Source organism: Sorghum bicolor, chromosome 8, assembly GCF_000003195.3.
Source record: "Sorghum bicolor cultivar BTx623 chromosome 8, Sorghum_bicolor_NCBIv3, whole genome shotgun sequence".
Classification (NCBI taxonomy): Eukaryota; Viridiplantae; Streptophyta; class Magnoliopsida; order Poales; family Poaceae; genus Sorghum; species Sorghum bicolor.
This window is the reverse complement of record NC_012877.2, coordinates 55,894,031-56,023,432: the sequence shown is the minus strand read 5'-3', so window position 1 is coordinate 56,023,432 and position 129,402 is coordinate 55,894,031. Positions and strand designations below refer to the sequence as shown.

The following is a 129,402-nucleotide window of genomic DNA, read 5'->3' as shown; positions in this document are numbered from 1 at the left end:
ATAAAGGAGAGATGAAGGAAATAATAGAATGCAAGTTAATTACTAGAGAATGTCCGTGTTTTCATATGCTCCCTTAATGCCTTTTTGTCTATACTTTGAGCATAGCCTACAAAACACTTAAAATCACCAAGTGGAGTAAATTAGTTTAATTCATGAAACCAAGTTTATACCCTATTTATTCACTACGGTTTGAAGGTTTAAATTTGCACTTAAAGACTATTAAAAATCCTTACCATCGGCTGCTGCAGGTGCAAAGGCTACAAAACACTTAAAAGTCACCCGTCACCCATGCATGCCTGAATATCCACTCCTCTTCACACCCACCTCACCGCTGACATCGTGGATTTGTCCTAGAGTTTGCCTCTTGGATCTCATCCTCAACCATAATTTTTGCGGCAACTATAGCCCGTACCAGATTTACTCGTTCTCGCCTTGACTTGGGTTACATTGCCCTTTATCCATTCACTACCAAAATGGTAGAATTCTCCTAGCTTTTTTAAGCAGTATTAAAACAAACACTACCACCAGTCATAGCACATAAAAATCCTCGCTAGGAGGTATTTGGTATAGAAAAATTTATACTAAATTTTAAATGTTAAAACAATAGGAGAAGTCTAAAATTTTGGTTGTGATTCAAATCTATCTCAGATCTAGATTAGACCACTACAGGTCTACCCACCTTATCATTTGATCCGGACACCACACAATCGCCTGTTGCCATCTCTATGGAGCAACTGAGCTTCCTCACTTGGTTGAAATCATCCTATTGAGCTTCCTCGCAACATCGTCTTCATTGGTATTGAGTTTATAATAGGCGCCTACATAAGGCCTCTGTCGACCACTGTTGTACACCTCCAGCGATCACCTTAAACATTCTCATATGGCCATGATGTTCCTTCATGTATATAGGTGACAGATGTCTGCTTTGACCTCTACTAATGGTCGAAAGGCCTCTATGTACTAGCATCTTGTAGCCACTCAACTGAGTAGGCTGCCACTCTACCTCTTTGATGGCATCGACATTGTCATCATCGCTGAGATTGTCTTGTCTCTATTCTTCACATGTTTTCAAGAGAATTGTACTGCTGCTCTAATATTTAATATATATGTGTTGGGTTGTTATAAAAGACCATACTAGAAGTAGAAAATGTTACAATGAAACCTAAAAAAGAAATAAACAAGTAAAGACTCTAGGTAAATAGGCAATTTTAATGTCATTTTAATTCCATAAATTAACATTATGACGATGACATATAGAAGATTATTAATCATATAAATCATGATATCAAACATGTTCATAGTAATATAGAACATGTGATCAATTAACATGTAGACATGTCATTATTAAAAGCATAAAGGCCTAATATATGAAATATAACAATAAGACAAGGCATATATCTCATAACAGCGATAAATATGAGACAACATGTGAAACAATGAAACAGAACTACTGAAACAGATAGACAACAATATATGAAATGACTTGACCGAACCAACAAAACAAGCAGACAAAGCATATATCTTATAGAAGAAACAAACACGGGATATAAACAGAAACGACATGAATGAACTACTGAAACATACTCAGGATAGAACACGAAACAACATGAATGAACTACTGAAACATGTATGATCTAGAAGACGGAACACAGCAGGAAGATGAACAGATCATACCCTCCCATGTGCTCCGAGGATCCCGATCCTTGTCCAACTTCCATGATGTAGACGATGAAGATGATCTCTCCATCAGGAAGGAGAAATCCGCCCGCGTCCACGTGAGGAAGACGGTGACGATGCTCGATGACGACCACAAACAGCAGTGACAGTTTGGGCAGTCATGATGATGCTCCCCAAAAACCTAATTGTCGATCCCCCATGAAAGGTCTCGAACGGCAAGGGCTTCAGAGGCACCTGCCCTCTCGCTTCGCCGTGCGCATGGAGTTATGAGATGGAAATACCTTCTTTGCTGCGAAACTGTGTTCTGAGTTGTTCTCTCTTGTACCAAAGAGATGATAGTCCCCTATTTATCTTTGTGACTGGAGAGGAGAGGAGGGGAAGGGACTCCCTATTGGTGGCTGAGGAGACAGGCATCTGAAGAGTTTTCATGCGGAGTTGAAACTCCCTCAGTTATCTATGGAAACACCAACAGATAGTGAGTTGAAACTCATAGATAACTGAGTTGAAACTCCCGCACCGCCTACCTACCTGCCACTCCATGCCTTTGTCCTTTTCTTAACTTCTCAATTTAAAGTGGAAAAACTCCCACCATATAAGTCAAGTAAAGGACTCTTGGACTTCCAATCCCGTACAACTCATATTGTCCATAATTACACACCATAGAGTTTATTGATTTATTAAATATAAATGGGTTTAGACCATAATAAATCCAACAGACTTCACTTAGATGAGCCATCTATTTATGTGGTTGCATGCACCCTCTATCCTCGTTCAACTAAAATATCATATAGCTCCAATCATTCCTCTCTATGACCTTGTCCATCAGGCATCATATGGCTCTAATTCCTCTATTATGAATTTATCTACACTCCCCCTCCCCTTCCACCACTGCCCCCTCTCCCTATTAGTCACCCTCCTCTCTTGTGAGCCCAATATTTCTCACACAATCTCTTTCTCAATGCAGGAGACATGGAGTTGGAGGTAGTGGTAGCATTGTAGCCCAGGCCATAGGAGCTATCTATGGTGGTGCCAACATGATGGAGCCATGGAGGAGGAGCCTGAACCATGGTGGTGGCACAGAGGTATGTTAGAGTTAGGGTTAGAATTCGGGGTTTTGACTTTGGAGGGCCTACGACCTGTATGGCTGCATGATAGAGCTTAACCTAGTGATGGGGATGTTTATGGGTAACAAGGCAAGGATGTGAGTGCACCACAGATCTAGTAATTATGGAGGATGATCGGTGGGGAAAATTGTTAGTAGTAGGGCCTAAGACTCAGAGAGGCTAGTGAAGGACGTATGCAACATGGTGGGTCAGCTCTATGGCGATGTGGTTGATGGCAATTTTGGGACCATGATGGAGGTTGGCATTAACGTTAAAGACAAAAAATAAAAACAAATTAATTTTCCTAATAATTCCTTTCTTTTAGTGGGTGTGCGTGGTTCTAGAGTAATGCACAATTTTGGTTGTGTTAGCTATGTCAAACAATTTCTTGTGTAGCAATTTGATGATTTTTTTGGACCATGGAAGTATGAAAAACTCAAAACCTATATACTTGTAGTAGTGCAAGTAATTAATGAAGAGTGTTTTGTTTCCCCTCATTTCCCATATACTTTTCATGTCTTTGAGTTCAGCAAAGTAAAGTTGTTTAAGGCTACCAAATTTAGTGGACAATAATAATGAAATTCCAAAACTTTGCATCAAATTTCTTACCCAATTTGGAGCAACATGCTAGCTTGTAAGTTACATGTAAAAATAGCTGCATGCAGTGTAGGTATAAAATATAATATCCTCGAAAATAGTTTTGTTACTCTGCTAACTTAGATGAAAGCAATTACAACTTGATGTAATATGTCAAAAGTAACATCTGCATATTTTATGTGGATGGTTTAAATAAGTCATCAAATGTAGAATTTTTGGACCAAATAAACCTAAGTTCGAAGACTTGGTTTCGTATAGAATACTAGAATTTTTTGGTGTGGTTGATGTTTTACTTGTGCCTCATGGATTGTTTATAGGGGAGTACATGATTTTGAGGGAAAGGAACCTCTCCTAGAGATAAAGAAGGGTATCATAGGATTACAATGGATACTAAACTAACATCCCCTCATAGTCATAATAGGAGCACCATATCATAAATGGTGATATTGGAGAGAACCTAAAGGTTATAAGCCGATGAGGTGAGATCCCCCTTAATCAATATGTTTGATGTGTGTTGCGATTAGAGTGAAAACTAAAAAGGTTGTTCAAGCAAGATGGTATCCCTCTAGGCAAGAACTTGACATAGTTGAGCATGAGGTAAGCAAGTAGAAGTGGTTGTGCAAGCCATTCATAGGATTGTCATGGTTGACGTGGTTGTTGAGGTTGTCAAACATGAAGTAGTGGCATAAGAAGATGTGGGAGCACAAGGTGCTGCCATGTGTATGGACCCATTGGAAAAGATTTTCATATACAAACAATCATCAAGGGATATAGCCAAGCCACCATGGACTAGATGTGCATTGGGTTTCCTAGGCCTAGGAACACATCACTGATAAAGGCATGATTAATGTTGTCAAAACTAGATGTACTAGGTAGATGCCCCCAACCATGTGTTAGTGCCTAACTAAGAGACCAATAGTGTAACATCCCAGCCTAGGGCTTAATAGGATTAATAGGATACTCATACAAACAAGTTGCAACATATTTTTCGGAAGCCCATCTCCAAAGAACTCTAAAGTTAAGCATGTTTGGCCTTGAAAAATTTAGGGATGGGTGACCGACTAGGAAGTCCTTTTTGGGTGCGTACAAGGACAAAGTGCACAGAAAAGACTCATGTTGGTCTATGAGGGCAGAGCTGACCTTTGTAGTTTCACAGGCACGTGTGTCGTAGTTGCACAGGCATGGTGTGCATAGCTAGTATGGACCCAAAGTGGTTACACAGCATGGCACATGCGCTGGCACTAGACATATGGACATGGCTAAGAGGGGACATTCCTAGCTTGGGGTTGACCAACGAGGACGTCGATTTCTTAACGGGGTGAGGATGTAACATCCCGGCCCAGGGCTTAATACGATTAATAGGATACTCATACAAACAAGTTGCAACTTCTTTTTCAGAAGCCTATCTCCAAAGAACTCTAAAGTTAAGTGTGCTTGGCCTAGAGAAATTTAGGGATGGTTGACCGACCAGGAAGTTCTTCCTAGTGCGTATGAGTGAGGACAAAGTGCGCAGAAAAGACTCATGTTGGTCTGTGAGGCATTCTATGTCCTACAAAAGCTGCCAGATGTAAGCGGGCCTGACCTCGTGGAAGCGGGATGTTATAAATAGAGAATGCCTCCTTGATGATACCAGTGCACAAGATGTTGAGGTAGATGGTGTTGGGATGTAGCTCACAGTTTTCAAAGTAGGTGAGAGAGACACGGTGACACTAAAGAGGTTGTGCTAGATGAAGCAAGGAATTATGTCTAGGTGATATGGAATATGGTCTGGTGATCTAGATGCCACGATGGTGGTGTTTTATGGAGATGATGAAGAATGCAAACAACTTGACATATAGTCAAGGACATGGTTGCTAGTGGTGAAGATGCAATGGTGATAGGTTGATGGTGGTGAGGTTGTGCGTGAAGGACGTGATGTAGTAGGTGGCGATGACCATGACCTATAGTGCTACTATGCAAAGAGGCAATACAAAGGAAGTACTTGTACTTAGAGATGATGCATGTGTACTCAGACTAATAATGTCATAGGAGCCTAGGTTGATGGAACATGGTCGAGTTATTAGTTCTATGGTGTGTGAGTGGGAACATTGAGTTACTATGGGGCATTGATATGATAAACACTACCTAGCCCTAAACCATGCGCTTTCATAGATTGTTAAGAATGACAACTAGGGCATAAACAATAGTTCAACTAGCATTGTTTGGGATGAAGTACTAGCGGCAGTCATGACGGAGGCATCCTAGTCAATGGTGGTGATGTTGAATCGATGAGCATGACCATGTGAATGAAGTGATGAGGTAGCAATGTTCAAGGTCATCATCTCCTAGAGATCCTGATCTGAGCCCTACCACATATAGGTCAAAATAGGATGATGCCATTGTTAGAGTTTAGGCAATTGAAGATGAGGTGGTGGGTGACTCAACCCACTCTTCAATTAGAAAAATACAAAAGAATTGTTTGGCATCATCTTTAACCAATAGATCTAAAAAACCTATGGCACCTGATTAACGCAATAAGTGATGTCAGCCCTAGGTACGTGTGGTGCTAGCCCCATTGAAGATCCTCATGGTGATTTCTCTAGGGGCACACTAGACATGGATGGTGGATGATGGGTAGTTAGCGACATGTGTAGAACTAGGGTGCAACTGTAACACCCAAAAATTTAAAACTTTTGAAATAGGTGGAAAATGATTTAATTTTGTATTTTTGTGTTCATGAAAAATAGAGAAATAATATTTTTCATCAAAATAAAATCTATCATAGGGTGTAGCAACATTTTTGTGCACTCATGCTTCTGCATTTTGTTTACTATGCTGAGTATTTTTGAACTCAAAATTCAAATGATTTAAAAGGAATTTTAAATGAGTTTCAAATGGCTTTGGAATAAAATAAAAAGGAAAAAAACAAACAAACCAAAACTCTCCCCACCTGATTCTGGCCCGAAGGCCCACTCCTCCTTTCCTCCCCCTTTCGGCCTACTCCCTAACCAGCGCGCGCGGCCCAGCTTCCCTCCCCCTTTTCCTTTCTTTGCGTGGCCCAACGCCCAGCTCCGATCGCACCCCCGGCCCAATGCATCGCAGCGGCCCACTCGGCCATCCAAGCCGCGCCTCCCCTCTCTTCTTCCCCTCTGTCAACCGGGCCCCATTCTTTATTCTCTCTGACACTATGACCCCACCTGTCAGCCGGTCTTCTTCAACCTCAAGTCGGAGCCATGCAGGACTCCCGATCGGGAGCTAAATCCTGATTCACACGGGATTTTCTGCCAAATTCGCCAAAGCCGAGCCCTTTTAGGCTCCGTGATCTCCTTCTCGACTCTCCTTTCCAATCTACGCGCTCGTGGAGCCACCCTAGCCCCGTAGTACCCTAGAATGAATCTCGCCGACCGCCGTCGTTGTTTCTTTCTCGGAGTGCCCGAAGCCGTTTCAAACCGGACGCCGAGCCTCTCTTGGAGGTCTTGAGTCTCTCCGCGCCTATCTCCCTCTTTTCTTTCGTCACTGTGATGAGTTTTTGATTGCCGAACTTGTGCAGGAAGCTACCGTCCACCATCCGCGTGGTTCGCCCGACCCCGAGCTCTCTCTGCCGCAAGAAAACCCTTGGGTGAGTTCCCCTAGCTCTCCTCTTGCTCCCTGTGCAATTAGTTCTTCAAAACGTGCCCTAAATCGCCGTATCGGTGAACTCCGGCGAGATGGTGTTGGTTTCGGCTATGGCGCCGCCGTGGGGCTTCTGTAGCTGGCCGGCGTTCTGTGTTCCTCTCCTAGCTTTTAATCTTGACCCTCCATCCCACATCCAACGGCCATTTTTAGCCGATACCCTTTCGGCCTACAATCTTGCTAAAGAGCCCCTGCAGATTCTGGTATTCGAACCCGCGATCCATGGCGTAAAGACAAAAAAGACGCTTTGCTGTTTCAAAAGCGTATTCTACGTTGGTTAAAAGGAAAATGCGTTTTCAGATAATTACTAAACTGCCACTGGATTTGTTTAGCTCATAAAATATTCATTTTAACTCCGATTTGACCCATTCAAATTGCGTTAGGTTCGTTTTCATGAGCTCTACATGTTAGTAACACTGTTTTCTCAGTTTGAAACCTTTTAATTTCGTGATCCTATTTAATTAATTACTTTTCTATATAAAATCTTAGAAAATCCATATCTTTTACGTTTTAATTCTTATTTTCGTGAACTTTATGTTTGTGTGATCGTAGCGCTGCGTAGAATATTTTGATAAACTTTTATATTTATTTTACCACTGTTTGGTGTATTGTTCTAATTGTAGCCTTGTTTGCTTCGTGTATGTTTTCTCCGATTGTTTGTGTGATCGATGATCGAGTTTAGACGATGAGCAATTCTTGGTGAACTAGAGTGCTTCAGTGATTAAGATCAGAGCCTTGGACAACCAGTAAGACCAGCAAGATCAGCAAGAGCATATGGATCAAGGCAAGTATAGCATTTGGATTTTATTTCTGTGACCATGATCGTGTGGCTAGATTAATGTTAAGTAATAAACAATAAAAATGACTTTTTAGCAACTTGATGATTGTCTGTACGTGATCACCCGGGACAACAGTGCAACCATGAGGGCTATAATGGCTCTGGCTTTAGCTCAGTATGAAGACCTTTTCTAGCTTGTTAGAGGTTACCCGAAAGGGCGGAGGGGCTGAACCGACACGGGTATAGTGCGAGCCCCTATCCCTATGTGTATAGGCTGCGCGTCATTGTGCCATTCGGAAGGGGGGTATCTATATCTGCTCGCGAAGGAAACCTTGCGGCCCTAACATGTTAGACGAACTTTTGAAAGGCTTCATAGTGATCTCTGCCGACTTTCCTTGGTAGTGGGTTAAGAGGTCGACGGGCCTCGGGCGAAAGGGTAAATCATGACTCATGTGTAAAGATGTACAACCTCTGCAGAGTGTTAAAAACTAGTATACTAGCTGAGCTCACGGTCAGGAGCGGCCTTGGGGACATCTACATTAAGGGTGATGATTCTTGTTGTGTTAAAATACTCATTATTTATTGTTTAATGCTTTATGTCACATTAAGGGTGATGATTTATGTCACATTGATCATGAGATTGTGGGAGCTATACAATCTAGTTGCTATACTTGTTGAGTTCGACATGGACTCACTCTTGCTATTTCCCCCAAACTTCAGGATTTGCTTTAGGCTTGTGATCAACCAGTCAGTTGGATCCTGTAGAGTGAAGTTAATACCCGAAGTTTGGAGTTGTCTATCCGTTGTTTGCTATCAAAGGTTATCTCTTTTATACTAAGTACGCTATAAATTTATGCATTGTCTTTTGATATTACCCCTTATTTGTAGCTATATGTGAGATTTGACTTCTAAAACTCACATATGGTGCATATCTGGTTTTGTTCTTAAAATCGGGTATTACAGCAACATGCAACAGGAGAATATGGTTTGTGGTCTATGTATATATAGAATTTCAATTCTAAAGTCAACAGGAATATAGAGAATTTAAAATTATTACAAAATGTTGAAACATGTACGAAACGATCACACACACCATCTTTAGCTCAACTGGTGTGGTGTGTTTTTGCTTGCTAGAAGTCAATAGTTAAGTAAGGCGAAGATGGGGGAGGAGTGCAACTTGTTTTTACCAAAGGGATATGAAATGCTCGGGGGCATGTGTGCCAACTGTGCTACCATGGACAACTACTAGAAGGCCACTAGAAAATACAAGGTGATTTTCAATTAATTAGATAGGTGCTACTTCTAGAGGTGGTGGAACTAGAGTCATTGGGCATGAAACCATTGGTATTCTACATATGTGTAGGATTGCAATGGAATCCAAGACAAACTAAGTGATGCACAAATTCTGCCTCGAGAGAAAATGCAAACACAACAATGCTACCTATCACTTCAATGTCAAGGTATGATGCTCGATCTACTTGAAGAAAATGTCTTATATAGTTGTGTATAGTTGTGTCTAAAACTATTCTATAGTTTAATTTGTGTTAAGAAACTTTAATGTGAGGATTGTTTTTTATTTTATATATGTACATCACACACACAAACACACTAGCAGGTTGCTTGAGTAGAGTCTGAACATAGACAACAACTAGGTGATGCCATTATCACAAATAGCTTACCCCACTACAACAAACAACTATTGTGATGCAGGGTTCAAATTAACATCTCAATCAGCTACAATATTATACAAAAGGTGAAAAGGGGTGAGATTATTTGAATGGTTCAATTGATTAGAGGAGAGTTGTATTACACATATAGGCTAAGGAGACTACATCCTATGGTTTATAGAAACACCACTAATCAAGGATCACCTCATACTCTCTAGCAGACTAACCACATTGACTAGGCAGGCTAGCTATACATGCCTCGCTCTAAACCCTTGCACACCAAAACATATTGACTAGATAGGCAGGTTGTACATGTACACAACATAGTATAACACCCTCCTGCAATTGCATCATGTCGCACCCGGTTTTCCAAAGAAGACCAAGCGCTAACTATATGTGTGCCCAGGATGTCCACACGACACATATAGCGACAAATATGGAGAATATCAAGAACAATGCTTTATTATATATCGGAACATAGTTACAACATGGCTTACATCTATTACAAAGCATAGTGGAAACTAATCCTAATCTTCACTTTGGGTCTCCATTTTCCACAGGGACGGTTGATTGGGGGTACACTCGCCTAGTACTCCTGGAACATCTCAGGGAACGCCGCCTTTGTATCATCATCTGGTACCCATCCGGGATTTTGATTGTTGAATGTAAAGCAAGTGTGAGCGCACCATACTCAACAAGTATAACATGAGGGGATGCAAGGCTCAAAAGGCTTGACTTGGTTTGACTGCGACAAGCATTTTTAGTTGGTCATATTTTATTATTAGACCTATGTTTCTAGGTTATGCTTAAGCTCCCAAGATGAGAAGTATGATAATTATCATCAAGATTAATGATCACCCAAACCATCCATAGAACCATCTATCTCGAAAAGGATCCAGGCCGCTCGTGTCCGTGAGCACGGCTGATATATCAGTTTTAAAACACTCTGCAGAGCTTGTACACTTTCACCATGAGTCGTGTTACCCATATGCCCGAGGTGATCAGCCTCTTGACTCACTTCCAAGGTAAGTCGGCAGGGTTCACTATGAAGCCTTTCGAAAGTCCCCCCTAACAAGTTAGTAGCCGCGAGGTTTCAATGGCAAGTGTGCATAGGTGTCCTCCTCCAAGAGGCACATGTGGTCGCGGCACTGTACACACCAAGGTAGGAAAACAACTATACACCACGAGGCACCCCCCTCTTGCGCCTTTCGGTAACCACTAACAAGTTAGAGAAGTTCAGTTTACTGAGCTAAAGCCAGAGCCATGTAGCTCTCATGGTTGTACGGTAAATCCTGGGTGGCCGCTTTAAGATTCAGTCCTTACGGAGGGCAGACTAGAGCACCCAAAAAGGCTCAATGCTCTAGCCCCCTTATATCCATGTTGATAAAAAGCATCATTTTATCATTGATTACATAATCCATTAGTCAAGATTAACATTATATTGTTTGGTGATTACAGACTAAGCAAAACTACCCATATGCATAACCCATGGTAACAAGGGATTCAGGATAACAAAAGTTCTAGGTAAAGTCCTTAGGGGTTTATCATATTAGACACATGCACATGAAGAGGTTATTAAATAGTTATTAGGTAACAAGGGAAACTCATGTTACACTTGCCTTCCAAATTCTTGCTATCCAACTTCTTGATCATCCTTGTAGAGCCCCTCTTCTAACGTTAGCAATCAACTGGTACAAGCATCACAAGAACCTAAAAACAGTACACCAAGCATTACAAAATAGGATAAATGTTTTAAACACGTAGAACTTGCAACTACAATTGTTGAGCGCAAAAACAACTAACATAAAAGTCGTGATTAAAAGATATATCAGATAGAGACTAGAAGGTTCGATAAATGATAGGATTAGAGTAAACATGATGGACATGGACGCAAGATTTATGGAGCACAAGGATCTATAGATGATTTGTTGATGACTATGGATTTGTGAAGAGGATACATGGAACATATTATGACTAGTGGCTGCACGGATGAAATGTTACATAAAAGGGAAGCACGATGTTGACGATTTGCACACCGGTTGAGCAAACCCAGTGGCGGACAGTGGTGGTTATGATTACAAGGAACATGGTCTTAGCATCACCAAATTGAGATCATTTTTGTGGGCTTGTTGTGGACTGTATGAAGTATGTTGTAGCAAAATAACATGATGTTTTGACTATCGGATAGTCGGGGAACGAGATTGCAAGATGGTACTGCGTGGCTGTTGGCATGACAGGAGCAGCGACACGATGATGCTTATATTTTGGGCATTGTGGCTCATATGAACAAGAAAACTTGCAGAGATGTGTATAAATATTTGATATACACTATGATCAAAGGGCATGACCACTAGAGTGGCGATTCATCGAGAACACACATGCCAACTTGTCTCAACGCGGCTGCAGGACAGCAGGGACAGCAAGCACAAGATAGAAACATTTCTCTTTTATCTTTAATCCTATGGTCATGGACATGTGCAACAATATAATACATATTGTGGTCGAAGGACACAGTCACCGGAATGTTGGAACATTTTGGAATATGCATGCCAACCAGCTGGAACTCTGCTGTGGGGCAGCAGGGACAGTGAGCAAAAGATAGGATCATATCTCTTCCATATTTGATCCTATAGCCATGAAACTTTGCAGAGGCATGTGCAAGGATAGGACACATATGCTGTATGAATGGTTTGATGATTTTACTAATGTATTATGGGGAACATCACTACCAAACAGAGGCGCAACACTGCTGAAATAGCAGAGACAACAGAAAACCGAAAAGACAATGATATCTCTTTCATCTTGAATTCTATTACCATGGAATTTCTCAGGGGTGTGTGCAAAGGTACAAAACACACTATGGTTGAAGGACACGGTCACTGGAGCGATAGTGCCAACCAACAGGAATGCTAATGCGGGGCAGCAGGGACATCATGCACAAGAACATTTATAACTCTTTTGTGTTAGGCTCTATGGTGATGAAATTTGGCAAGGACATGTTCAACTTCATGACGAATATCATTTTCAAAGGATTTGATGATTGGAGGAAAGGATCTTATGGAACATGCATGCCAATCGGAAACAATGCTGCTGCAAGGATGCAGGAGCAGCAAGCATGATGATATCAATAACTCCGGTATCGCTGGTCCTATGACCAAACTGATTTACAGAGGTGTGTACAACATCAAGGGCTATATCATGATCAAAGGGTTTGATGACTGGAGGCCTGGATCACTGGGAATGTGAACGGTAACCGGCAGCAGCATTGCTGTCCACGAGGGGCAGAGACATGATTGTTAGAAAACATTGCTGGAATTCGACCACACGCAGATTATGGCATGTGTTCTATAAGGAATAACATATTAACAAGATGGAGAACATGATGGTGGTCCTCACATCAGGGTTAGTTGTAGCAGGAGACGAAGTTGACGGTGGCCGACATCGACTATGGGTGATGACAGGGTCTGCGATCATCGGAGCAGCGCCAATTCCACTTCGAAGATAATCATGCAACATGAGAGATCAAAAGAGGTTGATGAGAAGGGGCACGAGCAGCAGGATCAAAGAGGGAAGGGGGAAGGGATGGCCTCACCACTCACTGTACAGCAGCGAAGACGACAACAATCAGTGGGGTGTTGATATAGGTTCGAGCACACCGGAGTTTCTTCCATGTAGCGTTCAAGATCTGGGTATCATGACCACAAAGAGGATGAACTGAAGATCATTTTCATATTGAAGAACACAGAAGGATGATCTCCTTACCATGGCATGGTGTCAAGTTTTCTGGCGATGAGGTAAATCACGCAGCGGCAAAATGGAACCGCTGCTGCGTGGGGGCTCCATTTTTGGTGGATGAACAACTGAGGAAGTTGGAGATGCTGCCATGGGGAAGGGAGAGGAAGATGGAGGGGGCTGTTACTCTGGTGGTGGTGTGAGGGAGAGAGGAGAATAGGAGGAGGCGCCCTGCTGATGGTGTGCGTGAGGGAGAGAAAGAGGGGAATATATGGCTGCCCTTTTGCTGCATGGAGGCATGCAAATGGAGTGTGATTAAATGGAGTTATTAGGAGGGGAATGAAGAGAGGTGTGCTGCATGGTTTATGCGTGAGAATAAGAGGAGGGAGGGTCTGTTTCACCTGCTTCCATTCTTTGCATTTAGAGAGTGTTAAAGTTGAATGAAAAGGGAGCTTATGAAAGGAATTAAAGGTGAGGGCTGCTGTTATTTTATTTGAGGGACAGAGGGCAGGCGCCATCTGATAGTTTGTGAGTGAAAGGAGAGCAAGCATTGCTGCTGCATGCTTGTATAATGAAGAGAAAGAAATAAATTGATGGAATGAAGAAGCATTCTTAAGAGAATTGTGCATGCCTAGTAAATTATGGGGCAAAGTAATTTTGTGCATCTATTTTGCATGGGAGTAGAGAGGGCGTGGGAGCAGTAGAAGAATGATGACATAATCCATGACTGGTCATGCCTTTCATTTGAGTAATTGCACAAAAATAGGAGGGAGATTAAGGAGGAGTACTAAGTGTTGATGTTATTTTGCATGAGGGGGAGACAAATGGGTGTTAGCAGGAATAAGGAAGATGTCGACCAGGGAGAGGTGAGTGCAACCACTCCTAATTTTGTGAACTAATGGAGAGGAAACCGGAGGTGTTAAGAAGGGGTGTGGTTAAGAGAGGCGTGACCAAGAGAATTAAGAGAGATGATTTATATGACGCTGCTGTTTTATGCATGAGAAGGAAAGGACATATGGCTGCATGCATAAGCTTGAAGAGATGGAGTAAAGAGTGGTTTAGAAAATTAAGAGAGAAAGGAATTGATTTGGTTTGTCATTTTCTTGCATGAGAGGTAGGGAGCTGCGCAAGGGAAAAGAAAGAGACCCATTGCATACACTGTTTTAGAGGTGAATTTGATGGACTCATAGAAATTAAGAGAGGAATTATGTTGCATGGGGAAGGGAGAAAAGAGGCGCCACCAAGAAAAGAGGGGCAGCAGCATCACATAATATTGCTGCTGCATGCATGCAATTGAAGCAAAACCAGTGGTCTAAATGGCGTTGTGTGAAGAGAATTATAGAGAGGTGTTACCATATTTTTGCATGAGAGGAGAGTGGGACGATGCAGAGTAGGTTAAGAGGGAGGCTGCTGGTTTAATTTCAGCATGCATGCAATTGATGATTTGAGGAAACGATGGAGTAAAATGGGAATTAAGAGAGGAGGTATTTGATGCTCCTATTTCTTGCATTAGAGGAATGAGGAGGATGCGCCACAAGGAAGAGATGTGCTGCTCTTTTGTGCATGCAAATGAGGAGGAGACAAGTGAAGTATGTGATTAAGGAGAAGTATTATGTATTGCAATTATTTTTGCATGAGAGAGGGATAAGGTGGTCGGTATGGAGAATAGTGGGGCTGCTGCTGTATTTCACGAGATTGAGAAAACTGGGGGAGTGAAAGGATGGCATTAAGAGTGGATTAAGAGAGGAATTAATAGGTGCACATATTTTTGCATGAGGATAAGAGATTGACGTGGGCAACAGCAATTGAAGTTGCATGGCTGTCCTTTACTCCTACGTTTGAGAGAAAGTTGAATATAACGGAGTAAAGAGGACATTTAGGAAGAGATGAGACCATGTGATTAAGTGGAGAACTAATGTCATTGTTTTCTGCATATGAGTAAAGGAAGACTAGTGGAAAAGAGGAGATGGTGTGGGAGAGAGGTGAAAGGTGGTTTGGACTTGGCCCAAAACAAGAGAAAACACTCGGCTTGATCCGTTAGTGGAAAGAGAGAAGAAGTATAGGTTCTCATGATGGACTGGATGAATGGATGAGAGACAATAAAAGATTGGTCCAAATAATTTGTGGACTCCAAAATAACCAATATCTTGAGAAACAAAAATAGGAGATAAAATGAGAACGTGTCATGCTAGAATTTTGTAGGATGTTGGCAAAATACTTTTGATAATTTGGGAAGATGAAATTGGGATCAACCTAGGCATATTTGAAAACATTTAAATTTATTTTCTACACAAAAACACAGTGCAAAGGCAGGAATGCAACAAACAACTAAGTTGTATTGCAAAAATTTTAGAAACTCACATTTTCACTATCTAGAATGTTGACAACATAATGGAACATTTTATAAAATAATAAAATGTTTGGCTTTGTTTTTAGTGTTTTCTTAGTCATATCCCAAAGAAGGAATTTTGGGGTGTGACACATCATAAGTGGAACAAACATTAAGACTGGACCAGAACTCCATAAAGACTAATAATGGATGCCCCTTGCTGAAGATGTTGGTAAACTAGGATGCCATAGAGACATGAAGGACATGAACATGACCAAGTGCAACCCGCTCCAAAACAAAGTGTAGGTAAATCTCCACATGTTTGGTGCACTAGTCCTGGACAAGGTTGCAGGACATGTAGACTATGTTGAAATTATCACAGTACATTAGAGTTGTCTTGCATAGAGGATTGTGCAGCTCAGACAAGAGTTGGCATAGCTAGATGACTTTAGCAACAGCATTGGTGACCACTCGATACTTAGCCTCAGCACTAGAGCGAGACACTATATTCTAGTGATTGGATGACCACAAGACCATATTGTCATCAAGAAACATTACATAGCCGAAGGTTGAGCAATGGATGTCAGGGCATCCCACCCAATCAACATCAGAGTAAACAACCAAATTAGACTGAGAACATGGGTGTACAAACAAGGCCATATGCATGCATCATGTTGCAGACGTAGTGCATAATCCACTTGAGAGTGACAAGATGAGGCTCCCTTGGGTCATGCATATGAAGATAGACTTGCTAAAGTGTATAGGAGATATTAGGCCATCCTAGTGAAAGTGAGACACTAAAGAGCACCTATGTGGCTGCAAAAGTCCAAAGGATAGGACACTCGTGTGCCATCTACAAAGAGCTTAGGACCACGTGGCCTTAGTAGTGGTATATAGACTAAGAAGGATGAGCCATGGAGATCATTGAGGATTGCGTAGATCTGATCCTCACCAGTGTAGGTAGCTACGATGGCGGAGGTTATCTTCTTGAGAGTGGCGATGCTGCTCTACTATGCCATAGAGAGAGGAGCAAGGTAGTAAGAGAGAGGAGTCATCCAGCTGCCCTACATCATGAAGACTGGAGGGATTAAGCTTGACCTAGGGTTTCTGGACCTTGCACTACCATCCGCTAGCATGTTCATCTAGCTCACCGAGCACCGCTTCTTTCGCATCTTATTCCATGGCCCCTAGAAGCTCAGCGATATTGTCTCCTCAGCTCACTGTCCAAGCTTACAAAGGGTTAGTGTCTAGGTGTCCCGTGGCATAGATGGTGGGCTTACTATCCACTTGGAGTCTCTCCTTTAGATCTAGCTGGCACACCTCATTGGCTTTCGATGGCTCACAATGATGATGTTGGCTCTATATAGCAGTTTGTTGTGGGTTTTTGCCTTGAAAATTATTATCAAGATGATTATGGGAATGATGGTGACAATGGTGGTTGTGGTGGTGATGATGATGATGTTGATACAGATGTTGCTACTGTCGGCAGTGGTGGTTTAGGTGCTACTAAAGGTAATGGTAATGATTCAAATGTTCACATCATGACACATCAACTTGTGTCCCTAGGGTGGCATGATATGTGTCAACCACAATATGTATCATCCATGATATGTGCACATGTTGGCAATGTGGAATAACTCAAACAGCGGAGCATCTATCTATATGTATATTTGCATCAAGACAATGAGCTAAACCACAACTGCATCAAAAAGTATTATCGTGCTGATTATGAGAATGATGGTGATAATGGTGGTGGTGGTGATGCTGATGCGGATATTGCTACAGTTCGTGGTGGTGGTGCTAGTAGTACTAAAGGTAATGGTAATGATTTAATTGTTCACATCATAGTGCCTCAAATTGTGTACATTTTGGCAATGTGCAACAACTCAAACAGTTGAGCATCTATCTATACCTATGGCCCAGGCCACATATGGATGGACCTAGACCACAGGTTGTAGGCAGTGGGCTCACTATCTAGTTGGAGTCTCTTCTTCAGATCCTGCTAGCACACCTTGTTGGCTTTTGGTACCTCACAATGGTGACCCTAGCTCTATAGTATACCTATGGGTTTCTGCCTTGAAAATTTTGTCATGATGATTATGAGACTGATGGTGATAATGGTGGTGGTGGTTACACTGATGTGGATGTTGCCACGGTTGGTGGTGGTGCTGCTACTACAAGAGGTAATCATGAAGAATCAATTGTACGTTCACATCATAGCGCCTCAACTTGTGTCTCTAGGGCGGGATGATATGTATCATCCACAATATGTGTACATTTTGGCAACGTGGAACAACTCAAACAACTGAGCATATATCTATATGTATATTTGGAACAAGACAATGAGTTGAATCACAACTGCATGGGACTCCTAAAATGATTTCAAGTCATCAAATATCTTACTCTTATGCTTGCTTTTTAGAAGAATTTGACAGATGGCTTACAATAAGTGATGGGACACATAACAATGCTCCCTCAAATTATGTCATTAAAACAAAATGTACTCCACCAAATCCATGGTTTTGGAGATCGTTGTTTCCATCTGCTCAGGATGTATGACAGTCTACAAAGATTGGTTTCTTAGTTTTATGAGGCACCAAACTTAGTGGTACAATATTTTTGTCCTTAAGGCAACCTTTGTGAGCAAACCAACCGAGTGGAAGACCGAGAAGCTCAGTCTCATGCACCTTGAAGAAGTAGTAATCATTGACACAAATGGGACTGACCATGAAATTGCTATTTTTAAATGACTATCCAAATGCATGGTCAACCTAAATAAGATAAGATAAAAGTATCATTCAAACACTCAAAGCAAGGTCAATAAAGTGTATCAAAAGTTGAAAAGATTTGCTAGGCCACAAACATGCATAACGGTTGGAAGAGGTGCCCAAGTAATAGACTATGCCTACTAGAACCATATGTCCTATACACTAGACAAATATTTGAACCATTCCACACAATCTCTTTCATAAGAGGATATTGCATTAGAGGTCATGTGATTAGTGGAACCAAAATCAAAATACCACTCATGTAGCGATAGTTGTTGTAGTTCCATGGTCTAAAAATTGGTCTCTAAGCCCTATGGATCCCATCCACGACCTACTGGTGGACAAGTCAAAGGATGGATGCCCCTGCTAGTAGGCTAGCTAGATGCAGGACACCCCACTGGCTAACCCACTGTCTGTGTGCACCAGTGAGCAGAGTGTGGGTTGGCTGGGTCAGCCCAAGCGGAGTACGAAGCACCTATGGCCCATGCCATAGATGGATGGACCTAGACCATGGGATTTAGGTGGTGGGCTCACTATCTAGTTGGAGTCTCTTCTTCAGATCCTGCTAGCGCAACTTTTTGGCTTTTGGTAGCTCACAATGGTGACCCTAGCTCTATAGTAGTTACATGTGGGTTTCTGCCTCGAAAATTATTGTCATGATCATTGTGAGAATGATGGTGATAATGGTGGTGGTGGTGGTTATGCTGATGTGGATGTTGCTACGGTTGGTGGTGGTGGTGCTACTACTACTAGAGGTAATGGCAATGCCTCAACTTGTGTTCCTAGGGTGGGATGATATGTATCATCCACAATATGTATCATCTATGATATGTCTACATTTTGGCAATGTGGAATAACTCAAACAGTTGAGCACATATCTATATGTATATTTGAAACAAGACAATGAGCTAAATCACAAATTCATGGGGCTTTTAAAATGGTTTCAAGTCATCAAAAATCTTACTCTCATGCTTGTTTTTTAGAAGGTTTTGATAGAAGGCTTACAATATGTGATGGGAGACATAACAATGCTCTCTCATATTATGTCATTAAACCAAAATGTACTCAACAATATCCATGGTTTTGGAGATTGTTGTTTCCATCTGCTTAGGATGTGTGACGGTCCACAAAGATTGGCTTTTTAGTTTTTTTAAGGCACCAAACTTAGAGGTACAATATTTTGTTTGTTAGGCAGCCTTAATGAGCAAACCAACCAAGTGGAAGACCATGAAGCTCAGTCTAATGCACCTTGAAGAAGTAGTAATCATTGACACGAATGGGACTGACCATGAAATGGCTATTTTTATATGACTATCCGATTGGGAGGTCAACCTAAAGAGGCTAAGATTAAAGTATCATTCAAACACTCAAAGCAAGGTCAATAAAGTGCATCAAAAGTTGAAAAGATTTGCTATGCCACAAACATGCATAACTTTGGAAGAGGTGCCTAAGTAATAGACTATGTGTACTAGAACCAAATGTCCTATACACTAGACAAATATTTGAACCATTCCACACAATATCTTTCATAAGAGGATATTGCGTTAGAGGCCATGTGATTAGTGTCACAAAAATCAAAATACCACTCATGTTGGGGTGGTTGTTGTAGTGCCATGGTCTAAAAATAGGCCGCTAGTCTCTATGAATTCCATCCACGAGCTATTGGTGGACTGGTCAGAGGTAGGATGCCCCTGCTAGTAGGCTAGCTAGACACGGGACACCCCACTTGCTAGCCCACTATCTTTGTGCACCAGTGAGCAGGGCATAGGTTGGCTAGGTTAGCCCAAGTGGAGTACAAGGGACCTATGGCCTGGGCCTTATGTGGATGGACCTAGACCACGGGTTGTAGGCGGTGGGCTAACTATCCAGTTGGAGTCTCTTCTCATCCTACTAGCCGATGTTGTTGGCTTTCGGTAGCTCACAATAGTGACCCTTGCTCTATAGTAATTACCAGTGGGTTTCTGCCTTGAAAATTATTTTTGTTATAACTTTGAGAATGATGGTGATAATGGTAGTGGTGGTGGTTATTCTCATATAGTGTTATTATGGTTGATGGTTGTGATGTTGCTATTACTAGAGGTAATGGTAATGATTCAATTGTACATTCACATTACAGCGCCTCAACTTGTGTCCCTAGGGTGGGATGATATGTATCATCCACAATATGTATCATCCTCAAATTGTGTACATTTTTGGTAATGTGGAACAACTCAAACAGCTGAGCATATATCTATATGTATATTTGGAACAAGACAATGAGCTGAATCAAACTGCACGGGGCTCCTAAATTGATTTCAAGTCATCAAAAATCTTACTCTCATGCTTGTTTTTGAAGGATTTGATAGATGGCTTACAATACATGATGGGAGACATAACAATGCTCCCTAAGGATATGTCACTACAACAAAATGTACTCAACCGAATCCATGGTTCTCGAGTTTGTTGTTTCCTTCTATTCAAGATGTGTGATGGTCTACAAGGATTGGCCTTAGAGGTACAATATTTTGTCCTTTAGGCAGCATTTGTGAGCAAACCAACCAAGTGGAAGACCGTGAAGCTCAGTCTCATGCACCTTGAAGAAGTAGTAATCATTGACACGAATGGGACTAACCATGAAATGGCTATTTTTACATGACTATCCAATTGGGTGGTCAGCCTAAAGAGGCTAAGATTAAAGTATCATTCAAACACTAAAAGCTAGTCAATAAAGTGCATCAAAAGATGAAAAGATTTCCTAGGCCATAAACATGCATAACATTGGAAGAGGCCCAAGTATTAGACTATGCGTGCTGGAACCAAATGTCCTATACACTAGACAAATATTTGAACCATTCCACACAATCTCTTTCATAAGAGGATATTGCATTAGAGGTCATGTGATTAGTGGCACAAAAATTGAAATACCACTCATGCTGGGGTGGTTGTTGTAGTGCCATGGTCTAAAAATAGGCCGCTAGGCCCTATGGATCCCATCCACAAGCTGTTGGTGGACTGGTCAGAGGTAGGATGCCCTTGCTAGTAGGCTACCTAGACTTGGGACACCCCACTTGCTAGCCCCACTATCTTTGTGCACTATTGAGCAGGGTGTAGGTTGGCTGGGATAGCCCAAGTGGAGTAGAAGGCACCTATGGCCCGCGCCACATGTGGATGGACCTAGACCATGGGTTGTAAGCGGTGGGCTCACTATCGAGGTCGAGTCTCTTCTGATCCAACTAGCACATATTGTTGGATTTTGGTAGCTCACAACGGTGACCCTTCTCTATAGTAGTTACCCATAGGTTTTTTCCTTAACTACTATTGTTGTGATGATTATGAGAATGATGGAGATAATTGTGGTAGTGGTGGTTACACTGATGTGGATGTTGTTGCGGTTGGTGGTGATGATGTTGCTAGTACTAGAGGTAATGGTAACAATTCATTTGTACATTCACATCACAATGCCTCACTTGTGTCCCTATGGTGGGATGATATGTATCATCCACAATATGTATCATCCATGAATTGTGTACTTTTTTGGCAATGTGGAAGAACTCCAACAGTTGAGCATATATATTTGGAACAAGACAATGAGCTAAATCTCAACTGCATGGGGCTCCTAAATTGATTTCAAGTCATCAATAATCTTAATCTCATGCTTGTTTTTAGAATGATTTGATATATGGCTTACAATACATGATGGGAGACATAACAATGCTTCGTAAAATTATGTCATTAAAAAATGTACTCCACTGAATCCATGGTTCTGGAGATTGTTGTTTCCTTCTGCTTAAGATGTGTGATGCTCTACAAGGATTGGCCTTTTAGTTTTATGAGGCACCAAACTTAGAGGTACAATATTTTTGTCCTTCGTGAAGCCTTTGTGAGCAAACCAACCGAGTGGAAGATCGAGAAGCTCACTCTGATGCACCTTGAAGAAGTAGTAATCATTAACACAAATGGGACCAGTCATGAAATGGCTATTTTTATATGCTTATCTGATTAGGGGTCAGCCTAAAGAGGCTGGGATTAAAGTATCATTAAAAAACTCAAAGCAAGGTCAATAAAGTGCATCAAAAGCTGAAAACATTTGCTAGGCTACAAACATGTATAACTTTGGAAGAGGTGCCCTAGTAATAGACTATGTGTACTGGAACCAAATGTCCTATACACTAGACAAGTATTTAAACCATTCCACACAATCTCTTTCATAAGAGGATATTGCATTAGAGGTCATGTGATTAGTGGGACAAAAATCAAAATACCACTCATGTTCGGGTGGTTGTTGTAGTGCCATGGTCTGAAAATAGGCCGCTAGGCCCTACAGATCCCATCCATGAGCTGTTGGTGAACTGGTGAGAGGTAGGATGCCCCTGCTAGTAGGCTAGCTAGACACGGGACACCCCACTTGCTAGCCCACTATCTTTGTGCACCAGTAAGCAGGGCGTGGGTTGGTTGGGTCAGCCTAAGCGGAGTACAAGGCGCCCATGGCCTGAGCCAAATATGGATGGCCCTAGACCACGGGTTGTAGGCGGTGGGCGCACTATCCAGTTGGAGTCCCTTCTAATACAACTAGCACATATTGTTGGCTTTCGGTAGCTCACAATGGTGACCCTTCCTCTATATTAGTTACCCATAGGTTTTTTCCCTAACAACTATTGTTGTGATGATTATGAGAATGATGGAGATAATGGTGGTAGTGGTGGTTACACTGATGTGGATGTTGTTGCGGTTGGTGGTGATGGTGTTGCTACTACTAGAGGTAATGGTAACAATTCATTTGTACATTCACATCACAACGCCTCACTTGTGTCCCTAGGATGGGATGATATGTATCATCCACAGTATGTATCATCCTTGAATTGTGTACATTTTTGCCAATGTGGAACAACTCAAACAGCTAAGCATATATATTTGGAATAAGACAATGAGCTAAATCTCAACTGCATGGGGCTCCTAAACTGATTTCAAGTCATCAAAAATCTTAATCTCATGCTTGTTTTTTTCAAGGATTTGATAGATGACTTATAATACATGATGGGAGACATAACAATGCTCCCTCAAATTATGTCATTAAAAAATGTACTCCACCGAATCTATGGTTCTGGAGATTGTTGTTGTCACACCCATATTTTAAGAATAAAATAGGATGCATAAATGACTCATATGTGCCCCAGGAATAGTCGCACAAATAAGTAGACAAATCTCAAATGTACCATTGCAGTGTTCATTACATAGCGAAACATAAGAAATCACATAGTCTTATACATAAATGATAGCAAGATGTAAACAATGCTCTCGACGGAAGCTCCACACAGGGACACTGTTGACTGGTTGACTCCAAACCTAGTACTCATAACGGTAATCCTCATTCCAGTCATCTTCATTATCATATCCTGAGGTGTTGGGAAATTGCAAGAGTGAGCACATATCGTACTCAACAAGTATAACCAGGGGTTCATGAGGCTCAATTAGTTGACACGGGTTTGACTGCATTTAGCTTTTAATAGTGGATAGCATATTCATAATTAAATAGCAATTGTCAAGGTAGCATAAATAATCCATTAATCACATGATCAAGTGTAAGCATAATTAACTCATAGCATAAACAATAATCAAATGAACATAATAACATAACAAGCTCATCATCTTCATGTAGATGTCCCCAAGGCCGCTCCTGACCATGAGCTCGGCTAGTATACCAGTTTTACACTCTGCAGAGGTTGTACATCTTTACCCATGAGTCATGATTTACCCTTTCGCCCGAGGTAGCTAATCTCTTAACCCCCTTCCTAGGGAGGTCGGCAGGGATCACTATGAAGCCTTTCAAAAGTTCGTCTAACAAGTTAGGGCCGCAAGGTTTCCTTTGCGCGCAGATATAGAGCCCCCCTTCCGATGGCACAATGACTCGCAGCCTATACTCATACAGACAGAGGCCACACTATACCCAAAACGGTTCAGCCCCTCCACCCTTTCGGGTAACCGCTAACAAGCTAGAAAAGGGCTTCATACTGAGCTAAAGCCAGAGCCATTATAGCCCTCATGGTTGCACTGTTATCCCGGGTGATCACGTACAGACAAGATCTCATACAGTTATTTGTCATTCTTTTATGTTCATTGCATAGCTATTAATCATCTTACAAGATCATGGATTATATCAAGCACTAGCACATCTACACCAAATGCATATCAAGTAGGTAGCAAGGAATACAGGTAACAATCATCTATGATTTTGCTAAGGTCGACAAGGTGATAGCATGCATATGATATATATGTGTACTTAAGTGAATAGGTAACAAGGATGATCCCAAGTTATACTTGCCTTGACCAAAGCTCTCCTGAGCCCGCTGGTCTTCAAAAGCTTGGTCTTGATCACCAACGTACAGCTCACCGTCTATACCCAAACATCAATCAACAACACGCAATCCAATGGAGACAATCATACACAAAGCAAACAAGGTATAATTAGAACATTACACCAAACAGTGGTAAAACAAATATAAAAGTTTATCAAAATATTCTACGCAGCGCTACGATCACACAAACGTAAAGTTCACGAAAATCGGAATTAAAACGTGAAAGATATGAATTTTCTAAGATTTCCTATAAAGAAATAATTAATTAAATGCTACTGCAGAATTAAAAAGTTTCAAAACAGTAAACTAATATTTCTAACATGTAGAGATCGTAAATACGAATCCAACGGAATTTGAATGGACAAAAACGGAGTTAAAATGAATATTTTATGAGCAAAACCAAATCAGTGGCAAAACTGTAATTAGCCGAAAACGTATGCTTTCAACACAAGGAAACGTAATCTGTTCCAGGGCGCCAGGGACCGCGGGGTAATTAACCAATCTTTCCAGGGACTCTTTACGAATTCTCGCAATGAAAGGGTATCTTCTAATCCTGGCCCTTGATCTTGGATCCGACGGTTCACGAGCTTCCAGGACCAAATCACGGTGGCGCCGGCCACCAGGGGCATTCCGGTGCGGCGGTGGCCATGCGAGCCGCCGGAAAGCTCGCCGGAGAATGTTGACTTCTCGTTTCCGAGCACGGTTTCAAGAAATAAAAACACCGGCGGGAAGAGGAGCTCGCCGCGGACTCACCTAACCACTTAGCGGGCGTCGGGGATGGCTTAGGATGGTCCGGCCGCGAGGAGACGAGGAAGAAACTTCCTGCACGTTACGGCGTGATCCAACTTCGACGAATTCGGTAGCTAGGGTTCAATTTCAGCGGCGCGGTGGGAAAACGGGATGCGGGCGAGGCTAGAGATATTTATAGGGCTCGGAAAGGCAAGTTATCCCGGGGTTTTCGAGATTGGGAAGATTGGGCTCGGTTCTGTTTCGCTCCCAACCGAAACCTACCAGGCTACGGCAGGGAAGAAGAAAGGCGCTGCGCGCTGGGCCCCGCGCGTCAGCCAAAGGGAGGGAGAGAAGGGCGCGGGTGAGCTGCCCAACTGGGCCGCCGCGGATGGGCCAAGGTGGGGAAAAGTAAGCAGGCCGGAGAGGGGCTAGGCCGAGGGAGTGAGGGGGGTTTCGGCTGGGTTTTTTTTTCAAAAATCTTTTCTGTTTTCTTTTTCCAAACATTTTCCAACTAGAGTTTTGTGTGCAAAATAAATTCTCATAAAAAACAACAAGCATAGAATAAAATGTGCTCCAACATGAATGCAACAACATGTTTCTAAAACTTATGATAAATTTTATTTTCCACAAAATTATTTAAGTGCTAAATTTAAATGCTCTCAAAAATACTTAATTAAATCAAATTAAATCCTATTAATCCGAAATCAAATTTTGGGTGTTACAGTTGTTTCCTTCTGCTCAAGATGTGTGATAGTCTACAAGGATTGGCCTTTTAGTTATATGAGGCACCAAACTTAGAGGTACAATATTTTTGTCCTTCAAGCAGCCTTTGTGATCAAAGCAACCGAGTGGAAGACTGAGAAGCTCACTCTGATGCACCTTGAAGAAGTAATAATCATTGACACGAATGGGACTAACCATGAAATGACTATTTTTAAATGACTATCCGATTGGGTGGTCAACCTAAAGAGACTAAGATTAAAGTATCTTTCAAACACTCAAAGCAAGGTCAATAAAGTGCATCAAAAGTTGAAAATATTTGCTAGGCCACAAACATGCATAACTTTGGAAGTGGTGCTCTAGTAATAGACTATGTCTACTGGAACCAAATGTGCTATACACTACACAAATATTCGAACCATTCCACACTAGCTCTTTCATAAGAGGATATTGCATTACAGGTTATGTGATTAGTGGCACCAAAATTGAAATACCACTCAGGTTGGGGTTAGGGTTGTAGTTCCATGGTGTGAAAATTAGCCCTAGGCCCTATGGATCCCATTCACGAGCATTTGGTTGACTAGTTAGAGCTAGGATGCCCCTGTTAGTAGGATGGCTAGACGCGGGACACCCCACTAGCTAGCCGACTGTCTTTGTGCACTAGTGAGTAGGGCATGGGTTCGTAGGGTCAGCCCAAGCAAAGTACGAGGCACCTATGGCCTAGGCCACATATGGATGGACCAAGACCATAGGTTGTAGGCGGTGGGCTCACTATCTAGTTGGAGTCTCTTCTTTAGATCTTGCTAGTGCACCTTGTTGGTTTTTGGTAGCTCACAATGGTGACCCTAGCTCTATAGTAGTTACCCATGGGTTTCTGCCTTGAAAATTATTGTCGTGATGATTATGAGAATGATGGTGATAATGGTGGTGGTGGTGGTTACGTTGATGTGGATGTTGCTATGGTTGTTTGTGGTGGTGCTGCTACTAATAGAGGCAATGGTAATGATTCAATTGTAGTTTCACATCACAATGCCTCAACTTGTGTTCCTAGGGTGGGATCATATGTATCATCCACAATATGTATCATCCATGAGCTAAGCATATATCTATACGTATATTTAGGGTTTAGGGTTTGTTAATGTCGAACGACTAAACTAGCTAAGCATATATCTATACGTATATTTGGAATAAGACAATGAGCTGAATCACACACTGCATGGGGCTCCTAAATTGATTTCAAGTCATCAAAAAACTTACTCTCATGCTTGTATTTTAGAAGGATTTGATAGATTGCTTACAATACATGATGGAAGATGTAACAATGCTCCCTCAAATTATGTCATTAAAACAAAATGAACTCTAATGAATCCATGGTTTTGGAGATTGTTGTTTGCATCTGCTCAGGATGTGTGATGGTCTACAAAGATTGGCTTTTTAGTTTTATGAGGCACCAAATTTAGAGGTATAATTTTGTTCTTCAGACTGCCTTTATGAGCAAACCAACTGAGTGGAAGACTAAGAAGCTCACTCTAATGTAGCTTGCGAGTGTAAGACCAAGAAGCTCACTCTAATGTACCTTGAAGAAGTAGTAATCATTGACGCAAATGGGACTGATGATGAAATGGCTATTTTTAAATGACTTCAATTGGGTGGTCAACCTAAAAATTAATGTATCATTCAAACACTCAAATCAAGGTCAATGAAGTGCATCAAAAGTTGAAAAGATCTGCTAGGCCACAAACATGCATAACAGATGGAATGCCCAAGTAATAGGTATGTGTGCTAGAACTAAATGTCCTATACACTAGACAAATATTTGAACCATTCCACACAATCTCTTTCATAAGAGGATATTGCATTAGAGGTCATGTGATTAGTGGCCTCAAAATTGAAATACCACTCATGTTGTGGTGGTGACTGTAGCACCATGGTATGAATAGTGGTAGGGCCTATGGATCCCATCTAGGAGCTACTAGTGGGCCACCCGAAGGCAGGACGCCCCTACCCCACTGGTTGTGTGGGCTAGCGTGTAGAGCGTGGAATGGCTAGTTTGGCCCAACTGGAGGATGAGGTGCCTATGGCCTAGGCCACATATGGATGGACCTGGGCCACAAATTGTAAGTGGTTGGCTCACCATCCACTTGGAGTCTCTCCCTAGGCCACAATATGTATCATCCATGATATGTGTACATTTTGGCAATGTGGAACAACTCAAACAACTAAGCATCTATCTATATGTATATTTGCAACAAGGCAATGAGCTGAGTCACAACTGCATGGGGCTCCTATATCGATTTCAACCCATTGAAAAGGGAAAATTAGATCCATACCATTGAAAAAAGTAGAGTTTAGAAAAATAGCATCCAAAGATTTAGCTTTAGAAAGTTAGCATCAAAAGGTAGCTTTGTTGTTGCCTTCTATTATTTCTATTAAATGGACTTTAGTTGGATGGTTGTGTTGCTATCGTGACATCCTCGTTGAGCGTCACTACTACTACTGTAGGCTTTGGCGAGCATCCTATTCCACAAGATGGAGGTCTGAGTGGATCATAATCTCCAACGAGCTTCCAGGCCTACTACACTCGTGGATCGAGGTGGTCAATGTCCGGCATGGCACTAAAGTCGGGCAAGGATGACAACTATGACACATCATGCATGGTAGCTGCATCGGAGATGACAGCGGCCAGCTACTACAAGCATGATTTATCGCTCCAGTGATGGTTGTGGTCGCATCAACGATGGCAACAATGAGCTATGGTAACCACCCATATGGTGGAGGAAACATATCGTGATTTTGCTCGACTAGGCTTCAAACTTGAGATTAATGTGCTACCATCATTGCTACTGGCTGTCGACGAGGCCTACACATCTTGAACCTACTATAGTGTTGAGGCCTATGTTAACCTGTTTGGAGATGCAAAAAGGAGATGAAAAGGGTGGAACCATGGAAGGGGTGCAACATGTGTAGGAGATATGCAAAAAGGAGATGAAAAGGGTGGAACCATGGAAGGGGTGCAACATGTGTAGGAGATATGCAAAAAGGAGATGAAAAGGGTGGAACCATGGAAAGGGTGCAACATGTGTAGGAGATAGGGCTCCTAACGAGGAGGCGTGTCACTAGCTGGTGGTCCTCGCATTTGTTGTTGTGTGCTTGTGTTTCGTCCACTCATCCATACGTGTGTGTGTCTGTGTTCATTCTTGTGTGGTGCGCATGTTGGGTGGTACCAAAATTGAAATACCACTCATGTTGCAGTGGTTGCTATAGTGCCATGGTTTGAAAATGGCCACTAGGGCCTATGGATCCCAAGTAGGAGCTGCTGGTGGGGCTAGTCAAAGGTAGGATGCCCTTGCTAGTAGGCTAGCTAGAGGCGAGACATACCACTAGCTAGCCTACTGGTTGTTCGGTCCAGCAAGTAGGGCGTGGGTTCGCTAGGTTGGTCCAATCAGAGGACGAGGCGCCTATAGCCGGGGCCACATATGGATGGACCTGGACCATGGGATGTAGGCAGTGGCCTCATCACCGTGAGGAGCCTGTCTAGCACCGCCACTAGGAGCAGCAGAGCTAGCACCAGTGCCATTGCCACAAAGAGCCTTGGTTGCTATGGCCGTCACCCTTGCTGCATTTACCGTGCAACCAGTAGGTGCCACGGCCAGTAAGGTGGTTGATGGAGGTTGGGGTGCTTATGGCTTGGGCCATCTATCTTAGAGGCAACTAGGGCCATGGTGGGGGAGGCCTTATACATGGTGAGCTCATCAAAGCACAAGTCGGTGTGCTCCTGTAGGAAGGCGAGGAACAGGCGGCTGCGCTGAAGGTGGTAGCCGATGTTGGTGAAGTGATTGTTAAGACTAGGATTATGTTGAGGATGAGGGTGTGATCAAATGATATGTTTTTCGATATCACAAAGGTCCTCTACCATCATCTTGTAGTGGTGGCAATACTCAGCGGCTTAGAGATCACCCTACTAGAAGGAGTGGAACTCCTGGTCGGTGTAGACTTGCGGGTGGTATAGTTGCCGAGAAACTATGACTCAATGGTGAGCCAGGTGACATGGGTAGTGGCACCATGTTGGAAGATGATGTCAATGAGATCATCATAGATTGTGCTAAGGAGCTTGGTTCGGATGACATAGTCTATGTGCACCGAATCTAGGGAGTGTGGGCCATGATGTCATTAGAGGACGTGGCACTCCAACGAGAACTTCCCGACGGTGAGAAGGAATGATTTGCACCACCAGGCGTAGAAGGTGGACATGACATCAAGAAGCTATGGCATGAGAGCACAGATGTTCTATACCATGATGGCTTTGGCATGCAAGTTTAGAAGGGCCATGGCCTCATGTTGAAGAAGTGTTGCACCAAGATGAGGAAGATCACCATTGGCTTTAGTGGTAGCATCATCGTCATGGTGTACTTCCATGGGGTGTGGCTCTGCTGCTGCACACTCATAGGCAATGTGGTTGAGGGTATCATAAAGATGGGCATTAGCCTCATCATACTTAGTTTGAGCAAGGGCAGCATCATGATGAGCCTTCATCGTGTGGGCAAGGGCAGCATCATGAGCAGCGTTAGTCGCCTATGAGCGCGATCATCATCGACGTGCTAGAGGGAAGCAGCAACAGCAGCAGCGGTGGTGGAATCAATGGGGGTGATGGGGTCGGCCATGGAGCATCACTAGAGATTGAACATTAGGTGGAGCAACATTGGTGAAGGTGGCACGCTAGGTGGAGCAACACTGATGATAAGGGCTAGGTGCAGAAAGTGGGGAAAAACAGATGATGAAGCTAGGCTTTAATAACCATGAAAGAGATTGTGTGGAATGGTTCAATTGTTTAGAGGAGAGCCGTATTACACATATAGGCTGAGGAGACTAGATCCTGTGGTTTATAGAAACACCACCAATCAAGGATCGCCTCATCCTCCCTAACAGACTAACCACATGTACTAAGCAGGCTGGCTGTACATGCCTTGCTCTAAAGCCATGCACACTAACCATATTGACTAGGAAGGCCGGTTGTACGTGTACACATCATACTCTAACATCTACCAAGATCACCAAAACATGCCTATGAAAATGGGAAGAAGTAGGAAAGATCAAACCTATGTTGAGACTAGTAAGTTTTATCTTGTTTCACTATTATATCGTTAATTCTTCATAGTGCAACAACTCCTCTTGTTCTAGAGTTGTTCTAGAGGTTGGTCCAAGAATGCAGTAAATGTGTCAGTCCCATTGGATCAGTAAACATGTTTAGTTTAATTGTAACAAACTATTGGAGTCATGTTCTATAAGTTGTCTTATGTTATTCAACTAGCCTACACTTGTGTGAATTCCAGTTATCATTTGTTTGCTTTAATATCTTTTCAAGTTGTGACCATGGTCATGTCCATAGTTCCTTTGATTGCATATTTGGTGACAACCCTCCTATATTGGATAAGCACCAGAACAATTCAAATGTAGCTCTAACCCCTCTTCAAATCCCAAAGTTTTAAGGAAGGATTATTGCACAATTGTAAAAGTTAGCTTCTTGTTATCCTGTCATAATTTCTCCTTTTTCCTTGGGAGTAAACATAATAAATTGGGTATGAAAGTAGTAACTTATTGTTGAATTATTCTGTAGAAGCTGACTGGTGTGCCTAAAGAGATTGTAACTATAACAATTTGTGCTTGATCAACATTTTGATGAAGGCACAACTTTGAACAAATGTAAGTGTACTGCCCACTCCAAAATGTGAGAGTATTGTTAGTGTTCTGGAGAAGATAAATAAATAGATAACGCTTGTAACAAAGGTAAGGATTTATTTTGCTCACTAGTTACTAACATGGTGGATATATCAGTTGTTGTTGCCGATAAAGTAAATTTGACACCATTCTTATCTACTTTGCTTTTTTATTGTGTTTTTCATAAGGTAATGAACCTGCATCATCATTGATTTCTAATCTTTAAGGATAGGAGACATCCTTCAAATAGTGCATTATACAACTCAAAAGTGTAGATGTGGTGAGTGGTGAGGATATCCCTGATGAATCAATTAAAAGAAGCTCTCATCGAATAGGTCTTAGCGGTCTTTTCATTATCTTCCAAATGTTCCATCTTTGTTACATGTGTCTCATAGCCACTTTCATGTAAGAATTATTCCTTATGCCCTATTGGATGTTGGCTTTTCATCGGTTGTTCTTAATTACTTGAAAAATCATGTCCTATGTCATCCTATTATATTGTGCATTCACTCTTAATGTTGCATATTCTTGGATTGATAAGTATTCTTCTTATGATGCATATCTTTCTTGTAGAACCTTTTTTAGAATCTACTTTGAAGCTCTGCATTCCATTCTTTATCTTTGTTCTATCATGGGCCACTCTACCTATTGCATGTTGGCTTTCATTTGTTTTCTGTTCCTTGCAAAATCATGTCCTATGCCATTCTAGTTTTTCTACATTCACTCTTAATGCCCGATTAAATTGGGTTTATTATAACAAAAAGAAATGTTGCCCATTCTAGAATCGACAAGTATTCTTCTTATGATGCTTATCTTTCTTGTAGAACCCTTTTGGTAATCTACTTTGAAGCTCTGCATTCCATTCTTTAGTTTTGTTCTGTCATGGGCCATTCTACCCGGCCATAAGTAGATTGTTTCCTCTATGATCTATGGTAGCACATGGATAGATGCATAAGGAAGGGCTACAATGATTCCAGTGCTTACACCCTATAGCATATAGTTTGCCTTTGTGATGGAACATAGGCCAAGGGTGGTATGCTTGGTATGTGTGTGTTGCACATTTATGTTAACTTATGTGCTTGAAAGTTTAGGACAATCTTTTGAGGTGTGTTTACATTTATGCGCATGCTGACATTTTTTCATTTTCTCAAAATAATTGACCAAACCTCATGATAGGAGAAATGTCCAGCATCCTAATAACCTAAAAAATTCTATTCACCATTTTGTATGTGCTATCTAGCTCTATTAGGTGTTATAGTTTCTTTTTGGTGCAAAGCATGTGAACCCATTTATGTAGCTAATGGTCCATGGCTTGCCATTGCATTCCTGGAACTTCTGCGATAGATATGCATTCCCTCATTATTTGCTCCCATCAATACTGTTTTTCCACATTTTTGTGTACGGACATCTACTATTACCACATTTTCCAATCCATGGATGATCAACATTTTGATGAAGACACGGTTTTGAACAAAATGTAAGAGTACTTTTGCGCAACTATTTTGGAGAAGATAAAGAAAGGTATAGATGATACTAGTACCAAAGGTAGTGATTTATCTTGCTCACTAGTTAGATGAAGACAGTTTTACATCATTCTTATCTATTGTACCTTTTTTGGCTACATGCTTTTTCATAAGGAGATCAGCCTTCATAATCATTTATTTCCGACCTTCAAGCACAAATGACAACCCTGAAGTAGAGCATATTCTATAAAAATATTTATCACAAGATTAAAATATTTATATTAGTATTCTATAAAAATATTAACACAAGAGAGATCAAATTTATCTTTCATTAGAAAGATTATTCAAAATAATGACCTAAATTTATAACTAAACTATACACCTCTCATATCTTTTATAAACTATCCATGTCTACCATTTTGAAAGATGATGTATAGTAGCCCCTGTGCATTTAGAATGCCCTTATACGCCATTACGAGAATAATATAAAGTAACACTTTTGAATATCTTTGCCGTTATACAAAAATAAATAAAAATATCTCTCAAATCTGCATGCCAATACTAATCTAATATATATATATATAAAGTATGATATATCTTTCTAAATTTTTTTATAGTTACACGCTACAATATAGACACCCACAACATGTACGTACACTCACTAAATTGCAGACTTCTGCACTCTTAATATGAAAATTAAGCATATGCTATGTTCCATCATCAAGTAAACATGTATACATTTGAATAAATATTTATTTTAGTAGCTTATCAAACGTGAAAATGGTCCCTCAACAAAAGCACATGGCAATTAACTCACCTATTAAACCCACCTGTTTAGATATACTAGGATCAATTTTAGCTAGCTATCAGTTAGCTAGTCTAATAGTCCTATATTTAAGGCCTTGTTTAGTTTCAAATTTTTTTTGCAAAATAGAAATAGTATCACTTTCGTTTGTATTTGATAAATATTATCCAATCATGTACTAACTAGACTCAAAAGATTTGTCTCGTCAATTTCGACCAAACTATGTGATTAGTTTTATTTTCGTCTATATTTAATACTTCATGCATGCGTCTAAAGATTCGACGTGACGGAGAATCTGAAAAATTCTGCAAAATTTTTTGGAACTAAACAAGACCTAAACCTTTCCAAGTGTCAATCAACCAGAGAAACTCTGAATCCAGACACCGAACGAACATGCTACATGGGAAATGCAATAATCACACGGGACCACACGTACTGTAAGTCTGTAACTCGCTGTTCACGCAAGTGCACGTTTGGAAATGGAGTTTTTGTTTATCCATCCCCCCGTTCCCCACATTGCGGTGTATGGCAGTCGGCAGCCCACGACGCAGTGTCTACTCTACAACGAAACACACTCCCCCATCTCAATGATTAAGCCCACACTGTTCATGGCGGCCATTAGGCCAGCTGGTGCTGCAGGCTCGGCGGCGACGGCCGCCGTCGCCGGTGCTCTGCTGGCACTCCTGGGCCTCCTGGCCGCCGCGGCGCTCTGCTCCGGCTCCTCGGCAGCCGGCGGTGATGAGGCAGAGCTCATCGTCAGCACCGCCGGCGCCGGGAGCATGGGCACCACCACCCGGCAGCAGGTGATGGTCCCGGCGATGTACGTGTTCGGCGACTCGCTCGTGGACGCCGGCAACAACGACTTCCTCCCCGCGCCGGCGCCCAAGGCGGTGCCCCCCAACGGCGTCGACCTCCCGCGCACCATCTCCCGGCGGACCGGGCGCTTCACCAATGGCTACAACCTCGCCGACATCATCGGTAAAGTACTCTGCGTCTCTCGCGAAGAAACCGAAGCTTGCCCGCCAATATCAGGTCGTCGGCGCCGGTGACTGATCACCGGCCAGCCCCAACGGCGGCGGCAGCAGCAGCAATGCAGTATTGCAGTTAGGATATCAATGTCTTGATTCGAATAACGTGTCAAATCAACTTGAGTCTAAATTTCAGCAATTTGCACGAGTCATTAGATGGTGGTTGTCTACACAAACTGAAGTTGGCAATTTGGCATAAGCACAACCATTGGTTCTTCTTGTATTTCTTTTTTCTGTCTCTGACACCAACATCTGCTATTACTTGTACGCGTTCGTGCAGCACAACATGTGGGATTCGGGAAGAGCCCACCTGCCTACCTCTCCCTGACGCCATTGTCAAGGCAGCTCGACCTGCTTCGAGGTCGAGTCGGCACCAACTACGCCTCTGGCGGCTCCGGCATCCTCGACGTCACGGTAAGCAAATCAAGCTATATATCTAGTAATAAGTACGTACGATCTTTCAAGTACATAGATAGACAAATAAAATGTGCCAAAAATTATGTAATGGATGGATGCAGGGGAACGGGACGATCACACTGCGTGAAGGTAGCGTTGTTCGCCAAGACCAAGGCGAGGATCCTCCGGGCCGGCCTGGTGAGCCGCGAGAGGCTGGACGGCCTGCTGGGCCGGTCACTGTTCGTCATCAGCACCGGCGGCAACGACTTCGGTGCCTTCGACGGCCCCGGCGGCGTCCCCATGAGCCAGGCGCCGGAGTTCATGGCCGGCATGGTCGACGATTACCTCAAGTACATCAACGTACTGTACAAGCTAGGAGCTCGGAAGCTGGTCCTGCTGGACGTCCTGCCCGTGGGATGTCTGCCGAGCCAGAGAGCCACCACGGCGGACGGGGAGTGCGACGGCGACGGGAACTACCTGTCGGAGCTCTTCAACGCGCTCCTCCGGGCGGAGATGGCGAAAGCCGCCGCCGCCATGCCGGCGATGAGGTACTCCATCGCCAGCCTCTACAACGTGCTGACCGACATGATCGCCAACCCAGCTCGAGCAGGGCTGCGTGAGGTGAAGACGGCGTGCTGTGGCAGCGGCAGGTTCAACGGCGAGGTGGAGTGCTCGGTGGAGACGAACCTGTGCGCCGACCGTGGCGAGTACCTGTTCTGGGACACGGTGCACGGCACGCAGGCGGCCTACCGCCGGGCCGTCCGAACCTTCTTCTACGGGACAACCACCAGAGAAGCGGAGCCCATCAGCCTCCACCAGCTGCTCCAGGACCAGGACACCGAGCAGCATTCCACGGCGACGGCAGAGTACACCTCCGTGTAATGGCGTTGGGTGTTCAAGTAATAATAATAATAAAATAATAGGAGTATGTGTGTGGTAAATTCTAGGCCCAACAATGTAAGGGTGTGCAAGCCCAATAAGAGGCTACTCGCTTGTCTAAAAAGTCATGGCTAAAATTACTGTTCGCTGATTTATTGTGAGAGAAAAATACTATTGGCTGGCAGAAAAAATATAAGTAGCGAACACACCTTCATTAACTCAAAATATGGGTGTCCATGGGTTTAGCAACCCACCCGATCGAAACACAAGCCAATCTACCAGATTAGGTGTGTTTGGTTTTGAGATTATTAAAGAACGAGACCAACCTATCTCTCATGTTTGGTTTGTAAGCTAGGTTAGGTCCATTCAAGTTTTATGTTTGGTTTGGAGGTTTTTGTATAAGTAGGTTGAGGCACTGACTTGTGTGGCCTCTGTATCAGCCTCTCATATGTCTTCTTCTACCTCGCGCTCCTCACTGCTCCTCAATGCCGTTAGACAAGCTCAATCCACGCTGCCTCTCGGGCCAAACTCCATAGAAGTTGTGCCACCACCAGCTCCTATGTCGACCCGTGTTGGACCAGCACCCGATCGAAGGAAGGAGAGGCGAAGAGAGGAGAAATAGCCAGAGGAAGGAAGGGGTGCAGGAAGAGGGCAGCAACTTGGGAGTCAGGTCGGCCATAGGGAGGAGTGAGCGACGACAGCACTTGGCCCATGGTCTATTCCCTTGCGCCGCCTAGGAGTTAGACTCAAAGGAGATGCATGTGGCTCGATGTGGGTCGATCCTAACTGCCTGATTTGGTGGTACCGAGAAAACCCACATCTACTGCGAATATTCCCTCCTAGGTTCAACTTAGATTTAATGAATGTCGTACCGAACACTCAAAAAACTAGGTCCAACCTACTCCAATCCAGTTGATCCCTCTATCCAAACACATGTATAACATGGGTAGATTGGAGTGGGTTAGATCCATGGGTCCCATGGTCATCTCTCTTCCACATGTATCAATGTTGATGACTTCAAACTCGCATGACATGTCCTTGTCGGTTTGTCCCACCATCACCCTCCTACCAAGCACCAAGACCGTTTGTCACTATCAAGTCCTCACTGCCGCGGTCGTACGCTAATGCTATCCAATGGCTCTAGGACATAGCGAATTGTTACGAAATATCTCAATGGAGTGATCTCAACTGATTCCTCGGATTCCCCCTTGGTCCCATCCCATGACCTCAATGACTCCATACGTGAGAAGACCGTGTTCCTAATGGGAGGTTAGTCCCATCCCATGACCTCAATGACTCCATACGTGAGAAGACCGTGTTCCTAATGGGAGGTTCCCTCACAACCGCGAACGTATGTCATGGTTATGTGCGGGGAGAGTTTCCCTTCCCCGATTCTAACCCCTATGATCAATGAAATAAACAACCGAGATCATTTTACATTTGCTCTTTCTGTTACTCGTAGTTATACTGGCAACACGAATGATCGAGCTCGTAGGCCTCTTCGGCCCCTACCACATCATAGGGGCGGGAGATCAAGATGGCAACAGGGAATTTCTCGTCGGGTTTTGTCTCCACATCCCTGTCCCCCACGGGGCAAAATCTCCCCATCCCCGTCCCCGTGAAGGCTCATGGGAAAGATCTCTTCCCATCTCCGTCCCCGAGCAGGGAAGTTTTCCCCGATGGGGACCCATCCCCGCTACAGGTTCTCAAATCAACCATCAAAAGAACGAAAATACTAGAAGAAAAAAGTGCATCCGTCTGCTTCCAACAATATTAAATATAATTGTACAATCAATTACAGATCACAAATCCATTTTACAAAACACAACTCCCTATAGGGAATCTCAAATCTCACAAATAGCAAATCAATATGATCTAGCACCTGCTCGCTGCCTTCCGACTCCTGCAGACCAAGCAGAGAGAGAGAGAGATCGCCTTCATGGCTCCAGGCTCTGTGCGAACATGCAAGGGGGAGTCACGTGCAGGACCATGGAGCAGGTGCGAGCAGCGAACTTTGCATTGTCAGATTGCTGGAGCGGTGGAGCCTAGAGCACGTAAGCAATGCGGCGGGCAGCGGCACGGCTGGTGAGACTAAGACCGGGAGAGAAGAGGAGAGAATGGGGAGGAGTTAGGTTTCTATTGCTTATATATCTAGTTTCGACGTGGTCCTTGATAGGCCAAATGAACAAAATTTGTGGTCTGTGTTTAGACAAAACTGGTACACGAAAAACGGGGATGGGGAGCAGCATACCAAATCCGTCCCCACTAGACCCGACGGGGAAAGTTTTTCCTCATTTAGTCCCCCATGGAGGTAATTTTACTCCCATCCTCGTCCTCTAATAGGGAATTCCCCGCGGAAAATCAGAGATCGGGTCTCTGTTGACACCTTTAGGCTTCGTTTGGCTGCTCGGGATCCCGGAGGGTTCCCGGTTGTTTCCGCGTGGAGGAAGGCCCCGCGGATAATTTTCACGCGCCGTCAGTCCGACCTGTTTGGAAGCACGCGACGCAGAGTCTCTGCCCCCGCAGAAGCCGGGTTTTGACGGGGAAACCTGTCCGGCCTCGTCACACCGGGCGGCGTTCCCGACGTTCCCCGCCGACTCGACTCGCCTCTCCTCTCGCCTCACGACTCGCTTCTCCTTCGTCGCCGCCGCTCCTCCGTCGCCTCGACTCTCCTCCGTCGTGGCCCCTCCGCCCTCGCCCTGACTCTCCTCTTGCCATCCCCATCTCCATCCCCTTCCGAACCGTCGTCATCCTCGCCTCTACATCGGCAGGGTCCGTTCGCTGGAGAGACATGACCACCGCAGCTGCTGAAAGGTCCCGGCTCCAAGATACACTCCAGTTCTTCTCGAATTTGTCTTCTCTCCAAACTAAGGAAGCCAGTCTCAATCTGGTATGCACCTGCTCAATTCGGCCCCCTTCTCTATGGTTCTGTTGTATAGTGTCGAATTCAAGTTAGCATCTGCCTATATTGTTATCATCTGTGACGTGCTTGTTTCATGGTTGATCCCGTTTGCTTGCCCCGATCTGTCAGACCTAGGGTTCACTAAATTGGTGATTCACAGGTGCCCCGATATAGTTGATCTAGGGTTCGGTAGATTCTTGGTTATCAGGTTTACCGGTTCTGCTCGATTTTCTTGTTCCTGGATTTCTTGTTTCTACCACCAGCAGATTATTGTTATGATCTGCTCTTCATGAATGCACTTGTGCTACTGACTTTAATATTATGATGCACATGCCAAGTGATGCTCTTGAGCCATAATAATTCCAATTTTACAGGTTGGTGTATGAACCTATAAAAATCTAATGAAATGTTGTTGTGACTAAGCTAAACTCTACATAAAGAAAAGAAACATCTATCATCTGTACTGTTTCGCCTTTTTAAAGATCTTTGTATATGAACCAAGTTAACTGTATGTAAAGAGAAGTATCAATTGAAGTCTTATGGCACACTTTTTTTTCCTGCAGGAACATGGTATTCTTCCATTTGTTTGTAATGCAGGTAAACATGCAACTAAATGTAGAATGCGCACCACATTTAAGTATCCGCCCTCTGCGTTGTCATTGCCATCCTCTGATCCTCTGACTAGTAATGATGAGTTGTTGCTTGCTGGATCTTTGTACATTGATTTGCATTTTTTTTAGGCAGCATGGGATGGCTTGCTGCTTCAATTCAGTGTATTATGCATGTCTTCTCTCACCTTTGTTGTTTCAATCATATTCTTGAAACATGTGGTTGCTCACCATTTGAGCTTGTAAGCTTGTATGGCCCACTGTTTTTTGTCCATATTTGCAGTATTATGAGTTATATTAGTGGTTCCACTTGCCATGCTGTTTTTTTGTGAAATTATCATGGATGTTGTTACCTTGATATTCCAATATCTAACTTACATGATTTCTTTCTTGTGGGTTCAACCTGACTGGAGGCAGGCCATATCTCTGAAGAAGACAATAGAAGATAAAATTGCCAAAGGTGAGACACTGTAATCAGCGATGCTTGGCCACATTTGTTCTGATTTACTTGCAGTTGGCCACATTTGTTCTGATTTACTTGCAGTGGATTCTTTATGTGATTGACTTGAATTTGTGGTTGCTGCTGCAAGCATAGGATAGAGACCAGTACTTGGAGATATTGTGCCTTCATGATTTAGGAACCGGTCATCTATTTAGCCATTTTGTTGTTGCTGCTAACTCTATAGTTTCCTTGGCACTTCTATTTTAGGAGCATTTGTTTATTACACTGTCTTGATCATTGCCTTGTGGAGTTAGTTTTGCTGTTTAACATGACCAACATATTTTCTAGGTTTGCATGTAACTGACCATGCCTTTTTTATCCTAAATTCATGAATTAAATACAAAAAGAGGATTTTCATGAATTAAATATGAAAAGAGGAATCTGAAATTCCGAAGAACAAATTGAATAGGAACAAAATGTTGGCCCATACATTTTCTTTCAATTTCCACTTCTCTGAACCTTTCTTTTCTTTGTTGCTGTGTCATTTAGTATTTTTTGCTAGTTTAATTTAATTTCCTTCAAACTTTTAACACTTGTACACAACTGCTTTGTATCTGAAATTTCATGTTTGTATTAGAACCATACAATATGTATTGTACAGAACAGCTTGGTATTAAAACTTGTTTTTTTTAGAACCATACACATTCATGTTTGTTTTTTTAGAACCATAGACATTCGTGTTTATTTTAGGTATGTCTCTAGATGCTAATGTTTTTCCATGTTTTTACTTGCAGAGCTCTTGGTGGAAGCAATTTATGATTTGAGAAGAAAAATGCAAATGCAGTGCCTATGAGAAGCTTATGCAAAGGAGTTTCTTTTTCCTCGAACATTGCTTTTGAAAAGGAGTTAAACCATAATTTATTCTAGTGCCGAAGTTCTTGTTCAAAAAATAGTATCTTGTTTTATTTTTCATTGTCTCTAGATGTGTGCATGTAGAGACTATTTGACTTAGTGATGAATGGACTAGGGTTGGATATTTGGTGCTACTTGAATTAAAATTTCCATGAATTGGACTGTATCCAGAGTAATTTTTCATTTCGATTGATGTATCTTTTCTTATGGCACTCACTTTCTTATATTAGCTTTGTCAGAAAAGGTCTCGACCAGAACTTCTGTACGAAGTTGATTCGATCTGGTGCCTTAATTTTTTTCATATTATTTTTTCTGCTATTTTCTATGTATATGTCTTTGTGGAAAGGTGTGGTACAATGACAATATGCAGGTCTGTACGCATTTAGTTACGTGACAACAACGAAGACGAGGAGAATGTGCGGTGGCTGCTAGTGATGTTTGAGAGAGGAAGACGAGTGTGGCACAGCACATTTCTTGATGACCGAAGCCATCTGCCCTTGGCTTCCAAACAACAGCAGGGAAATTCTCCAAGCGTGGATATCTCCCCTGTGGTTAGACGTGGGTTCAGCTGTCCAAAAAATTCCCTCCCCTCCGATTACTTCCCAGGGTTAATTACCCTATGGCTGCCAAAGTAGCCCTTAGCGGGAGAGATAAACGTTCTGACATACATGCTCTCGGGCGCAAACCCGTTGTGGTTTGGTGCGTTGCCATCCGGCCCGCTCGTGCAGGTGTCGTGTGATGGTGTCCGTGTTGGCATTTGGCCCATGTATGTAGGTGCCCGTCGTCGTGAACGCAAATTAGGTCCCTTCCATGTCCCTTGCCCGTATCACCATCAACAAACGACAGCCTCTATCTTCGAGCCTCCCTCATGTCTCGTGGCTATAAAGGCACAAAGGTACAATTTGATCAAAGTGATGGTAGTGAGGAGCTAGCCTTCCAAGAAAGAATTATAATCGCTACAGGAAACAGGCAATTTGCCCGGAGCCGGACACTCCCGGCAAAGGCTATTTTGCACCCGGCAAAGCCTTTGCCGGGAGCTGCACCCGGCAAAGAGCCTCCGGCAAAAATCTGACTGGCAAAAATTTCTTTGCCGGGAGCTTTTTATCGGGCACCCGGCAAAGACTTTGCCGAGAGTAAACACGGCGCCCGGCAAAGAAAAGTGACCGTCACGGCGCCGGTCCGTCGGTCCTTTCTTTGCCGGGAGCTGTGTTAGAGACACCCGGCAAAGATTTTTAATTTTTTTTCCCAGATTTTCTTTGCCGGGAGCTTACTGGTCAGGCTCCCGGCAAAGCTTTTTTATTTTCTTTTTCAATAGTTTCTTTGCCGGGAGCTTACTGGGCAGGCTCCCGGCAAAGCTTTTTTTATTTTTTTAATAATTTCTTTGTCGGGAGTCTTCTCCTTGGCTCCCGGTAAAGATTTTTTTTTAACACAATTACTTTGCCGGGTGCCCTAGCCCTGGCACCCGGCAAATCTGGGAACCTGAAGCTGGCCTATTTCCAGCTTTGCCGGGTGTCAGGGCTAGGGCACCCGGCAAAGCCTTTATTTTTATTATTTTTTATTTTTTTTATTCTGTATTTACAAACATAATATAACACATATTTATATCACCAACAGAACATATCACACATCCATCTCATCACAAACTAAATCCGGCATATATATCACATCACAAACACATGATCTCACATGCATACACGACATCGCAAACATAATAGTTCCAATATCCATCATCACAAGTCGATAGTCGTTCACAGTGCATCACATGTCCATCAAGTCGTGAAAAAGAGAAACAAACTAGAGGTGGGGGGGAAACTGAGTGCCCGGTGAAGGAAAAGCGCCGTCGCCTGCTTGCGCCTGAGATGGGTTATTTGAACCGGCCGACGGAGGCTACATAAAGGACAAGAGATTGCATGTGTGAGAGTGGTCAATTTAGTCTTCTATGTCATGAAAGAATATGAAAGCATTAGTCAAAGCAATTTGTTTTCATACTCACAGGACTAGCTAGAAGTAGCGGCGGTCGAGCGAACTGTGGCACAGCTACACCGTTGACTTGCCCAAAGCTCTGCAAAAACGCCGTAATCTCCGCTAGCTGCTTGGCTTGTCTTTCGCGCTCGACCCGCTCAGCCTCTCTTTCCCGCTCGGCGAGCTCAGTCCTCGCCGCCAGGTCCCGCAGCTCCTGAGCCATCCTCTCGTTCTCGGCCTGCAATATTTCAACCCATCTATTTTAGTGGTGCAAAGGCATCTAAGTTATGTAAACATCAATGTATGGACAGTTAAATGGGAGAAACCTTAAGTTCATCGACCCGCTGCTGTGAAGGAGACGGCCGTTGGCGTATGGCTGGGCCTCCGCTCGGGGTCTCTGCTCGGATCTGGGAGAGGGTGGGAACAGAGCTGGACTCAAGGGTGCCATCACCAAGCCAGTACCGTCCATGCTTCTTGCCTTGTCCGATCCTCATAACCATCGACCCATCAATGTCGTCGGTGCTCGGATCCCACTCTGGCCCATGGACCGACCTTGCCTCCGATGCATAGGAACTGATGCGGGTGTGGGAGCTCGGATTGCAGTATGACTCGGGCGGGTCATCCGGGTTGAAGGTGGCATCGGAAGTCGCCTTTCCCTTGCGGGCCAGTCCATATGCCATGAACGTGGACAAAGGCTGGCCACCATGCGACGCCGACTGTGAGAAAGACAACAAGATGATTAGAATAAACATGCAGAATGAAGCATCAAAATACTAAGAATGAATTTATGTACCCATGCTTGCTTGTATGCGGCGAGGCTACGGCTGCCTTGATGGTGTGTGGGGCCTGTCGCCTGCAAAGCATGCTCCCGGCAGGCTTCGTGTTCCTGCATATAATCCTCTGTGAACCACTTGTCCACATCATCTCCCAGCAGTCCCGATATGACTCACACCACCATGGAATCATCTGCATGTCATAAACAATTTGAGATATAAGATGACCAATTAGAGATACTTAATATCAAAATGAATTAGTATTATTATTTTCATTTACCTCAAGGAACTGCTCTCGGGTGAGAAGCATTTGTCTTGCCTGTGCCTTGGTGATTTTCTGACCAAGTCGCGTGGCGTAGTACTTGATGATGCAAGTGATGCGCTCCTCATAGTGCATGTCAGAGAGGCGCTTCCTGGCACATTTCACCAAGTTCTTCTCCGCCCTCTCCTCTTGTCCCTCTTCACACTTGAAAAAAGTCTGCAAACAGACACAATGTATCAATTCATCATGTCAAAAAAGTCAAATGAGTATGATGTATTGATCAAAGTTGTGCAAACAAGACTTACCCAAAACTCTCTCCTGACCCGCTCCTGCTTGTCTCCATAATCTGTGTCGGGGGCAGATTTGTAGTGGTCCCATGTTTTGGCCGGCCCCACAGTCCCCTTGTGTGTGACAATGCCAGGGTAATAGTGCCTACACACAAGCCCCAAGATGTGGTTGGGGTTGCGTGAGTCACCGGGCGACACAACCTCCCAGTGCCTACACAAGTCATTAACAAACATTATTAGTTTATCTGACATTATATGAAGTAGCTGTGATTAAATCTAAAGTTAGTTACCTGTCCCCCTGGGGGCGAATCACTGGGCGTAGGGGAGGAAGCGGAGGCCCAGGGAGTTTTGAGGGACCTCGCAAGTAGGGCTTGGCAGCAGCAGTGGCAGTGGAACCACCTGCAGTCTCGTCGTCCTCCAGTGCGTCTCCCTCGCCGTCCTCCAGTGCGTCTCCCTCGTCGTCTGTCGCCCCAACCTGGTCATCCCCCGAGGAGTCTGTGGTACGGCACACCTCCTCCGGCACGGGGCGCAGCCTGGCTAGAGGAGGCCGACCCCTCCTGCTGCCGCTATCGCTGCCGCTTGCTGCTGCTCCTAAGCCTCTGCCTCCTCTCATCCGACGAGTTCTGTCTAGCATCCTCACGTGGCCTCTGGTACCTCGAGTTCACTCCCCTGCTTAGGTTCGCTGCATATCCATCAGGGAACATTAACGCCTTCATCCATCGTAGTACTTCCCTCCTTTGTTCAGGTTTCAAGACAAAATCGACCTTAGGCCTTTTCCAGTTCTTGCCGTTTGTAGGAGGCCGCATCACTTGCTGTGGTCTATCGCATAACGTCTCCAGGTCCACTCTAGCCTTAGGGTTGTCCTTAGACTTGTCAGTGTCCATGAGTGTTGCCCAAAGTGCTTCGGCGATATTCTTTTCAGTGTGCATTACTTCAATGGTATGGAGCAGCAGTAGGTCCTTGTAATAGGGGAGCCTCGTCAAGCCGGACTTATGAGTCCACATGTGTTGCTCACCATATCCCACAAAACCACCTTCTTCATTGGGCACGAGAGCATCTATCTGAGCATAAACCTCAGCAGCAGTCTTCAAGTGCGGTCTAGGGTCCATGACTGCGACACCTTTCCTAAAATTCTTGGTGTCATGTCGGAATGGATGGTTGTCATCTAGGAATTGACGATGTTGATCGAACGACGAATACTTTCCACCCTTCTTCAACCAAATGAACCTCACAGCTTCCTGGCATATTGGGCACGGGAACTTCCCGTGAACACACTAGGCGCAAAATAACCCATATGCTAGGAAGTCATGCATGGAGTACTGGTACCAGACATGCATTTTGAAGCTTTCCTTTGTAGCTCGGTCGTATGTCCAAACCCCTTCATTCCAAGCTTTGATCAACTCATCAATCACGGGCTCCATGAACACACCCATATTACTCCCTGGGTGCCCAGGAATTATCAACGTCAAGATCACGTTATGTCGTTGAAAAGCGACGCCAGGGGGGAGATTGAGGGGGATAACAAACACGGGCCAACATGTGTAAGGGGCAGACATCATGCCATAAGGATTGAACCCATCTGTTGCCAGCGCGACACGTACATTACGAGCCTCATCGGATTTCAAACGATGCTTGTCATCAAAGCTAGCCCATGCTTCACCATCAGCTGGATGCACCATCTTGTCAGGATGGTAGCGTTTTCCATTCTTGTGCCACATCATTTGTTTCGCAGTTTCCTCAGTCATGAATAGCCTTTGAATCCTCGGCACGAAGGGAAGGTGTAGTAGGACTCGGGCAGGTATCTTAAGCTGGCTCTTCTGGCCACCACTGTCACCAGACTCTACCTCTAGGAACCTAGAGGCTTTACACTTCGGACAGTACTTTGCCTCCTTAAGTTCTTCTCGAAATAGGACACACCTATTCGGACAAGCATGTATCTGCTCATACGGCATCTTCAGTGCTTTAAGGAGCTTGTGCGCCTCATACATGGTCTTCGGCAACACGTGGTTTTTTGGAAGCAGGGTGCCAACAACGGTCAACACCTTATCGAAGCCTTCTCGACTCCAGTTCAACTCGGACTTCAACCCCATCAAGCGACTTATGGCATCGAGCTGGGAGACCTCAGAATGAGCATGAAGGGGTTTCTGTGCTGAGTCCATCATGCACTTGAACACATCTACGGCTGCTTGCATCTCTGTCTCCTCACGTCCTTCAACAAACTGTGCTTGGTGAACGTCATCTACCATATCTGCTACCTCGGCATCAGCATCGAAAGACTCGACGCGTTGTCTCACCACCTCCTCTCTCATACGATGGGCTTCACCATGATGGACCCATCGGGTGTAGTTCGGGGTAAACCCATTCTTGTGCAGATGTGTACCCATGAGTTCCTTGTCTAGCATTCTCCTGTTACCACACTTGCTGCAGGGACACAAAGCCATTTTCGGGAATTTTGCGGCCTTGCCGAATGCACGATTCAAGAAACGATCGGTCTTCTGCATCCATTCATAGCTGGCATCACCCTGACTTGTTCGGCCCGTCTACATCCACTGACGGTCCTCCATCCTCTAGCATATATAACATCACAACAGGTGACCACATATTGCATCTACACGGTCTCCTTACTCTCTAATAGGTGAGGATAGGTCCTAATCCCACCTGCGGATGCGTAGTTGAGGTAAGTTTTCATGCTACACTCCTATTCGAGACGGAATTTCGACAACACCTCCCCGCTGTTCTCCCGATACACGTCCTGCAAAGGAGAGTGTGTATCCGAAGAACAATGAAAAGGTAATGTCGAAACACCATCTCGAACCAGAGCGGAGCATGAAAACTATCCTCAACTACGCATCCGCAGGCTGTCCAAAATATGTGGACAATCCAAAAGAGATACAGTCACAGATATGCAAAGGTCCACATATCTCTGACCGTATCTCTTTCGAACGGGAGACACCTAACTAGGTTACGTGACCAAAGACCACATACGGATAGAGGGGTTATACCTAGGGTGGCGGTGAGGTCCGGCTAGCGGGGCGGTGGAGAGCCGGTGCAGTGGAGAGTCGACGCAGTGCAGGAAGACCCGCAGTGCCGACGAAGACGATCAAGGTCGCCGAGTCCCTTCCACGGGTCCTCCTGCAAAAAGGGCAAAAAACGTTAGTGACGACTCAAAATTTCGGCAGCACCTCCCCTGCACGGAGAGGTTTCACGCCCTGCAAAAAAACATGGCACGAAGGCCGACAACCACATATATACTAAACATGGCACGAAGGCCAACAACCACCAATATATCAAGAGCAGCTATGTACTCGTCACTGCAGCCACCGGGGTGGCAGATATATACTAAACATGTCACTGCAGCCACCAATTTATTTTGAATTACGAAGTAAGAATAATCTTTTTCATACATCTCTTACCCATGGACTGCATATTCAATATCTCTTACCCGATAGTGAGGCTGAAGCTAGCGCTGGACGATGGAGCGGCGATTTGGAAGAGAAACGGGAGAGAGAGAGGAGCAGCGCGGGCGTGCAGGGGCGTCCGTTGGCGGGGGGAGGCGGGGGGGGGGGGCTGCTGTGGCAGGTAGGGGCACGCGCTGCGGGCAGGTTCGCGCGGGCGTGCGCATGCAGGGGCGTGCGCGGGCGTGCGGCGGCGTGCAGTCGGCCGGCGCGGCGGCGGCGCGCAGGCGGGGGCGCGCGGGCGTGCAGCGGCTTGCAGGGGGCGCGCGCGTGCTGGGGCCTGCGCGGGCGTGCGGGCGCCCGCGGTGGTGGGCTGGGGCGCGCGGGCGACGGCGGCGCGCAGGCGAGCGGCGTGGCGGCGGCACCCAGGCGACGGCGCGGGCGCGAGCTGTGGGCTGCGCGGGCATGCGGGCGTACGCGCTGGAGGGCTGGGGTGGGCTGCGTGCCGGCGGGCGGCATGGCGGTGGCGGGGAGGCGGGCGGCGGCGGCGCTGAGGGGGGGGCGCAGGGTGGGTGATTGGGGCGGCTGGGCGCGAGTGGCTTCTTGGGCCAGGTTAGTGGGCTTTAGGTTAAAACCTTTGCCGGGTGCCAGTCTAGTGGCACCCGGCAAAGAATTTTTATTTTTTTTATTCACATCTTTGCCGGGAGCATCAATAAAGGGCTCCCGGCAAAGGCTTCTTTGCCGGGGCCTTTAGATGGCTCCCGGCAAATTGTTTTTGTCTTTTTTTGTTTTTTTATCCAATTTTTTTGTGGGGCCTTGATAGAGTAAATAATTCGTTATTTGAAAATTTGGCATAATTTTAAGTTTATAAAATATATTTACTTAATTTATTTTCATTTCGTTGAATTTTTACGAGTAATGTAAATTTGAACTACAGGTACATAAAATAATATAATTCGGTTATTCGAAAAATGAGATTCATAATATTTAAGGTATGTTAAGGCCATATCTAGGAAGTCGCATGAATTTTAGCGCATCATATTATCATAGCATGAGATTATACTCGCGAGGAAAGTGTATTTAAATTATATAAAATTAAAACAAAGTCCGAAAATAACGAAACTTGTCGATGTGTCTTGTTATTGCATGTGGGGGCCGAGGTAAAAAAATTAGAAAGTTTGGAGCAAGTTGTGACGTCGGATGTTCAAAATCCAAACATCTCCGCATATGATATAACAGCGCAAGCATTTGCCGGATGTCGACCGTTGGTCATCACCCCGCTGACCACCTTTGCCGACGGCCTAGATTTGCCGGATGTTGACCTTCGGCAAACAAGGTTGTTTTGCTGACGGCTAGACTTTGCCGGGAGCTTGGCCCCCGGCAAAGGCTTCTTTGCCGGGAGTAATACTTTGCCGGGAGTCTCTGACCCTGGCCTTCGGCAAAGAAATCATTTGCCGGATGCCCGATAAAAAGCTCCCGGCAAAGCATTTTCCTTCCGGCAAATTGCCTGTTTCCTGTAGTGAATAGAGCTTTTAATTTGCAAGAGAATTTTATGACATTATAAATAAGAAGATCGAGGAATGGCATAATAAGGTTGTAAGAGCGCAAGTTCGTTCCCGAACATAGAGTGGAGCAGATCAGTCAAAACGAGATCCACGCTCATCATTTAGGTGCAGTGGGAATCCATTAATCCAACCCTTGGTGGTCCCGCCAAATGCAATTTTGGCGCTTCACGTAGGGTTTAATTTTTTCCTAGCATGGGTTTGCCCCCCTAGTTGACGGGGTTTATTTTCTGCCCCAATATATATCCAGCTTAATCCCGGCTCATCCAAACGAATAAACAATGCAAGCATGCACCCACTTGCCAACTTTATTAGTTTGGTTGCACAGAAACATAACAGCGCAAGCATGAGCTCCGATCCACTTTATGCCCACTGAGAAATATTCAGACACACAAGGTGTGTATGAACAATCGACAATGACCAGTCTTTTTAAATCTGCTGCTGCATAGTTAAGTGCCCTCGTGTCGCCGTGCCTCAAACAAAATGCATAGTTTATATTAACTTTGTACCACAAAACAATATATATTTCCTCCACCATCATGGTCGGCAGGTCCATTGCTTGCTGCTCAATCTAGTTTTAGCTTTAGTTGGCCAGGAAAGAAGTATGAAACATTGTTACAATGCATGTATAAGGCAGCTAGCTTTTGAAGCTTTCAGTGGGATGCAATCATGAGTTTGATTTGAAACTGATTTCCCCTTCAACGAACATACATACGCGACGCATCCTAACAACCCACCACCTCGCTTGGCACATGGCGAAATTAACTATTGTCGTCAAAACCCCATTCCTTAACGTACTAGAACGATCATCGCTAGCTTACCCAACTAATCAATATATATAGTGAGGAATTTCAACATGAGTCAAATTCGCCTGGATCATGCATGCATGGAACGGCAATATATATTACTACGAGGATCCCACACGTCTTGCCACGGGTACGAAGAAAGAGTATAAATAGGTTAGAATGTGTATTGTCTAGTTGGACAACTTGCATGTTCATAAAAACGGGTGACTTGCTTATATGGATATTACAATTGCATGAGCTGTGGATTTTGGTGTTTGGTTGGCATGGACGGACCTACAGTTGTGCCCGGGTATTCCCGGGCATACCCTATATTTTGGAAAAAATTTAATAGGTACTTGAGATATATACATGTATAATATACATAAGGTGTTAAAACTACGTTTCTCTGTGTTTCTGGGTCATTTTATTCAGCAATTCACCTCTAACTCAAAAGCAGCCCCATAAGCCATGCGAATCCAGACGGTCCATAACTCATCTAACCTTCCCACTCACTTCTCCACTCCCACAAAATCCCAAAACCATCAGCCCTAGTTCGTAGGGGTAGGGCAGCCGCGCACTGACGCGCAGGCAGGCGCTTCCGCGACTCTCGACCGCTCGCCGCCGCTTTCACCGCGCGCCGCCGCTCGCGATTCGCCACTGACCCGCAGGCAGGCGCTGCGGCCTGTGCGGACGCTCGCGTTGCCGGCGTCCCTGCGCTGCCGCTTCAGCGGCTCCCCGGCATCGGGCGTCCCCGCGCTGCCGCGCGGCCAGTCGGCCATGACGCCCCCTTTGCTTGGACTCAGAGGTAATAAAACTCAAATCCCTTTCCTTTTTCCTTTGTTGGTTATTTTCAATTGCAAAATAAAATTTATAGATATGCAATGCATTTGAACTACATGTATCTTTTATCTAACTTTTATTTAAGTAGATCTAAACATTTTGTGTCGTTCATCCAAAATTTGTTTACCATGGGCATACCCTGCTCCTAATTCCTGGGTCCGCCACTGTTGGTTGGGAGTGTTAAAGTTTAACAAGTACTATAGCTGTTTCGTCTTATTTGACAATTAGTATTCAATGGACTAATTAGGTTAAAAGATTCGTCTCTCAAATTACTCTATAACTGTGTTTTTAGTTTTATAAATAGTCTATATTTAATACTCTATGCATCTGTCCAAATATTCGATGTGACGGGCGGTAAACTTTAACATGGCAAACCAAACGGAATCTAATTGTGTGTGATAGTAGATTGCCTAGTTGGAGAGTTTGCATGTTGAGATAGGTAGTGGGATTTTGCATTATAAGAATATAAGACATAAGATTTGGAGAGAATAAATTATGCTCTTAAGGACATGTACTCTTAGTACATGATGGATCATAAAATTCGAATTGTTCTCGATACGAATCTGCACTAAGATGTGTGTACACATATTTTTCAATGTAAATTAAAAAAACTGCCTTCATTTTATTTGTAGTGGCGCGTAAGAACCTTTCCCGCCATGCATCTATATATCTCACTAGCACGTAGGACAAAACACCGGACCTACCACTAGCATAGGTCCTAACCACGGTATTGAAGAGCGAGATGCCGGCAATACTGCTTGCGCTGCTCATGGCCGCACTGCTCTCGCCGGCGGCAGCCGCAGTGAGATGCCCGGAGGAGTGCGGCGGCGTGAAGATCCCGTACCCCTTCGGCATCGGCCGTGGCTGCTACCTCGAGACGGCGACCGGTGACGGCGGCGGCCACGACGAGCCATTCAACGTCACCTGCAGCAACCGCGACGCCGACGGCAAGCTGCACCCAAAGCCCATCCCCATGGTGGACGGCGGCCTGCAGGTGCTCGACATCGACGTGGCCGGCGGGAGGATGCGAGCCTACACCAGGGTGAGCTCGTGGTGCCGCAACGCCGCCAACACGTCGCCGTCCGCGGTCGACGACGACAGCTGGGTGTACGAGTCGGCGACGTTCCGCGTCTCCGGCACCGAGAACGTGCTCACCGTCGTCGGCTGCGGCGTGCTGGCCTACATCGGCACGCAGGACCGCGGCGTCGACAACCGCTACGTGGTGGGCTGCAACGCCTCGTGCCCGCGCGGTATTGTGCGGCCGTCGTCGACGGCCGCCGCCGCCGCCAGCGGCGTCTCCTCCTGCGACGGCACGGACGGCTGTTGCCAGACGACGATCCAGCGGGGGATAAGGTCATTCGTCCCTAGCTTCGTCGCCGACGATGAGGACAGACCAGACGGCTCCGGCGCCGGCGGCAGCCCGTGCAGATACGCGTTTCTGGTGGAGAAGGAGAAGTTCAAGTTCCGGACGTCCTACGTCACTAACAGGGAGCTCGCCGGCGCCGCCGGCAAGCGGTTGCCGCTGGTGCTCGACTGGGCCGTGGGCAACAAGAGTTGCGTGGTGTCACAGAAAGACAAGGCGACCTATGCCTGCCTCAGCGACAACCACGAGTGTGTCAACTCCACCAACGGCGCAGGGTATCTATGCAAGTGCAAAACTGGGTACCGAGGAAACCCTTACCGCAACAATGGCTGCGAATGTGAGTTCTCCCTCTTCCATATCACTCTCATGTTGTTGTTGTTGTTTCTATTTTTATTTGCATTGTTGTTATTTGTAGATTTTAGCAAAATTCAATATTAAAGTACAGTTAAAAGTTCAAAGAAACCCACAAATTCATCCTTCGATGAAAGTACAAACTTACCAAATATTAACAACATCATATGGTGGCCTATTCGAAGTTCATATGTTTGAATAGGCCACCAACTATAAATCCATCCAATTTCCTCTTCATGCCCGTTGATTAAATTTTTGCTAAGGCCTTGTTTAGTTCCAAAAAATTATGGAAAATCGACACTGTAGCACTTTCGTTTGTATTTGACAAATATTGTCCAATCATAGACTAACTAGATTCAAAAGATTCGTCTCGTCAATTCCGACCAAACTGTGCAATTAGTTTTTATTTTCGTCTATATTTAATACATCATGCATACGTCTAAAGATTCGATGTGATGGGAAATCTGAAAAATTTTGCAAATTTTTTTAGGAACTAAACAAGGCCTAAATAAGTTGGTGGCCTGTTCATAATTAAATTAGGCTTCCCTGAGATATTGTGCGCATCCAGAAAGTTAACGTGATCCAGATGTCATCATGTCACATGAATATTCAATTCTGAGTGTGCAGATATTGATATGTGCAAGGAGAAGAAACCATGCCATGCCTCTGCTAAATGTGACAGCATCGAAGGAGGCTACAGATGCTCATGCCATCGTGGTAGACGATTAAAAGCTGATGGTAGTGGTGGATGCGAGATAGATTACCTCCTACCTGTGATCGGTAAGCAATAATCTTCATTTCATTTCATTTCTCTACCCCTTCGTGTATTACAGTTAGGCACTAGCACGCTATGCATATATAAACGTCTTTGACGAAAATTCTATGGATCAAAATGTAATAAATTTCTTTGTATTGTACTAACTCCATGTCTGTTCGCTTGTCTAAAAAGCCATGGCTGAAAATACTATTTTATTGTAAGATAAAAACACAGTTGGTTGGCAGAAAAAGTACGACTTATAAGATAAGCGAACAAGCTAAGACGTTTGACTTTTTTAACCTCAAGTTTAACCACTCGTCTTATTCAAATTATGTAAATATAGTCAAATTTAAGTCATTTTTGAAGAACTTTTATTAATAAACTAAGCCATAACAAAATAAGTGTTATTTTGCATAATTTTTTTAATAAGACGAATGGTAAAGCTTGGTGTTAAAAATGTTAAACGTCATGTAATTTAGGATGGAGGGAGTAACAAGTTTCAGTACATCCGAGCGTCAATGTATAATGCACTCACATGAGTTTATTTTGATTCCTTAGATATATGCTTCATTTCATCGACAGAACAAATTAACTCCCATTTTCAGCCTAAGGAATAGCTTATCCCGAAATTTCTTTGTGTAGGGCCTGTTTGGATACAGAGCTAATCGCTAGTTAGCTGAATTAGCTCTAGTGCGTCTAAACAGATTACTTAATTTTTAGCTAAGTACTCAACCAGTTGTTAGCCATTTATAGCTAATTTAAATTAACCCTTAGCCCCAACTAGTAACTAACCATAGCCATGTGTATTAAACATGCCCATAGTTGTGTTGTACTGTTGTGTAATAACATTTGTGTCTATATATATTTTAACCATGCCACACGTACTGCAGGTAGCAGCATTGGTGTGGTTGTGCTAGCTGTGGTGTTGTCTTGCACCTACGCGGTCCAAGAGAAGAAGCGGCTCGCCGCCATCAAGAAGAGATACTTCCGGCAGCATGGCGGTCTCCTCCTCTTCGAGGAGATGAAGCAGTCGTCGCCGTCGTCACGGCTGCAGGGGCAGCAGACGCCTTCGCCTTCCTTCACGCTCTTCACCGAGAAGGAGCTGGAGCAGGCGACCGACAGATTCGACGAGCGGCACGTCCTGGGCAAGGGCGGCAACGGAACCGTGTACCGCGGCGACCTGAGGGACGGCAGGGCCGTGGCGATCAAGCGGTGCCGGGTCGCCGGCGACGAGCGGCAGCGCCGGGAGCTCGGCAAGGAGGTGCTCATCCTGTCCCAGGTGAGCCACCGCAACATCGTCAAGCTCTACGGCTGCTGCCTCGAGGTGGCGGTGCCCATGCTGGTGTACGAGTTCATCCCCAACGGCACCCTCTGCGAGCTCCTCCACGGGCAGGGCGGCGAGGACCGTGCAACCCGCGCCTCGCCGCCGTCGTTCGCGATCCGGCTCAAGATCGCGCACGAGGCCGCGGAGGCGCTGGCGTACCTGCACTCGACGGCGTCGCCGCCGAAGATCATCCACGGCGACGTCAAGTCCGCCAACATCCTGCTGGACGACAACTACGACGCCAAGGTGTCGGACTTCGGCGCGTCGGCGCTCGCGCCGCCGCCGCCGTCGTCGTCCGACGACGAGGCGCAGGCGCACCACCACCTGGTGACGCTGGTCCAGGGCACGTGCGGGTACCTGGACCCGGAGTACTTGCAGACGTGCCGGCTGACGGACCGGAGCGACGTGTACAGCTTCGGCGTCGTGCTCCTGGAGCTGCTCACGCGCAGGAAGGCGCTGGCGCTGGCGGCGCCCGTGGAGGAGGAGCGCAGCCTCGTGGCGCACTTCCTGTCCTCGCTGAGGAACGGCAGGCTCGACGCGCTCCTCGACGCCGGGATCAGGGACGAGGTCGGCGGCGAGGTGCTCGGGATGGTCGCGGCGCTCGCGAAACGGTGCCTCGAGATGTCCGGCGAGATAAGGCCCCCCATGCGCGAGGTCGCCGAGGAGCTTGATAGGGTGAGGAAGCTGTGGCGGCAGAGATGTTTCGGCGAAGTTGCTGTTCTTGTTAATTAGTGATGATAGGTGAAGCTGTTTAATAGAAACGTGGAGGTGGAGTATGTACGTGTATAGGACGTACTATACTACTATAGGAGTAGTTTAGTAGGTCACCAAACTTTAATTTGCACTAGTACTCAAAGTGAGATGGCCGATGAGCTACTTTGTTACTTGCAGTGCTGTGTAGGAATACAGGTTTGACGACAACAAATGAAACATGCATATATGCATGTGCTGGTTATGAGACTGATTATGACACAAGAAATTGAACTGATCCGCTGTAATTCATACTGTACACTAGGAATGATCCGAACGTCCATATACTACTCTTCTAACCTCTAAGATGCCGCTAAAGCGTAATGTATTAAATATTTTCTTTATTTTAATATAAAGACGTGCAAATCTTTTAGAATTCATACTGTATCCGGTCATGTTGTGTACAAGTTACATTGTTCTAGGAAAAGATAAAAACAGACATATATGTTGTACGTGTTTTATACTTTCGCTTGTCTGAAAAACTATAGCTGAAAAAGCAGATAAGCTCAAGCTCATTATACACGGTACACTTGACAAACAGGAAGCCGCTAGTACTCGATCGATCGGTACCATGCCTGCCTCCAATCCAAAAGGACGACGCGTCGTCCGTCTAGTACTCGTCATGGCGGCGGCCGATGGCGAGCGCCCTGACGAAGCAGGCGGAGGCGCCGACAGCGAGCCCCGCGAACGCCGGCGGCACGAGCAGGTCGATACCGGAGCGCCCGGCCATCCGCGCCGGCACGCAGACGTGGTCCCCTCCGCCGTCCAGCGGCACGCGCACCGCCCCGGCCGCGCACGCCGCCCTGGGACCGCCGCCTCCCGCGAGCGCCCACACGAAGGCCGCCTCCGGCGCGAACGACGCGACGGACACGGCGAGCGCGAGCGCCCCCGCCCATGCCGCCGCGTGCCGCAGCGCCGGCGCCCAGTGCTGCCGCTCCCCCACGAGCGCCTCCACCAGCGGGTGCATCGTCGCCGCCGCCGTTTCGCCTCTCGCGGCGCCTTGCTGTTCGGTCGATCCGCCTAGCTAGCCGGCGGTGCGCGGGTGCGGTTATATGGCTGTGGTGTGGACTGTGGAGTGGAGAGAACGGAGGCGGAGGTGAAGTGGGTGCGCGCGCGCGTCGTTTGGAGGTGGAGGTGGAGGTGGAGTGGAGTACGTGGAGGGGCACCGAGCGAAGCGAGTATTAGGTGAGCTAAGGCGGGAAGTTTTGTGGTTTGTGAACCCGGGCTGATGCTGCCCCGTTGAATTTCTTGGGAGGTTGGTTGGGGGCACGAGGGTGACCTGTGGGCTGTGGCCTTGTGCCCTTCTCTTGCGGGTAGAGCATTAAAAAAAAAAAGATCCGGTCACCCGGCATTATATAAATAAGGAGGAGACAGAGTTCACGACATAATGCGCGAGTGGCGTCCTCCCGTGCAGCAGCCTGCTACATGGGGTTAGGAATACAAAAACTAATTACTCGACTGTAGTATTCGGCAAATTTTGCTCGGAGATATTAGAAAAAACTATATTGACCAATGCACACTGTAAATGGTGGAATATGCTAGGTACCATTATAAATTTATAGTTCTTTGCTACAACACACCGCACCGATTATTTTATTAATTTCTCGTATTTCAAGGGAGAGAAGGTTGAGAAAATATCTTATTTGCCCTCATTTCCAACCTCCATCCCATCACTAATATTTGCCATAACACACCGTCACTATCGATTTGGTCAGCATGATGAATTTCGGCCAAATGTACGCGTGCCGGCCCGTCCCGTCACCGTCCGGAGGGCGCTTCCCGAGAGCGCCAGGCTGCCCCCCCCTCCAGTCGCGGCAAGGACGGACGACGCCGTGTCGACGGAAGACGCCATGAAGACCCGTCACTTCGCCGCGCGGCGCTGCATCTGCAGTCTGCAGCTCCTTCGGCAAATGCCTTCAATTCGCCTGAACCGGGTTGGTTTGCAGCCAAGGTGAAGCATTGGTGGCGAAAAATGCGCCTGGAGACAGCTCCTGAAGCCTCCCCGCGCTATAGGCATTCAATTCGTGCGCCGCGTCTTCCTCGAAGCCAAACAGAGTCCTCTGCTGCGCTCCACATTTTTCGTCTCAAAACCGAGGGGAAGTGCTTCGTGTGCCTTGCGACTGACCACCGTGCTGCTTCCTGCCGCCATCCTGTCCGGTGCTTCCGCTGCCTAGGACGCGGTCACCGGGAGCGGGACTGCAAACGGCCGATTGCGGCACTCAAGCAGCCTACTGCGGGGCTCACCCGCAAGGAGGACCTCCCGCCACCGCCGCCGTGTTCAGGTGCTGTTGCCATGGCGATGCTCGGCGACCCGGCGACGAGGCTGATGAGGACGAATGCCTCATCCCAACCTCCTATGCCACGGAGGCAAGCAGGAGGGAGTGGGAGGAGACGGCGGCTGTCTCCTGGGCCATGAGTGGGCCACCCAACACCGGGCCGAAGGAGGTGGAGGCGGCCATCCGTGCTGAGTTCCACCTCAGGCACGGCGAAGTCACCGTCACCAGTCACCACCCGCAAGCGTTCCTCATCAAGTTCCAGCACCGCCACCACTGCGCGCAGGCCCTCAAGTAGGGCTATGCTAAGCGGCACGGCATCGACATCCACTTCATCAAGTGGCGTAGCCTGGCCAACTGCCTGGGCGTGTCGCTCCTCTTCCGCGTCAAGCTCTGCCTCGACGGTGTGCCGAGGCACGCCTGGGAGGATGACATCGTCGAGCGCATCATCGGGAGACGCTGCGCTCTGGAGGACATTGAAACTGACCTTCTGCAGCCAGCTGCGACGAAGACCATTGATCTCTGGGCTTGGACAGCAAACCCGTGCCTCATCCCCAAAAAGGTCTGGCTCACCTTCACCAACCGTGCCAAAAATGCCAAGCTCACTTCGATCATGGTGACTGAAACACCACCAGAGCGCTGGCAGCAAGGCACAAGGCACTGCGTCATCGTCCACCTGGAGGAGATCCACGACTACACTGCCTCCACCATCGACGACAAAGGCAACATCTCCCCAGGTATAAGATGTCTCCCTAACTGGCATTTGGGAGTTGTTGATGGAGAACAGGTACCAGCCCGTGCGTTCGAGGAGTTTCCGCACCACCCACCTCCGCCTAGGCGCCATGGTCCTTCCGACAAAGTGGACCAGCGTGGCCGGCGGCTTGAGGACAGGCCCTCCAAGGGGCCAAAAGGGAGGTACAACAACGACCACCCAGACTTCTACAGGGGCCACCGCAAGCATCACGACGACGACAACGACGACAGCTATGGTCGCCGCGGGAGAGAAGCCCCTGGTAGGCATGCCTGGGGTGAACGCACCAAGGATGGCCCCTACCGCGAGCGTGAGCGAGATCGCTCCCCTCAGCGCCGCGTCTGGGGCCATGGCAACAGATATGGCGGGCAACAACGGACTGCCGACCACGATACTCAGGCTCCGTTAAAGTTGCCTACAGAGCTTCCTCAGGTGAGCACTTTGCAGGTCACTAAGGAGACAGACCTGCAGCGCCTCTTCAAAACTCAAGCATTCGCCATTCAGGATGCTGTGCAGCGCATCCCGGACTGGACTGCTGGCCATGGCAACCAGAAAATGGCTTCGTCCCTACGAGCGCTTATGCACGACTACATCGACAAAGCGTGTGCATTAGCGGAGGGGCTGGGGCTGCTGCCTCTGGCGGCACAGGCAGCGGTGAATGAAGCCTGGTCCAAGCGCCAGCCCCAAGCCACAGTTCCAGCACGCAGCGTCTTCGACCGCATCCTCAACGCGCTACCAGCTTCAACAACAATGGAAGACAAGTCCATAGCTGAGGTTGAAGAAGCTTTGGCGCGTATGGAGCTAGCTGCCAAGCTAGTTCCCACAGTCCAGGTTCTACAACCAACCTCCTCAGTGCATCTCTGCGACTCTGAGCATCATGCAAATCTTGATTTCAATATGCAATCACACTCTCCTGCGGTCATGTGTGGGCCGTGTGGTCCCAGAGAAGCCACTGCCTTGCATGACACTGTTGCCAATGATATTGCTACACAGGCGCACGGTGGAGAACCAGCAAGTAGTCAGCAACAGGCCATCGGAGTCGCAGGCCTCTTCAGCAAGCCGCTGGAGCCGGTGCTTCAGCAGCCTACGAGTGCAGTGACGCCTCCAGCTGCTCTGAATCCTCCAGCGGCTTCGACGCGCCGCAACCGCCGCCAGCGCACCTTCGACATGTCATCGGTACGCCGCAGCGCCCGCCTCGCAGCTGCCCGTCCTATGACCCAAATGCAACGTGCCCAGCGCAATCTCTGCAGGAAACTTGGTTTCATACATGATGAGCTCGAACCTGTGGAAACCGCTTTGCAGGAGTACATTGCCATGTTCAAGGGGCCACTACCGCAGGACGTCATCGCCGCCTTGACGGAGATATTCAACATCGGCACGGAGGATGCGTGTGAAGCTGAGGAGGCGCTGCTTCGCATGGTAGGCGAGGGGGTTGAAGAACTCCAGGATGCGGTCGTGGCGATCGCTGCAGCTTAAGGTCTTTGGGGACATCTATTTTGCGCTACTTGTTTTCCTATGAATCAAGCAACTCTTGCCCAGAATTTGTATCTGCATCAGTGTGTGCCTGCAGACAGCTTTTGTGTTATTTCAGAACTACCAGAGCTACTCGAGTTTGGTTGCAGAATGTGTATTCGCTGGTTATCAGCTTTCATCACGTTTGCATCTAGAGATGTGTGTGTGCTGTTACTTGGCTTCCTTCTACTGTGGTCAGTGCCTGTCTGCCGTTCTTATGTGCTGCTGCTGTGCCTTGATCCAGGCCACCATCTATCAGACTGTGTGCTGCTACCATCCGTGACCAAGAAGCAGCATGACTTTGAGCTTGCCATTAAACAATGTGTGCACAAAACTTAGACCTCTTATCCTGGAACGTCCATGGCTTAAATCAGCAGGCTAGACGAGACACCGTCCACCAAATTTTAGCTGCAACTTCGTGCAGCATTGCTTGTTTGCAAGAAACTAAACTGCATCAAATTTGCCAATTTGACGCCGCGTACCTGGGTGGGTATCGAATGCGAGAGTTTGCATACAAGCCGGCCTCGGGGCCTTCTCAAACGAGAGGAGGCATCCTCATCCTCTGGAATGAATGTCGAATAAGCTGCTCCGGCATTGTTGTTGGAGAGTTTCATATCACGGCAAGCGTCCACCTAAAAGACACAAACGTCTCCTTCAGGCTTACGGTGGTGTACGGACCATCACATCGTGCGGACAAACTACGCTTCCTAAACGAAATTAAAGATTTGAAGCCAGCACAGGGGTGAGATGGCTAATCGTGGGCGACTTCAATCTCATTTATAAAGCAGCAGACAAGAGTAACAGGAACTTGAGCCTGCGTCTCATGCGACATTTCCGCGAAGCGCTAGATGATTGTGACCTCTCTGAGATCACCTTGCAAAACCGGAAGTTCACGTGGAGCAATGAGCGACGACAACCCAAAATGGCTAAACTTGACCGTTTCTTTTGTAACGCAGAGTGGGATGCTACTTTCAATAACCACGTTCTAAATGCGCTGCCGACTTCACTCTCAGATCATTGTCCACTGATGCTATCAAATCAGTCGGGCCCTAGAAGGCCAAACACGTTCAAATTTGAAAATTATTGGGCCAAACTTCCTGGGTTCAAAGAAGTAGTCAAGCGTGCCTGGGACACTCCAACCACTCACTACGAGCCGTTCCACGTCCTGTACCACAAGTTTCACTTTACTGCACAAAAGTTGAAAATATGGAGCAAGGAAATTGTTTCGGACGCAAAAAATCTCTTCTTCATGGCGCAAGAGGTGATCCTAAGGCTTGATATTGCCCAAGAAAATAGAGAATTGACGCCTGCTGAGGAGCTTCTACGAGCAAAACTAAAGAAAAGAGTACTCGGCCTAGCTGTGATCGAGCGAGCGAGGTGCAGACAAGCATCTAGACTAACGACCATCAGATTGGGAGATGCCAACACGAAATTCTTCCACCGAAAAGTTACTGCAAGAAGAAGAAAAAACCATATCCAACAGTTGAGAAACGGCAATGGTTGGGCAATAAACCATGATGATAAAGCTCGGGTGATACAGGAGCATTTCCTAGACTTCATGAAACATCCACCTCAGCAGCAGCTTGACATTAACTGGGAGGTGCTGCAACTACCGACACATGATCTCAGCGAGCTTGAGGTGCCCTTTTCTGAGGAGGAAATAAAAAACGTTATTCACCAAATGCCGTCAGATAAAGCTCCAGGACCTGATGGATTCACAGGAATCTTCTTCAAATCCTGCTGGGATATTATTAAGGCGGATGTTGTCAGGGCTGCAAATGTGTTCTACTCGCTGCGGACAGGCAACCTAGACATCTTAAACTCAGCCAATGTGGTTCTAATTCCGAAAAAAGATGGTGTTGAGTCCATTACTGATTTCCGGCCTATTAGCTTGATTCATTCCTTCACCAAAATTATTGCCAAGCTGTTGGCGTTACGACTAGCACCACACATGAGCTCCATCATATCCACAGCGCAAAGTGCTTTCATCAAAAGAAGAAGCATACATGATAACTTCATGTCGGTCCGAAATGCAGCAAAAAGATACCACAACTCCAAACTTCCAACTCTATTCATCAAGCTTGACATTACAAAGGCGTTTGACTCAGTGAGATGGGAATATCTATTGAATCTGCTAAAGAAATTAGGTTTCCCTGCTCGATGGCGAGATTGGATTGCGGCGCTCCTATTCACTTCCTCCACGAGGGTGCTGCTGAATGGCATTCCAAATGCACCGATCAAGCATGGTAGAGGGCTACGGCAAGGAGATCCCCTATCGCCTTTGCTATTCGTCATAGCAATGGAGCCTCTACAAAAATTGCTCCATCTAGCAACAGAAAAGGGGTATCTCTCTAGGCTAAGGGGAAGAACAACACAGCTAAGGGTGTCGATGTATGCCGATGATACAGCAATCTTCATGAAGCCAACAAGGAAGGACATGCTAGCATTGGCTGATCTCCTCACGTGCTTTGGCGAGGCTTCAGGATTAAAAACAAATTTTCAGAAATCAACAATTATCCCGATCCGATGCGAAGGATTGAACCTGAACAACATTCTGGCTGGCTCTCCTACGGCGATCTCTTGCTTCCCAATCAAATATCTTGGATTGCCGCTGACGGTGAAACGCCTTAAGCGAGTGGATTTCCAGCCGTTGGTGGACAAAGCACTTAGCAAGCTCAACCTCTGGAATGGGCGTCAAATCAACCCCGCAGGCCGCTTGACCTTGGTTAAGGCAGTCCTTACATCACAAGCAGTGTACTTCCTCACATCTTTGCGTGCCCCAAAGGAAACACTCAAGGACATAGATCGACAAAGGAAGAAGTTCCTCTGGGCGGGATCCGAGGCGCTGACTGGAGGAAAGTGTAAGGTAAACTGGCCTCGATCAGCAAGACCCAAATATTCGGGAGGCCTAGGCATCCTCCATCTTGGGAAGTTTGCGAGGGCCCTCAGAATGCGATGGCTGTGGAGGGGCTGGTTCGCAGACACTGACAGACCTTGGGATGGACAAGAAACGCCGTGCAACAAAGTAGACAAGCTCCTCTTTGCGGCTTCAACAACGCTCACAATTGGAAATGGAGAACGAGCGTCTTTCTGGAAGAGTGCATGGCTAAATGGCCAGCGCCCCTGTGATGTAGTGCCACATCTTTACTCTATTTCCAGGAAAAAAAACAGAACGCTGCATCAAGCTCTACTTGACAACAACTGGATACATGACATCAGCCTACAACATCCAAGCTTTTCTGCCCAGCACTTTGTTGAGTACATGCATCTGTGGCAAGAGGCCAGGCGCATCACGTTGAGAACAGGGACGCCAGATACCCTCACATGGAAATTCCAAAAAAATGGTGACTACTCTGCTTCGTCAGCCTACCACGCCCAGTTTATAGGCACAACCCGCAATAATTTTGAAACTATTATTTGGAAGGCATGGGCGCCGCCTAAATGCAAATTCTTCAGTTGGCTTGCCATACAAAACCGAATTTGGACTGCTGACAGATTACAAGCACGAAATTGGCCAAACCAAAGGATCTGCCCTCTATGTAGACTACATGCAGAAACGGGCTTGCACCTTTTCAAAGATTGTAGGTTCACGAAACATCTGTGGAGTGAAATCGCCGTTTGGACAGCAAACCATGAATTACAGCCAAATGCCTGACCTCATAGCGACACCCTAGAGAGGTGGTGGACAGCCACATCAGACGTGCCTAGTGTAAACAAGAGAGGCCTCCGGTCGATTATCATCCTAATTTGTTGGGAAATTTGGAAGGAAAGAAATGCTAGAATTTTCCAACGAGCGGAGTCCACAAACTTTGGGGTTCTCCAAAAGATTAAGGAGGAGGTGAGAGTGTGGATCATGGCAGGAGCAAAGCACCTGGACGATTTCGTGAATCACCACCGTCTACAGTTTTGATTGGCACTCCTGTGTATATTTTTCTCCTTTCACCCTCTGCGGGTGCTGTTTTTTTTTCGTGTTTGTATTTTGCCTGGTACTCTCCTCTTTTTAATATAGCAGGCAGCTCTCCCGCCGGTTCGTTTAAAAAAAAAAAACAAGACCTTCTTCGACGCGCACCATGCACAGCAAGCACGCTTGCTTGCACTGATTTGCTCCTTGCTTGCTCCAATCAGTTGGCGTGAACGAGATCATGGCCTCCTTGCTCCGATCAGCCAGCATGCTTGCTCCGATCAGCCGGCACGCTTCCTCCGCACGCGGCCTCCTTGCGCAGCGGCGGCGCAGCCTCCGTGGCCATTCCACCTCGCGCAGCAGCAGCACCATGACCTTCCCGTCATCAGGTGGCGGCGTAGCGTTTGTGGATTCCTGCAGCGACGGAGCGGCCTCCCTATAGCCTCGTGTGGTGGCGGCTGGCGGCGCAACCTCCCCGGCATCGGGCGGCGGCGGCGCGGCGTTCGTGGCGGATTCCTCGCGCAGCGGTGGTGCAGTGTCTGTGGCCTCTTCGTGCAGTGGCAGCACGGCGTCCGCAGCCTCCTTGTGCAGTGACGGCACGGCCAGCGGCGGCGCAGCCTCTTGGGCCGTCGTGCAGGGGTGGTGTGGCCTCCCGTGCCTTGTGCGCTGGCGGCGCGGCCTCCCGGGCCGTCGTGCATGCGACAGCTGAGGTCCACCGCCGTCACGCCGGGCCAGAGAAGACAAGGCATGGACAATGTGTTATGACAAAATTTGGTGCAGAACTGAAGGTTGAAGACGAAGGCAGCAAAGTCATTTCTCTTATACTTTCTCTCGTTAAATCTATAAAATGAATAAAATATTGTTTATGGTGTGTTACGGCAAAGAACCTTAAATTTAAAATGGTATTGGACAAATGCCACTCGTTGTTGTGTCTATCAACATATTAAGGTTTTTGACGATGTGCTGCAGCAAAATTTGCCTTATACCAGTCACCACGTAATGAGGGTAAATATGTAAATATTCTTATGAAGTGTAAGAGATCGAAGAGCTAAGGGATGCATGAGACATATTATTAAATAAAACGAATATCTATTTTGATTTGGAGTACAGGTACAGCGTCACAACATGATGCTAACTCAATTCACATCTGAAACAAACGAAAAAGAAAGTGCTAGCTCATTAATCACAAGGAAACAAACATTTGTTTCTAGCGTATTGTTTCACATTAATCAACTAAAACAATATCTGAATTGTAAAAAAGAGAAGAGAACTAACAAATATTTGTTTTTGAAATAAGTACAACATCACAATTCGTCTAACTTCCAGCTGAGAAGCCACACACCCAGGGTTCAAATCCTGGGTGCTGCATAATAAAAATCGCCTCACTAGTGAAGCTAGGGTTCCAGGGATTTTCTACTATAAAAAGTTGTGACCTTCCTCTTAATTAATAAAGAGTAAAATACACTGGCGGCCCTTTAACTTGTCAGTCTGTGCCACTTTGGCCCATAAACTTGTAAACCCGAAAAAGTGACCCCTGAACTTGTCCGTCTGTGCCACTTTGGTCCATGAACTTGCAAACGCAAAAGTGACCTCTGAATTTTGTATTTGTATGTTTATGGACCAAAGTGGCACAGGTGAACAAGTTCAGGAGGCACTTTTTTGCGTTTACAAGTTCATGGACCAAAGTGGCACAGACCGACAAGTTAGAGGGCCGCCAGTGTATTTTACTCATTAATAAAAAAACGGGTGGGGTTGTTCCCTCGGTTGAGTTTTTTTTTTTTTGGTTCTAACTCAAATGAACGATGTCTGAAGTGTGAAAATAGAGCTAACACCTAACAGGCGCATGAAACACACAAGAAGTAAAACAGTTTTACTTCTGAACAAAGTATAGCATCACAAACTTTGGTGGGTGTTGCTATTGTCCTAAGAAACGAGAATTAACTGCTACTTATAATCAGTCCATGATCATCAAGAGATCCGCAATGAACCGGGAAATAAACACTTGTTAACATTTTGTGTTCCACGTTTGTCACCCAGACAGCGTTGCGCCTCGCCTGCCAACTCCCAACATTTTTTGACGCAGGACGGAGTCGAATTGGACCCTCACCGTATCAAGACGGACCTCCCTGAGAAAGACTGAGGTAGTTTTGAAGCGAAAAATTTCGTGACACTATAACACTTTTGTTTGTTTGTGGTAATTATTGTCCAATTATGGACTAACTAGCTCAAAAAAATTCGTTTCGTAAATTACGATTAAACTGTGTAATTAGTTTTTATTTTTATCTATATTTAATACTCGATGCATGCGTCTAATAAAGATTCGATGTGACGGGAAATCTTGAAAATTTTTAGATTTTGGGATGGAGGTAAACAAGGCCTGAGACCCAAGTTTGTTAACGTAGTAGATGCAAGTACAGTTAGGAAGTTCCTTGCAATTTACAAACACCACGTTCACGCGCAGTAATCTGAAAATTCTGAATAGAAACGGTGGTGCTGCCTCGCATCATCTGACCACCTTTGGGACCCGTCCGACCAATCAGATGTTCAGCAGACAAAGCACTGAATTATATATTAACATACGGAATAATACTAGTATACCAATGAGAAACTGCAAGAATGAACCCCAAAATAATCCCATTTCATTTCTCCATTGATCATCATGTTTATAAGTAGCAGTTATGCAGCTAATACATCGACGACAGAGAACCAAGAGAACGGTAAACGTAAACATAACAGAGTCAAAAAAACATTCTCTAGCCCGTCTAGTCCAAAAGTATGGTATATGCCCCCATATGCCTGTATCCTTCACCACTACTTACTACTTACCACATCACTCCATAAACACCAAGCTGTAAGCTATCGACGACTATGTCCCACTAAACCTGCACCTAAAGAACAAAATGATCTCACCAGTCACCAGTCACCACCATACCATGATCACCGATATATCTACGCCATCTCCAGTTTAACACAACACTACCTACATCTCCACCTGGCAAAAACACCAGGCAGCTTTTGGATCAAAGGGACAAACACTATGTTGGTGTCGGATTCAGCTCAATGCCACGCTGCCTCGCATTCTCCACGATGCTCTCAGTGTTGCTCCCACTGGCTTTGCAGTAATTCAGATGCGCGTGCCACAGCTTGAAGGAGAAGGGGTAGACCGATGCTGCCTGCTGGTAGAACCTCTTTACAATCTCTGTGACATGCAACTTCTGCAGGAGATCTGCGCCTTCTAGCCATACTGATTCTGGTGCGACAGGTACAGCTCGGAAGATGGCGTTGATCAGAACAGAACTTGCCCAGAACCTGGTCCCAGTGGAGGTTGCATCAGAACCACTGAAGTGCTTAGCTACAAATCCACCAACTGCTAAACCTAGGCGATAGTTTGCAGGAAGAGCCTCCATGACCGTTTCAACAAAATCTACCAGGTACTTCACATCGCCAATTCTTTTTGGAAGGAGAGACGGACCAAAGCACACTTCAAGGGCAGAGTTTATCAGAGAAGAATCTGCAGGAACAGAACCAATAGTGTCATCTATAAGCTGCCTAAGCCTATGTTTCTTAACATTTTGGCAAAACCTTCGTGACAGCAGCTCCCTTGTTGGCAAGTTGCGATTATCTGCAAGGTAACCAATGATTAAACTGAATGTAGCCTGAGTTTGAGCATCTGTCGAAGACGATGATTTCTCCAGCTCCAGTGCATGAATTGCAGCATGTTCTCTTATACAGTGCTCGTACCACTCCCCATGAGCCAATTTCAATGCTTTATCCACAGCAATTTGTGCTTCCTGTAGGTTGTTCTCTAGTATCTTGTACAATGAGAGGTTTAATAACCGAAAGATGAGATCTTCTGATGTAGATGGACCAGAGCCAACTTCCTGGGGAGAAACAAGTGATGATGTTCCAGGCTCTTCGCTGCTCAGTTCTATACAAATAGCAGAATTGGTTTGGATATCACAATCTTTTCCGTGTTCATCAAACCAGCAAGTCAGTACCTTCTCAGCTAACTCGGTATCAGTGGCCAGAACATGCTCAACATATTGATTCCACATATATTGAATTCCTTGTGCCTCTTTAGGCCAATTCAAGATCAACTCATCAAAGCTTTTCAGACCAGGACATGTACCATGCTTTCTGTCTAACCGAGCTGAGATAAGCAGAATCTGAGGACACATTGGGTACTCCTTCATGTACGTCACCAGCATATCAGCAGAAGATTTAAAACCTTCAACAGCCGCTAGACAACTAATGTGGTTAACAGTGAGGAATTGCGATAACATCAGGTAAGATGGATCCCCGTTTTTAACACACTCACTAATATCTTCAGCCATCTTATAAGCAGCATAATTTAAAAGTTCTATAATCTTATCTCTGTTAGCTACGCTGGGATCAATAGAAGGCCATTTTAAGGCACGAGGCAAAGCTTTCTGGAACTCTAGCTGATCAATAATTTCCTCTGGAAGGTTCCTGTAAATTGAGATATATAGGCAGGAAATCCAAAATATGCATCTGTCGGACATGGTCAAGCTAGAAATGACATCAGCAAGCAACTTGTCACCACAATTATCAGGCATTGCAGTTGGAAGTATTCCAATAATCCTAGAAATTGCCTTCTCTACATTTCCAGACATGCACAGGAAGTAAATCATCTGTAAGAAGATGTCTAGTATGAAAGCACTTCTTTCTTGTAGATCCTTGTCACTGTCAGCTGTCATTTGGCAGAGCATGCTCAAAGCATCGTTATAAGTATCCAATCGATCATCAACACGTAACCTACTATTTATATACATAAGCCATAATTCATAGGAACAAAAATTGTGTTGCACCTAGAAAGAAAACAAAGTATAAGGTTTGTTGATAATTATACAATAAGGTTTGTTCATAATTATACAATAGCATCTACAAATGATAAAACAACCATGCATCAATTGGAGGCAAACCACAAACATGAAATGCCCTCAATCTCATCTAAAGTTTTTTCATGTCCTAAAAACAAAAAGTAAAAAACGAGATGGACCACATTGGGATTGAAGCACAATCTGGCATTAGAGGGATGTAATCATAATCAAGCAAACCATACCAAATGAACAAAATTTAGCTTTCGCATGAATAAGATAAGCAATTGATACATTAGAACAAGCAGTGTAATAAAAAAAAAAGTAAAAAGCATCTGTAGCTCATGCATTCCAACATAAAATTTTTAGGCTTAAACTAAATGGCAAGAACAACCAGTAAATAGTTTACCGCATGAAAAAACATGTCATCTTTTCCAAGTCCTTCATCCTTTTGATAGTAAATATGGAGATAAAACACCCACAGGATAACTGTACTTGGATCAGCCTCAATAGACCGCGCCAGAAATGAAAGAGCCTGCAAAACAAACATTATTTAGAGATAAGCTAATGGCCAACAATATCCAACCTGAACTCAACTGCGTAGAAGCAGTTAAAACATGTTCTAATCTGAAGGGTACAATATCCAATACAGAAGTCACCTTGATCCTTTCAGGCTTGTTTCCTTTTCCACAATATAAATCAAGAGCTGCCTCCAAGAATAATTCAATATCAACAGGACCCTGTACAATCTTATTCTACAGAATAAAAAGTTACACAGCAATAATCAAAATACAAGCAGATCAGATATCATGAATTCAAACCAAAAATGTCAATTCATCATGTTCCAACTACTATGAAATGTATGCTAATAATGTTTATAAACACCATAAGTATGAAATGTATGCTAATAAAGTTTAAACCCCATAGGTGGTGGCAAATACTTGGTCCAGTACAGAAGCAATTGTCAAATTCAGAGTATTTTTGCATTGAAACAATGAAACCACAAGAAAAGAGTGCAGTGTTAACAAGTACCAATATAACCTGATCAAAATAATTGATATGCCATTATGCAATAATATCACGAGAATAGAAAGAGCAGGAAACTTCAAGAATAAGTTTAGTGTGGAGAACCAGACTCCAATGTGTATGTCACTTCCGCGATATGATGATAACTGCAATACAGTGCGCTCTACCCACCTTCCTGCTATCCAGCATTCGAAATTTTAATAGTTGTCTGTTCCTATCAAAATCAGCAATCCAGCCATCACCAGCCTGTAAGAACGGTGCATCTGATGGAAGAACTCTTTGAACAGATAAAGGTAAAGGAAAGGAAGCACAAAACCCCCTTTGCCAATATTGCCATAAACTGCTAGCCAAAACTGACTGTGTCAAGTTCAGATCAGCTTTAATAAGATTTGAACCGACAAGATACACTGGCACAGGAAGAATATGCTGAGACAAACCATAAGGAATCTGGCCTGCATAAAATCATCCGTTACAATAAATTAAACAGCATTCATAATGCATAATGTGTATGCATTATGGAATTATAGTCAAGTAATCAACACGATAAGAGAGCAATTGTAAATATAGCAAACCTGAAACAGAGGTCATAGAATGTTTTTTAAGCTTTGGCTTTCTCCAAGCATGATGCTCAACATGTTGCCACTGGCACTCTTCGTCATTGCATTTTCCTCGAAGCTCAAACATGCAGAAGGGCCAGAAAGGATCAATCACACTGTGTACCATATTATTATCCTTTTGGGTAGTTGGGAGAATCTTCATATTTTCTCCAACAAGGTCATGCATCATATCTTGTACACTTTCTGTAACTTCAGACGCTGCATCACTGGTCAGATAGTCATTTTTGTAATCTGAAGGGTCCTTGCAAATCCCAGGTAATGCTCGCTTGATTTGTCTAGCGGCATTTAGTGGAGCTGAAGAAGGAAAAATGAGAGTGTCCATAGCCAATGGCATGCATAACTCTTTGAGAGAAGAAATGTTGTCCTCAGGATCACAGTTGCCCATTGAAGGACCACTACTAGAATTAGAGAGGCCGCCAGTTTTTTCAGCACCATCGTTTTCCAGCTCCATTGTACCTGCACAACAAAATAAAGTATTCTTACAAAGAAGTTCACATGAGCCAGTGTAGAGTCCATTTCCTAAAATGAAAGGAGCAAACTGAGAAACATAGCTTTTAGCCACACTAGTATGCCCAATTGTCTGCATAGGCATAGTTTTAGATCATTGTTATCCATCAACATTAAAAAAGAATCAATACCTCTAAATAGTAATGACTTCATCCTATAAGAATCTAATTTTAATATATTTCCATGTAAGGATGAAAAGATTGGCTGATAAGCCATGGCAGAAAGTACTATTGGCTGATTTATTGTAAGAGAAAAACACTGCTGAATGGCTGGCAGATTCGGCTGATAAGCCCAAGCAAACAAGCAACAGTAATAAAACTCACTATCAGCAATATTTAGTAAAGATAATTCATATTGTGTAGTATATATTTTAAAGAGCCTAAACATATCCATCACAAAGATGGAAGATATAGCTTATCAAATGAATGGATGCTTGCAGGGTAAATCAGTACACACTGCAACGCCTCAACACATATACAGATCATTACGTATAGAATTAGAAGTATTAATAGAAACCCAAGTGATATAACCTTCAGGAGTAGTTGTCATAATATTCTGCTCTGCTTCCTGTAACTGATGTCCAACATACATTGACTGCTTGCCATGTCCTGCAGCTACTTTTCCAAGAGCAAGTTCTTCAGTGCCTTCATCAATGGTGACATTCAAGCATGATTTCTTCCCAAATCTTTCAACCAATCTAGACCTCAAAGAAGCTTCTAAAAGTTCATAATCCTGAGCACTGTCACCAGAAACTTGTCTGTTTTCCTCAGAATATACATGTATAGTTTCTTCCATTTGATTCTCCAGATCCAAAGTGCATTCTGATCTTGCCTGTCTAGTGGGGAAGAGAAGATCATCCTCCATGTAATCTGAAAGGACGCTATCAGCATTGGCAGCAGTCACAGAGCTGGGATCAGCTGTGCTGGCAGCAAGCTTATCATGATAGTGTGGCCGTGCCTCATGCTTATCAACTGGCTGCTCAGAATGTTCTTCAGAAAGCCTGTGCCTACCACCCTGATTTTCAGGCATCTGACTATCTGCATGAATCTGAGAATTGAGCAGTGATGGCATTGCAAGGCCATCTTCAGGATTCCGAAAACTCAAAGACTGCACCAAAGAAGAATTCTCTGCAATTAAACCATGGACTTGTGAAGAGCAAATCTCTCTTTTTCTACGAAGAATTGCACATCTTTCATTTGCCTCGAGTAAAGCTCTTTGTGCTTTGCGATAAGCTCTAAGAGCTTCTCTTTCTTCAGCTTCACATTTTTGTCTATGCTCCTGAGCATCCTCCAATTCCTTGTCTTGTAGTTCTTCCATCTCAAGTAGAGAGAACAATGTTGTGTTCCGTGTGTCTACGCCTATCTGGACACTGCAGTTCAAACATACGGCGTTCTGCAAAAAATAGAAAAGGGGAATTGACCTTACCTTACACAATGAAATTTGACACAGTAAAACATAATTCCAGAAAAAAGAAACTCAAATGAGTTCAACAATCAAATCAAAACATTGACGTTCTGAAATAGATGCTCCCATAAGGAACCCCTCTAAGTTTAGTGTCAGGTATAATCAATACAAAAATTCTAGTGGCCCCAAATTGCTGCTATATGCGTCTCAATTGCATTCAAGCTCAATAGTTCATTCAAGGGGGCATTCTAGCAGGTTAGCAACAGCAGAAGCATTAACTGAGCATCAGCTAATTAGATGTATTACTAAACAAGAAAAATAAGTAGAGCAAAACAAGAGTGCAGAACGAACCTCCTTTCCAGGTTGCAATTGTGGCATTCCATCTAACACAGGTGGAGTACCAACAGGCAGTACCTGTTGCCTAGCTTGGGCAGACGTGACAGGCGCCAAAGCACTAGTATCTTCTGGTACAGTTTGTGTGTCAGTAAATGGTGGTTGTGCTGCAAGCCCATCGTGCAACTCAAGCATAGCATGGTTACCAGCACCTCCAGCATCTTTGTGGTGATGAAGGCTCTTAGTTGCCCCACCTTGTTGTATTTGATCTGAATGTTCTGTTGTGGCTGTGGTATCTGTTTCATTGACATTAAGGTTCATAGAAATTCCATTTTCAAACTGATTTGTCACTTCTGAAGATTGCACATTGTTTTTCCCTGATGTAGAACCAATAGGTGCGAATGTTACCAGGTCACTGCGAAATTGGCTGTTCGAATTCTGCTGATTGAGCTTCAACCTTTTATTTGGTCCTCCATTATGTTCAGACAGACTATTAAAGCGTGAATATTCACCACTGTTGGAAGCTTCAAGCCCTATCTTTTCTGATGGCAGCCTTGGCTGATTGGAAGACAATTCTGTATTCTTTGTAGCAACAGCGGACAAAGGTCTTTTTTGACCTTTTAGTTCATTTTCTCTAGCAGCTATTTTATGGCGCAAGATTTCTAACCTATCATCTTCAGAATGTACTCCTACCCCATTTTGAATTTTCTGTTTAGACTTCAGAGGATTAACTTGGCGGACAGGTGGCTCTTTCCTGACAAAGGTATTACCTGATCCCCTGCCAGCCCCTACATTTCTGTGTGTGAATGGAAAAGCAGGCAAGTGTGCAGGACCTACTTTTGTACCAAGGGTTTTCTGCTGAGATACTTCCTCTCTCATGATCCTAGTTTGCATACTGTTCCCTGTTCTCTGTGTACCTTGAGAGCTGGCCTTCCTAACTTTACCTTGTCTTGTCTTTCCAGAGTCTGTCTCGCCATCATCATCTGAGAAAGTTATCACAAGGTTATCACTTGACACAGGCTTCTGCCATGAAAGATTCCGATTAGTACCCGGTTTGAATTGCCCCTGATTCGCCCTCATGATCTTCTTGTAACTTGGAGCAGACACTTTATGATTCAGAGCATTCGAGACAATCAAGGTGTTACTGCCTGGCAAGTCAGAGGAAAACAGGTAACGCAGCAGGATCAGTAAGGAGGCAGGCTATCTTTCCATGGAAGGAAACTGGCATAAAACATGAAATGCAGGATCACTAATCGGAAGTCAGAATGTACCTTTACCAAGGAGAGTTGCCGATGGCACTTGAGATCCAGCCTCCACAAACTTCCCAAGAATGGATGTAGCACCTAGCCGAGTTTGCAGAGTCTGGTCGGAGCAATTTAATGAGCACGATAAACGACAAACATTGCAAATCTAAGCACACGTATCGGCAATAAATGCATTGGTACGTTCATATATACATACATACATACATACATAATACTATACAGGTGACAAATATGCAATCATGTATACATGATAAATATGAGAAGTTGATAAATGCAGTGCATTAATACACCAATCAGAATCTCACAGCACTTAAAGCAGCAGAATTGCAGAATTGCAGAAAGCACACATCAGCAACCTATTTGCTCTTACACCTTCATTGAATTATGCCGCACTACAAGTTAAGACAGCTCAACCGTAACCGCAGAATCAGATCACATTTACTTAAACCCTATATGTGTGTCGTAGTCCTAACTCCTAAACACCAAACAACGAGCTTCTAAGCATGCATCAAGTCCCATTCCCATACTGGAAGCCCTCTTCCTGCCGCTGCCAGATCTTAGAGGCACTACCACAACAACGTGTCCATCCCCCCAAACAATTCGCCAAGCTGCAAATCGAGCACGCTTCATCAGAACACCTAGGCAAGCACCCAGCCCCGGCCCCGCCGATCCAAGCTTGGTACCCTAGCCGCCCGCGGGACGAGTCAAAGCGTCAACGGCACGCAACTGCAGCGCGGCCGCGCGGGAGCGGAAGCACCTAGATCCAGGACAAGCGAGCGAGCGAGCGCGGGTCGAGAAGGCGCGAGAGCTCACCTCGTCGTCGTCGGCGCCGGAGGAGAGCTCGCCTTCCTCGCGCGCCCTCGCAACCGCCGTCACCGGCGGCGGCGGCGGAGGCGGAGGAGGAGGAGGAGGGCGAGGCGGGGCCGCGCTAGGGTTCTGCGAGGCGGCGGGCGCGGGTTTGGGGCCCGTCATGGGAGGGATGAGGGAGGGAGGGAGGAAGCGAGGCGAGGGTTTTTGCGCGAGGCCGAGGCGGCCGCGTCGCTTTCGCGTGCCGTCGCGCCCTCGTCCTCCTCCGAGAACGGAAAGGGCAAGGAGGGGGGGGCAAAGCAGCTACAGCTCGGGGTGATGGGGTCCCGGGCCGATTTTTTTGGGGTGGGCGGCCGAGAGCCTGACCGGTGGGGCCCGCGAGTAAGGGGAGAGGACGGCGTGCCGCGTGGCCCCGTGGTGATTGGTGAGAGGGAGGCGCGAGAGGGGATTCCTGTTCCCACGTTTTGTCTGGGGCCGCGATGGACTCTGCGGAGCCGTCGGATTTCCGGGCCAGACGGCCTGAACAGTCTAGCTGGAATATTCTCTCCTCTTCTGCTTTCAGACTTCTTAAATTTTGTTATTGTAGCACTTTCATTTGTATTTGGTAATTAATATGTAACCATAAACTAATTAAGTTTAAAAAATTTATCTCACGATTTACAGACAAACTGTGTGACTAGTTATTTTTTATACATTTACAACAAGATTCGATGTGACGAAGAATCTTGAAAAATTTTAGATTTTGAAATGAACTAAACAAGGCGAAGTACTCCCTTAGTTTATATATTATAGGACGTTTTAGCTTTTTTAAGATTCGTAGTTTTTATTAGGTACTCCTATTCTAAATTATTCTAAATTATAAGTAACTTTGATTTTTTGGTATGTACTACGTATAATTTACTATGTATCTAGACGTACTATATTATATCTAGATACCCAGTGAAATGGATGTGACAAAAAAATCAAAACAACTTATAATTTGAAACTTTTGAGAGTCACTCAATATATATTACGTCTAAATATAGAGTAAAAACCATGTATCTAGAATTACCAAAATGACTTATAATCTAGAACACATGGTAGTATTTTATTGACAGAATTTTTCACGGTCTGGCTGGTTACCCAAAATTCACGATTATTCTATTTCCTGATGGTAGCAATGTACAGCGGGCAAATAGGATTATTTTCTCCACTGGCGCACGGGCATTTAGTATTCGTTAATTGGAATATCAGCAAGGGTAACAAAGCTACTTATTAGTCACATGATTGATCTGCTCAGACTACAACAGAAGCTTGAATCACATCCATACAGATTGTAGAAATTAAGTGCCACAAATTCTCAGTTACAGCATAGATAAGCTATTTGTGGTCCAAATTCAGGAAAAGTTCTTTTCCCCCCTAAACAAATGGGCACAAAACTGGAACCTCCTCCAGGTTACAAGTAAGTAAAAAACAAGATCTGGATTCTGGAACGACATGTCTATATCTTGAGTTTCAGGTCTGAGTCTGACGGCAGCGCTCTTCCGCGGTGGTTGAAGATCATGAAATCCAGGTTAGCCGGGAGTGAGACGATCCTGCACACATGGTGACAAATGGATTAGCGGAACCATAACAGAACTTCTCAATGTAAGGCTGGGCATCTACCGAGATAGGAGATACTCATTAAAAGCTTGCTGTAGGTTCAACTCTTTGTGATAATGCAATATAAGTAAAACAAGGATCTTGAGTAAGCACTGCAGAACAAAATCTCAATTCTGAATGAGATGGATTCTTAATTCACAATAGCCCCAAAGAAAAACAGAGCAAAAGTAAAAGACAAAAGTAGTTCAACTGTGACTAGTGGCCATGGCCAAATATTTCGAAATAGTGCATGTCAGTAGATTCCCATAGCATGACAGTTAACACATGGTTTTAGAAAATAGTAACATGTACAGTATACTAAATATAAATACAATTAACAAATTTGCAACATGAATATATACAATCATGATGTCATTCTAAATGTGACATTCCCCTCTTCCAATGTACAAAATGCCAGGTGCCACACTGCCATTACTGAATAAAATTAAGTACTTATGCAGTTAGGATCCAAAACTAAGTTGTGTATCATACAATTACACTCCTTAATGTAAGCGGGATCTAACACAGCCAATGTTCATCATATTGGTGCAGGTTCAACTATATGTAATGATACAATTAAAAGAGTGATGCTTGACTTGAGTACACATTGTAGAGTAAAATCTTGTTCAGAAAAAGCAAGGATGGTAGAATTTTGTTCGCAATGCACATACCAGAGCTCAGAATCATTTGGGTCACTTTCAGGTTAGTACTATGGTAAAATCTCAGATTAAACTATCATAGCCATATCCCAGAAATGAAGAGAGAGAGAGAGAGAGAGAGAGAGAGTAATTGTCAGATTAAACTAGGGGTGGGGATTTATTTGTCACTAGTTACTAGTTGACATGGCAAAATAACACCGCCACCGGTCCACCTCAATATTTGAAATCAGTCAAAGTCAAATGTTTTGCATAGTGAAAGAATCTAAGAAACGAATGGGAAATGCCCCACATACAACCACTTTGCACACAGGTTGTGCAAATGTGTTTCCCTTATAGCTATTTCAACCATTTGATCCTGAGTTAGTAGCAAATGGTTGTACGCGTAGCAGTACTCCTAATAAATAGAGATTTAGAAAGTGGTTACACATATCTAATACTCAATTCTCAATTTGGCATATATTATTATAGTACTAAATTGATAAAATGATAAAATCAACAAAATATGCAACGCAATTTATCTTGATGCTATGTTATAGCCTCCCACATATACAAAAATTGGAGATTTTATTCTTCCAATATACAAACTGGCAGCTGCCAACACTGAACAAAATTAAGTGATTATGAAGTCAATATATGGTATGATGAAATTAACCAAATTCTGAATGACCGTATAATTGATGTTTCAATGAATTTACTTGTTTCAAATATGTTGTGCTGTTTAGTCTTTTATCACTATTCCTATCCTATAAATAAAAGCACCAACAAATGAGAACTGCGAACAGTTTTGTATTCTTGTATTTTAGGTCGAATGGCTCATGACATTGTAATTTACTGTATCTGTATGCATGTGCAATAAACTCACATAGGAAGACAGGACAGGCTTAGAAAACAATTATGCATACCCAATTCTCAGTTTGTCGCATGCTAGTACAGTGTTAAATTGACATAATGACAAGATAACAGAATCTACAACACAAATTTAATCTTCACCAAATCTAAATAGAGCTTTATCTCTTTCCTCGGATGTAGTTGAGGTTGTGGTGGATTGCAGGTGCCATGGGTATCTCTTACCTGGGATCGCTGGTAAACTTTTGTCCATGCAATTTAGTTTTTTCCTAGTTTCCAGGGTGTGAGTGTGTGGTGTGTGTTATTGTTTGGGGTTCTATTCCCCCTTTTTATTCTTCTTAATATAATGATACACAACTCTCCTGCGTGTTCAAGAAAAAATCTTGATGTTATGCTATAGTCTCACATATATACAAAAGGTCAATTTCCCGCTTCCAATGTAACACTTGCAAGTGCTATCGCGAGGCTAGATAATGTTAAGTTCTTATTGCAGTCACAAATGTTATGATGAAATGAACCCAATTCTAAATGACTATATTCAGTTCGAATGAATTAACTTATTATGACTAACAAGTTTCAAATATATTGCAGAATTCAGGTTTCTGTTATTATTTTCTATCAATAGAAACACCAACGAAGGACAAAGAACTGCAAATGGTTGTGTATTTCTGTATTTTAGGTCGCACATGATACTGTAATATATTGTATGCCTGTGAAATTCATGTTAATGATGCATGCACAGCTAGACAAGTTATTATGATTACAGCTGCTAAAGCAATAGTACAGAGTCACACTTTCTGTAATTTAGTTTCCTAGTTCCTGTTCCAGGATTTAGTAATTCCAACTTAGGAAGGAAACTAGTTTTGACTTTTTTAGATTGAAAAAAAAAACGAGATCCAACCTTGAAAGAACTAGGCGGATTTTCATTAAGAAGAGAAATAGGCACCCAAATTCAAGCCAAGAGAGAACTTGAACCTGACTGGTTTGGTGCATGACCAAACGTCCCACCCAACCAGTTGAGCTAGGCTCAATTCCTGGCCTTCTATCAGCTCACGTAAGGAGCTTACAAACTATATACAAAATGCATACAGAGGACAATATAGGCTACCTATTCTCCTCAGAATGTGGGAGCACTGAGAGAAATTACAAAATATATACAGAGGGCAAGATAGGCTCACCTATTCTCCTCAGAATGTGGGAGCACCGAGAGAAATTTTGCTGGAACAGCAAGACCAGCCCACATGCACAAGGCCAACCCTAAGAGCAACTCCATCATCACCTGAACAATCAGAAGTAAACCATAAGGCAAGCAAACACTCCCTTATTTGGTTGATAAAAACAGAACAGCTAACTAAAACAAAATGGTTGGCACAAAAGACAGTACAGAAGGATATGTGCATAACATATACACCTCGCAACCTCATACATATCAGAATACCATACCACATGTTCTGTTTTAGTTGCACACCAAAATTCTTTAGACATACTGTAGCTAACGACAAACTTCTCAAATCAGATCACTTCGGAATTCATAGTTCACGCTTACACTACAGCACCAAAACCCATCCCTCTGCAAAATCACCAGCCCGAGCTGCCATGGTAGCTAGAGATAGACAAGTCTATACACACAAAGATTCCAGTATATCGCAGATAGGTAAACTAGATAAAAAAAAGATTCCAGGTGTTGAGAATACATACATCCATGGGCGGCCGCGAGAACTCCTCCTCCGTGATCTTGAGCACTGAGCGGTCTGTAATAACACAGAAAACATCAAGCCGTCAAAGCTAGCCGGCCACTAACAGCATAATTCGAGTGAATTGTCCAGGAATCTCGCCGGCACTGAAACGCAGATCAATTCTACTGGCGCACTGCTGCCTCGCGAACCAACCACGCAGCCCTCGTGCCCGGCCGGTGAAGAGAGCACCAGGATCACAGAAGCTCGTGAACTAGATCTAAACCCCGCCCCAATTCACTAAAGCCTCAACGGCGGGCTCGATCCGAGAGCGCAGCGGATCCCGAAGAACCGAGAACCCACCACGGAACGGCAACCCAGGGGAAATCAAAGGCGCCTTCGGAAAACGGAGATCCACGGCGAAATTTGGTGAGAGCGCGGCGGCGAGGGGATGGGAGAAGGATGGGTATAGAAGAAGGATGGAGCGTACACTGGATGGTGGCGTAAGCGGCGTGGGCGAGGATGGCGCCGCCGATAACGCCCACTACGTAGCCGATGCCCATGGCGACTGCCGACTGGGCTAGTGAGGCTGGCTGCTTCTTCCCCCTGCTCGCCGCGCCTGAACTGCTGATGCTGCGAGCGAACGGGCGAGAGGGCAGACCGGCGGCGGGCGCGGCACGTTCGCACGCACGGCTGAGGGCGCCGCGGGCGAGGGGCACGCGGGGAGGGTGAGGCGCGGGCGGCAGGCGGTGGACGCGAGGGGAGGTGCGGGGAAGAAGATGGACCCAAAGTTCATTGCAGGGGTAGAAAAGACTTTTCCCAAAGCCCTGTCAAGCAAAGAGTGCTAGACCGATGACCTGGCGTGCCATGTGTGAGCAAAATAATACGGTCATTGTTTTTTAGACAAACGAATAAATAAGTTTTTCTCTATAGTATGATAGAATTATAAGGCCAGTCTCAGTCGGTTTTTCACCAGAATGTTATGCATATTTAGTAGAGCGTCATATCAGCAAAACTGTACTTTTTGCATGAAATAAAGAGAAGAGAATGAAGTAGTTTTACCATGATAAAACCCCGCGGGCGTTGTTTCCCACGCGGTGAAACGGGATGAAATCCCCATTGAGAGCTAAATCGTTTCACCATCTTCCATGTGATCCAATCATTTTGCAGTAATTAAATGCTTTGCTCAGCCTAGGAAACGTCAAGGTGAAATTCATGCATTGTGGAGGTTGTTTCATTATTCGTTTCATTAATGCCCTCTCAGCGGATTTGTTTTGGAAACAGTGCATTAAAACGGGCCACGGAGACTCGCCTAAGAATCATTTTAAAACTGTCTCACCTCCTGTTATCGACGTGATTTGTTTGATGATATGATGCCATGACCGGATCCTCGGACTTGATCTTTTTCGACAACTGCTTATGAGAGTTGTGAAGCGCTTGTACCATTCCAATCTAGAGTAGGTTTATGGATAGCCATCATCGACATTTAAGGTCCCTTTGGTTGGGCTTTTGAACCTGCTTTTGCTTTTGTAAAAGCCAAAAGCCAACCAAAGGGTCCAAAAGCTACAAGTGCTTTTGCCCAAAAGCAGCTTTTCTCGTAGTACAAATCCAAAAGCACCTCACCCCCTGCTTTCACTGACTTTTGGGATCCCTTTAGTTTTTTTTTTTTCCAAAAGCCACGAGTGACCAACCAAATGACTTTTGGGTTTCTCAAAGCCCACATCCCACAACAGCTTTTCAAAAGCTCAAAGCTCACAGTAGCTTTTCCAAAAGTCACAGCCCAACCAAACACACCCTTAGCACCATAGGAATAGTATACTATTAGTAATATAGTTTTTTTCTTACCTTCTAAATTCTAATTAGGTATATATAAATATTTAGTATTACTTGTTCGCTTGAGTTTATCTATCGAATCTGCTAGTCATTTAACAATATTTTTTTTATAACAAATCAACGAATATGAACGTACAAGTACAATTCAGTAATTTATCAATGGAAAAATCCTGTCATCGTGGCCTCGTTTCGTGGGCATAAATCCATCCACACAAAGTCTGTCTTTACAAAATAAATATTAAAACTATTGTAGCTACACATGCAAAACTAGATCGATATCTTTTTTTTTAGATAAAGGACCCTTTAGATTAAAATTGTCCATTATTAGACTCAAAACAAGTCTTCATTTGTAACTATTTAAAAAGTTTCGACAACCAAATTTAGCTTTATGGCCTCCTACACATGGTGCCGGTCTTCATTTGCATTTGTTAATAACTTAAATTACGACGACCAAATTTATAGGTAAAATGTGGACCATACAAAGATTGTAGGTGTGCTTGCTTTATGGCCTCCCGCCTCCTAGGCAAGCTGCCCACCAAACAACGATCTTGATCTTAGGCCTTGTTTACTTCCACCTAAAAACCTAAAATTTTTCAAGATTCCGTGTCACATCTAATCTTTAGACACATACATGGAGTATTAAATATAGATGAAAATAAAAATTAATTGCACAGTTTGGTCGAAATTTACGAGACGAATCTTTTAAGCCTAGTTAGTTCATAGTTGGACAATAATTACCACAAACAAACGAAAGTACTACAGTGTCGCGAAATTTTTCTCTTCACCAACTAAACAAGGCCTTAGACGTCTAAAATCGAACAAATGGATACTCTCTCAGTCATTCCAAAAAACCTAGAAAGTCAAACCATCTCAAATTTAACCAAATTTATATCATAAGATAATAATATTTATAATCACAATTAAGTATTATTAGATTCTTTATTAATTATATTTTATATTATATCTATTTAGTATTATCAATCTTTATAATTTTTTTCTATAATTTTGGTTAAATTTGAAATGCTTTAACTTTTCAAGATTCTTAAAATAACTTATAATTTAGAATTGAGTGAGTACATTGTAGCGGTGCCCATGTCGGACAAACTTACTTAGAGCATCTCCAACAACTTGGTATTTCAACATACCATCCTACCAAATTTGCTAAAAGCATAAAAATCATCCCCCAACAATTCCTTATCTCAACTTGCTAAATTTCTCAAGTTGATATCCAGAGGTTTCTACTGCCGAGATTTATCAAGTTGCTATCCCAAGCGCAACTTGTTGGAGACACATATTCTTTTACCAAGTGAGCGAGTCACATCTGTCATCCTCTATTTTTACCAAGTGAGAATAGCAACTTATTGGAGACACATCCTTTTTTCTTTTGCTAAACAAATTAGCAATTTGCTATAACTCAAGATTTGACAAGTGAATTTTACCAAGTTGTTGGAGATGCTCTTAGAAGACAAGCAAATAGCACACATGTATGCCAAATTTGAATCCTGAGTACACATGAATAAAAACATAGTGAGTGGGTTTGTGCCTATTTGGTAAGCGTGGTAACCCTTCATTATGACCATATGTATTAGGAGGATTGGATCGCTCCACGGCAGGAACTGCAATTACTTATTATGGCACCTTGACTCAGATGCTCCGTCGTTATAAGGCCTTGTTTAGTTCTCTACCTAAAAAATTTTCACCTGATATATTGAATCTTTGGATATATGCATGGAGTATTAAATATAGACAAAAAAAACTAATTACACAGTTTTGTCATAAATTGCGAGACGAATCTTTTAAGCCTAATTAGTCCATAATTAGCCATAACTGCTACAATAATCTATATATGTTAATGACAGATTAATTAGTCTTAATAAATTTGTCTCGCAGTTTTCAGACGAGCTATGTAATTTATTTTTTTATTAATCTACGTTTAATACTTCAAATGTGTACTGACATATCTGATGTGATACATAAAAAATTTCTTTTCGTGAACTAAACAAGGCTTTACTTTCTTGAAGTCCCTGTCATTTTAAGAAAGGATTGTCGTCACTGTAAGCATTGGCCTGTTGTTTGTTCAAAGTTGATGGGCTAATTTCTCATAAAAGTTAATGCTTTTCCAATTGAAAAGGTTTTGAAATGCTTGTAAGAAGCTGAAAAATAGTCGATAGAATGTCAACCTCTAGTAGGAACCTTTAAAATATTGAAACTCATGAGGTGCTTCTTGTGATTTCATAGAAACTTTCTCAGTCATGAAAGTACTGCTAGCATTATTCACTTTGCTGATAAGCTAGATTGAAAAGTATCTTTTGCTGATTTTTTAGAGAAAATACTGTAATACGGTTGTTTGTTCGCTTGAACTTATCAGCCATGTTATAGTGTTTCTATTTGTTTAAACTTATCCGTCATGTTACAGTATCTTTTCTCACAAAAAATTAGCGAACAATACTTTTCAGCCTGACTTACTCTATTTATTTTAAATTATAAGATATTCTGGTTTTTCTAAATATATTGTTTTAATTATGCATCTAGACATATTTATATATCTAAGTGCATAGAAAATGAAATAGATCTAGAACAAAACGTCTTATAATTTATAATAGAGGGAGTACTTTTTCCATAAACTTAGGTCTTGTTTAGTTCACTCAAAAAACCAAAATTTTTTTAAGATTCTCCGTCACATTAAATCTTACGGCACATGCATGGATCATTAAATATAGATGAAAATAAAAACTAACTGTACAGTTTGTCGGTAAATTGCGAGACGAATCTTTTAAGCCTAGTTACTTCATGATTGAACAATGTTTGTCAAATAAAAACAAAAGTATTACAGTATTAAAATCTAAAAACTTTTTGGATCTAAACAAGGCCTTAGCAAAGTTTTACTCAGGATAAATACATTCTAGATGGAGAGTACGGGCTAATAATGGTATCAAAAGTTCTGGTGTTCACTGAACGGGAGGCTAGCTGCCGGTCCGAGACTCCGAGCTGAGAGCAGGCATGGTAGTGCTTGGCTTCAAAAAAATTTGAAGTGTTTTTATTTAGTTCTTTCCCAAAATATTTACGCTCTATCTGTTTGGACATATACAATAAAATATTAAATGGTTTCAAAATTAGGCCTTATTTAGTTCTCGAAGGAAAAAATTTCGCGACACTGTAGCACGTTCGTTTGTTTGTGGTAATTATTGTCTAATTATGGACTAACTAAGATCAAAAGATTTTGTCTCATCAATTTCGACCAAACTGTGTAATTAGTTTTTATTTTCGTCTATATTTAATACTCTATGCATGCGTCTAAAGATTCGATGTGACAAGAAATTTTGAAAAGTTTTGGGTTTTGGGTAGAAGTAAACAGGCCTTAAAGAAAAAGGTTGTTAGAAACGCCGGTGATGGCTGTGTCACATGTCGTGACTGTGGAGCTTCACACATTGCCTGTAGGTTTATGTTCAAATGCTCAAGTGTCTAACGGTCTAGACCAACACTAGACGTGTCACGCATTAGATGATTTTGTATTTATAGTAGCTAAAATTTCAAAATTTTCAAACAGATATCAGAAAAATGCACATATAATTGGCTAAATGTACTCTAGCATCCAAAACACTAAGATAATATTATGAGAAGTTGAGATTTTAAATATGATAGTTCCAAGTTCTCAGTTTATCACACATTTAATTCATCATCTCTACTCTCTAAAAGAAATCATCACCTCTAGCATATAGACATGATAATTTACAACTTACAGAAACCAAAGAGAATCGATATGATATGATATGATATGATATGATATGATATGATATGATATGATATGATATGATATGATATGATATGATATGATATGATATGATATGATATGATATGATATGATATGATATGATATGACATGACATGACATGACATGACATGACATGACATGACATGACATGACATGACATGATATGATTATTGACTTAATTATAAGTAATATCGATCTATGTATGATGGTTGAATGTTTCCTTGTACATTGTTTAGGTAAGATTTGGGTTCTCACATTGCCTAGACATAAGTCTAAGAGCTAACTCCAGCAGTAGCCCAAAGAACAGGGCCCTACTTATTATTTGGGTGCTCTCCCTATTTTTAGGTGCTCAAAATTTTTGCTTTTACTCCAACAGGACCACCTAAATGAAGGCCCCAAATCCAAATTGACAAACAATGACATGTGGGATCCACTGGTTATTGGGTCAAACCTTTCTTTCTCACATCCTCCACATAGAGGCCAGAACGTAAAGGAGATAAAAGCTCTCGGCGCATCGGGGCAGCGCCCGCATGGCGGGGAAGGGGCCGCACTGGAGTTGCGCACCGGCGGATCCAGCCAGCGGTGGAGGGAGGGAGCGCAGTAGTGGAGATCGGCACTGGAGGGAGGTGGGCAAGGCTGTGTGGTGCGGGGAGGTAATGGCCACACCACGCAGGATGAGGGCTGGGGTTGTTGAGCCAACAGGATTGGAGTCTGCAGGGGAAATTTGGGTGCCCACCCAAAATTGGGGGCTCTAGTAGGAACCCTGCTGGAGTGTTATTTTTAGTCTAGGCACTCATGTTTAACTATAGAGACTCAAATAGAGGCCCAGGAGTTGCTCTAAGACACCTAGACCTAGTCGATTGTCTAATAAAATCTAAGGCATGTCTAGCCTTCGTGTCTTGACGGTCTTTGCCTAGAGTTAACTATGTAGACAGTCAAATGCCTAGACCAGAGTCTAGTGCTAAACTTATATCTAGGCGAACAATGTTTCCAACCTGATCGATTAGGAGCATGTGTCTATTATATACTCGCTGGCTGATGTAAAGTTTCACATATCTCTTAGGTTTTGGTCTGCAGTTACTACAGCAAGAACAAAGATGAATACAGATCTTGTTTTTCTCTCTGAACTAGCTCCGCATCACAGCCGAGAAGTCGAATAGTCCCAGTTTGCCAGCAAATTTGTAGTCACAACTCTCAACCAAGGATAAACAGAACACGCAGGAGAAACAACACAAATCCGCAGAGACAGTACAGGATCCTAAAGAAAAATAAAATACCAAGCATGTCCACGTACTCTTCAATCTTGGGATCACAAGTGCATTATACGTTCACACCTCACCGGCTCACCATAGAAGGGCGACAGAGCCCCCCAAACCAAGATCTTGATTATTGCATAAATTGTGTTACAAAGGCCGAGTTTACTCATGACAATGATCGTTCTCTGTTTTACCGGAACAATCGCTTACATTGAACGTCTGGTACAAAACGGATGCAACTTCAAGCACAACTACATTGTGATTTATGCGGCCATGATGCAATCAATGGCTTCTTTGCAGATCCCAGTCATGGTGGCCTCTGGTCCATAGACCTGCAATGCATTTGTTGAGCATAATCAGGGAACAAGTGGCGTTTCAGGAAATGCAAGGTGCCACATTTTATAGAAAAGAGGTGCCATAAGAGAAGAAATCATACCTCAATTGGAACGCCAAGTTCCGTGCCTAGGGTGCGCATTTTAGCGAGTCCAGTTTGGTAGTTTGGACCACCTCTCCGGACATAAATATTCATCCTTGCAGCCTTCAATTTGGATTCCTGGAACCAGATCCCAAAACGAAATAACAAAAAAGATTGGTGAAGATTTTAAATGGAGACAGGTGGGAGTGGTTGGAGAATTGAACGGCTATCCAACTTCGCGGTCCAATTTACCTTCTCTCTTAAAGCCCGAATGATGCCATTAAATGTTGCAGCAACATCGGTGAAGTTAGCGATACCTCCTCCGATAAGAAGGGCTCTCTTACGGCCATCAGGATCAGCAGTAGCGCACTGCACAAGTTCAAAACATATCCATGAAAAATAGAAGTAATGAACTATCAGAGCACACTGCACGAGTTTAATATTCATAAAAGATAGAAGTAATGGACAGAATAGATAGACAGGCGAAAGGTTCTACTGTTCTTACATCCAGAAGTACTCTAGCATACTGCAGAACCTCCTCCTCCTTAGGAGCTCCACTGTACTCTGCATAATTTCCTAGCTCTGAAGCATATCCCAAATCACCAACCTGGTATGCAAGAGGAACTATTGAGATTATTACACAATGAACCTCACAAATAGCACATTTTAACATCAAATATAAGCTCCTTCTAGAAATCCATTTCATCACAGATCCAAAGTTAACATGAAAAGGCGCCAACAGGTGTAAAGAAACTTGAAGGAGGGTCTGCATGGAATTCAGGCTTACAGTATCCGCGTATATGACGCTAGCACCACCACCTGCAACCATTGTCCAAATGCGTCCTTTTGGGTTCAGTACTGTGAATTTCAGAGAAGCACTTGTCTGCAAGAAGAGAAGTGGTTCATTACTTAAATCTAGTGGAACACACAGAACTGTCAACATATGTTTAATCTAAATAGAAACACAAACGAGCAATGGAGTAATTATTTACAGACAGCATGCTTCAGGGGGAAAGGTTGGAATCAAATATAAGTTGTCCACTTTTACATGAACATACCTTCTCATCCAGTTCGTGGATAAAGCTTTCTGAGGGACTGAGAACTCTTCCAAAAGGTAGAGGGAACTCAATGTCACCCCACCTGTACATGAAAAACAGTGGTCGTTATGATTGGCAATACAGTAGAAAAACCTATACTTTTCACATAAAAATGGCTGGTATGACTAATATGGAGGAGGCAACGGTGATCTGTGAGGTACATCAAAAGCCTGAACCATACTTATTAAAGTTCTTGAAAGCAGCTGTGTCATCTAGTTCTCCTCTCATATCCAGAGGATACGGTTCACCATTTACCAAGGTGAATGGGTTCATCTCAAGAAATGAGAAATCCAAGTCTGCAAAAGAACCAATGGGCATCATACGTTGAGTGTTGAAACTGGAAAAGCAACAATTACAAACTGTTTGCCTTTCAAAAGCAAGGGTTACGTACCTTGGAAAACAGAAAATACACCTCTAATGAAACCACCTATTTTTGTGCGGACCTGAAATTTCAAGCATGGATAATCAATGAAGAATCAACTGAAACTTGATGGTTAATCAAGAATCTGAGAATTACCAGCAGTAATGAGTTCCAAGCCTACTGGGAACAAAATATATGGTATAACAAATAAACAAGTGACAGTGCAATAGCTTACCTCCAATGGCAAGGTGGCGATCAAAGGAGCACATGCGTCAGGTGTCATTTGCTTCTCTGTCGGAAGAAAGATAGTCTTAACCTTGTCCCAGTTCTCCTCGATCTCAATACCTCCACACTCTGAGAAACTAATGGTGCTGCCAAGCCTTTCTGATACAATCGAAAGGTAATACTCTTGGTCATGCGGCACAAATGGCTCAACTATGAAGGTTGTAATTGGAGCTTTGCAGCCACCCATCTCGACCTAGATAAGTGAGCAAATCCATTCATACAGATTTTCATACAGATTATAAATAGCTTTAATAATCAAAGTTTGTGCTGGTAAAAAAGCATGTCAAGATGTTAGCCATGACAGTACCTCAACACCCAACCGCTCCTTGACAAATTGGCGAACTTGGGCAAGATCTAGGTTGAGGGCCACAAGTCCACTCTTCCCACGTTTCCCGAAGAGCATGTCAGGTTTCACAACCAACTTCATAGATGAGAGCCATGGCTCCTGGTTTGCAAGCTCGGTGAAATCCGTTGACTGTGTGACCTGTGATTAAGCATTCTGAAAATTCAGTCAACTGATCTTGAGGAATATGTAAAAAAACAGGGATGCTATAGTGAGTGAAAGAAGGTAACTAATATAGAACATCAGAACTTGAAGCAACTCACTCGGGAGCAATCAAAATAAACCAGTGTTTCTACAGCCAACCAAACTCAATCAGTATTTCTACAACAAATAAACCCAGCATTTGGGATTTCTCGCAGAGCATCAATGACAGCAGGAAACTCTTGGAACTGCTCAAAGGCTTCCACTGAAAAGAGGCAGGCGAAACAAACTATGCAACGTGTTTACCTGACTTGCTTGAAGCACTGACAAGTTCCTGTCCTTAGTAAAGGAACAGAGTTCAGGAAACTTTGTATTAAAAAGGAAACAAGCACAGCTACAAAGAGAACTCAAGTAAAATGAGCTGGTTGTTCCTATCAGGTGAATGGCAACTATAAACGAAGACAATCTGCTGGCGTTACCTAGATAATGATCTACTGGTTTTTGACACAGACCCAGTTTATCAGAGTAAAATTCTTCTAAACCAAACTATATATACTGCTAATAAGAAATTTCTGGATTTTACAGAGGTTGAGATTTCAATCACCACCGTCACAGACCTTGGAAACCCCATTTCAGTAAACCAATTATTATCAGTAGAGCATTTCTCATATATATAAAAGGAAGACGTGCTGAACATTCCAACCCGAAGTACTGCCAGTTGACCTACTATATACTAACGAGACGAACAGCCCGACGAAGCGCCTGTACCGCAAACGCGCAAGTTCGAAGCCTTGGCCCCGGAATTCCACCAGAGCGAGATGACTCCGGCACCCGATCCTGGTTCCTACGGTGACCGCGCGCCCGCCGTGCCCCCCAGGCCGATCCTGTTCCTCGCGCCAGAGCGGGGCAGGAGCAGGATCCGCGGCCGGCGCCCCCCGAGATCCGCCCGCACACGCCGAGCGCTCCTCTGATCCCCTCCCCGCAGACGACGAGGCGATCCGACAAGCACGCACCCGCACTGGCCGCACCGCGGGAGAGCGAAGAGCAGGGGGCAAGGGCAAAGGAGGGAGGAGCGAGCGAGTGATCGACCGACGGACGGACCTGCGCGGAGAGGATCTGGAGGTCGATGCCGGCGAGGCGCTTGAGGTGCTCCCGGAGGAGGCGCTTGGAGTCGTACTCCCGGATCTTCTTCCGCGCCATCGCCGCCGGCCCGAGCCGAACCGCCTTCTGGAAGCTAAGGGAAGGGGAGGAGGAGTAGGTGGGGTGCCGTGCGTGCGTGCGTGCGTAGCTGCAACGAGCGAGCGGGCGACGACCGGTGCTGTTCGGGATTCGGGCCGGGCCGCGCCGGCGCGGGCAGGACGGGCGGGTTTATATAGCGAGGCCGAGGCCGCGACGGGAGAGCAGGGGGAAGGAAAGCGGCGGGCGGGCGGCGACCGCGACGCCTCCCGGCCGCGGTTGGTTGTTGCTGGTTTCTTTCGGTCACTGGTTGGGTGGGGTCCACCCGGCCGGGTTGGTTGGAGGTGGGGGGTGGATGGGATCTGGTTGGGTTGGTGCGGCGAGTGGTGTGACCAACCACACAGGACCAGGACCCCCATCGCATTCACATCCGGATCTCAGGCCTGGTTTAATCCAAAAAAAGTTTTTAGATAGTTTTAAAAAAAAAGTTTTAGATTTTAATACTATAGTATTTTTAGCTATGGATTAATTAGATTTAAAAGATCCGTCTCGCAAATTACAGATAAATTATGTAATTAATTATTTTTTTATTTATATTTAATGCTTTATACATTTATCATAAGATTTGGTGTGACAAAAAATCTTGAAAAAAATTTAAATTTTAAGCAAGGCCTCAATCTCACACTACACAGATGCAGAAAAATCGGTGCGTCAATTTTTTTTTTCAAATTGCAGTGCAGGTGATGATTTTCCTCGGACGACAAAACCGATGCTTGGAGAAGGAAGAACGCTCAGTTGCTTGCTTCCTTGCTTCAACAAAGAGGAAAACGTGCAAACGTGTTCGGTACCAGCTATGGTCAAGCATTCTCTCTCTCTCTCTCAATATAAGGCCTTATTTAGTTCGCAAAAATTTTCAAGATTTTCCGTCAAATCGAATCTTTGGTCGCATGTATAGAGCATTAAATATAGATGAAAATAAAAACTAATTGAACAGTTTACCTGTAATTTGTGAGATGAATCTTTTGAATCTAGTTACTTCGTGATTGGACAATGTTTGTCAAATAAAAACGAAAGTACTGCAGTAGCCAAAAACCACAAATTTTACAAACTAAGGCCTTGTTTAGTTCGCATTTTTTTTAGATTTTGCTACTGTAGCACTTTCGTTTTTATTTGACAAATATTATCCAATCATAGACTAACTAGGCTCAAAAGATTCATCTCGTAAATTACAGATAAACTATGCAATTAGTTATCTTGTTTATCTATATTTAATGCTCCATGCATATGTCGTAAGATTTGATGTGACGAAGAATCTTGAAAAATTTTGGGAACTAAACAAACAAGACCTAAACCTGGGTCTCTATCACCGGACGCTGCTGGCATGCTGTAGCGAAAAGCAACGTTGAAGCATCAAGCATCGCTGCTGCAGATGACAATGAGATGGTATTTTTTTTAAATAACAAACGATGAAATGGTGTTTGAAAACTCTGCGTTGTGGGTTGTGTGGTTACTATAATGAGCTATGGATTATTACTCCCGCCATTCTAAAAAAAAATGATTCTAGAACCCCACGAACGAATCAAGACTGATTGTAAAATGACGCTGCTGTGCCTATAACATCCTGACATCTCACAACATTTCTTTTTTCTTTCTCGATTTTGAAGGAGTGCTCGATTTTTTTTTTAAAAAAAAGGCGTGGCTACCTCAAACAAAACCTAAAGAAACATGACGACGGGATCCCATCACCGTCTAGCATCATGACACAATCCTGATTTGGAGGCAAGGCGGTGACGGCCGTGTCTTGGCGGGGATAGGGGCTCTTGATTGGGATTTTTTTTTTTTACCAGAACCAAATCTTTATTATTAGCAGCAGGAAGCTGCAATGAAGGGGACACAGTCCCAGGATACATTGTCTAGTGCTAATTTCAGAGGGCAGCAGTCTACATGCTCAGGATTTTTACATTCAAATTCTATTTTAGAGTTATTGAGCGAAGCATTGTTTACTGATCTAGCTAAAGCATGAGCTATGGAATTCCTGCTCCTGGGGATTTTTAGAATCTGACTTCTGATGCCATGACTAAAGTTGATAAACTTTTGGGTGTAAGGTTTGGAGTCCCAGGAAGCTGAACTGCTGTGGTTAGCTCCCTTGAGGCAGTTTACCAACAATTGGTTGTCGGTATTGAATGAGACTTGTTGAAAATCCAGCTTTGGAGCAATTTCTGCTGCAAAGGCAAGGGCTGCAGCTTCTGCCATAAGTACTGAGGTGATGTTATCCATTTGTATCTTGATGTAGTGACTGCAGTTTGTTGCTTGATCCTGAAGAAAAATTCCCAACCCCGCCTTTTTTGGCGAGTTTTGTGATACTCCAGGGTCAATGGAGGCATGAGTGTAGCATCTAATCTCATTAGGAGAGTCCGTGGACGTGTAAGAAGGAGAGAGATGGTGGGAGTGTAAACGACCCCTGTGGGGCTCATCTAAGTTATCATCAGATGTCTTTTCCAGCTGGATATTTTGCCTCAATTCCTTTACTTGAAATCTGCTGAAACTTTGAATATGCGTGTTAACCGCCAGGTGGACCTGCAAATCAGACCAACTTCGTTTCCGAAAGCGCAGATCATTCCTGGCTTTCCATATAAACCATAGGTAAGCCGTGACCTGAACAAGAATTTCATCAGAAGATCTGTTACCAATTATTTGGGCTAAGCATTGCTGAACCCCATCCTGCTCTTGGGATTTTGGAAGGAGCTCCGGCGGGGAGCGATTGTTCCATGCTGCAGAGCTCCACGAGGCAAAAGAGGAAAGGCGAAACAAGTGGACGAGAGGCCATCTACACGTCCGTGGCTCCGTGCTATAGGTAACTTTGCTGCCCATTTTTTACAAGGGCGGTGTTTTTTTAGGACATGATGGGAGACCAAAGAATAATATTGTGTGGTTGATCTTAGGGCATCCCCAACGCACCACACTGTCATTAGCCCCAGCTTCCACGTTGGATTGATTTCTCTAGCACATGCTGATCAGTAGCTCCGCAGACTAGCAGAGTCTCCTGTAGAAGCACCGAGTGCCTGGTCTGACAAAATGTTAGAACCACTGCTTTATACGCGTTGTGGCAAGTATGGATGTATGCTTATGACATGTTCCAGAGAAAGCTATGACAAAAGCTGAAGTTAGCAGTTGTACTTGAGTGTTGGCATTGACTGCTCGCGTTGGGGAAGCCCTTATATGAGTCTGTCCCATGGCTGACACTCTAGGGCTCTAGGTTGATTACCTAATGATACTCCTATATGTGCATTTTTCGTGCTACAAAATTTGAACTCTACGATTGCATTTGTGTTTAGGATGGAGGGAGTGCACAACTAGTCTCATTACACCCTACACAAGTATTAAGAAAGCAAAGAGTATATAGTTTTCTTATGTCATGGACTCCTAGAAAATATGACTTTAGTCAAAGGTCTATCTGACAATCATCTCTTCTAAGATATAGGGTTTCTAATATGGTTATGTGGATGTTAGTCTCACTATCCACATATGCAACTATGTCTAGATCACACCTGTCAGAGCAAGTATAATAAGTCTTACCCAAGAGGCTACACGATCATACATGTCATCAAATCCTATGTGGAGACGAGAGAATTGAAAAAGAGAAAGAAACGAGTTATTGCTTAATAGATCCCAATCCTAAAGATACCTTCTCTCGCTTCCTCTCTCGCTCTCCCAATCCCATGCGTCCTTTTTTGCTACTGTTATTTATTCTTTACACCAACCCATCAGCTTGTTCAATATACAAGACTACCTATTGCTAGTACATAGCTCGCTAGCAGCCCGCTACGGGTTGATGAGCTTATTATCCTTACAAGTATAGAGTGTTAAATCTAAAATGTATACATTGTTTAGACCACGACATCCAAAGACCTATTACTTACATGTTGTGGATCATTGCTACGTTAGAGGGAGAGAGAATAGTAACACCTTGAGAAATCAACGGCAACATGTTTTTTTAAGGTGGAGGGTGTGTTTGGTGGTGGTGGTGGGTGTGGGTGTGGAGGGGCGAGGGATGCTCTGTGTTGTTGTTGACCTTATAGTTGTTCTGACAACGGGGTGGCATTGCTTGTTTGTGCATTTGCTATTAGTTATGTGCAACAATAGGGATACCATTGCTAATGTTGTTTGCGCATTTGTTATTGCTTGTAGACATCATCTTTAATCATGGATTGAATGTCAACTAAGTTGTTGGTTGTTTGTCTTCTTTTTGGAGCATGCCTAGCTATGGATTATCAATTGGCTGATTTCGGCCGTGGAACTATGGAAGTCTACCAACAAAGGTAGCATGCACACTAGTCGCGGTCAGTACTTCCACCTGCCGACCGATCGCTCCATTTTCGTGGTGGTTGTCATGTTGTGTATATTTTTCTTACTTGGAAGGTGCGCCAACTTATATGTACCATATTGAGACAAGCAACAACACCGAAAAAGGAGGCCACAGGATGCTCATGATATATAGAGCATAGAAAATTAGAAATTAGAAAGAAGGGAAAGTGCTCCGACTTTTCTAGGTGCATAATTATAGAACGACTAAAATTCGAAACGTAGTACTAGTAGCTATCACACCTTTTACCATTCACCTTGAAATGGATCTAAATAGCTTGCTAAACAGGGCCTAGATTATCACCACCCCATTTCTCAAACTAACCACACATGATTGATTATACCGGGGATCCCGTCCCGTAGACCCAAAGCAATTCCCGTAAACACCACCTCTAACAAACAAAAAACAAAGAGAGCATGCTGTGCTGACGCCAACGTATTAGCCAACTAGAGGCCTGATAGTTGGGCCAAAAACGAACACTTTCTGTTCCCATTAGCAGCAAGCTAACAACATTCAAACCCAGTTCTCAAACACAACTCTGTTAGTACACGTTCCAACATCGCATCCCAACAAAGGGGATGTTCTTCAGGAAAAATCCACAATCACACGTGGCGCGTGTGGGGCCAGGTGCCCTTGGGACAAAAGACTATTACCACTTTACCGGTACAATGATCCTAATGCTCACCAGCATAGAGGCATAGACACCTGCCGCCCACCCAAGTGCATCCAAACCTGCTAACCCCAAAACATGTCAGCGATGGAGGGGGTTGAGATTTGGGGGATGCTCCCTGTACAGACCAACAAAGACGCATTTACCTACCTGTTGTGAAACATAACCACAAGGGCGAGTTCCTGCAGCTCAGCGGATGTGGCAGCCGTGGAAGATTATTCATTTTGGTGAGAATTACTGGTAGGCGTAGAGGCAGGGTTTCGCCGGACGAAGCGGCCTGCTGGGCGTAGCCCCCTGTTGTGGCCACGCTCCCTGAACGCTTGTCCAGAAGCGGGAGGCCCCTCGGTTCGTTCTTCCATGCTCGGGCTCTGTTGGAAGTCTGTAGCTTTATTTTGGGATCCGACCGGCTGGTATTCAAGATGGCTGCCACCCCTTCGCCTCTCTGCATTCGTGCCATGGCTTGGCCTCCCAGCATCATAACCCCCCCTTCCCCTGTGTGCCCCACCTCCCCTGTGGTACCTTGTATTGGGCTGGCCTTGGCGACGCAGCGCAGGATTAGCCTGCTCCTGTTCAGTCTCACTCTTCTGGTTGCCATCTTCCCGTGTCAGGTTCTCCTGTTTGCTATGTGAGACCTCATCAGCGCCATCACTCCTTTTCATCGGTTTAGTGCTGGTGTCTTGATGTGTAGTTGTATCAGATCCTTTGGACATGCTGATCTCAAGCCCACCTCCATGGGACTCCACTGGCCCTTCAACAGCAATCTTGCCATCTGAGCTGTTCTGAGGATGGGAATTGGCTTTTGGCTTCCAGGCTCTAGAATGAGAAACTACCCCGCTGCCTTTCACATCAGATCTTGGCACATTCCTGTGATTGGATGAGCTTGAATCCATGACCGATGTTGCTGAGACAACATCATTCTTGCCCTCTCTACCTTTGCTCTCATTTGAGTAGCTACTTGCTTCATTTCTTTGAGCCTTAACATGCTGTCGCCTTTGCCTGTTAGCTGCACTATGTTCTTTCGCACCACCGGCCAATAGTGTAACTGTTTGAGCTGGAGCTGAGCTATTCTCAGCAGCAGCATCTGCATTGGATTTTACCTGTGTATCTTGCTTGCCAAGTTCAACAGGCTGATTCTGATCGGAGCAGTTCTGAACCTCCTTTGATTCATAAGAGCTGTCTGCTTGCTCAACAGAATCTGGTGCCACCAAAGCTGACTCATTTGGATTCCTCTTGCGCCAAGAAGGATTATATTTGCCTCCGTGTCCTTTGCTAGTTTTCTTGGGTTCAGCTGCAGCATCTGATTTAGCAGCACTGGGCTTATCAATTGCTTCCTTATCATGACTTGGATTTTGTTGTTGCAGCTCTTTGGACATAGGCTTAGGAACATATCTTTCCATTTCAGCCCTCTTTGTTCTTGTCACATTCTCCCCATCATTGATGGCTTTCCCTGACGGTTGAGTGAGGTCAGCTACTGCTGCATTTGGCATGGCTCCATCAGACTGCTCATTCTGCAATGGTGGCTTAACTGGTGCCCACAAAACACCATCATTACCATGTGGTTTCTCTATAGGCCGAAGAACATGCTGATGCTTTCCAGATTTTCTTGCTTGCTGAGGTCTTGGTCGGCTACTTTCTATACTATTTGTTCCATCTGGTGATTTAACAGGCTCCTGGTTCACAGGTTTAAGTGAAATCCCACCAACAGTTATACTTCCAACAGTTACAACAGTGCCTTCAGTGGGAACAATAGAGCTACTGATGATAACACCACCAGTATGTGTCTTTGGCTCAATATGTGTCTTTTGCTCGGTAGAGACTTTCACTGTATTCTGCTCATTAAACACCACAGGTGGATGTTTAGAAGTAACTGGAGCATCGTCAACCTTTTTCTTACTTCTCAAATGCCGGGTCCCCTTCTTGTTCTGAACTGGAGGATCATCATGTGGTGCAATAGCCGTCACTGTGTCGACGGGAACATCAATATTTTTCTTAGCATTCCCAGTGGTTATTGAAGCACTTGCCTTCTCGCCAGAAATTTTCTCCTCTGAAACATGTCTTTTCCTGTAGCCTTGCTTAGCCTTCACCATACTGATGTCATGCGACTGTGAGATACTCTTCTGCACAACATGCTCCATGTTGCTGGGTGTGTTCCTGACTGAGGATGAGGCAGCATGAGCATCAGGGTCTTTGCCACCATCTGAAGCATGCGATTGAGCAGTAGACTGGGACTGTACTTGAACCATAGTATGATTGGGATCATTAGGAGGCAGAAGAGCAGTAAGCCTGTTAGGCGCAATAACATCACGTGGTTCAGCAGTTGAAGTGGCAAGTTTAGGAGTCACATCAAGTCCAGCCTGTTGCTTATCATGCGCATCATCGGTTTCTACTTTTGTATCATTTGATTTCTTCTGAAGTACTGATGATCGCCTGTTCAATTCTTCTAACTTCGCGAGCGCTTTTGCTTTTTGGTTCTTTATCCGTTCCTCTTCCTCAGCTTTCAACTTTTTCGCACGTTCTGCAGCCAACTCCTTCATTTTTGCACGCTGAATAGGAAAAACAACAAATATGACACTAGTGAGCAATCAACATTCAAATTCCTAAGAACCATGTTCAACTCACTGCTTTGAGCATTTGATGCTGCATAATGATTTTTGTTCTACATATTGCAGAAATTCCACAGGTAACAAAAGCAAACAAGTGTCTTAATTAGCAAAAAGCTAGTGTTTTTCTGATGATGTCCACTAGCTGTACTGTGATATGAATCCCAACCAGAATCCCCGATGCAAATAGACAAGGTAGGAGAACTTATTATAACTTCAAGCAATGGCAATGCTGCGATAGAAAAACAAAAAATTCTAACTGCCTGATTTTCATATACAAGACAGTTGAGTTTTCATCAAAGTATAAAAATTTCGCTGATGATGGCCATTGGTGATTGGTCAATATCCCCCCTAAAGCTAGTTGCAATAAGGAATTTCCAAAATATTAGAATGATAGCCATAAAATTTGTAAGAATACCACAAATATATACCTGAGACTCATAATCAAGTGAAGCTGGCATATCATCAGGTACAGTCACAGGTTGCAGCTGCGAAGCACTCTCAGGTTGTTGGCCATGTTGAATAGTATTCCTCAGATCAGCTACTGGTAATGAAGTGGTTGTGGAACTTTCTCCCCGTCCATGACTTCCGAATTTATTAGCTGGCCTATCTTTAGAAGGACCATGATAACTGTTTCTTGAAGAATCACCTCTCCTATGTACATGATCGTTAATTGGATCACCAAGCTTGTCGGCTTTGCTAAATTCAGTTAACTGTGAATGTGCCGGTCCAAGAATTGTACCCTCGATGGGCACATTTGGTAGTCTCTGCACCACAGGAGAAATACGGGAAACAGCAACGGGCTGGTCAGATGGGCAAACCATAGCAGGGGATGAAACATCAGTGCTTTTTGGATGCTTCTTGAATTCCTTGGATGAAGCTGGTTCTGGGAGATTACGTGCATCAACATTTCTGGCTTTGTTGTTCAAACTCTCGATTTTCTCTATTAAAGCTGCATTCTTCTTAATGACAGGTTGCTGATCAAGTGCAATTGAGCTATCCTCCTTGAACTTCTTGCGCAGAGTGCCATCAACAGTTTCTCGGTGATGGGAATGTGCATTTTCATAAACAGATACATGTTCTGTACCAACCGAACCTCTCTGGTTAGGCACCGATTTTGTAAGTACCCTAGTTCTTTCAGCTTCACTAAAGGCGCCCCTTGTATCTGTCCTCATGTTCATATCAGCCCGGTTTCCATCAGGATGTGGAAGAAGCGGCGGTGCTGGCTGCACATTCCTTTCAAATTCACGGGAACCTCCTAGGCGATCTGGATTATCATGCAAACTCCCAGGCTGTCCTCGACGAAACACATGTACTTTATCAGATTCCAGCTGCTCCCTTGGAACTGTTTCATGTTTGCCTGGTCTGTTCTGAGGATGTCCAGGGTGAAACCTGTCATTCTGATTTGGGAATTGATTTAATATTCCAGGTTGGTGAGGACCTCCAATAAAATGAGGATCTCTAACATTGGCATTATTGAAATTTGGTCGAGGGCCATAATACCCATCATAAGGTACTGGACCCTGATAAACTGGTCTGACTGGAATAACAGGCTGATTCATAATATAGGAATTAGGAGCCATAGGATGATACACATCTCCATTTTTAGCGTGATATCCACCATGCCCAGGGCCCTGTCTTGCTGCAGCTTCAGAGTTTTGTGGGAACTGGCCATAATAACCAAATGGTTCAACAGGGAAATTACCATGGGGGCCAACAGGTCTGTATGGCCCACCTGGCACTGGTCCTCTATGCCACATTCCCTCAGGGGGGTGACCAGGAGGTGCACGCCATGAATCAAACTGCGGAGGCGGCATAGGAAAATTTGGTGGATATGGCTGTGGTTGCAGGCCTTCATTCGACACACTTGTGGCGGGGACAGGAGCACCTCCAGGGTGTGCATGCTGCTCTGTCTTCATGATATCAACAGGGTGATTATTGGATGGCGAGATTACTTCACCAGTTCCTAGCACACAAGATATTTCTCATTACTAGGTAAGGCAATACATATCCAACAGTAGTTGATGCTATCAACCAATGTTGCGATGATGAAATATATTATACCGGTTGTTAGGCTCTTCACTTGTTCACCTTGCGACACCTCTTTACCTGAACTAGAAGTTGGGCGCCCTTTCGAACTATGGCCTGGAATTTAAAAAAGTCGTGTAAAGAGAACTCTTATACACAAACTAAGTACATGAAACTGGCAGTTGTAGACTCAAAAAAATAGAAACAAAAACAATTTTTGCCCAAATAATTGATCAACGCTAGCATTTATATCTAGCACATGTGTAGATATTGAAGATAGCACAGAATTTGACATGCTAAACATAAAAACCTATAAAACCAAAGAAATAATTTGGCAGGAGCAGAAAACTTGAAAACATAAAAACTGCAGAGAACATTTTATGTTGTACATAATTACCTCGTTGACTGTTTGCTTCAGAGCCAAGCGTTGGGAAATCACCAGTACTTAGTGTGAACCCAGGCCCATGTGATGAAGATCCCTACACAGTTAAAAGTATATATATATGAACTGAATGATGCATTGAATCCTGATCTAAGCTCAGTTCTAGGTCTGCAGCATTACCGATCTATCAATAGTCCTTATTGATGCTTTCACATTGTCTGAAGCATTATCCGCAAATCGAGAAAGCTGTGAACTTCCAGGTCTTGTTTCCGCACTTCGGGGACGATTTGAGGCCATTGGTAGATGAGGTGATGGGAATGTGCCTGATGCTGAAGAGGGGCGAGAATTTGGACCCCAAGCATTGGGTGAACCAAGTGATTCACTTCCAGCTGTTGATGGCCTCGAGCCTCCGCCAGAGGAGGGTCGGCCATTGAAGTGACTAGATGAACTGGAACTTCCATCGTTCTTGGTAGACAGAATTGACGAGGAACCCCATGCATTTGGTGTTGTAGATGGTGCTTTGCTGCCCCAGGTGAGGGTGCCCCTAACATTGAAACAAGAGTCTCATGACACGAGGAACATTGAGACCATCCTAAACCTTAAAAAGAGCAGATGAGAAAAAAGGATGCATACTTACTTTGGAACAAGTTCCAGATTGGGATCAAGACCATTGTTTTCCAACCTAAATTAAAAAAAAAACAAATCAATCCACATATAGAAAAAAAAGTCTAGAGTTAACAATTTGCTACCAATAACCTAGGAAAAATTTTACCTCTGACTTGGTAAATTAATCGGTTTTGGGACTTTCCCCAGAACAGTCATACCAGATTTCCTTGCAGGAGTAGCACCCCATCTGAAGAAAGCCATAGGGAATAGTTGATTATGCAAGTACAAAGACAAATGTTGGCAATCAGTACAACCGAAAAATGTACCCATAAAAATTACAAATACGAAATATCCCACTAAATGACATCACAAAACAAGGCAGTTCATAATATGGACATAGTATTAATCGGCAGGTGCAACAGAAGAATTGTTACAGGTGGGACAAAATACAGGAAGCTAAGTTATGTTCAGAAGCTTTTGAGATAACTAGCACATGGCTAGTTCTGGATGAGCCAAGATACTGTGCCTTATCGCCTCAATTTGTGATGTGTACACGCCATTGCACAAAGTTATTACGTATGTTATTGTGAAACCATTGATTAGGGATTCTCAATGTAAATATTACTTCCTCTGATCACAAATGTAAGTCCATTTACGTCTGTCCTAAGTCTGCCTTTTCAACTTTTACTAGCAATATCTATAAAGATATATTATCTTAATAATGATGAGAAGAGTTACATATTCTAAAGTAGTTTTCACTATGAACCTACTGGTTTTGATCTTGTGTTGAAAATTTTGATATTGATGGTCGAGATAAGAATAGACAAACCTAGAGGAACTTATTGTGACCGGAGGAAGTATAAGTAGAGCATCACAGCTTTTTACTAAGCCCACCCTAAAATCACAAATAGCTTACACAGAAAAGTTTCAAAAAAAAAAGAACAGAAGGCTTGATTCAAACATGGCAAAAGGTAAGCAAGCTCAATCACAGCGCAGAGCATAAAATCACCGCATCATTAACAGCCTGGTGGTGTTGTCGCCACAAATGGAGCCTGGTGTTGTCGCCACAAGTGGACTACCGGACACATCCAATCTCCAAACCGACAAAACCTCCATATAATTCTCACCAATAAAACACTTAGGCCCTCGCATGATGACACAAGTGCCACACCAGCTGAACTTCGTAGCTCCATTGAGCCAATCAGCAGCTCAATATCAAACCCAACCATGCAAAAACTAGCATCTATACCTCCAAAATCAATTGAAACAAGAGGCTGCTGTTCTCACACCCCCACCGCCCCACACCAAACAGATGCTAATTTTCTAATTTTTTATACCAAAAAAAAAATCTCACGTACCAATGCAGAGGCACTACACGATCAAACCGGAATTGCGAACGGAAAGTTTAATAGAATAATGATATCGTGTGGGAGCGTAGGATGGAGATCACGAACCTCCTGTCCGTGGTGAGCAGGCTCGAGGCCATGGCCCCTTCTTCCCCGCGAAGAAGCTCCCTCGCGGAAAACGCCTCTCTAATTCCCCGGTGGTGAATCGAGCGGAACCAACAGCGGAGCGCGGCCGAGGCCGCGGGAGATCGAGATCTCTGGGGCCGCCTCCCAGGAGCCGCGGGGAGAGAGAGAGAGGGGGGAACGCCGAAACCCTAGGGGGTCGAACGAAGGAAGCGATCAGCGCGGGAAGCGGTCTGCGGTCCGCTCGGATCAGCGGCGCACGGCACGGAGGCGGGTCCCGGCGCAGGTAGTAGGGGGGGGGGGTAAACGGGGTCCTCGTCGCCCTGCCGTCCGGCGAGCGGCGGCGGCGGTGGGGAGGATGACAGGTGGGGCCCGCTCGTCAGAGTTGGAGGCGGGATGCCGAGGCGACGGGGTGCGACGGGGAAGAGAGAGAGAGAGAGAGAGAGGAAGGTTGGAGAGGCGTTCGTGAGAGCGATAAAAATAAAAAGGGTCGGAGAGGACGGACGCGTGGCGTGGCGGGAGTGGACGCGGGGACGGGAGCCCGTGAGCTCCCGTGGCCCCAGATGGCCAGGGAAAGACACGTGGCGGAACGGGAGCGGCGGAGATTCGTGGGATCGTGTGGCTGCAGGGAGCATAGGATCCGTGTCGGGCTTGGGATGGTTTGTTTGGGTGCTTGGGTTTGGGCCTGGCCACATCTGATCCCATGATTTGGACGTTCCGTGCGGCGCAAGGATATGTACAAAGAGGCGACAGTTTTATAAATGATTAATAATAATACTCCTTCCATTTCGAGAGGCCAGTCTTAACTATAGTATAGTTATCAAGACTATAAACTAGTAATCGAGCCATAGGAGTTTCATGAGAATGAAACTTCTCTCTCATCTGATGAAACTCCTACATTTAATGACCCTGCCAAATCAGCAATTTTGCTTATGCGGCACCCTATTTAATGTGCATAACACTCTCATGAAACATGCATTGAGACTGGCCTTATTGTTAGGTCAGTCTCAATGCATGCTTCATGAAGTGTCATGTACATTAAATAGGGTGCCACATAAACAAAATTGCTGACTTGGCAGGATCATTAAATGAAGGAGTTTCATTAGATGGGAGAGGAGTTTCATCCCCATAAAACTTATATGGCTCGGTTACCTAGTTTATAGTATTGGTAACTGTGTCAAAACTATGTATTGAGACTGGTCTAACGACACAACTCTCCCGTTCACCTTTTTACTAATTTGTCCATTTAAAACATTAAAGATATGTTTGGTTTAAGCTATATATAACCTCCACGATCCAAACACCTAGAACATGTTTGGATGTTTGGTAGCAAAGTTGTCCGGCCCAGGCATCTATCCTAGATGTCCGTTTTTGGATGCATGAGATGGACCTATCTGGCTTGAGTACCCCAGGGCATATTTGGCCCAACCTGAGGCTAGAGTGTGTGAACAAAAAAAAAAAAAGCTAAATGCATGTTTGGTTTTGTTTGTACTACTATTTCAGTGAGGCATTTATTATGTGACACTAAATCATAATTGTAAGTAGGTATTATTATTAATGTGAAATTATGAACATAATAATGTACTAAAATATAGGAATACATATATGTGGTTAGTATTTGTCCAAGTAAAACAAAAATGGAAGGTCGTGATAATTCAAAAAATTATAGCACATGGTCACTCTCACACAAAGCCGTTACACACCCACAAGTAGACTAGAAATTGCTATTTTTGACATGTCTCTTTGTTCTTTTGTTCCAATGTTTCTTAGGCAGCTGATCACAATCGTAAGGATTCCATCTTGGCTAGCTAATAAATCCGTATTCCTCTAACTTCAGCTTGGCTAGCTAATCACGTGTTCATATCTCAAGGCAAATTCACCACGGGAAAACCACGACATAGCCTAGCAAAGAGAAATAAATAAACATACTAAAACTATTAACATATTGCTCTCTCCTTTCCAAACTATAAGTCATTTTGGTTTTGTATAAATCACTTTGGACTTATTTTCACCGTTTATGTGCAGACCTGATGGCCAGAAAGATGACACCTCTTTTTTTCAGAGATGATTTAAACTCAAAGATCTGGTCTTGATATCTCAATCTTGCTAATAATATTGATGTTTTGTTCATCAAATGGATCCGTGAGCTTACAAACCTTACAATGTTGGCATCTTTGCTAAGCGTGAGATTTGTGCCTTTACACCAATGATTTGATATATTTTCGAAACATAACCACTACTATTATTATATTCTCAATTTTCTCACAACTATAAAAGCTCCTAGGCTATTCTCAGTGGAGACTTTCATAACATTGTTTTTTAAGATGCAAATGAACACGTGGATAAATCAAATCACTCTTAATGAGTAGCTGCATTCTCTTGTTTCGTTGATATTTGATTTGATGACTCACATAGTTGAAAATCGAGCTAAGAGAGTTTTTATCCCTATGAAAATCAATTTGTGTCTTCTTAAAAACGTTGTCATATCATAATAAAAATATGTATGTGCCAACCTATAACATTTTTTTTTGAGTGGAGCCAGCTTATTAGATGAAGACGAAACTATGATAACAATTTTCACCGAGTGCTTTATTTCTGTCTTAGTGAATCCTGATTCAATATTAAAAGTATATTGATTTTTTCCAATAAACGAAGACTCCGTAGCTTTAGATCCTTGGACAAAATCACCATAGTCCACGGAGAAGATCAAACATGGCGAAGTTGACTAAAGATTTTCGTGAACTAAACAAGGGTTAAATAGGTTCGTCTACCTACTGCTCGTAACATTTTTTTTTCCCTAATGCTCGTAACATTTCTAAAAAAACAAAACAAAAAAACCTACCGCTCGTAACAGCTGCCACTGCCATCTGATCGCCGGCTCCTTTTTAAATAGCACTTCCTGGTCCAGTGCTCACCCGCGCTGCCGAGCATGCACCAGAGGCCGAGGCCGGACGAGCCACGGAGCCAAGGAGATGTCACAGTCGCAGCGAGCACCGAGCTCGCCGTGCGACGGCGCCACATGGAGCCTCGCGGGCGGTGGCGGCGGCGGCGGCGGCGTTCCTAGGAGGCACGCCCGGTCGCAGTCGCCGGTACGCAGGCGGTCCGCCTCCACCACCGCCACGTCCAGCCGGCGGTGGTCCTCGGCCTCGATGATGTACGACGGCGACAACAACGCCGACGACGAATGCGGCGTGGTGGTGGTGGTGCCGGCGACGGGCTCCGAGACGCCCGCAACGCGCGCCCGGATGCCAGGGCTGTCCCGGTGCGCGTCCCCGGAGGCGCGGGCGAGGATCGGCGCGGCATCGCCGGGTACCGCGCGGCGCGTGGCCGTGCGGCTCTACGACAGCCTCCGCCGCCACGGGCTGCGCCAGGAGGCCGACCGCGCGTTCCGCGACGCCGCCGCCGACGAAGTACCGGCGGACGGTGGTGGTGGCGGAGCGGCGGCTGATGAGCGGGAGCTGACGGGGATGGCGTGCCTGCTCAAGGACGGCTTCGTCGGCTACCTCAGGGAGCTTGCCAAGATCACCCCACCTGTGCCTAAGCAGGTAATTAAACGTATACGAAGGCCTTGTTTAGTTAAAAAAAACTTTGAGAAATCAACACTGTATCACACTTTCGTTTGTATTTGACAAATATTATCTGATCATGGACTAACTAGGCTCAAAAGATTCGTCTCGTCAATTCCGACCAAACTGTGCAATTAGTTTTTATTTTCGTCTATATTTAATACTCCATGCATGGTTTAAAAATTCGATGTGACGGAAAATTTAAAAAATTTTGCAAAATTTTTTAGGAACTAAACAAGGCCGTAGTATATATGCGCGTTCATGCATGGGCATGGCTGCAGTTTTGATATCATGCGTTGGATTAGGATTCAGAAAACAAAACAGCTTGAGATGGAGATGCTTATCACAATTCACAAGAAAACCGAACTTTGATAAAATTTATATAAGAATATATTAAAATCTATGATACCAAATAAATGCACTATCAAGATATCTTTTATGGTAGCTTTAACAAAACCAAATATGATGTTGTAGATATTTGTGCATTTTTCCCGTAAAACTTAAATCAAGATGGATCCTTGAAGTTTGACTTAAAACAAAACTAAAATGACGACATATAGTTTGGAAAGGGGAGAGCAATATGTTCAACAAACATTTCAAGGCAAGCACTTCTTTGGTTTGTCACATTCTTAAATCAATAACCGTGGATGTGACAAATGTGCCATCGCTGTTCATCATCATTTGCACCATAAGACTTCACAAAGTTTATAGATCGCTAGCTAGAGTAGCAGTTTTCAATCCAAAACTTGTAGAGTCAAATAGATTTTACTTAAAAGAGCAAATTAAATTAAAGCAGAGTCATATACTCGGGTAATGCTCTGAAACGTGACAAAGCAGAAGCAAACGTAGTTTTGAAACGTCAGGACAATGTCTCTAGCTAGTTTTAGTTAATTGGTCTCAATTTTAACAATCCTGTCTTTAAAAAAAACATTCAATAATCTTCATGCTTAAAAAAAAAACCAACTTGAGAACAAAACTTGTCCTTTTTTTTCAAATGAAACGAACGGTAACTATATGTATATACATATCTTCTGTGCAGCCAGGAGTTAGCCATCCACAAATAGGTTGGCTTTGCATACATATAGACTGTCATCAGTTCTACACAAGCTTACATATAATATACACTATGAACAAAATTAGTATAGCTAGATACAGTGGTTTTAAAGGTGTGACAGAGACGGAAAATACAACAATAATATCAGCCTACAAGTTGAGATCATTAGCAGCAAGCTTTAGGTTTTGACTAACCATATCTTATTATTAGAGACATTTGGTCATTCACGTTGAGGATACAGGAATTCTCACCACGTGGAACAAAATGATTCAATGACCGTGTCAAATATAGTTGAACAAAACATAACTATGTGTTCAAGCAAACGACAAGCATCCATATGATCTTTTGATTTGCTAACTATGATGATAGTTCCGGAAAGCGGGGTTACAAGTTGAACATAATAATATATATGTTATGTATACATCTAAGCCGGCTTCACAATAAATGAACAGTCTTCATGCTTATCATCAATAAACAGAAACATGAGTACACAGCTGCCACCTTATAAAAAAAGAATGTAGACAAGTCTCAAAGCAATGAAAAGGATTTGCAGCCACAGATACCAATGAGTAGCACCGTATCAATACCGTATGGTAAGTAATGCAATTTGGGTCGAGCATATGAGAATGGCTAAGACAAGGAATCTGAATAATGTAACTGTACGTTTTTTTTGCAACAGCAGTGATCTAACCATTTATATAGTAATTATAAACGAGAAAAGACAAGGCCTAGGTTTAAAGCTATGCAACTGAATACAACATTAGTACCCACTAAAAAAAACATCAGTACGATGTGGTACTAATATTAGACCGCGTCAATATGAATTAAAATAAAACTCATACTTGGTACTGCAAGTAGTTAATGTTAGGTACTGTGTTCTCGTATATAAATTTAGGTATTACATTCTAAAAAGTAGAGTAAAGTCCACTAGCGATCTTCGAACTTGTTTGGCTATGTCATTCTGGTCTCTAATCTCGCAAATTGACCGTTTAGGTCCTCAAACTTGTTCATTTATGTCATCACGGTCTCTAAACTTGCAAATTGCTTGTTTATGTCCTCAAACTTATTCCACTGTATCATTTAAGTCTCTAAATATGCAAATCACCCATTTAAGTCCTCAAACTTGTTCAGCTGTGTCATCCCGGTCTCTAAATGTTGTAAATATTGTAAACTTTGTAAATCCAATAAATATTTATAGAACTATCCAAAAGTTAAAAATCTAATTTTGTGAGACCCATATGGTAACTTGTACTTTAAATGAGAATAGAAATCACCATGTACTTTCTATTTTTAACTCTGTAGTTAAATAACTAAATAGTCACATATATTTTTATATAAATCCTAAAAATGTATGTGCCTATTTAGTTATTAACTATAGAGTTAAAAATAGAAAATACATGGTGATTTCTTTTATTCTAATTTAAAGTACATGTTACTAGGAGTCTAGCGAAATTAGATTTATAATTTTTGGACAATTCTATAATATCTATTGAATTTGTAAGTTTACATACTAAATAAGTTTGAGGACGTAAGCGGGTGATTTGCAAGTTTACAGATCTAGATGATACAGCCGGACAAGTTTAAGGACCTAAAGGTGTGATTGATGACACTTGTTGGGGACTTGAACTTCGATTTGCGAGTTTAGGAACCGGGATGACACAGTCCAACAAGTTCAAGGACCGCCAATGCACTTTACTCTAAAAAATATATGAATTTAGGAATTAAGTTAAACAGAGTTAGTACAATGTGGTACTGCAGGTCGTCAAATTCTGTGGGATAACATACCTGGCAAAGATCGAGACAGCTGCCTTCAGCTATGAGACCTTCGGCAACAAGGTGCTTGAAAACTTTGTGCAACCAATAAGAAGCCTGTCCCTGAGCAAGCAACCAGCACAGCTTGAAATCTTGAAGGGAATTGATGGCTACATCATGCCGGGTTCTATGACTCTAGTCCTTGGTCCGCCTGGTAATTAACCTTGTTCAATTCAAGCATGCACAGTGTTTTCCTGCGTTCAAATTTCAGAATAAGTATTTTTTTTTCATCATAGGATTCGAATATAAGTGCAAAAATGTTCCTTGTCATTGGAGAGGATCAAAATTCCCCCTAAATTTAAAACTATAGGGATCTTAATTTGTTTGTAAGTCAAACCTTGTAAAACCAAACACAAATTCCCCCTCAAAGTAAACCAGTATTTATATGAGCATTTTATCACTTACTGTTACCAATCTCTGCCATGTCCAGGCAGTGGAAAGAGCACCTTACTGAAGATACTTGCCGGTAGAGCCGATCCAGGCCAAGATGCTGGGCTGTCAGGCATAGTCAACTACAATGAAAAGACAGCATCTGAAGTTCGAAAGAGTCGACTAATTGCCTATGTCTGTGGACAGCTCAACAAGTAAGAACTAGAGAAGATATAGATTGCAAGATTGTAAAACCCAGCAAAACAACCTCATCTAAATGCTATGAGCTTAGGTTATCACTAGAAACTGAAATCAAGCTCTCTAACAAAATGTTCCTTTCCTTTGGGCAAAATTGGGAGAAGACATGGAAATCAAAAGGTTATAACAATATTTAGTGATGAAAGTACACAAAAACCCTCTTCGCATTTACTTGAGATGGGTTAGTTACAGGAAAAAAAAGTAACAAAGAACTTAGGTCTAGCTATGTTATCACAGGTTTATTTGTGAAGAGAACAAAAAGGGATAAAAGTTAAATTTGCACATCTGCCACATATTCTTGCTTTCGTAATCTCTCATTCTGTTACTTTCAAGAACAGCATCCTTAACTCTGGTTTCTACCCCCAGGCACATCCCCTTCCTCTCAGTCCGAGAAACTCTTGAGTTCGCAAGGGACTGCATGCAGGTTCTCCGGCCTGAGAACTTTACTCCACAGATGCGAAAGTTCTTTGCCTATGCGCTTGTAGAAGGACAAGATCCTTTCCTTGAATATGTGATGCAGATTCTTGACCTGAAGAAAATAGAGAATCACCTTGTTAGTGGGATATCAGATACTGACAGGGATAAACTGACAACAGCTGAACTTGCACTAGGGACCTACTCAGTTATGGTCTATGACCAGCCATTAACAGGCTCAGACCTGGCAATGACCTATGATTTGGTCAATACTATCAGGGCTGTCTGTAGAATCCAACAATCATCTGCAGTCATGGCCCTCAACCACCTCTCGCAAGAAGCATTTGACCTCTTCGACAGGATCATCCTACTGGGAGAAGGGCATGTGCTGTACCAAGGGCCAAGACAGGACGCAGTCACATACTTTGCTAAAATAGGGTAACTAGCCACACATGTTCTTCTCAAATATTCAGGTGAATTTGTTGACAATACACATTTAATAAAAAAAACTGCTATTAGGTATATGAAGCCATCGCATGTCGAATCCTGGGAGTTTCTTCAAGATATTGCTGCTGAAAATGGAATGCAGTACCTATTACCAAGGTTAACTCCTAGAGGTTTGGAGGAGCTTGTGGAATGCTACTACTCATCTGACCATTACCTGGATATCATAAGGGTCATTGGAAAGAACAAGGAGTTCAGTACATACTGGGTTGAGAGTGAGCCAGGAATCGGCTTATCCCTGAAAGAATCAAGCACCTTAAACTCAATTGCAGAACATCAAGAAATGGGTCAGTTTTTTTGGTCAAGTTGCCATACAGTGTACAACTAACTATTTGTATATACGTTAAGACTAACACTGTATTAACGATCTCATTTTTACATTCAGAAATAGTTGTGGCAAAGCTTCTGAACAAATCTGGATCTGCCACTGGGTTTGAAAGTACAGGGAACATCCAAGTAGGCGATGTGGTAACAGGAATTTCCATAAACGAAGAGCCAATGCAGTATCTAGTGACTGGGCCAATGTTTGACCAACAGCAACATCTAGATCAAGTTTTCTCCAATCTACTTCATGCCCGGGGACATATCCGCCTTCAACTTGAACGACCTGACCATAAGGCAAGTGAAAGTATTAATGTTTTCTTCAGACCTTATTCTTCTGATTATCAGTGGTAAATAATAAGTAAATTGGGTTTCAAAATTTTGTCACGATGAACTTGAAGAATTATCCAATAATTCAGTACTGAAGTATTTCTCATTTGATAAATAAAAAAACCATAGAGCAATGAGGATGAATTACGATGGGAGAAATTTAAGAGGCCGTATGTGCAACCATGGTGGAAATCAACAAGAACCCTGATCCAGAGACAGCTTAGGATCTTGAAACAACTTCAAATGTTGAGCATACTCAGAATCATCCAGGTTTGCCAATTATTGTTAAACAAACATGGCAGATGAATCGGCTCATTGGTTTATCATGGTAGGATAAGGTACATTACTAAAGTTCTTTTTTCAGGCATGCATTCTTGGTATATTTGCAGGGACACTGTTCTACAAGTTTGGTGGGCAGTATAATCTTCAACACATGAACTCTGTGAGAGCGCTAGGATTTGTAACCAGCATGAGCATTTTGCTCATAAATATGCCTCAGCTACCTCTATATATGCTTCAAAGACCCACATTCTATAAACATAGGGACCAAAGATTTTTCAGGACATCCTCTTATGTTGTAGCTCATTGCATTAGTAATCTACCCCAGGCTTTTACTGAGGTAATCTCATCCTTCAACCTTTTGTTGCCAATAGTTAACATCTGCACATATATGCAGTCTAAATGGTACTTGATCCTAAACATAACAACCATATTACTTTCTAGCTTCATCACTATGACAACAAAGGTTGTATAATGCAAACATATTATGTGTAATGCAGGCATTCTGCTATTCAGTTTGTGTGTATTTTCTAGCGGGTCTGACATTGGAAAACAATGGAGTAGCGTTCATTGACTACTTAGTTCTGATGTTTCTCGTGGCTTACTTTGGATCATCATTCTTCTTCTTTCTGAGTGCAGTAGCACCCATTCCTGAAGCAGCAAATGCTTTGGCAGGTAATTAGTTTTTTCCCATCTTTGTAACTTTAAGTATGAGAAGATGGCATTACAAAACTTGGGTTATCCTGTTTTAAACTCTGTAGTTCTATCAAAATTAACATGTACATTTCATCTGATATACTGTTTCGAACTGCTACCTGCATGCAGGCCTCATAGTCTCCATTTTCCTTCTGTTCAGTGGATTTGTGATTTTCCCATCTAATATCCCTCAATACTGGAAGTGGCTAATGCACATCAATCCAATTCGTTGGGCCAATATGTCCTTCTGCGATCGACAGTTCTCATATGGTTACAAAGACTTCTGCAACAAATATCTAAACCAACTTACTTTCTGCAAGGAAAATCCAGAGATGGCTACTGGCAAGGCCTACTTAATCTATGCTGAACTGTTGACAGCTGTTTCAGTAAAGCCTTGGGTCCCTTATATAATTCTAATTGGTTGGACTCTACTTGCTCTGTTAATGGCATTGATATTCCTAAATAAGGTAGAGTTTTCGCAAATCAGTCAATCTGTGCCACAGATTAACCAAAGGAAGCTTTCAAAGAACTATTTGTATGATGTGGAGATTTATTCAAGTTCAACTGAGAGTTATATGGAAGCTTCTATTGAGTCAGGAAGATACAAGTTTCTGGAGTCACCAAAGTTAGCATCTAGTTCCACAACAGTAATTTCTGAGGATGAGAATGTGAGTGTCAGGAGCTGGAGGGAAGAATTTAGAGTTAAAATTGATCCAGAACAGTTGACAATACCAGTCACACTGATGACTTTATCATTCTTGGATCTATCATTTGTCAGGTAATTTTCCAATTAATTGTGCTGCAATTCTACACTAGTGCACTGTTTCATAAAGTGTGCACTTGAAAGTTAGCAAAATATTATTCAGAGTAGAACATTTTATGAAGTGACACAAATGGAACTAACAAATTACAAAAATAATACATGATTAAATGCAGCTTCATGAAGATAGAGACAAGGGCAATAAAGTTTTTAAAAAATATACTTTAATTCCTTATCACATGCAGTATGACAAGGCTTTTCGGTGACAGGTGTGGAAAGGTAACAAAGGAAGAAGCTACAGAGTTTGAGAATGTCAGTGGATGTGCAAGACCAGGAATTATGCTAGCTCTTGTAGGGGGTGCTAATGGAAGTGTAGCTACACTGCTAAAATGCCTTTCTGGTAGGACACCTCTAGGTGGTAGTTTTACTGGAGATATCCAAGTCAATGGCACCAAACCTTGTGCTGATTTCTCAAGAAGAGTGGGCTATGCTGAGCGGCTTGATGCACATCAACCTTACCTTACCATACGCGAGTCACTTGAATTCAGTGCCAACCTTAGACTAACAAACAGCATAAGCAAAGCAAGAAGGCATATGCATGTTGAGTTAGTTCTTGACCAGCTGGGCTTGCAGTATTATGCCAATAACTTGGTTGGTTCCCTGAGAGATGGAACTGGGAAAACATTTGAAGTAGCTAAGAAGCTCACAATTGCAGTTGAACTCGCAGCAAACCCAAGTATTCTATTCCTTGAGGAGCCTCTTTCAGGTCTTGATTCGTCTGGAACCTCAGCAATCTTGAGCATATTATCAAAATTACCAGTTTGCGGTCAATCAGTCATCGCAACATTTAACTATCCCAACACCCGTGCACTTTCACACTTCCATCAAGTCATCATCCTAACTCAAGAAGGCCGCCAAGCTTACTTTGGCCCAGTAGGACTCAATTGCCATGAAATACTTGGATACTTTACCGCGATCCCAAGGGTTCCTCACTACCTTCAGACACAGAATCCTATCAGTTTTGTTATGGGTGTAACTGGACTTGGAATTCCAAGAAAAAAACTTGCAGTGATAGATTTTGCAGACGAGTTTCAGAAAAGTCATTTGTATGAGGTGGCCATGAAGGTCATTAACGCTGCTATGAAGAACAACAAACATGGAAATGAAAAGGACAATAACATGAGATCCATCAGTTACAACTATCCAGCGTCATTTACAAGCCAAATAGGATTGGTTTTGTTGAGGACACAGAGGTTCTTATGGAGGAACGTGAACTACACTTACAGCAGGTTTACTGGCTGTGTGATGATTGGATTACTGATGGGCTCACTCTATTTTAAGATTAAGTATGAAGACACATATGAGGTTACTTCTAGATCACTGTACATCTACATGCAAACTATACTCATTGGGGTTATATCTGCTAACAACGTGATTCCTCAAATTGGCACCGACAAGCTTGCCTACTTCCGAGAAATGAGGTCCAAGATGTACCTTCCAATAATCTACCCTGTGTCATGGGTGATCAGTGAAATTCCCTACTTCCTAATAGCAACATTGGCATTCGTGGGCATTGGCAATGGCATGGCAGGGATAGCAACCCAGACAGCTGCCGATTTCCTGGCCTACTGGTCAGTTCTCTGCCTTTTCACCCTCTGTATGACCTACTTTGGCATGATGATCACATTCCTGGCTCCGAGCCCGATCCTCGCCGCCTTCCTCGTCTCCATAATCACATCGTTGTGGATCTCCACCTCTGGTGTGGTGGTCCTCTTCTCCGATATTAGGTTCTACAAGTGGATGTACTGGACGAACCCGTTTCAGTATGTGATGAATGTGCTGACGGTGATAAGTTTCTACTGCGACACATCCAAGTGCAAGAGACAATGCCAGTGTCCACAGCTCCCTGATGGCTCATATGTGTGGGAAAGGATAGCACACATACGGTCCTTGAGTGCGAAGATGATAAGCACTGATGTGGTAACCTTAGCAGGGATGAACATTATGTTTGCTGTGCTCGCTTTCCTGTTCTTCACCGTGCTGAAGCACAACTCAGCACATGCCCATTGAGAGTCACACACAGATCAGATTTGTGTTCTGCCATTGTATTAGTGTTCCAATTCATCATTCATGACAGCAAGTTGGATTTCTGTTTTGCTACTGCAAATGTATTCTGGTTCATGACAGTGATCGAATTGGGGTTGCGTTTCCAAATATTTCTGTTCATCACATTGTGTAGAGTACTGTAACTTGAAAAAAGTATTATCATCGAGATCTTTTGTTTTTAAATATGTACATGATGAGATGCTACTGTATTCGACACAGGGCAAGAACTCTATGTACGGCAAAATATTTACTTCCATTATCATTTCCAGAGCACAAGGTTATATGTGTTGCATAGCAGTGCCAAGCTACTCTACTAAGACATGTAATGCAAGCACATAGAACACACTGCAATCAAACAGCAATGCAAAAAACAATTTAGGAAATTTATTTAAGGACAAGAGACAAACTAATTACAGCTGCAGTCCCTCGGTTCTCTTCTTAATAGGCATCCCATAGAACACGTGGGGAGCAGGCACCAACACCACCTGGCACCCGCCAGTAGCCAACCCAGGCAAGTGCACGAAGGGCATGGTGGTGACCCGTGAGATAGCAGATCTGGTGGCAGCAGCTTGACTTCCGGGTAAGGGTCACCTAAGATTGTGAGGGTTGTCAAATTTTTTTGTGTGTGTCCTAAAGACTAATATTGGGAGGGTATTACACCGCCTAGTACTGATTGTATAATAAAAAGTAGATATAACACATAAATGAACACAATAATTTCATATATTCATGGTGTTAAAAAAAAAATCATACATTCAGAGAATTGAGCATAACTTTGTTTAACGTATACTGTAGAAGTAAACCGGCGACCTAAAATCAGTAAATCATCACTCAAGCAATGACCAAGGCCTTAGCCTTACTGTCGTAGTTTCACAAACATTCACAAAATTGCATTCGATAGTATATTGAAACGGGAAGCCAATTAACCGAATTAACTTACAAAATTCACAGTTCACAGACTCCAATCGACCAGGCCAGCTCCTGCCTCGAACTCTCCCAGCGCGGCAGCGTTCCAGACCCCAGCAGCCGGCCGCCCGCTGCCGCCAAGCGGCCCAGGCGCGCTGCTGGCTGCCGCCCAGCCGCGACAGCAGGCAAGGCCGTAAGGCTCCCAGCCGCCCAGCGCCTGCGCCTGGCACGCCGGTGTAGACGCCGCGTGGCCGTGGGTGGTAAGGTTTGGTGATTTTGGAATGGGAGGCGCCCGCCGCTGCTTCCGAGGATCGCCGCGCGCGTGGCCGTGGCAGATGCCAGGGACCCTGGAACTGGCCCGGGCGGCGGACCGAAAGCGGGACTACGTAAATACGCCAACAAATGGCCAAGGCGGTGTTTTTGGTTCGGTCGTTTTTCCACGAGTGAACTAGCCACGAAGGCAGCAGCGAACAGTCGCTCGAGCGCAACCAGGCCCGCCCGCCGCCCGCCGCCGCGAGATCCGCAGGTACTTCGCTCTCAGTTCCTGAATTCAGAACCCATCACTACTGCTGCTGCCTCCCCTTCCCCCTTCTTGGCCTGGTTCCATTGGCGTTAGAGGAGGGGAAAGGTTCTTCCTTCTTTCTTGGCGCCGGGTCCTTCACAGTTCGCGGACTTGGGGGCGCGGCTCGGGAGCCCTTTACGCCGGCTGCTGCATTTGTTCCCGTTTCGTCCTTTGTTTGGGAGTGCAGGGAGAGGAGGGGGGAGGCGGATTGGGGACAGGCAGGGGTGGTCGTGCCCACGAGGTGTTCGTGGAAATGTCAATTGCCACCGCCAGCTAGTTCGTGTTGCGGTGCTGACTCTAGTACTAGTTCCTAACCTGATGCCTAGATGGCTTCATGGATGTTGAGATATTGCAGTCTACTTGCATTGATCAACAGAGGGGCACGGAAGGCCCATGTATTGGTTGGATGGGTCCTCCGCTATCTATTGGAACTATCATATTTTGACAGAAGCAAGCAAGAAGCAACTATAGGCCGTTGGATGGCTGTAACTTTGTGAGCATTTAGGACAAGTTTTCATCCCTGGTTGTTTCATTTTGTTGATAAATAGGTGGTATGCGTATATCAACAGGTGAGTTTTATATTCTTTCCTGTCATCTTGTGGTAATATGTTTTCCCATTTTACTGGTGCACCTTAAACATTATTGCACCGAATTTTTCTGGCGACATTTTATTATTGTTGTTGGCCACAGTCACATATAAGTACACATGTTGACCTCTTTTCTTGTTCTAATCCATCCTCTATGTGCATATTATTGATGAAAACAATTTCTTATACCTTTTCAGTGACTACCAGTCTACCACAACATTGAAGAAGATGCCTTCAATCCAGAAAGCCTTGCCTCCGGAACTTGCTGATAATGTGCTCAGGGTAAGGCTCCTTTTGCACCTTTTGCTTTTTGCTGTGTTCTCTTTGGTATTATGGGTGACAACCAACTTTCAAATCAACTTGTACTGTTGTATTGTTAATGAATAGTCAGTCATCAGGCTTCATTCATTTGGATCAGTTACCCTAACTTCTAGCTTCAGCTTTTCTAGAAGACACATCAAATATGCATCCTGTAGCCTAGTTCTTTGTTACTTTTATGAAGAATTATCATGAATGAAACAAACAAAATCATAGCTGATGCTGAAAAAAACTTTTCTTTTTTCTATTTACTATTTTCTCATTTTTCATGCTGTAGTTATATCGTGAATGCTTACGGAGGGCAAAGTATATTGGGCATCAGGTATGCATATTTTTATCTAAAAATTTACCATTGCTCCCACCTTGAAGTTGTGAATTTTTTTTAATATAATAGACTGAATCAGCCTTTTGTAATCCAGAAACACAATACAGAGCTTTTAGTCACCATGGTGAGGCAACAATTCAAGAAAAACATGCATGAAACTGATCCAGAGAAGATACAGAAAATGAAGGATGAGTAAGTTACTACTGCCCTGTGTAAATTTTTTATTTCTTTTCAGTTTTACCATCTTATCTTCCAGTACTTTTATCATGGTCGAAGTGTATCTTATGAAACTATTTCTTGCTATGCAGTGCTGCAAGGGGCCTTATCAATCATATTCTGTATGAGTCTGAGAAGATTACAGGACGCAAATTTTCAGGTTAAAACGGAAGTTAAAACTAGACTTACAGTGTGCTGTATGAATAATAGTAAAAACAATTTACTTTCTTGCCTTGAATTATTCCAACTCTATTGTACGAGGATCTGCAAATGTTTCCTTCCGATTGCTGAGTACTCAAATTATTACAACAATGATTTTCAGTAACAATGAGTTTGGCTGTCTTTTTTTTTATGCATTTGTCCCATAAATGCTGACTACAAATTATTTTGGATACCTTAATGTAATCCTACTTATAGCCAGGAGACATAAATCTTCGGTGACTGAGAATGCTCCTCTCTTCCCTAGTGGTTATGGATATACCTTTTTCTTTTTGATGTTGATGTATTGTTACTCCACAGCTTTCATGAGAGGATCGATAAACTGTAATAATTGGTGTAGTTTGGTTCCATCTCTGTGTCTGAACCACAGCCATGATTTTGCAGAAGTGCACACTGCTCATATTTGTGGCAATGGTTTTTCGTTTGAACTTCTCCATCACTGAAAGTATTTTATGTTTTGGGAACAGTTTTTTGCAGCGAAAGCTTTGCAATTATAGAACATGTCTCCTTGGCAGAAGTATGATTTGATATTATGATTGCTTGCATTGTGCTTAAGACTGAAGGGAGCAGTTGCCTTCATTCTTTCATTGAAGTGTTGTCCAGTTCCACAGATGTCAGAAGTGTTTCAGCCTTTCGTTTCCTCCAGAAAATCCGTCCGAGTTTCAGTGGAGCAACACATTGCATTCCAATAATTCATGGTCACATCTGCAGATGCTGGATGATGTATGTGCGTGGATCTGATGTCTCAATCTTTTAACTGGTGCAATCTTCATCCCTGTGAAATTGTCACGTTGCTCTTTAGAATCCAGAAAAGAGAGACAAGAACAAATGGCGTCGCATCGAAAGAGATGATAGAGTAGGGATGAATGAAAGGTAGCTGATGGGGATGATGAAGAATTCAGTGGCTGTGGAGAAGGGGGGGAATGTGATGTGGCCCTGGGAACTGGGGGCCATTTCAGGAATTGCGTGTCAGAGCATGGCACACCACTTGCTGTCTGCAGGTCAAATGATGGGGAACAAACAACACACCGTTACTGGAGCTGCACTCAATTCACTGAATTTTCATCCAGGAGTCATCCATGGACCTGACCTGAAGATTATCGCGCCTTTTGCCGCCATGCCTTTGAATTCCAGCCACTACTTTCTCTTGAACCCTCACATCATTCCTAGACCCTTGTGGCTGGTATCACTCCTTGTTCATCTTTCCAGCACAGTTTCATCGCTTGTATCAGCTACTCCATCATCAGTCCTAACGCACGGGCTCTCGAGGAAAATCATCGACGCGGAAAAGGAGGATGAATGACCATAATTGCCGACAACGGGCGTGTCGTTTAGCCCAGCAGCAGCAGCAGCCTATGAGGTGAGCCTGCATCCTGAGGGAATTCTATGGTGGTTATGACATGTTGGCTTCAGCAGGTCAATGCTTCAGGGCCAATGCAGGGGTGTTTCTAAAGCTGGAATCATGGCTGCCGTTGAAAGAGGGATGGAATGTAGCTGTGCTGTGCTGTGGCGCCACCCTCAAGTCTCTACACTTTCTACCTACTGCAGGCATGTGTTGCAGTAGTTCCCTTTGTTCCTTGCATCAGATGAAACTCCACCACAAACAGCCTTTCCCTCTATAGTAACATGAGCAAGTACAATTTTAGGGCTGTATTCAGCAGATGTATACTTGGCATCATAACATTGAGAAACATTGGTCATGCAGGTCTCCTATACAATCATACCATGTGTTAGAGCTTGTGATAGTGCCAAACAAATTACTGCTGCAATCAGCATGGCATGCCTCTACAGATAGGTAGAGTGGAAGACTCAGACGATTGGTATCTCCCTATGCAATCATCTTTCTGTCTGAATCAGTCATTTCTGACCTTATCTTGTTTTTCGCATGCGCATCTCTCGATGAAGCTCTCAAGTGAAAAAAAAAATCTATAGATAGAGTGTATATTATTACATCGTTTCCCCTTTTCTGAACTTCCAGTTCACTGAATTTCATGAGATGTGCATCAGCACAGAGAACTATAGGAGAACTTTACATTCTGAATCGTTTTTTGAACCATACACTCAGTATACAATTTGGAAGCAAAAGTAACCATCAACGATTCAGCTACATTTGCATCTACGGATCTGTTACATCAATTGATTGACTATTATAGCATAGTTCTATAGTTACGAATTCAAGTGAACAAAAAAAAAAAAGCAAGAACACTTGTTGTAATAACTAACAAAATATGTGCAATTGGGAAGGGAAGCAGGGTCTAAAGTTCCATGCTTCAGCTTCAGCACCATCATCAATAGAATGTTGTGACAACTAGAGTGCTCCAGAATCCAGATACATGCTTTTCAATGGAATGCATGCACATAATTTCCACCAATTTCATGTACATATTAATGAATATTATAAACAATGAATGAATGATAATATGCTAGTGACAGGGTTTTTCAAGTAGTTACTCTAATATTCTGCTAGTTCAGAGATTACATGTATAGCACTCCTTTAATCAGGAGAACACAAAAAAGAAGAAAAAGAGGCTAGAGATACACATAAATAGTAATCTCATCAGAGGACATCTTCATACAAGGACACTAGCACTGAAACCACTTTAAAATCACTCATATAACTGATGGCCAGTAGTTGCAAGCTTAAGCACTATGAATCATTGCTTTATTCACTTCGGTGTTGAGCCTTCACCCAACTTGGATGGCGTCCTAGGGCTGTTTCTCCCTCCCAGAGGGCTGCGCTCATGCCGGAGCTCGGTGAGACGAGGGCTGTATGCTTTCTCAGAAATGGATGGGCTGCGGATGCCTTTCAGTTCTGCCACAGGTGTGCCACCTGAGCTGGTGATCTTCGGGCTGTTGAGGCGTTTGATCTCACCCCGGCTTCTCGTGACCATGTCGTCTAGGATTTCTGCACTCTGGGTGCGTCCCAATGCGACATCAATGTCTTGCTGAAAATACATGAGATTTCAGTTTCAGGGAAATGCAACATGACATAATGTTCTAGTCGAAAATAACATGCTGATGAGCAAGACTCGTGGGATAGATGATGTCTTTCTGAACTTACCGCAGCAAGGCTGAATGGTATAGCCGGTGATTCCTCGTATTCAGCTGCATCTAGGTCAGTTAGATGTGCACCTTTGAAGAGCTTGGGGAGGATGTACTGCCTGACTGGAACCAGGAGCATGATCATGAGGGGGAAAAGAACTCCAGCTATTGGAATCCATGTGATTCCAAAGCAGACCAAAAGGTACATTGTCTGGAACAATGTGAACATGGCTATTGTCTTGAATGGCACTGTCTCGACGAACGTGGTGTGGTACTCTTCAAGCACCCTGGGAAATATTTACAGTACATGGTAAGAAGTTCAGTCTTCCAAAGCAGCTAAATTAACAGTATTTAGCATAATGTATTCTTTCTTGAATCCATTGGATCATGCCTTTGCACAGTTTGTGGATATGCAAAAACAGAATCAGAGGTGCCAAAGCCAAACCAATCTTTTGAGATAAAATAAACTTACTTGTATCTTCTGCTGGGAGCAGTGAAGAGCAACAAGATCCTCTCCCAAAATTGGTTACCAGGCAAGCTCTCAATGGCCATGAAGGCAAAATAGCCCCAGAGGACAGATGTAGGGATCTTCTTGAGTAGCGGCATAGCAGCAACACAACCCCCCACCATGGAAGCCTGTAGCAAGTTGCTCAAGCGCTGCTCCTTGACCTCGATGGGCAGCAGATCATCAATTTCTTTCTCTATGTCAAAGACTGTCTCATCAACTGGTGCATCAATGTTACCCATACTCGAAGCTAGCTGGACTGTTGAGTCCTTGAGCTCATTTAAGCCCTGTTTTTTTTTTGAAAAAATATAGAAAATGTTATTTAAAGAAAATCGTCTGAATAAAGTGTTGTGAAGTACTAAGTTTTGGGTAATAGAACACGTACTCTTCTGACAGACTGCTGCTGATAAACCAGTGGTGTCTGCATCTGCTGATAAGCATCCTGCATGCTGCCATACAGTTGGCTCAAGCTCGCATTCTGGCTCATGCTCTTTCGTGCGGTGGCTACTAGCCGGTTACGAAGCAGCTGAACAGAAATGCTCGCTGTGAGTGAGAAATCAGATATTCACATGGTATTTTGAAATACTCTTTAAAACTTTCATAACTCACCTGGTGCTTGAGAGTAGCCAAACTCTTCGTATGCATGGGTGATTGTGGAATGACACCATTTGATGGAGGGATACCAATAAGGCCACACATTAATGTCTATAGTTCAAAACATTGATGTCATCGAAATGTATAGAAAACACCAAAACTTGGTATTGAAGAATTGTGCACATCTGGGCATACCAGGAAGCCTAAGAGAAGCAAATCGTAGTGGAAGGATGGAGGTTTCCTCAAATTGAACTCTTTCTGCTGCGCAAGCTGAGATGCAACACTATGATCGAAGTAGTAGAGAACAGCAATCATCGTTGCTGGTATGAAGGCACCAAGGATATAGAGGAGTGGAACTTGTGTCATATCCTGCTCATTGGATTGATGTGGAAAACTTAATCGATAAGTAATCATATTTCACATGAATAAAAGTAATGTTTTAGAATCTTTTTGTGAATATTGGAATACCTTGATGACTGTCCAATTGTCATATGCACCAGGGGACCATGGATTAGGGCTGAAAAGGCGTCGTGGAATTCCTTTTGGTACATTTCCATAAGGTATGTAAGACACTCCAGTCCAAACTAGCACCATCAGTGGAACACCATAGTCAGCGATGAAGCCGCGCAGCCAACCTAGGTAGAAGAGTATTATCATCAGAAATTTTGGTATTGGACTAAGTGAGGTGCTTCACAGTCATAAGCAACACAAAGGGTGGAGAAAGAGAGATTTATATATATTTGTCATAGCATCTGCAGGACAAGAACAGTTTTCGGATGCATACCTGTTCCGTAGCGCCATGACCGTGCCTTCCTGCTCCTCAGAGCAGTGAGTAAAAGGCCAAACGACAGCACAATTGCAAACATTCCATTGGCAAACCGCCATGATGGGACAAACTCCAGTGCCTTTCGGTTTTCCCTCTCAGGAATGCGGAACTCGTCGACAAGTCCCTGTGTCCATCACACAGATTGGTGAGCTTATACATCCAGATGGCCACAAGCAAATTACTTTAGTACTAATGAATTTATGATGTTTTTTTTAGTATTTTTACTTTTTTAGGAACCCTTTTCCAGGAAAACACTTTGTTTTATAAACAAACATTCTTGATTTTATCTACTTCTTTTGTTCCAAACTGAAAGCACCGAAATATTTGGTTGGACTAGTGACCAATGGCACAAAAACAGAAGCTGGAGGCATCTCCATTGGCTTCCATGTGCTTTTCAGCACTTGCACATGCCTTTGACCAACCTACTAGATTCTCCACTAGTTAGTTACATTCAGATTGACCGGAGTACTACACAATTTCGAGAGGCCTGGTGTTTGGTACAAAGCTCTATGGTCCAGCAGCAGCACGCCATAGAAAAAAAGTTTCTGCATCAGCACAGGGTTTCAAGCCTGGAAAGCAGCAATGGCTTGAAAAGGCCTGCTGCAGTTTTCACCAACCTTGATAGCCTGCTGCATGAAGAGCATAGCAATCAGAAGCCCAAACAGCTCGCCAGCGATGCGGGTGAACCGGTTGATGATGGAGCATGCGCCTAGTATGGCCAGCAAGAACAGTAGGATGGCAGTCCACACACAAACCCTGCACACATACATGACACCCCCACAAAAAAGAAAAAGAACCAATTGAAACAATGCCATAATTGTGCCAAACCAATCTGAAATAAAATTCTCAGTCACAGTCAGTGCAACAAGGATGACCTACCAACCGGTCCAGGCCAAGAACAGATTCCGTCCGAGGTCGGGCCTGTCCTTGGCGAAGTTGAACATGAATGTGTACATGAGCACCGTGGGTTCGGCAACTCCCAGGATCAGCAGGGGCTGCCCTCCCACAATGGAGTGGATTATGCCGCACACGGCAGTGGATGCCAACGTCTGCACTGCTGTGAGCACTCCATCTGCACACAAGTTTTGATCCCCAAAGCAAACAAAATAAGCTCCTCTCCTCACCCACTTTACTGAAGAAACTAACACCACCAAGTACAAATTTTTGAATCCCCCATTTACCAGTGTTCCTCTCCAATTGCTCCCCGAACGATATCACCGGTATCGCGGACGCGAAGAATATGTAGGTGGTCGGCGCCAGGATCCTGAAACACCCCAAAAATCAAGATCTTGAGCCAGGCAAGAACAAACTTCAGAACAACAAGAACAGGACTAGGATTTTCTATCTCCGTCGCAACTAGTTTCACGATTTTGGCACCGTGGTGATACCGAATTACTAATCCTGAACAGCACAATGCAAGATTGCGAAGAAAGATTAGATTAGCCTTCAAGTTCAGTTCATACCTGATACCGGCACGGAACCCTCCGGTCCAATCCTGCTTGTAGCAGGCGAGCCTCCCGTGGAGGTCGTCCTTGATGCCCCGCAGGGGCACGAAGCTCTCCTCCATTGCTCGGACCAAAAAGGGCGTCGCTTTTCTCAGACAAGAAGATCTGAGGGTATATTCTGAATGTCAAGTGAGAGCCTGCTTACATCTTGCGGCAGATGGAACAGGAAGAAATGCTACCAGTCTGGAATCTCGCAATGCATTTAGCGCGGATCCATGGAGGAAGACGAAGGCCGGGGCTATGAACGGAAGAGGAGCATAGAGAGCATGCGAAGGCCAAGGCTCAGAGAGAGCAGCAGCGGAGGGAAACGGAGGCAAAGACTGCAAGAAGCTACAGAGCAATGGAGCGGGATAGAGGGTGGATATATAGGCAGTGGCAGAGGAGGGGCGCCACTGTCAATTCACCAAAGAAGGTAGAAAAAAGTTTAAAGTAAAAAGTTATCCTGAAAAAAAAATGCATTGCTCAAAAACTGTCCAGGGGAGGGTTGCTGAATTGCTGAACGCTGAGCTGAGCACACGGAAAGCTAAAGCACAAGAGGGGTTCCCAGTGGGGTGTGTGACTTGTGGACTGGGCTTGTGGCCAAGGACGCCAGAAAGAAGGCTGCGTGATCCTGTAACTGCTGTAGCAATCACAGCTAATTTTATTTACCACTGTATTGTTCAGTTAATTAAAGAAGTAATAGAAAAGAAACAAAAACAAGAAGACAAATAAGAAAATTTGGTTTTGTTGCCCTGGGACTGGGAGGGCAGGGACAGACTGCCAGTCCAGCTCTAGCTCAGCTGTCTGCTGTCTAGGGGAAGATGAGAAGGACCCAACAAGCTTCATGTGCTTGTTTTCTCCTATGTGCTTTGGTCACTGTCTAAAGAATTTAAAATGATTGCTTTTTTTTGATAATCAAAATGATTGCTTATAGGTTCATTGGAGGTGTTCAGGGGTGTTATTTCCTTTACAGGATTTAAGGTGGAAAGACAGCACCTCTTGGAAGAATGTGCATGTGGCGTTTTTCGTTTTTAAAGAAAAACTTTGAGCAATAAAATTGCTTGTGTGTAAGCTACAGAGAATCAGTGGTGGAAATCGTGTGTAATGTTGTGTGTACACAAGCGTCTTCCACGTAGTTGGAAAAGGGGGCATGGTGATGCCTTTCAGGAAACTCCAATGGATGTGAAACTGCAGCTTTTAATAGCATTCCATTTTTATCTCCAAAGAAGTAACTTTTCTCCTTGTTTTTGGCTGCACTGCATGTAAGCTTAATTAGTATCCCCAAATGGTGACTGGCATCTCTAGATTTGACCCACAAATGTTCTCACCACAAAAACATTCTTTACCTTAACTGTTTGCAGTTAATGTAGACTGCAAATATAGTGAAAATTCCTTTTAATGTACCTCTCTGCAAGTAACAGGCCGGTACCGGCAGTTCTTTTACTCCTGGAGGCAAAAGGCCACATGGCCCCAGTATCCAGTCTGAAACATAACAAAGTGGAGGCTATATAATACTAGTAAGATTCACCTATTATCTGCTATACATGATCAGTCACAAGTCAGTGAGGCACAAGTTGCCGTCAGTGTGATGTGCACATGCATCATTATCTTTTTTTTTCTAATAATACAGTACTTGTACAGCTCATATGATAATGTGGGCAAGGTGGTAGAGTTCCTTGAGACCTGCATCCTGTTCATGTGTGCGTGGAATCTTCCAATAAGAAACCAGGGTTTTCAGGAACCCAAGAAAACTGAAGTTTGCTTCAGGCTTCAACCGGGGTACAAGAGTTGACCTCACCTTTGTCCCAACATGGCAACATGCATGATTGTCTTGGCAGAAGTATTTAATTAGCAAAAGGCAGTATCTTAATTACTGTTGCTTTGCTCTGGTGTTATCTGAAGAATGTTTGTCTAAGCATGTTAACTCTGTTTCTCCAACCAAATGAATGTCTCCCAAGTTAAATGGAACTCTGTTATCCAATTTACAAGAATTTGGTTTGAAATTTACAAGAATGTCTCATGAATGTCTCCACATGCATGAGCACAATCCTGCTTGAAAAGGAAGGTTTGGTTTGATGTGGCTAATTAATCTGGTGACTTTTCGTTGACAGTGTGGTTAATAAGCATGATTATTTCCGGGACATGACAAGTGAGTGTTGTGATAGGCTAGGTAGTGCTATAGTAAGGCCGTGTGAGCTAAGAGCTAACTACTCAAGGGAACTCTGTCATGCATGCATGGCTAGGTTTATATTATATGAGCATGTTGGCCTTCCTAAGACTATCTCCAACAATCGTCACCCAAAATATAAGACTTATTTGTTCTTTGGGTAGGGCTACAGGTAAAAGGTTCTATACCTATTTTTAATCTTCTCCAACAATAAGACCTAAAAGACAACACTATCTGCAAATGAGTATCGGGAAAGAGAGGATACCCAAAAATTTGGGTTATGTCTCTTCTGGTATCCAAAATAGGTTTTCTGTATGGGTACTCTATTGAAGACTATAGGTATTGTGTTAGAGAGTCGGAGACATACTAATAGCTAGAGGTGTTGAGTTCGTCTTGCAAATTTTATTTTTTTTCTTTATATGCTGCCCAGGTGTCGAGTTCGTCTTGGATGGTTTATTTGCTCTTCTAGTGGTGGGGCACAGGTGTCGAGTTCATCTTGGATGGTTTATCTGCTGACCTCAGCAAACTAGGTATTTCACAAAAGTTGAATGGTTTATTTGCACAAAAGGTTAAGATAAAACAGACGACACTTTAACATCGTTTAGTTGGCCTAGTCCCATGCACGTGTGCACTACTAGTTATTTTCATTTTTATGGGTTCTATTCTACTTTATTTTACTGATCTTTGGGCTAAACTATTAGTTTAATGGTCCAGTCTTTAGAAAAGGCTGCACGTGTGCAAAGTGGGAAACGTTGCTTGCACGTAAAATGAAAAACCCCTAGTGTTGTCGTTGCTAATTAATTAGTTTGAGTCTGCTCGTTTGGCCGAAAAGCTATGATTAAAAGTATTATTCGCTGATTTGTTATGAGAGAAAAATATTGTTGAATAACCGGTAAATTCCACAATCTCAATAGTTAGACTGTTTGTGATAACCTTTTTCCTTTGCAGAAGGTAGTATTGATATAATGATATCCTTTTATAAAGCTAGATGCCCCCATAGTGAATTGGTGATGTAGACATTTAGTGAAGGACTAAATTAAATGCTGAGAAATGGACAAAACTCTTCCTGCCCATAAAAAATTGAACACCAATTAGTTAGTCTAATGCCTATTATCTCTACCTCATTATGTGTAACACTGAAAAAAGCTGTACTGTTTTCAGGTTTACATCAATGTCATTGCCTAACACGAAAAAAAAGAAACAAATATCGATGCCCTGAAAATGGGATGCTGACCTGCTAAAAATGCCATGGCCTAGATGGATAAACGCTTCCATTCTTGTGTCACATACACATACTATGTTTGGCAATGGTTATCGTCACTATGTGGTGGCGGCACTCATCACTCCATACTGAACATATGGTTCTCACCTCATCAATCATCAGAATGTTATGCTTATCTGATGAGCTAGCTAGGTTCCAAATTCTTCTGACAGAACAGAAGCTTAGTTTGGGGACTCATATCTGTGTGTCCAGCTGTCCATTATGTTTCTATTTTTAGCTTGCCACGTTAAGATACACATGTGTTGCACTAGTCATGAAGATATGCACGGCATCACATGGGCAGAGCTTCCCAAAGTTATTTTTTCCAAAAATTCCAAAAGTGATATTTTTGAAAAGTATTGTCCCAAATATATGGTGTGGAAAAACTTCGAAATTCAGGCACTATTTGTCACAGCTTCACCACCAGCTTCATAAGCTTTTTTTTGTCAAATAGATCTTTTGCAAATAGCTTCACCAATAGAGCTACTTAATTCATGCTCTCACATAGAAATGTGATGAGATGAAGCTGAAAATAACATCTTTTCATAGCTTCACCTCATGCTTGTGTGCCCTATGTGGGATTCTCTGATACCAATAGGTACACATTGATACTCTCTTCATTCCAAGTTATAAAATGTTTGAACTTTTATACTATATATTGCTTTTACTATATATCTAGATATAGTGTATCTAAGTACATAGTAGCAAATGCTATGTATCTTGAAAGTGAAAATCTTATTATTACTAAAATTAGAGGCCCCAACGGAGGCACCACATTAATTCCCACCATACACACTAGGAAAAAAGATAAATCTTAGAAATTCTCACAATAATCAGAAACATCTAGCTTTTGATTTGGTAGACCCTAATCATCATCTTCAATAATAACCATTGGATCTATTGTAGTCATTAAATAATTGCCCATCACTGCCATTATAAAAAAAATACATAAACTAACCCTTAATTTTAAATGTAAATTACTCACTCTGCCACTGTAAAAGAAAAATCAAAACAACCTCCTATATTTTATATAAATTATCGACATTCGTTATTATGAAAAATAATTCAAAATAACCCCCTAAATTTGCATCTCAATTAACCAGCTTGGCCATTCTGAAACATAATTTATAATAAACCCCTAATACTGCATCTAAATTAACCAGATTTGTAATTATCAAAGATAATAAAAAATAAACCTCTAATGTTGTATTAAACTATAAACATCTACCATTATTAAATATAATTTTAAATAGTTCCTAATGATTTTAGAAATTATCTACTTTTATCATTATGAAAGATTGTAAAGTAATATTCAAAGTTTGTATTCAAATATCACGTTGTGAAGCTATATTTTGTAACATCCAAAATTTGATTTTCAATTAATAGGATTTAATTTGATTTATTTAAGTATTTTTGTGAGCAATTAATTTAGTAAATAAATAAATTTT

The 129,402-nt window shown here is 43.6% G+C and overlaps 11 protein-coding genes, 1 long non-coding RNA gene and 1 pseudogene across 15 annotated transcripts; 6 read left to right on the top strand and 7 right to left on the bottom strand.

Annotated features, from left to right (window-relative positions):
- On the bottom strand, positions 11,905 to 13,324 carry LOC110429866. The gene is made up of 4 exons (XR_002447049.1): positions 13,236 to 13,324; positions 13,066 to 13,158; positions 12,870 to 12,966; positions 11,905 to 12,741 (listed from the first exon to the last, which is right to left on the bottom strand). It is a non-coding gene; the product is annotated as an uncharacterized LOC110429866 (long non-coding RNA).
- On the top strand, positions 34,564 to 36,538 carry LOC8068859 (annotated as a pseudogene).
- Positions 48,138 to 48,488, top strand: LOC110437613 (alanine and glycine-rich protein-like). Its single transcript, XM_021466099.1, has one exon. The coding sequence runs from the start codon at positions 48,138 to 48,140 to the stop codon at positions 48,486 to 48,488; it is 351 nt and encodes a 116-aa protein (XP_021321774.1).
- Positions 51,828 to 55,751, top strand: LOC8068088 (wall-associated receptor kinase 4). Its single transcript, XM_002443333.2, has 3 exons — positions 51,828 to 52,799; positions 53,441 to 53,593; positions 54,461 to 55,751. The coding sequence occupies exons 1-3, from the start codon at positions 51,842 to 51,844 to the stop codon at positions 55,624 to 55,626; spliced, it is 2,277 nt and encodes a 758-aa protein (XP_002443378.1). The 5' UTR covers positions 51,828 to 51,841; the 3' UTR covers positions 55,627 to 55,751.
- Positions 56,005 to 56,958, bottom strand: LOC8068858. The gene has a single exon (XM_002442295.2). The coding sequence runs from the start codon at positions 56,609 to 56,611 to the stop codon at positions 56,255 to 56,257; it is 357 nt and encodes a 118-aa protein (XP_002442340.1). The 5' UTR covers positions 56,612 to 56,958; the 3' UTR covers positions 56,005 to 56,254.
- LOC110429646 lies at positions 57,694 to 60,252 on the top strand. The gene is made up of 2 exons (XM_021445903.1): positions 57,694 to 59,499; positions 59,662 to 60,252. The coding sequence occupies exons 1-2, from the start codon at positions 58,531 to 58,533 to the stop codon at positions 60,142 to 60,144; spliced, it is 1,452 nt and encodes a 483-aa protein (XP_021301578.1). The 5' UTR covers positions 57,694 to 58,530; the 3' UTR covers positions 60,145 to 60,252.
- Positions 66,699 to 75,175, bottom strand: LOC8068086. Of its 2 annotated transcripts, XM_021445714.1 has the most exons (10): positions 74,885 to 75,175; positions 74,078 to 74,168; positions 73,856 to 73,954; positions 72,825 to 73,789; positions 71,600 to 72,461; positions 70,518 to 71,018; positions 70,117 to 70,397; positions 69,579 to 69,674; positions 69,329 to 69,454; positions 66,699 to 68,910 (listed from the first exon to the last, which is right to left on the bottom strand). In XM_021445714.1, exons 1-10 carry the CDS (start codon positions 75,041 to 75,043, stop codon positions 67,117 to 67,119), a joined length of 4,974 nt encoding a protein of 1,657 aa, XP_021301389.1. In that variant the 5' UTR covers positions 75,044 to 75,175; the 3' UTR covers positions 66,699 to 67,116. The 2 variants fall into 2 exon arrangements, with proteins under 2 accessions (XP_021301389.1, XP_021301388.1); XM_021445713.1 differs by having other exon boundaries at positions 72,825 to 73,954.
- Positions 76,100 to 80,460, bottom strand: LOC8068085 (membrane magnesium transporter). The gene is made up of 4 exons (XM_002442293.2): positions 80,167 to 80,460; positions 79,702 to 79,754; positions 79,182 to 79,282; positions 76,100 to 76,452 (listed from the first exon to the last, which is right to left on the bottom strand). The coding sequence occupies exons 1-4, from the start codon at positions 80,237 to 80,239 to the stop codon at positions 76,359 to 76,361; spliced, it is 321 nt and encodes a 106-aa protein (XP_002442338.1). The 5' UTR covers positions 80,240 to 80,460; the 3' UTR covers positions 76,100 to 76,358.
- LOC8068084 (ATP-citrate synthase alpha chain protein 3) lies at positions 86,541 to 90,550 on the bottom strand. The gene is made up of 11 exons (XM_002442292.2): positions 90,281 to 90,550; positions 89,003 to 89,179; positions 88,646 to 88,888; positions 88,441 to 88,492; positions 88,231 to 88,345; positions 88,011 to 88,092; positions 87,740 to 87,835; positions 87,458 to 87,559; positions 87,205 to 87,321; positions 86,974 to 87,090; positions 86,541 to 86,869 (listed from the first exon to the last, which is right to left on the bottom strand). The coding sequence occupies exons 1-11, from the start codon at positions 90,377 to 90,379 to the stop codon at positions 86,801 to 86,803; spliced, it is 1,269 nt and encodes a 422-aa protein (XP_002442337.1). The 5' UTR covers positions 90,380 to 90,550; the 3' UTR covers positions 86,541 to 86,800.
- On the bottom strand, positions 95,092 to 102,921 carry LOC8068857 (protein MODIFIER OF SNC1 1). Of its 2 annotated transcripts, XR_002446611.1 has the most exons (9): positions 102,459 to 102,921; positions 101,171 to 101,251; positions 101,036 to 101,080; positions 100,579 to 100,942; positions 100,414 to 100,495; positions 100,053 to 100,133; positions 98,420 to 99,954; positions 95,539 to 97,931; positions 95,092 to 95,450 (listed from the first exon to the last, which is right to left on the bottom strand). XR_002446611.1 is itself a non-coding variant. In XM_021445600.1 (8 exons), exons 1-8 carry the CDS (start codon positions 102,488 to 102,490, stop codon positions 95,604 to 95,606), a joined length of 4,548 nt encoding a protein of 1,515 aa, XP_021301275.1. In that variant the 5' UTR covers positions 102,491 to 102,921; the 3' UTR covers positions 95,092 to 95,603. The 2 variants fall into 2 exon arrangements, 1 of the variants encoding a protein (XP_021301275.1); XM_021445600.1 differs by having other exon boundaries at positions 95,092 to 97,931.
- LOC8068856 (ABC transporter G family member 36) lies at positions 111,064 to 114,906 on the top strand. Its single transcript, XM_021466098.1, has 4 exons — positions 111,064 to 111,371; positions 111,466 to 111,846; positions 112,178 to 112,854; positions 113,082 to 114,906. Exons 1-4 carry the CDS (start codon positions 111,345 to 111,347, stop codon positions 114,904 to 114,906), a joined length of 2,910 nt encoding a protein of 969 aa, XP_021321773.1. The 5' UTR covers positions 111,064 to 111,344.
- On the top strand, positions 116,225 to 118,208 carry LOC110429620. 2 transcript variants are annotated; one of them, XM_021445830.1, is made up of 5 exons: positions 116,225 to 116,374; positions 117,195 to 117,279; positions 117,593 to 117,637; positions 117,735 to 117,832; positions 117,949 to 118,208. In XM_021445830.1, the coding sequence occupies exons 2-5, from the start codon at positions 117,226 to 117,228 to the stop codon at positions 118,019 to 118,021; spliced, it is 270 nt and encodes an 89-aa protein (XP_021301505.1). In that variant the 5' UTR covers positions 116,225 to 116,374; positions 117,195 to 117,225; the 3' UTR covers positions 118,022 to 118,208. The 2 variants fall into 2 exon arrangements, with proteins under 2 accessions (XP_021301505.1, XP_021301506.1); XM_021445831.1 differs by lacking the exon at positions 116,225 to 116,374 and adding an exon at positions 116,671 to 116,979.
- On the bottom strand, positions 120,448 to 124,901 carry LOC110429619 (probable boron transporter 2). Its single transcript, XM_021445829.1, has 12 exons — positions 124,506 to 124,901; positions 124,224 to 124,306; positions 123,922 to 124,114; positions 123,660 to 123,798; positions 123,001 to 123,166; positions 122,685 to 122,851; positions 122,412 to 122,585; positions 122,232 to 122,327; positions 122,008 to 122,148; positions 121,590 to 121,909; positions 121,137 to 121,404; positions 120,448 to 121,020 (listed from the first exon to the last, which is right to left on the bottom strand). The coding sequence occupies exons 1-12, from the start codon at positions 124,607 to 124,609 to the stop codon at positions 120,742 to 120,744; spliced, it is 2,130 nt and encodes a 709-aa protein (XP_021301504.1). The 5' UTR covers positions 124,610 to 124,901; the 3' UTR covers positions 120,448 to 120,741.

What these genes read in the sequence shown, in the direction of transcription:
- LOC8068856 (XM_021466098.1), top strand. Translation starts at nt 111,345, where the DNA reads ATGTTGAGCATACTCAGAATCATCCAG. An exon ending in GCATACTCAGAATCATCCAG is followed by an intron (nt 111,372 to 111,465) that starts GTTTGCCAATTA and finishes TTCTTTTTTCAG; the next exon opens with GCATGCATTCTTGGTATATT. An exon ending in TCATCACTATGACAACAAAG is followed by an intron (nt 111,847 to 112,177) that starts GTTGTATAATGC and finishes TTCATCTGATAT; the next exon opens with ACTGTTTCGAACTGCTACCT.
- LOC110429620 (XM_021445830.1), top strand. Translation starts at nt 117,226, where the DNA reads ATGCCTTCAATCCAGAAAGCCTTGCCTCCGGAACTTGCTGATAATGTG. An exon ending in CAAAGTATATTGGGCATCAG is followed by an intron (nt 117,638 to 117,734) that starts GTATGCATATTT and finishes TTTGTAATCCAG; the next exon opens with AAACACAATACAGAGCTTTT. An exon ending in ATACAGAAAATGAAGGATGA is followed by an intron (nt 117,833 to 117,948) that starts GTAAGTTACTAC and finishes CTTGCTATGCAG; the next exon opens with TGCTGCAAGGGGCCTTATCA.
- LOC110429619 (XM_021445829.1), bottom strand. Translation starts at nt 124,609, where the DNA reads ATGGAGGAGAGCTTCGTGCCCCTGCGGGGCATCAAGGACGACCTCCAC. An exon ending in TGCTTCTCTTAGGCTTCCTG is followed by an intron (nt 122,328 to 122,411) that starts GTATGCCCAGAT and finishes TTTGAACTATAG; the next exon opens with ACATTAATGTGTGGCCTTAT. An exon ending in AGCAGCAGTCTGTCAGAAGA is followed by an intron (nt 121,910 to 122,007) that starts GTACGTGTTCTA and finishes AAAAAAAAACAG; the next exon opens with GGCTTAAATGAGCTCAAGGA.
- LOC8068858 (XM_002442295.2), bottom strand. Translation starts at nt 56,611, where the DNA reads ATGCACCCGCTGGTGGAGGCGCTCGTGGGGGAGCGGCAGCACTGGGCG.
- LOC110437613 (XM_021466099.1), top strand. Translation starts at nt 48,138, where the DNA reads ATGCAGGGGCGTGCGCGGGCGTGCGGCGGCGTGCAGTCGGCCGGCGCG.
- LOC8068088 (XM_002443333.2), top strand. Translation starts at nt 51,842, where the DNA reads ATGCCGGCAATACTGCTTGCGCTGCTCATGGCCGCACTGCTCTCGCCG. An exon ending in CCGCAACAATGGCTGCGAAT is followed by an intron (nt 52,800 to 53,440) that starts GTGAGTTCTCCC and finishes CTGAGTGTGCAG; the next exon opens with ATATTGATATGTGCAAGGAG. An exon ending in TTACCTCCTACCTGTGATCG is followed by an intron (nt 53,594 to 54,460) that starts GTAAGCAATAAT and finishes CACGTACTGCAG; the next exon opens with GTAGCAGCATTGGTGTGGTT.
- LOC8068086 (XM_021445713.1), bottom strand. Translation starts at nt 75,043, where the DNA reads ATGACGGGCCCCAAACCCGCGCCCGCCGCCTCGCAGAACCCTAGCGCG. An exon ending in AATTGCAACCTGGAAAGGAG is followed by an intron (nt 72,462 to 72,824) that starts GTTCGTTCTGCA and finishes TATTTTTTGCAG; the next exon opens with AACGCCGTATGTTTGAACTG. An exon ending in TATGACAACTACTCCTGAAG is followed by an intron (nt 71,019 to 71,599) that starts GTTATATCACTT and finishes TTTGTTGTGCAG; the next exon opens with GTACAATGGAGCTGGAAAAC.
- LOC8068857 (XM_021445600.1), bottom strand. Translation starts at nt 102,490, where the DNA reads ATGGCCTCGAGCCTGCTCACCACGGACAGGAG. An exon ending in TAAGGACTATTGATAGATCG is followed by an intron (nt 100,496 to 100,578) that starts GTAATGCTGCAG and finishes TTAACTGTGTAG; the next exon opens with GGATCTTCATCACATGGGCC. An exon ending in CACTTGATTATGAGTCTCAG is followed by an intron (nt 97,932 to 98,419) that starts GTATATATTTGT and finishes TTTCCTATTCAG; the next exon opens with CGTGCAAAAATGAAGGAGTT.
- LOC8068084 (XM_002442292.2), bottom strand. Translation starts at nt 90,379, where the DNA reads ATGGCGCGGAAGAAGATCCGGGAGTACGACTCCAAGCGCCTCCTCCGG. An exon ending in TCCAGATCCTCTCCGCGCAG is followed by an intron (nt 89,180 to 90,280) that starts GTCCGTCCGTCG and finishes GCTTAATCACAG; the next exon opens with GTCACACAGTCAACGGATTT. An exon ending in GCGTCATATACGCGGATACT is followed by an intron (nt 87,560 to 87,739) that starts GTAAGCCTGAAT and finishes CTTGCATACCAG; the next exon opens with GTTGGTGATTTGGGATATGC.
- LOC110429646 (XM_021445903.1), top strand. Translation starts at nt 58,531, where the DNA reads ATGGTGACTGAAACACCACCAGAGCGCTGGCAGCAAGGCACAAGGCAC. An exon ending in AGCTAGTTCCCACAGTCCAG is followed by an intron (nt 59,500 to 59,661) that starts GTTCTACAACCA and finishes ATTGCTACACAG; the next exon opens with GCGCACGGTGGAGAACCAGC.
- LOC8068085 (XM_002442293.2), bottom strand. Translation starts at nt 80,239, where the DNA reads ATGGGCATCGGCTACGTAGTGGGCGTTATCGGCGGCGCCATCCTCGCC. An exon ending in TCTCGCGGCCGCCCATGGAT is followed by an intron (nt 79,283 to 79,701) that starts GTATGTATTCTC and finishes CTGATTGTTCAG; the next exon opens with GTGATGATGGAGTTGCTCTT. An exon ending in CCACATTCTGAGGAGAATAG is followed by an intron (nt 76,453 to 79,181) that starts GTGAGCCTATCT and finishes CCATGTGTGCAG; the next exon opens with GATCGTCTCACTCCCGGCTA.